General features: G+C 37.9%; 5 protein-coding genes across 20 annotated transcripts; 3 read left to right on the forward strand and 2 right to left on the reverse strand.

Moving 5' to 3' along the window:
• The first annotated feature begins 16,099 nt into the window (after positions 1-16,099).
• LOC129764605 (proton-associated sugar transporter A-like) lies at positions 16,100-52,981 on the forward strand. Its single transcript, XM_055763849.1, has 7 exons — positions 16,100-16,592; positions 50,809-51,260; positions 51,318-51,844; positions 51,904-52,034; positions 52,113-52,287; positions 52,453-52,548; positions 52,621-52,981. Exons 1-7 carry the CDS (start codon positions 16,447-16,449, stop codon positions 52,750-52,752), a joined length of 1,659 nt encoding a protein of 552 aa, XP_055619824.1. The 5' UTR covers positions 16,100-16,446; the 3' UTR covers positions 52,753-52,981.
• Positions 51,254-84,814, reverse strand: LOC129764603 (uncharacterized). 2 transcript variants are annotated; one of them, XM_055763831.1, is made up of 3 exons: positions 82,555-84,814; positions 82,420-82,486; positions 51,254-51,286 (listed from the first exon to the last, which is right to left on the reverse strand). In XM_055763831.1, the coding sequence occupies exon 1, from the start codon at positions 84,729-84,731 to the stop codon at positions 82,737-82,739; it is 1,995 nt and encodes a 664-aa protein (XP_055619806.1). In that variant the 5' UTR covers positions 84,732-84,814; the 3' UTR covers positions 51,254-51,286; positions 82,420-82,486; positions 82,555-82,736. The 2 variants fall into 2 exon arrangements, with proteins under 2 accessions (XP_055619806.1, XP_055619805.1); XM_055763830.1 differs by lacking the exon at positions 51,254-51,286 and having other exon boundaries at positions 81,689-82,486.
• On the forward strand, positions 68,131-95,461 carry LOC129764604 (sodium-dependent nutrient amino acid transporter 1-like). 15 transcript variants are annotated; one of them, XM_055763839.1, is made up of 8 exons: positions 68,131-68,352; positions 68,567-68,775; positions 92,504-92,577; positions 92,849-93,659; positions 93,725-93,840; positions 93,893-94,151; positions 94,213-94,856; positions 94,915-95,461. In XM_055763839.1, exons 4-8 carry the CDS (start codon positions 93,007-93,009, stop codon positions 95,160-95,162), a joined length of 1,920 nt encoding a protein of 639 aa, XP_055619814.1. In that variant the 5' UTR covers positions 68,131-68,352; positions 68,567-68,775; positions 92,504-92,577; positions 92,849-93,006; the 3' UTR covers positions 95,163-95,461. The 15 variants fall into 15 exon arrangements, with proteins under 15 accessions (XP_055619814.1, XP_055619813.1, XP_055619817.1 ...); XM_055763838.1 differs by having other exon boundaries at positions 68,131-68,348; XM_055763842.1 differs by having other exon boundaries at positions 68,131-68,305.
• Positions 85,142-88,120, reverse strand: LOC129766018 (uncharacterized). Its single transcript, XM_055766479.1, has one exon. It carries the CDS (start codon positions 88,118-88,120, stop codon positions 85,142-85,144), a length of 2,979 nt encoding a protein of 992 aa, XP_055622454.1.
• A 14,674-nt stretch (positions 95,462-110,135) lies between the features above and the next one.
• Positions 110,136-131,568, forward strand: LOC129767349 (sodium-dependent nutrient amino acid transporter 1-like). The gene is made up of 6 exons (XM_055768108.1): positions 110,136-110,765; positions 129,317-129,858; positions 129,920-130,035; positions 130,093-130,351; positions 130,465-131,093; positions 131,161-131,568. Exons 1-6 carry the CDS (start codon positions 110,679-110,681, stop codon positions 131,409-131,411), a joined length of 1,884 nt encoding a protein of 627 aa, XP_055624083.1. The 5' UTR covers positions 110,136-110,678; the 3' UTR covers positions 131,412-131,568.
• Positions 131,569-144,179: the final 12,611 nt, after the last annotated feature.

Genomic DNA, 144,179 nt, shown 5'->3' on the forward strand with positions numbered 1-144,179 from the left:
ATATTAGACTCGTTTTTTCTTATTTTTTCATTAGGATGCCCATTCCCATTTTAGGGAGAAAAATAAACTTTTTCCACTTTTTTTTGCCAAAAATGACTTTTATCAAAAATTTTTATCATTCTTCGCCGATTGCCCGAAGTAACCAGACGAAGGAAAGTCGCGTCCAAGTTCCGTTATCGGTTACCGCGTGATTGTTGTTTTTTTTCCGCTGAAGAGTTCATTTCGCTATCTGGATAGTGAGTGAAGTGCCCTGCCTGCAAGTGGATAGAGGCTTTCATCCTCGGAAAGCCAAGCATTGGTTTTTGTTTTGTCGCTGCTTCGCCGACATTGGAGATTTCGCCGAGTCATCGTGCCAACAGTGACAGTGCGGGTAAGCTTTCACCGACGACTGTGTGTAGTGGTGTCGTAGGCACATTCCCACCACCAACGAGCTTTCAGCACGCTCCCGTTCATCTGCACTGGAGTGCGTTCATAGGTGAATAACATTAAATATACTGAGAGAAAATATTTAATAATTATAAGTTTTTTTTTTGTTTTTGTGAATTATTTTATTGTGAAATATTGTTTAAAAAAATACTTAGAATATAAGTGAAAATTTAAAATGGCAGAGAGTGGGGGACCTTCGGATATGGAGGTCTCTGACTCTAGTTCCCTCCTAACGGATAAAAAAAAGTCACTCAAACGTGTTCCAAATACGGAAGATACTTTTTCTGGGGACGAGTCAGCTAACCCTACCAAGCCTCCCTCCAAAAAACTAGCAAATCTCCCATCTGCCGTTAACGATCCCACTCTACCTTCAACCTCGTCTTCTCCCTCTGTTCTTCCCGCTCCTTCTCAACCTTCGCCTTCCCACTCTCAATCCCCGTCCTCGCCTTCCCCCCCTGTTATTCCCACTCCCCGTGTAAAGGTCTATCCAGAAGATGCGCCCGGAACTGGTCCCTGGGTTGTTTTCTTCAGACCTAAGCCAAATGGAAAGGCGTTGAGAGTCATGCAGATCGCGAAAGATCTGGCAAGGTATACCTCCGTTTCGGAAATTTCGAAGGTTAGACGAAGGTTAGAAACAAATTGCGAGTTGTCGTGAATGATCGAAAAGACGCAAACAAGATTGTTGTCGATCAGCATTTTACAATTGAGTATCGGGTCTACATTCCCTCTCACATAGTCGAAATTGAGGGTGTGATAACCGAAACGGGCTTGACGTGCGAATACATTACGAGTGAAGGTACCGGCCGTTTTAAAAAACTGCCCTCGACGACTGTTAAGATCTTGGGTTGCCGCCAGCTCGGAACAGTCTCCCATGAAGGAGAAGAAAAGAAATTTACGCCGTCCAACTCGTTTCGAGTCACCTTCGCTGGTTCAGCTCTCCCTGACTACGTGATGGTAGATAAATTGAGGTTAGCCGTGCGACTTTTTATTCCAAAGCCAATGACTTGTCTAAAGTGCAAGTCAGTTGGTCACACGGCTGCTTATTGTGCCAATAAAGAACGATGTGCCACTTGCGGAGAACAACATGAGGGGAAATCCTGCAGTGCGACTGAGCATAAGTGTCCATATTGCGGGGGATCCCCACACGTGCTCTCAGCTTGTGAAACATACAAGGCTCGCTGGGAGAAACAGAAGCGCTCTTTGAGGGAACGCTCTAAACGCACTTTCGCAGAAATTTTGAAGGGCGCTTCTCCACTGGCTCAAGAACAACAACCAATCAATACACACAATGTCTTCGTTACGTTGCCAGTTGACGAAATGGAAGCGGATACAGCTAACGGGGGCACGCCGTTTATTTCTCAAGGGAATCCCCGGCGCAAAAATGTGACCACTCCCAAAGTTCAAGGACAAGTCGTTCCGGTGATACCCCCTGTTAGCTTGCCCAAAAAATCGAGTGTAGCGGATAAGCAAAATCAGGTCCCTCCTGGCCTCCGTGGTAATAGTTCACCTTCGAACGACCCAGCACTCGAGGGGACATCAAAAACCCCAACTATCCCTGTTTTTCCGTCAAGATCAACTTCCCAATCGGGATTTATAAAGTTGTCTGACCTTGTGGATCAAATCTTCACGTGTTTTAATGTTTCCGACTCCATCAGAGCCATTGTCACCGCAATGCTTCCAGTACTAAAGACAATTTTACAGCAATTGATGCAAACATGGCCCCTCCTTGCAATGATTATCTCTCTTGATGTCTAATTTAAATAGAGAGGTCGGAGATATCACTGTTTTACAGTGGAATTGTCGTAGTCTTATCCCTAAATTGGATACATTCAAATTTCTAATTCATAAACTCAATTGTGATGTTTTTGCTCTATCCGAAACCTGGCTCTCTTCTCAAAATGATCTCTCTTTCCACGATTTTAATGTAATACGCTTGGACCGCGATGACAGATACGGAGGGGTACTATTGGGGATCAATAAGTGTCACTCATTTTTTAGAATTGACCTTCCACCTATTGGAGGGATCGAAGCTGTTGCATGTCATGCAAACATCAGAGGCAAAGACCTCTGTATAGTCAGCTTGTATTGGCCTCCGAGAGCTGCGGTTAGCCGCAAGCAACTTGTTGACATGTGCTCACTCCTTCCTGAGCCACGATTAATCTTGGGAGACTTCAACTCTCACGGAACTGCCTGGGGGGAACAGTACGACGACAATCGTTCATTGTTGATATATGACCTTTGTAACAGCTTCAATATGACCGTTTTGAACACTGGGGAAACAACACGTGTACCTAAACCTCCTGCTAACCCAAGTGCTCTTGACCTCTCGCTTTGCTCGAATTCACTATCGTTAGATTGCAAGTGGAATGTAATCCAGGATCCCAACGGTAGTGACCACTTGCCAATCAAAATTTCTATCACCAATGGGTTGAATTCTTCTGAATCAATAAACATGACATACGACCTCACAAGACACATTGACTGGAAAAAATATGCGGACGCGATTGCTCTAGCCATCAATTCCAGAGATGGTTTGCCTCCATTGGAGGAGTATAACTTCATTTCTCGTTTGATCTATGACAGCGCGGTTCGCGCTCAAACGAAACCCATCCCAGGTTCCACTATTCGTCGAAGGCCTCCCAATCCATGGTGGGATGGCCAGTGTTCCAAGCTTTATGGAGATAAATCGAATGCATTTAAAGCTTTTCGGAAACGTGGAACCATTGAGAATTTTCAAACGTATTTGGACCTTGAAAATCAATTTAAAAACTTGATCAAAGGGAAAAAACGTGCTTATTGGCGAAATTTCGTGGGAGGTTTATCACGAGAAACGTCAATGAAAAAATTATGGAAAGTGGCTCGAAACATGAGAAATCGCTCTTCATCCAATGAAAGCGAGGAATATTCACATCGATGGATTTTTAATTTTGCACGAAAGGTTTGTCCCGATTCCGCTCCCGTGCAAAGAATTATTCGAGATATACCACAAGATAGGTGCCATCTTGATTCCGAGTTTTCGATGGTAGAATTCTCTCTTGCTCTCCTTTCATGTAACAATTCTGCTCCGGGATCGGATAGAATTAAGTTCAACTTGCTGAAAAATCTCCCTGATGTGGCGAAACATCGCTTGTTGAACTTATTCAATCGGTTTCTGGAGCATAATATTGTTCCAGATGATTGGAGACAAGTACAAGTTATAGCTATTCAAAAACCCGGAAAACCCGCGTCCGACTTCAATTCGTACCGCCCAATAGCAATGCTGTCTTGTATACGGAAATTGTTGGAGAAAATGATCTTGTTTCTCCTTGATCGATGGGTTGAAACGAATGGCCTACTTTCAGATACACAATATGGGTTCCGCAGGGGCAAGGGGACGAATGATTGTCTTGCGTTGCTTTCTTCAGAAATTCAAATGGCTTACGCCGAAAAAAAACAAATGGCTTCAGTATTCTTGGACATAAAGGGGGCCTGTTTCAATAGAGGTTTTGTCAGACAAATTACACTCTCGGGGTCTGCCGCCTCTATTGAATAATATGTTATATAACTTGCTTTGTGAGAAACATTTGAACTTTTCTCACGGAGATTCGGCAGTAAGTCGGGTCTCTTACATGGGACTCCCCCAGGGCTCATGTTTTTTAAGCCCCCTTTTGAACAACTTCTACGTAAGCGACATTGACAATTGCCTTACACAAAATTGCATCCTAAGACAACTTGCAGATGATGGAGTGGTGTCTGTCGTAGGATCAAACGAATCCGACCTGCAAGAATCCTTACAAGATACTTTGAACAATTTTTCAACCTGGACCATTGGGCTAGGGATCGAATTCTCCACGGAGAAAACAGAGATGGTGGTTTTTTCTAGGAAGCATAAACCAGCAAAACCAAAGCTTCAACTTTTGGATAAACCGATCACTCATGCTATGTCATTCAAGTATCTTAGGGTCTGGTTCGACTCTAAATGTACTTGGGGGGCCCATATTAGGTATCTGAGTAAAAAATGTCAACAAAGAATAAATTTTCTCCGTACAATTACCGGCACCTGGTGGGGATCCCATCCCGAAGATCTTATAATGTTGTATCGAACAACTATTCTCTCAGTGATGGAGTATGACAGTTTCTGTTTTCAATCAGCTGCCAAAACACACCTCATTAAACTCGAGCGAATTCAGTATCTTTGTCTCCGTATCGCGTTGGGATGTATGCCCTCAACGCATACCATGAGTCTCGAGGTTTTGGCAGGCGTACTCCCACTAAAAGATCGCTTCAATTTATTATCACTTCGGTTCCTCATCCGGTGTAAGGTTATGAACCCATTGGTGATCGGAAATTTTGAGCAGCTGATCGAGCTAAATTTTCATTCTGGATTCATGAGCTCATATCATGAATTCGTCTCCATGCAGGTTAATCCTTCTTCGTATATTCCCAACCGTGTTTGTTTTCCTGACTACATCAATTCCTCTGTGCATTTTGATCTGTCCATGAAGCAAGATATCCATGGATATTCAGATTACCAACGATCGAGGATCGTTCCAACGATCTTCGATGCAAAGTATGGGGATATCAATTGTGATAATATGTACTTTACTGATGGGTCCTCTATGAATGAGTCCACAGGATTTGGAGTGTTCAACGAATTTTTTAGCACCTCACACAGTCTTCAGAATCCTTGCTCAGTGTATATTGCTGAATTGGCAGCGATACACTGGGCGCTGGACAGCGTCGCCTCACGACCTGTTGAACACTATTACATTGTAACGGATAGTCTTAGCTCTGTCGAAGCTATCCGTTCAATGAGGCCGGAAAAGCACTCGCCGTACTTCCTTGAGAGAATACGAGAAATTTTGAGTGCTTTATCCAGACGCTGTTATGTCATTACCTTTTTCTGGGTCCCTTCACATTGCTCACTTCCGGGTAACGAGAGGGCTGACTCATTAGCAAAGGTAGGTGCAATTGAAGGCGATATTTATCAGCGACAAATCGCCTTCAATGAATTTTATTCTTTAGTCCGCAAAAATACCATAGTTAACTGGCAACGCAAATGGAACGAAGATGAGTTGGGCCGGTGGCTCCACTCGATTATCCCTAAGGTTAGCCTCAAACCATGGTTCAAAAGTCTGGACTTGAGTCGGGACTTTATTCGCACCTTCTCCCGACTCATGTCCAATCACTGTTCGTTAGATGCGCTACTCTTTCGTATTAATCTTGCCGACAACAATCTTTGTGTTTGTGGCCAAGGTTACCACGACATCGAGCACGTTGTTTGGTCGTACGAGCTATATCTTGTCGCCAGATCGAATTTAGTAGTCACCCTTCGGGCCCGAGGAAGGCAGCCCATGGTGCCGGTGAGAGACGTGTTGGCTCGGTTAGACCTTGATTACATGTCCCAAATATATGTATTCCTTAAAGCTATCGATCTTCGTGTGTGATTGTCCTTATACCCTTAGTTTTTCCTTTTCCTTTTCCTTTGTGAGAGATCGGATCCCTTCTTAAGAATAAGATGAAATGTAAATACATATTAGATATAAGATAGGTTTAAGAATTGAGTGTGATGAGTGTGATTGAGAGTGTGAGTGTGATCATTGTCAACATATCCTCATATCCCCTCCTTTTCCTGAAGAAAATATGTCACCCTTCTAAACTCGAGTTGACCGCGAGTAATCGGTTTCCTATATTATTAACATTAGAATTAAGGAAAATGTATATATACTAGTAACAATACAGTAAGGAGTTCGGCTCCTTTAAACCTATGTAACTGAGCCTGTAAAAATAAACGATTTAAATAAAAAAAAAATAAATAAAATTTTTTATCAACTTTTCAACTACTTAACCGATTCCGATGATCGATATATCAATGAAGTATTCTTCTATTAAATATTACACTTGCAAAATATTGGGTTCTGTTTTTCCAATGATTGATTGTATTTGTTTTTTTTAAGTTTACATGGTTTAGTGACAAAGGGCGCTATATTCTTTAATATTTTTTAATGAAAGCTGAGGTAAAAAACAAGAAGTGGGTTATATCTGTGATATAACCGCAAGGTAGACGTAGTACTATCGTTGGTTTGGTAACTATTTATTTTAAATTGCATCTGAATCAATTCTTAATGAATGAATGAATATTTTGAAAGATCGTTGAAAGTTTTTCTTGTTAGTGGGTGAGTGGATGAGTATAAGTATGGTCAACTCTTTCGAACTTGTTGGTGGTCCCGAAACGAACCGATGGAATTTGAGTGGCCTTGAAAAATCAACTGAATATGTTTGATACATGATTCATTTTTGTTTTCGTGAGAATAACACGATATTTGTCATGATCACTCCATGCGCAGAACAGAAACTGAGGGCGCCATTTCACGGTGAAAACGAAATAAAGTATATAACCTTGCATAGAATTCATTTCGTTTTTATCGTGATGCGGCAATTTTTCATGACTGTTTCATGCCAAAGCGGAACAGAAACATGTGCTATTGGATTGCATCACGGGAACGGATGCGTAAATGGGTGCGAATATTCCTTCGCTCGGACGCATTCACACGCAAACATTTTTTCATGATTGTTCCATGCGAAAGCAGAAGAGAAACTGTAAATAAAATTACTCATGCCTTGCATGTGTCCGCTATGGTTTCCCAAACACTAATGCAAGCGAGCAAAATAAATCACAGCTTGCATGTATTCGCTATGACCGTTTCTCTAGGTGCCTAGATTTTGCGTCCGTGTTCGGGATCACATTGCGATCACCAATCATCATCAATGAGCTAGTTATGATTTCAATAGTTTGCTTTCAAAGCAATTTTGAAGCTATTGAAACGATTTTTTTGACCAATAAGTGACAATCATATAACTCGTTGACATTTTATCTTTCGGATGAAGTGATTATTATACCACTCCATTCAGCCGGTAAAGAGGTATTAACGTTCAAAACCTTGCAGTCCAGCGTCACTCTCTCGTTTTCAAAACTTTGAACTTACACCCCGGTACAGAATTGAAAGACGTAGTCCTACGTCAAAACATATGTAATATGTAAGAATTAGAGAGGAGTTTTTATTCGTTTTCGAGTTATCATTATTCAAAGTTGGAATATAAGCTACTGCGTTTCTTATTCGTTAAGCTACCTACGCAATCATAATATGTTAATTTTGGATCAATCTAAACTTAAAAAGGAAAATTTGATATGCCGATCATCTAAATCGGTTCAGTGATTCAAAAGTTATGAATTTGCTCATTTTGTGAAAAAATATTTCACGCCCCTTGTGCTCCATAGTAATCCGTAATAGTGAATGAAATTGTGTAATTAATGTAATTTTCCATTATTTTAAAAAAATCATAAACATAAACAAATAAGTTAATATTGATAAATTTTACAAATACCGTAAACCGGAAGCAAATTGATCGCGTTTTTCAGAAAAATGTACCCAATTATTTTGGAAACCAGTACTGGTGCCATGGTCACAAAACAATGTATGAGTTGTTTTGTTGAAAAATTTATTTACACGTTAGTTTGGAAAATTTTTGGCGGAAAATTTCAACACATATTTTTGTGGTGAAAATGATCAATCTATTTTTTCATTACTTTCTAGTGTAATATGCACGGAAATATATAGAAATCCACCGATTTTTCTATGGTAATGTAAATGATAATTGAAGCGTTTGAGAACACAGATCCAATTTAATCCACTTGAAGGTAGGGTCATGCCTTTATCATATATCGATCTAAAGATTGAGCTACAGGTCATTCGGAGATCGTCCGGGTTATACTTATGTAGCTATAAACCCTTGAAGCGATCACCAATGAGCTAGTATTGACAAACCATAAAGTTCGATATATCGCATGGTGGGATTTGGTTCTAGTCATAAAGTGGTCACTTCCCTCGGAAACCTGATCCGGAAGATATGCGAATTACGTCAATGCACAATGGTCCAATAGATGCATTTAATTGTAAATTAGCATTTAGAGCTCCACAGTTATTCTCCAGACAAAAACTGTCTTCGACAAAGTTGTTACATATGATAGAGCACTCATTACTATGTTATCAAAAATAGGGTGACCATAATTCTCGATGAAATAAAAAATATAACTTCCTTATCTTTATAGATAGAGGTAAACATAGCTCGACAATGTTGTAGTCCCTGTTATTTCAGACACCTTTTAGAACAAAGTTTTTTTCTATCTCTTGAAATAACTGATAAAGCGTCTTTTTTCTAGGTTGCGTTAGGGTCACCATGAAAAAAAAACTGTTTTTTTACCTAACTTTTATATTTCAAATTCTACATGCAAACTGTCTTTGAAAGACTTTTATTTATTTTTTTTTTATCAATTCGTTTATTTTTACAGGCTCAGTTACTTAAGTTTAAAGGAGCCGAATTCTTAAATATAATTTTGAAACTATATATATAAACAATTTTCTTACATCTATGGTTAGTAAGGTGGAAAACCGATTACTCGCGGTGTACTCGAGTTTAGGAGGGTGACATATTTTTAGGAGAAGGATGGGATATAAGGAAATTGTAACAATGTTGATGAACACTCATTTCAAAAATCTATTCGTATATCTATAGTGTATTTACATTTCAACTTATTCTACTATTTATAGCAAGGGGACGAATTACCCGCAAAGGAAGGAATGAAAGACTTTTAGATCACACAAATATTTTGCAATGCAGAACTTGTCAATATCTAAACTTCACTCAAAGTTATTGATATTTCTTCCCAAAAAACACACTATCTGCAATTGTTTATCATTCTTTCTGGGGCAAACATAAACAAAGTTTCTTGGCGGCATTTGAAAGAGCATAGTTCACTCTACATGATGTGTGATTTTCAAAACTATGTTATTTTTCGTGTTTGAGTATATTAAAATTGGAATCATGAGTATTTGGGTAAAAAACCATCAATAACTTTGAGTAGGATGAAGATATTGACAAGTTCTGCATCGCAAAATATGTTCTTGATAAGCTCTAAAAGTCATATGAAGACAGTTTTGATGTAAAATTTTAAATATAAAAGTTATAGCAAAAAACACTGCTTTTCCATGGTCACTCTAATGCAACTTAGGAAAAAAGCGCTAAATCGAATATATGAAAAGATAGGAAAAAGCTTTGCTCTACAAAGTTGTTTAAAATAACTGGGGCTACAACATTATCTAATCATGTTTATCTCTATCTTTAAAGATAAGAAAGTTATATTTTTTATTTCATCGACAATTTTAGTCACCCTTTTTTTGATAACATAAAAATGAGCACTCTATCATATGAAACAAAAAAAAATGTTTGTATTAGTATGTTCTAAAAGTCTTTCGAAGACAATTTGTATGTAGAATCTTAAATATAAAAGTTAGAGCAGAAATATTTTTTTTTTTTCATGGAGACTTTAACTCAACCTAGAAAAAAGCGCTATATTGATTATTTCAAGAGATAGAAAAAAAACTTTATTCTACAAAGATGTCTCAAATAACTGGAACTACAACTCATCGAAAATTTTGGTCACCCTATTTTCGACAACATGAAAATGTGTAATAATTTTGTCGAAGACAGTTTTTTTAGGGAATAACTATCGAGTTCTAAATGCTAATTTCCACTTAAATGCATCTCCTGGACCATTGTACAATGAAGTCAAACAGGCTTGAATTCATCTCAAATAAGCTAGTTTGGAAAAATCATTAAGTGTGATCCTCCATATGACAAATTTTATGTTGTTTTGGGTTCAGAAATTTATGTCCATTGAACTTGTTCCCGCCATATCTTCCGAACCCGTGAACCGATTCCGATAAAACTCCAAAGGGTTCTCAAATAAAACAAAACGGGGTTAGAAATGAAGCTTGCCGTGTTCAATTTAGTTCAGTTGTTTCGGAGAAGACTGAGCCCTAAAACCGGTTGTCTAATTGAGAAAAAAGAAGAAAATTGTGCATTTTTAATACAATTGATCGGATTACCATTTCAACTCGTAAAGAATCAGCTGATTGTGAATTAATATGTTTTACTTCCATTGATATCGTTTTGACGTGTTGAAAATATGTTTCTTTACCATGCTAAAAATGCTGTTCAGAAAAAAGTTAATTTTACATGCTAATTTACACTAGGTTCACAGACGTTTCTTATATACCTATCTCTACGAACACGCCTCATGTGGCGCGTGGATGAATACATACAACATTTAGTATACTATAAGCAAAAAATGAAAATATGTATAAATGAGATTCACAATAAAATAATAATTGATTATGATTCAAAAAATATTCTAGTATTTCATTTTCCAATACTCGAACTAAGCAACTGAAATTTTTGAAATCTCTTCGCATTCTGACATCAATTGATATTCTGTGTTTCGTTTTTTCTAGTATTGTTTTTCGACAACAGTTGTTTATCGCTTGGTTCATTTCAGATAACGAACATAACGGTTCGAAATATCGTCGGTACATTACTATTTCTTATTCTTGTGATGTTTGCATGTAGGTATATGCAAAATTTTGTCTACATTACGATTGCGTCAAATTGACACATATCTGTCGAGATAGGTATACAAATGAAACGCAAATTTCTACATTACTCTAGAATTAATCAAGCACTGGAACGGAATTTGGCATGTGGAGGTTTTAGGGTGCAATAAATGATTCTATGGTGGTTAGATACTCCTCCCCCTTCCTTAGAGGGGACTGCCATACAAATGAAGCATACATTTCTGCATAATTCAAGAACTAATCGAACAAACGGAACCAATTTTGGCATGTGGAGGTTTTAGAGTTCAAGAAACATTTCTATGGTGGTTCAACACCACCTTTCTTAGGAGGGGCTGCCATAGAAATGAAACACAAATTCCTGCATAACTTGAGAACTAATCAAACAAAGGGAATCTTAGCATGTAGAGGTTTTAGGGATCGATAAACGTTTGTATGGTAGTTCAACACTCCTCCCCCCTCTCTAAAGGGGGGCTGCCATGAAAATGAAACGTAAATTTCAACATTACTCGAGAATTAATCAAGCACATGGATCGAAATTTGGCGTGTGGAGATTGTAGGGTGCAATTAATGATTCTTAGATACTCCTCCCCCTCTCTTAGGAGGGACTGCCATACAAATGAAGCATACATCTTTGCATAACTCAAAAACTAATCAAGCAAATGGGTTGTGAGGATTTTTGGGTACGAGAAATGTTTCTATGATGGTATGACACCCCTTCCTCCTCTAGAAAGGAGAGTGGGTCCCATACAAATAATGCACATATATCAACCAAATATATTCCAACCAAACATGACAATTGAAAATTTTCGGAAAACTCTGAAGGAAAAAGGGAAAATTTTAAAAAATCAATTCGCATGTGTTCTACAATTACACATAGACAAGCGTTATTAGTCCATTTGATTTTTGCGGTAACGAAATTGATCTTCGTTCGAAAGTGGAAATCGATTTTAATGTGATAAAACGCACTCCTATGTCGTCTTCCATCTATCTATATCTATAAAAATGGATTTCTGTCTGTCTGTCTGTCTGACTATTATGGACTCGGAAATTACTGAACTGACCGACATGAAAATTGGTATGTAAGAGTTTTTGGGGCCGAGAATGGTTCTTATGATAGTTTGAGAGCCCTCTCCCCTCCCTTAGAGGGGGCTGCCATACGGGAAATTCAATTCTCATTTGTTCTACAATGACATAGTGACAAGCGTTGTTAGTTAATTTCATGTTTACGCTAACGAAAAGGATTTTTATTCAAAAGTGGAAATGGATTTTAATGTGATAAAACGAACTCCTATATCTTCTTCTATCTATATAAATAAAAATGGATCCCCGAATGGGTTGAAAAGAGCAAAACTCGAAAAAAGAAATGTCCGATTTAGGGCTGTCTTTAGTCTATCTTATTTTCTGTATCAAACATTTATTCCATGTAACGGAGAAACATGTTATTTGCAATCGGTTGAAACATCTTGAACGAAAATTGTGTCTGTAAATAATCTGATATTCTAATGACGAGTTTTGGGAAAAGTACTAGGAATTTTATAATAAAAGGTAATTTTGACGTAGGACTACGTCTTTCATTTCTATACCGGGGTGTAAAATCAAAGTTTCGAAAACGAAAGCGTTACGCCGGAGACCGAGATTTTAAGCGTTAATAGCTCCTAAACAACCGAACGAAATGATATGATAAACACTTCATTCGAAAGAATGTCTACGCGTTATACGAGGGTCACTATTTATATTTCGGGAATTGGCAACACTGATGTCATGTGAGTCCATCTGACGGTTCCATCGTAAAGTTTGACATTTTTGACGATATACGTACTCAGAACATTTTGTCATACGGACGCTATTTGTTTATTTTATATTTAGTTGAAAGTTTGCTCTCGGCAAAAAAATGGAACTGAATCGTGAACATTTTCGTGCGATGATTTTTTACGACTTTCAACGTGGATTATCACAACAAGAGTGCGTCAATCAACTTAATTTGACTTTTGGCGATGAAGCTCCATCAAAAACCACAAAAACCAGCATCCCTAAGCATTAGTTCCACCAGCATATATGCGATTTTACATGAACACTTAGTTGTGCGAAAATTATGTTCACGTTGGATCCCACATAATTTGACAATCGCTCAAAAAAAGGCTAGTGTCGATTGGAATAAATGCTTTGAAAATTGGTTTAAGCGCATGCAAAAATGTATCGATCATCGTAGCGAGTACTTTGAAAAACAATAAAAATATATTCGCAGCTTAACTATTTGTTTTTGTTCCTATTCCCGAAATATAAATAGTGACCCTCGTATACTTGTTTCTTTTTCATCCAAAAACGTGTTTCAATAGCCTTAAAATTGCTTTCACAACAGACTATTGAAATCACCAATCGGTATATAAGCGAGCGCCGCTCGGAAACCCACTCAGTTATAATTGAACAGCGATTGGAGCATGTTGTCGCTGTTGTGGTGAAACTAACTTCGTTTATCATGACGCTGATTAACAGTGTCACCAAGAGCCTGTTTGTGCACCTTAGGCCAGAAGGGAATCCATCAGGACAAGAGTGATGCCACAAACCGTTCCCCGGGAAGAGATCGGAGCAGCCGCCACTATTTTCGTTTGGTTGCAATCCAGCGTCGAGAAGATTCCGGAAAGATGTTATCGTTGCTGGGAAATAATCTGCCAGTTCCTCTGGGAATTGAAAAAAAACAACATTCAAGCGAAAGAGTTTATTTTAATGTTTTCTATTCATATAACACTGCGACCAAATACATTTGGTTTTGTTCAATCAAGTGCAATTAACAGGTGGTTATCGAGTTAGCATTAACCACTGGTGGGCTTCGAGTATCGAGGAGAATCTGGAAAAATGTTATCGTTGCTGGAAAATAATCTGCCAGTTCCATTGGAATTGAAAATTACATTCAAGCGAAAGAGTTTATTATATTTTCTATCCATATAATACTGTGACCAAAAACAATTGGTTTTGTGATTTTTCAATCAAGTGCGATCAGACCACGTCGTGTTGTGAGAAAGGATGAGCGAACGTAAAAATTATGTAGACTGATTTGATGCAACAGATATTTTGTCTATTGGAAATGGAATACAAATCACATCACAATACAAGCAATGTATTATGTATTATACAACTTTCGTGTGATTGCTTCTTTTGCTGGATATTGTGCCTTCAACGTAACACTCTCGTTTTCGAAGTCCCCCAATTATTCATTCATTCATTCTTTCAGAATTGATTCAGATGCAACTAAAAACAAAGGATCACTAAATCAACGATAGTCCTACGTCACCCTTACGGTTATACCACAGATATAACCCACTTTCTGTTTTAAAAGGTAGATTAGAAGACCAATCACTGAACAGTTCTGCGATTGGACCCATGAACGTGCGCTCAGTAAGAAAACGTGGATGTGATAACTAAAAATAAGTTTTGGCCGGGACGAAGTTTGCCGGGTCAGTTAGTTATAAAACCACTGTAAATCATAAAAAAGACAATGTTATTTATATGTTTGGGAACATTTCAATACCTGATTTGCAACATTAACAGCTAACAGCTGAATTAATGTTAATTGAAATTTTTGGCGAAGAATAGTAACTGACGAAGTTTTTTACGAACGGATAATTTTGTGTGAATAGTTTATTGTAGATTTTATTTGTATATTTTTTTCACTGAATACTTTACCTGACGAAGTTTTTTTAACGGATTATACAGTGTAGAATTTGTCTTCTTTTTATTATTTTTTTTTTAATTTGTATTTATCAGTATTATGTCTGTCATGATCTTGATGATGATGGAATATTTTTATTTTTTTGTTTTGTTGTTTTCTTCTGTATTCGTTAAAATAAAATAAACGTAGTCTACAAAAGTTTGAGCCTCGCGCGCGTCGCACAGAGATAAATGTTATAAAATAAAAGTTTTTGTGTCGAACCGATCTAGGATTTTTTTCGTAAAGGAAATCTTCTCGACTTCTCTGGATGGGGATACTCATTGTCAATCCAAAAGTAGGTTGGCGGTTGGACTTGTGCTCTGGTGGACCAATTGGCTGCAAGGGCCTTGTCGCGACCGTATCGGCTCTTTGGATTACAAGACTGAGTATTGGCTTCTCTTTTGATAATTTAATAAAATAACAATTTTTGAATTTATATCTGTTAGTTCAATTAGTTTGTTTTTTTTTGTTAAACTGATTTCAAAGCTGAGAAAAAAAATAATTTCTTCTAGATAACCCGTCTTGCTCAAACCTCTATAGGGGAAGGTGGCGAGACCATCATCATCATTTTTTAGAGCATCCAAAAAAGTGGATAAACCAAGAACATATTCTCGACTGGAGAAACCAACATCTAACCAACATACTTTACTTGGTTTTCTAAGCCAAATGAGTGTGCAACCTTTCATTCGAAACAAAAATAGTAGATAAAAATGTCATATATTTTAATTTCTTTCTGATTGGGAGTGCCCAATAGAATTAATTCGAAACACGGCTAATTTGTGCTTCCGTTCTGTTTTAGTGGGTGTCTTCTATGATTCCGAATTACGTTTAGGAATTTTCTTAGCTTAGGACCCAAGTAGATTGCCGACGACATCTTTATGCGATTGTTTTAGGAATTCCCCAAACGATTCTTCAGCTGGTTAACGACCAGTGAAACAATATGATAGCAGGTATGTATTTCATTATGTCCCGCGTTGTATAATAAAAACAAACAACGCGTGCACAGAATCTAATCAGGTAAACGCCCTCCTGTGGATCAGCCATGAGGAACCTTGCGATACTATCAGTCACGATCTCTGGACCGAACTTTTGAGTGTCACGGCTACTACAATTGCAACGTGTTTTCAGTACACGCCAATAAGCCCTTCGAAGAGAACACATAAACCGATTGACTGATTTTTTTTCCCAAAGAAAACTTTTCACTGTACAGACCGCACGCATCTATCCACCAAATTAAATCGCTGCCAAACATCAAATAGATGCTTGATAGGGCGGCACATGGTATCTTCCGCGCCTAATCTGCGCTGCGAGACACGATTCGCGCAATTTGTCCTAATCTTTATGAAGCCGACTGAAATACCTAGCCGTTTTTTTTTTATCGTGTCAACCTTAACGGAACGGGTTTTTGAACTGATATTATGACGTGTTATCTCGGCTGGAATGGACGTCGTCGAGCCCTCGCAAAATGGACTATAAAACTGGCGGCGAAACTATTGCAATCTTTCAGTCCATGCGAGACGATCGATCAATACAGTAATATTCCGGGAAATCGGGTGTCAAACCGCGGGGATTTCAAAACATTTCACCAAGTGTTGTAAGCTGGCTCAGCTGAGAATGGCTTACTTTCGCAAACTTTTTGTTGTGCTTTCTTCATTCGGGCTCCCCGTGATACCTTCTGAGTGATCTCGAGCGTGCAAAATAAGTGACAGAGGAAGTCGCCTTACGAGGAGAGGAGTTTCTGATTCCACAGAGGAATACACACACAGTGCGGGATTTGCAAGTGATCACTTACATCGGTGACGCGTAACTAACGGTGCCCAAAAGGCAGTGAGTGCATTACAATTGCTTCCACCTGCATTCTCGATGGAACAAGCTTTCGGTGTGAGAAATAGTGTACCAGCTGTGCCGGGATTTCATCAGTTGAGTGATGCTGCCATAATGGAGGGCATGCTGCAGGCGCGACACGATCACGCCAAACAGCAAGATAAGGATTATTCGCATTTATTTAGGTACCTACTGTTTTGGTTTCGCTTGTTTGTCTGTTTACAAACCCGTTACTACAGGTTTATTCATTTTTTTATCGGTTCGCGGTTTTGTATTCGCACCCTTGGCATTCCTTCCATGCAGTCTGAGGAATGTGTAGGGCTTTGTTTCTCTTTGAGGTCGAGTGAAATGGTGTTTGGTTTCGATTACGTGTCTGCAACTATTCGAACGTTCTAATTTGACCCAATTGTGATGGTTTTTTTTCCTGTCAGACTCGTGCCCATGAGTCGACAAAACATGACTGCGAAAATTGATACCTTATATAGCTGTTGTGTATACATTGTTAGTATTATTATTTTCAAATTTCTGATTGAAAATACATTGATCCTTCAATTTGTTTTAATTTTTTTTATTTCAAATTTTGCAACGTAAGATATTGATTGATATTTTGTAATGTTACAGTGTGGATATGATAAGGATCTGCGAATTCATTTTCAACCAAAGTACATCGTTCTATTCCCTCATGAACCACGAAATAGATGAAACTGTACTGATGAATTCTGAAGCTCGTTGTGGTTATATTAGGTTGGGAAAAAAGTAATCCATTATTTTTGGGTCGAATTCGGATTGTCTGATTTGGATTTGGGTATACACCGTATTGTTGTAAAATTCGTTGCCATTCTAAAGGTAGCTTTTGGTCCTTATTGGCGAAAAACTCTAGTAATACATTTTTACAATCTTCTCTTGATCCCAACTTCTTATCACTCTTGAAATTTTGCAATGCGAGAAAAAGGTGGTAATCGTTTGGTTTTAGGTCCGTACTATATGGTGGATGCATTAAAACATCCCAATGAAGCTTTCGGAATTGTGTGACCTTGCGTAGGCCAATTCTGACCGTTTCTGGTCAATCTTTAGCTTCAAACGGTTCATTTTTTGACAGTAGATTAAGTATTAGTGTATTGCACTAAAAAAAATTAAAAAATTGTAGGAGGTGGTGTTCAAGACACAACCGCATTGTTGACGTAGAACTACGCTGTGGTTTAATTCAAGTCGCTTGCTAATAACTGCGGATATTATTTTATAATGCAACGAAAATTTTGAAATAACCATTCTACCAGTTTGGTCGCCCTGAAATGTTTTTTTTATTGTAGAAACAGTTGGTGATAATTGTTGGATGATTCATTCTTGTGCTCGCAGAACAATACGTGCTCGATACTTGCTAGTTGCTAATGGCAAGCGAAACCAAATCACATACAAAATTCCAGAACGACATTTACTTTCTTGGTGACTAAATAAACGAAATAAACTCTACCTGTTAATCTCGACAACCTCGAAAAGATTAGAACTGCTTCATTATGATCAAGATTAGCGCAAATGCAATCCTAGTTGAAAGCAGTTTTGCGACTGGCACGCGAGCAAGTTCATGAGTCCAACCGCGGAACTGTTCATTGATTGATCTTCTAATCGACCCCGTTGAATTTACCTCATACTGATAAAATCCTAGTACTTCTTCCAAAACTCATCAGTATAATATCAGGTTATTTTCAGACACAATTCTCGTTCGATATTTTTCAACCACTTGCAAATAACATGTTTCATCGTTACATGGAATAAATGTTTGGTACAGAAAATATGATAGAATAAAGACAGACCCCTCTCCTCTTCACCCTTTAGAGAAGGGGGGGGAATGTCTATTCACCATAGAAACGTTCCGTGTCCCCTAAAATCCCCTCCCCCTGAGAGAGGTAGGAGGAGTATCTATCCACCATAGAATCATTTACTGAACCCTAAAACCTCCACATGCCAAATTTGGATTCATTTGCTTGATTAATCCTCGAGTAATGCAGAAATTTGTGTTTCATTTGTATGGCAGACACCCCCCCCCCTTTTGTTTCAACAAAAGTACATACATTGTGATATAGAGCGATAATCATTCGCTTGAGCCTCCTACAGGAAAATAACAACCGGGGAAATTGAGTGTTCGAAAAATCGAACGTTGGCCATAACGAACATTTTTTTCTGCTGAATCAACACCAACACATCTAACCTCCGCTGTGCATTTTGATTTGTTTACTTTAGAAGACGGAAGGTTTTTCATTTATTATTGCTTTTTCAATTGTGAATGTTTGCAAATATCGATAAATTTAGCAAACATTATTGAAAATCTGTATGATTTTTTTGTCCGTAATAACTTTAGGTGATAGCGGCCCGTAGAATTTGTTTCATGGAGGAGCTGAAGGAAATGATCAGTACGTGTAACGAGGATTCTAATGAGATTGTTTGTGTGAATATTATTCTGCCAGACCTCCCTACCATCTATGCCATTGTTTTTTTCGCAGTACTCTGGTAATTTGCAGATTTTGGAAAATGTTCAATTTTTTCGGGAAATGGATAATTGTGGAGACTAATTTTTAAGCATTGACATTTCTCCACAGTTAACAATAAAAATAACAGCATATGCTTTCGTTTGAAAGAAAAAGCATGCCAGTAATTAGTTGAAATTACATGAAATAAGAAATGCCACATCTCACCTTAGGTGGATGAATTTAGGTTTATACTTAGAGACCTCCATTCTCATGTCCTTGTTCTTCCCGGAATCCAAAATTGATGCATTCATGAGTACCGTATATTTGCTAATTGAAGTGACTTTCAGTATGTTTGTACTTGCACAAAAAAGTGCGGGTTTCGGCCAATGCTCGATTTTTCGAACAGTCATTTCCCGGAAAATAGGAGATGGGAAAAAAATTATAGGAGGTTGTGTCTAAGATACGACCGCATTGTTGACGTAGAACTACGCTGTTATTCTATATAAGTCGCTTATTTATACCTTCGGATAGTATTCTATAATGCTGTGAAATTTTAGAAACAACTGCTTAGTAGAATAATCTCTGAAATGGTTTTTTCATTGTAGAATTTGTTGACGATAATTGATTGATGATTCATTCTTGCCCTCGCAAAACAATACACTAGCTGATCGTAAGTCGCAATTATTTCATGTCAATGCAATGTAAATTTACCTCGAACGCTTTTCTTTTTTTTTTTGGCCTTTTTCGCAATTGACATAGACTCGGCTAGAGTCGATTATATACATGTTGCACCATCACCATTATTCCACATCTCATAACTACATCAATATAACCACCGCATGGAAACAACAACAATGACAACACTTGCAAGTATCAAATATCATGCTACATGTTGTTTAGTATTTCCTTAAAGGAATCGCACCTCAAGGCATCGTTCGTACAACGTAAACCAAGCGCCAAACAAGCGTTCGCCATAGCATGCATACAGAGCCATACATTGGTGGCTTGAAACTACTAGGAATATAAAACACTTTTCATCATTTTGCGCTATTCTCAAAAGAAACGCTTCTGTTAATATTACTGGCCTCGAAAAAAAGTTGTATTTCTTTCTCATGCTCGAGAGAAGCGCAGCTATCACTCTTAGTGGAGGAAGTTTTGCTACTGGCAAGCGAAACCACATACAAAATTCCAGAACGACATTTACTTTCTCGGTGACTAAACAAGCGAAATAAACTCTTTTTGTTAATAACAACCTCGAAAACAGTAGCAATGCTTCATAGCGCTAATGCAATCCTAGCTGAAGGCAGTTTTGCAACTGGCACGCGAACCCAAATAACTTATAACATTCCAGTAAGACATTCAAGATGCTTGGTATTCCCCAAATATTTTTTTTGACGCACAACCTTAACGCCTGCTTCGCCATAACGTCAGTTTAATGCATTGATGCATTCTCAAAGGCACCAACGAAGCCCTTATGATGACGGAAAACAAACAATGTTAACTGCTTGGAAAGACTGAATTATGCCACACAACTTGTACTCTGCTGTAACACCCATCGATGCGAATTCGCTGATGAGTTTGTCAAGAGCGACCGCCTTCACCACCAGCGGAGGGAGCATGATTTTGGTTGCTGCCTGGATAACGGCGTTTACATTTTCGACCGACGCGCCGAAATCGCCTACTTCACTGTTGTGTGATGCGGTGTCACACTCGCGAAGGCTCGGTTCAGTGCGAGCGCTTTTCACTGCACCAACATCGCGTGTATCATTAGATGTCGCTTGCCTCGAAATATTATTGCCCCTGGCAATGCGTTCGTTTTTTGCAGGGCTCGAGCCTGCCTTCCTCTTCTTCTTGCTCATCATACAATACGCGAAGCGTCCAATTTATGACGCGGGAAGAAAAACACACGATACGAATAACGCGAAAACGAACAGAAAAACCACACGACGATATTCAAGTTGGATTACCACTGGTGGGGTCCAATCTTAGATCGAAGCGCAGCGAAAGCAAAGTGAACTGAATTGCTCAACAGTCCGATGCCGAATGAAAGTTTGCCTCAGCGAGATCCACTGTTTATACTCTAGGCAAGTATTCTCCTTAATTCTTCTACTTTTCCTTCGTTCACGGAGACTTTACATCTTACGATTACCCCTTCGTTTGCTGTTGCAGTATCAGCACCATAAACACCATTCACAATTTCAGCGGCCTGGCTCGCATTTTCGCATTTATAAAAGAACAGGTGTAAAATGTACCGAATTTTCTCTTTGTTGACCTCCATTGTTAACACCCTGTAACTCAAAACTGAATGTAATAAAAAAACAGCAAAAGATTTTTTTAGTGTGAAACGTCACCCTTATGACGAGCCTGATCTTGAAATTGTATGATCGATATTACGCGAGATATTGATCACTAAAGCCATCTACCGATGAAATAATGGATAACTTTTTTCCCAACCTAATATTTAATAAATCAATTGAACCTCGAATATACAGAACGTTTATTGGGTGATATACTTTTGAGGGATACAAATGCATAACACACTCACAAAATTCAAATATGTGCTGAAAATATTCAATCGTAGCCCCTATTGTCAATCAGAAAATTAATCTTTCAAGCTCGCAAACAACCAAAATGTGCGTGATTAAACAGTCTGAGACGGCACGACTAGAGTGTCAATGTCAATGTCTTATTCATTAACATAATAAGTTAGTGTCGCGTCTTGTAGTTATGTTTCAAGTGGTGTGACGTGAATGTGAATGACCAATTCGGGATGACTAGATGTAGCATTATTATTTTTGGGACGCGCACTTCGTTGCTACGCTCGTTGGATTGATTAGTTAATTGAACTGTCGTCTGAACAATAAGTACCGATCTGAATCATATTTCGGACACTTAAGGCGTTTGATGCAAAAAACAGATCTAAACTTTATGCACAGTTATTATTTGGTTTATATTTTGAATAAATTAATTCAATATGCTTCGATGGTTTCTGCTTTGGTAATTTGGCTGAAAACATAAAAAAAATCAAATGAAAATGTTTTTCAATTGAAGCGAATGAGAATAACTTCGGACTCTTTAAAAAAAAAAAAAAAATTTCAGACAGAGTGAATTCGAATTTCGGACTTGTGTTTTTAAGCTAAATTTACAATTCTGTACAATTGCTAATGCGATAAAATGATCAAACATGAGAAAAGTGAAGTGCTCGGATATTTTGGTTATTGTTTAATGTATATTTGAAGATATATTTTCCATTTTTAGAGTGAACGAATAACACGAACGAATATCACACTGTGAATGCAAAAAAATTCGATGTTTTCAACCTTCCAGAACGGGGTACCCACTTAACCGCTGTAGACCCCGTTTTGATTTTCATTTGTTTCGTTCGTCTCTCAAAAAATGTATTCTATTGCTCTTAATTACATGATGTTTATTGACGTAGAACTACGTCTTTCATTGAGGGTGCCAAATCAGAAAACAGATCACGTTTTTATGAAATAAAGTTAACGTTAATAATTATTATTACTGCGAACGGATTCTGGCGATTTACACACCATACGAATCGGAAATTCCCGAAGATTTGTTTGATGTGCTACACATTACAATCCCCTGGTGTGTAAATGGTTAAAAATCATGAAAACTATAAGCGTTTCTATTTTCCCATACATTTGTTCTGCTAATTCTGAGCAATAAATGTTTCTATGGTGGTTAGACTCTCCACTCCCCTCTCTAAGGGGGGGCTGCCATACAAATGAAACACAAATTTCTGACCTACTCGAGAATTAATCAAGCAAACGAAACGAAATTTGGCATGTGGAGGTTTTAGGGTGCAATACATGTTTTACGGTGATTAGATACTCCCCCCTCTTCTCTAAGAGGTGGCTTCCATACAAATGAAACACAAATTTCTGCATTACTCGAGAATTAATTAAGCAAATGAAACCAAATTGGGCATATTGAGGTGCTAAGGTGCAATAAATGTTTCTATGATGGTTAGACTCTCCACCCCTCTCTCTAAGGGGGGTCTGCCATACAAATGAAACACAAATTTTTGCATTACTCGAGAATTAATCAAGCAAATGAAACCAAACTTGGCATGCGGAGGTTTTAGAATGCAATAAATATTTCTATGGTGGTTAGGCACTCCTCTCGCTCTCTAAGGGTGGGCTGTCATACAAGTAAAACACAAATTTCTGCATAACTCGAAAACTAATCAAATGGAGCCAAACTTGGCATGTGAAGGTTTTTCGGGGCACGAAACATTTCTATGGTGAATACACTCCTCCCCCTTTCTCTAAGCGGGGTTGCCATACAAACGAAACACTAACTACTGCATAACTCGAGAACTAATCATGCACAATTTTGAATGTGAGGGTTTTTGGGTATGAGAAATGCTTCTATAATGATATGACGCCCCTCTCTCCTCTGCAATGGAGAGGGAGTCCCATAAAAATATTACACATATTTCAATCAAAAATATTCCAACCAAACATGACAATTGAAAATTTTCGGAAAACTCTGAAGGAAGAAGGGAAAATTCGGAAAATTAAATTCCCATATGTTCTATAATTGCATAGTGACAAGTGAAATATTATAGTGAAAGGTAAATTCAACGGGGTCGAATAGAAGATCAATCAATGAACAGTTCTGCTATTGGACCCATGAACTTGCTCAAAGTAAGAAAACGTGAATGTTTGAAGGTATTGATAACAAAAAACAAATTTTGGGCGGGACGAAGTTTGCCGGGTCAGCTAGTATAAAATAATTAAACATGCTCGAGAACACTTCGCTCGTAAAAATAATCGAGGACACAGTTGAATCAGGAAAGGTGATGATTAATTTGATGAGAGTAATGAAGAAGAAAAAGATGAGGGAGAAGATGATGTTGATTGTTTTAATTTTTTTTTTTTTGTATCGAGTGTGTTGTTTTAATTTGTAACCTAAGGAAAATCTTTTATATTGATTTTAAATTGAATGATTTTTTTGAATTGAATTGATTTTTCTTATTGAATGATTTTAAAGAGACACTCGCTGGCTCAAGCGAAAGTATCCAATTTGATTCTCTCACCATCTAACGTCATCCCGAGAGGCAAATTCAAAGGAAAGAGAATGCAAAGTTCTCTGAGAATAGACAAGCAGAATCGAGGCAGTATTTTTCCGTTTAAATCAAGAATGAACTTTGCGAAGATGATAGGTGAATGTTTTCTGTCTCAAATAAAGTGAGGCATAAACGGAGAATAGAGGGGTGAGTTTTATCTGTGAATGAGTGTTGTGGAACGAATCTCGATGCGATTTTGCCCATACCAGATTACAAGACAAAATATAAGTAGCGTTCAGCTTTAATGTTTGAGTTATGAATTAGGTTCGATTCTAAAGTCTGCAGGTAATTGTTGTGCACTTCAATTAAACAATGTCAGTCGAAAGGGAATTAGAACGATTCAAAAAGTAGTTTGGGTGGTGGAAATTGGACGATTTGGGGAAGATTCTCTCGAAATTGGATGAGTAATTATACTTCTTCAATGGCACTAACGTTCCTAAAGGAACTTCACCGTCTCAACGTAGTATTACTTGCGTCATTTTTATTAGTACTTAGTTGAGATTTCTATGCCAAATAACACGCCTTGAATGCATTCTGAGTGGCAAGCTCTAGAATACGCGTGATCACAGTGCAAGTCGGAGGAAATTTCTTTGACGAAAGATTCCCCCGACCAGAACGGGAATCGAACCCGAACACCCGGCATGTTAGTTATGACGCTAGCCACTCGGCCAAGGGAGCACACCAAATGAATACATAAATGGACTAATATAAATTGCTTTTCATCAATGAAATTAACAGGCTCACTAGTAGATCTAAACTCAATCGAGAACTTCTGAAGGAAGATACAGATAACAAGCAGTATGAGGGTGTTGGAGAGCCTCAATAAGCAGTTTTATCTGCGTGGAACGAGATGCGTATCTCGTTCACAAATGCCTCGTATGTTTCCATCTGTGAATGCATTGCTATTGAATGAAGATAGTAATAATATCCTTTACTTTATACATTTTTTTATCGGTGCACTTATGTATCTGAGACAACAGAAACAAGTTTAGTGGTTCTATAACTATGACACATAGTGTATAATAATGAACGAATCGGTTTGTTGAACGACAGTTGTAGCATCAGGTGAAGCAAGCATCGCAATAGAAGTCATATATTTTCCTGTTTCAAGCTCAGTAAGAAAGCCAACAAGACACATGCAATAAACTCCATCTGGTCTCGTATAGTGCATATCTACATATTGCAATATGTGGTCAATAATAGAAACGATTTGTGCTAGACCTGTTGCACCTGGTGCAATCATTCAATTCCGATCCTATGAATTCACTACGAACTTTACTACGAAGATTCCCACAATTAATTGAACAAAAGATCTGTGAACTGATTTTCGATGAAACAAAAATGGAATAGTAAATTCCAATTTAAGGCAAGATACCTACTGACAGAGGAGTATTATCCGAAGTTTGTCCTCGGGATATTGTTTCAGATTTCGTCATCTGCTTTAATAGTACTATCAAGTAGCGAGAATGTCCGAATTTTGTCGTCGGCCTTGTAATAGTTGATCCGAATTATCTTCTACTTTTTCTGTCCCTCCTCTAAACGTGAACGAACGCATGTTTATGTTTAATTTTATTCTTGATCGCATGTTATCAAAATCATGATTTATTTGTTACCGACTTCCTGTTTACAACACAACAACAACAACATTTCAAAAACATCCCAGCGAAAACTTGTTTGACAACAATAACGTACTAACGTACTACTAGTTACAATTGAATAAATGAAAAATATGTCAAATGACACTAATCTAGATAGTTATTAGAAATAGAAATTGATTCCATGGTACCAGAAAGTCGATAAAAAAAACCTAATACATTAAAGAGTTACTCCCACGAACATCTTACTTACCCAACGGAAACCGCCTCGTCTAGATTTACATCAATCAAACCGGTCAATAGGAATCCAGAATATAAGTGGCGTTAGCCTCAATTATTGTATTTAAAAAAATAGCTTGATTCAAATTGCTACAGATAATTGTTTCGCACGTCATTTGAACAAAACATTTTCGAAATGTTGAACGTCATCGAGAAAAAAATAACACAGGTTGTACTGCATCAGGTTTAAGAATGACTATCATAAAATGCAAAATTCATAACGGGCTGCACTTTACGGGACCGGAAGGAATTTCTCAAACACATCATCTCAATTTATTATTGCCTTGGACGCAGGAAAATATATTTCTTCCTTTGCAATGGTCGTTGCATGGTATTATTAGAATCTGCCCAGTTTGCGTTAGCTTTGGACAAACTGGGGGAGAGTTTTTCTGGCAGCATTTTCTGTTTCTCATTTCACTTTTTGAGGAACTTTGTTGTACAAATTTGGAATGAAGGGTGTCCAAATTAAGGGCTCGATAAAACATGCAGGAGTAATTAACCACTTATACCCCTTTCATTTGAAGCCCCTCAATTTTGAAAAAAAAGGGAAAAATTGGTTTTTCGTTCCACCCTAAAATGGAAATGTGAAATAATGCAAAAATAAAAGAAAACGGGTTTCAATATTTCGCGATTACAAAACAACAAATTTTAACGAAAATCTGAGAACCATTTTATCGGTTTGGCATGGAATGTCTGCAAAGACGAAGGAGTAATTTTTCATTCAAACAAAAATATCTCTATATATCTATCCTAAGGGAACGATCTGGGAATCAAATGAGTGCTGGTTGATAAGGTTAATAGAATTTGCTGTTGACCTAGTTGGCAGGAAATTAGGTTAGCTATGAAAAATGTTAACTATTAACTGTTAACTATGAAAAATAAATAGATACTGACGAATTTACGCGTGCAAGTTTTATCGAACCCTTAATTTGGACACCCTTCATTCCAAATTTGTACAACAAAGTTCCTCAAAAAGTGAAATGAGAAACAGAAAATGCTGCCAGAAAAACTCTCCCCCAGTTTGTCCAAAGCTAACGCAAACTGGGCAGATTCTAACAATACAATGGTCGTTGCATGACCATCGCAACGGAAGAAATATATTTTCCTGCGTCCAAGGCAATAACAAATTGATAAGATGTGTGCGATAAATTCCTTTCGGTCCCGTAAAGTGCAGCCCGTTATGAATTTTGCATTTTATGATAGTCATTCTTAAACCTGATGCAGTACAACCTGTGTTATTTTTTTCTCGATGACGTTCAACATTTCGAAAATGTTTTGTTCAAATGACGTGCGAAACAATTATCTGTAGCAACTTGAATCAAGCTATTTTTTTAAATACAATAATTGAGGCTAACGCCACTTATATTCTGGATTCCTATTGACCGGTTTGATTGATGTAAATCTAGACGAGGCGGTTTCCGTTGGGTAAGTAAGATGTTCGTGGGAGTAACTCTTTAATGTATTAGGTTTTTTTTATCGACTTTCTGGTACCATGGAATCAATTTCTATTTCTAATAACTATCTAGATTAGTGTCATTTGACATATTTTTCATTTATTCAATTGTAACTAGTAGTACGTTAGTACGTTATTGTTGTCAAACAAGTTTTCGCTGGGATGTTTTTGAAATGTTGTTGTTGTTGTGTTGTAAACAGGAAGTCGGTAACAAATAAATCATGATTTTGATAACATGCGATCAAGAATAAAATTAAACATAAACATGCGTTCGTTCACGTTTAGAGGAGGGACAGAAAAAGTAGAAGATAATTCGGATCAACTATTACAAGGCCGACGACAAAATTCGGACATTCTCGCTACTTGATAGTACTATTAAAGCAGATGACGAAATCTGAAACAATATCCCGAGGACAAACTTCGGATAATACTCCTCTGTCAGTAGGTATCTTGCCTTAAATTGGAATTTACTATTCCATTTTTGTTTCATCGAAAATCAGTTCACAGATCTTTTGTTCAATTAATTGTGGGAATCTTCGTAGTAAAGTTCGTAGTGAATTCATAGGATCGGAATTGAATGATTGCACCAGGTGCAACAGGTCTAGCACAAATCGTTTCTATTATTGACCACATATTGCAATATGTAGATATGCACTATACGAGACCAGATGGAGTTTATTGCATGTGTCTTGTTGGCTTTCTTACTGAGCTTGAAACAGGAAAATATATGACTTCTATTGCGATGCTTGCTTCACCTGATGCTACAACTGTCGTTCAACAAACCGATTCGTTCATTATTATACACTATGTGTCATAGTTATAGAACCACTAAACTTGTTTCTGTTGTCTCAGATACATAAGTGCACCGATAAAAAAATGTATAAAGTAAAGGATATTATTACTATCTTCATTCAATAGCAATGCATTCACAGATGGAAACATACGAGGCATGTGTGAACGAGATACGCATCTCGTTCCACGCAGGTAAAACTGCTTATTGAGGCTCTCCAACACCCTCATACTGCTTGTTATCTGTATCTTCCTTCAGAAGTTCTCGATTGAGTTTAGATCTACTAGTGAGCCTGTTAATTTCATTGATGAAAAGCAATTTATATTAGTCCATTTATGTATTCATTTGGTGTGCTCCCTTGGCCGAGTGGTTAGCGTCATAACTAACATGCCGGGTGTTCGGGTTCGATTCCCGTTCTGGTCGGGGGAATCTTTCGTCAAAGAAATTTCCTCCGACTTGCACTGTGATCACGCGTATTCTAGAGCTTGCCACTCAGAATGCATTCAAGGCGTGTTATTTGGCATAGAAATCTCAACTAAGTACTAATAAAAATGACGCAAGTAATACTACGTTGAGACGGTGAAGTTCCTTTAGGAACGTTAGTGCCATTGAAGAAGTATAATTACTCATCCAATTTCGAGAGAATCTTCCCCAAATCGTCCAATTTCCACCACCCAAATTATTTTTGGAATCTTTCTAATTCACTTTCGACTGACATTGTTTAATTGAAGTTTAATTGAAGTGAATTACCTGTAGACTTTAGAATCGAATTATTCATAACTCAAACATTAAAGCTGAACGCTACTTATATTTTGTCTTGTAATCAGGTATGGGCAAAATCGCATCGAAATTCGTTCAACAACACTCATTCACAGATAAAACTCACCCCTCTATTCTCCGTTTATGCCTCACTTTATTTTAGACAGAAAACATTCACCTATCATCTTCGCAAAGTTCATTTTTGATTTAAACGGAAAAATACTGCCTCGATTCTGCTCGTCTATTCTCAGAGAATTTTGCATTCTCTTTCCTTTGAATTTGCCTCTCGGGATGACGTTAGATGGTGAGAGAATCAAATGGGAAACTTTTGCTTGAGCCAGCGAGTGCCTCTATAAAACCATGCGTTTTTCACTCAAATAGCTCGATCGCGGCAGTAAAATATAGGTAGATAGTTGAAATCGAGTTGTTTCCTGTGCACTATCGCAATGACATTTTTTCTTGTTTCTAGTATGAAACGATCTAAGCCAACGCAAAAGACCATATTAACGCAAGTTATTGGTGAGCGGGAAGGTTGATTCATGTGCACTTGAATGCTGACAAGGGAAAGAGCACAAGGGAAAATGAATTCATACATACACGCAGATTGAGTTTATTTTGATTCACTCGTTATTTTGTTTCGTGCGATCCTTCTAAAGGAGTATTCATTCATTGAATGTTGTTTTCTACTCTTTGTTTTGTTATGTACACTCTCAGTCCCGAATGAAGATGATCGCCATGATTATTCAAACAGATACAAGAGTGATTTATAATATGGTGTGGAGAAATGAGCGAATGAACTTTTCCATACTTGTTTGTAATATGCTGCTCTGCTCATGTTTGTATAGGAGACGTAAACGACAAAATGAACAAAATCGACTTTTTCGCTGTCTCGCATTCTACACAATGTAATACGTTTGCTCAACATTCAAACAAACATTTTTTATTCGAAAACATTCGAGCAACTTTGAAAAAATTGTTCCGAAAAATCACACGATAGTGTCTTATTACTTAGTGTTTCCTAATAGATGAATATAAGAAACCATTGAAACGCTGCTCATATAATTACTATTTTCTGTACACGATGAACAAAGAGAAGCAATTGTGTTTTTTAATGTTATAATTACCTAAATTTCTGCATTTGTATCTTCAAGTAGATAATGAAACAATCAGATCAGTAGTAAAATTAAAATAATATTGGTTCCTAACATTATAACTCCTGGGATTCAACATTGAATTATTCCACTTACTCAGTATTTACTCATACCGTTGGAGTAAGTCACTCCACCTTCTTTATGCAATTGATCGTGATACAGGGTAACTTCGATATAACGTACACTTCGTTTTCAAAATTGTACGTTGTATCGAATTGTACGTTATATCGAAGCATAATAAAGAACCCACAAACGTAGCCTACAATACATTATTGTGTTGCTGTTTTAGTAGAGTTAATGAATGTTGCTAAAATTACCAATATTGCAGATTGCCTTTACAAATTCAATTAATTGAAAAACGAGAACCTGCTGAATCCCAGAGTATTCTTCAGGGAAAAAAGTGCTATCATAGACTCGCAACAAATCAAGAGCACCTTTTACAGACATTTCTCTAAATTTCTTCCAAACCTTATTTTAACTGAAGCTACCGATGGAGACGTTTTGGCTATTATCGGAATTGTAAATACTAACGCCACAAACAGAGCAACCTGGTGATTACGTCTAGCTATGCGGACAAATGTTCATTGAAACGATTGATTGTCCGCATAAATAGACACAAGCGTTTTCCAAATGGAAAAAATATCGCAAAATCACCTAGGCCCTCTTTTTACCGATAATATCCTTCAACTGGACAGATCATTTCATCGGAAATTTGCATGGCTATGCTTGTAGGCCAAAAAACAACAAAAATGCGTTTTCCCAACACTAATGGTGTTGTCGATTACGTCTCCTATGCAATCATGGGCAGTGGTTTGGTTGATGTAAATCTGAACAATGGGGTTGCCAATCAAATATGAGTAGCGGAGTAGGCTCAATAGATGCTGACAGGGAAGGAATTCTTAAAGTTTGTCCTCGGGATGTCATTTCTAATATTGGTATCGAGTATCAAAATTGTGTCGTCGTCCTTGCAACGGTTGATCCGAATCTGCCCATTATAATTATGTCCCTTCTCTTCACGAAAAAAAGCGATATCATGTTTTTTTTGTTCATGGTCGCATGTTATCGAAACCATGATAAAATTGTTCTTTACTTCCTGTTTATAACCGCCCGTTGACACAACACCATTCCACACACATTCCAGAGAAAACTTGTTTGTCAACAAGAGTCCATTGTCCGCAAGTTGAAATTGAATAAATAGAAGATTTCAAATGATTATGATCTGGAGTTTCGAAATTAGACAAAATCCCTTCAGTTGATTGATAAACGAATCGGACAGGGTTTCTTTGGGCTTCCAAAACGAAGTAACTGAATTCGATCCCGACAACAATTAAAAACTTGAACTACCAGAATGTTGATAGAAAACATGTCTGGCTAAGCACCATACTTCCTCATTGGAAACAGTTAATTGACAACCGCGTTGTCTAGATTTACATCAATTAACCCTTTCGTCGCCCCGTCAACCAGATATGGGTGACACTTTTCTCGTTCAAATTTAATAGGATTTTCAAAAGGAATTTGACTGCATATGCACCTAAATGTAACTATAGGATATGTCGAAAAATAATAAAATCATAAACATATTAATATAATGTTTATACTATACTTTTTTTCAATTTATAGTACAGAAGATTTGTACTGGAGTTTTTTGCGAACCCCGTATAATACGCCTTTGGCATGTGCTATTGTTGTCAATTCGTCTTCAAATAGAAAGAAATTTCACTCGATCATGTAAAAGTTGTCTACAAACTATGTTTGGTCTTCATTTAATAAATCATCCGCAATTTGGACCTCGCGAGAAACTCAAAAATGGCGCATTGGGCGACGAACGTGTTAAAGCGGTCTATTACAATCCAGAATATAAGTGGCGTTTAGCACTATTTAATGTAATGAAAATATGGCTTGTTCCCAGTTTCTATAGAAAATTGTTTTGTACGTCATTTGAACAATGATATTCCAAATGAAGATCAACCGGATCGGAATCGAGAAATAAATCTGAATAAATACAAACTGGTTCCACTACTGTGCGAGTTGATTGTCATAAATCGATTCTATTATTGATAATAGGATGCGAAATTCATAACGAGGAGTAATTTACCGGACCGGAAGGAGTTTATTGCACATATCTTATCAACTTGTTATTGAAATGGATGCAGAAACGTATATTGCTTCCGTTGCGATCACTGCAGCTGTGGCTGCTCATTCTGAGCTAGCTTTGGATAGATTGAAAAAAGTTTTCCTGTCAGGCTTTACTTTTTCGTTTCATTTTAGGAGAAACTTTGTCTTGTCCTTATAATTGATATATCCTGAAAATTTTATTGTGAAATGATAGTGTTTAATTCCGTTGCAGTAGTTGGGAGTATTGAGAACAAACTGATCTACACATTAATTCGGTTCGATTCATTTTAATTTTAAACTTTTCCATTTCCTGAGAAGACGAGTCATTTTATTAGATGGAATCCGAAATTTATGTGAAAGATGATCAAAGTAGTAATCAACATTTACTTCGTTCATAATAGTAATGACTCAGTCACACATATTCGGCTTTAAATGGCCGCATTTTGAACAGTACAAATTTCACTACCACGGAGCCGTAATGAAATTGAGCAAACCAACTTTGGATCTGATGGCTCTTGAAGTATTCTGTTTTTTGAGCCTTTGAGTTATTACGATGGAAAATACTCCATCAAATACGCAAAAAGAGTCATGAAAGGACAAAGCACAATGGTCCAGGAGATGCATTTAAGTGGAAATTAGCTCGACAGTTATTCTCTAGACAAAAACCGTCTTGGACAAAGTTGTTACATATAATAGAGCGCTCATTTTTATGTTATCAAAAATAGGGTGACCATAATTGTCGATGAAATAAAAAGTCTAACTTTCTTAGCTTTATAGATAGAGTTAAACATAGTTCGACAATATTGTAGTCCCAGTTATTGAAAACAACTTTGTAGAACAAAGTTTTTTTCTATCTCTTGAAATAACTGATGTAGCGAGTTTCTTCTAAGTTGCGTTAGGGTCACCATAAAAAAACTGTTTTTTGCTCTAACTTTTACATTTCAAATTCTACATACAAACTGTCTTCGAAAGACTTTTAGAACTTACTAACACAAACATTTTGCGATGTAGAGCTTGTCAATATCTCAACTCCACTCAAAGTTATTGATATTTCTTCTAAAAAATAAGCTCTTTTCAATTGCTTGCCATTCCTTCTGGGGCAAACATAAAAATGTTTGTTAACGGAATTTGAAAGAATAAATTTCACTCTATATAATATGTGCTTTTTTGTATTTGATTAAATTAAAATTGAAATCATGAGTTTTTGGGTGAAAACCCATCAACAACTTTGAGTAAAATTAAGATATTGACAAATTTTGCATCGCAAAATGTTGGTATTGATAAGTTCTAAAAGTGGTACGAAGACAATTTTGATTTAGAATTTGAAATATAAAAGTTAGAGTGAAAAACCGGTTTTTTCATGGTAACCCTAATGCAACTTAGTTAAAAAACAACTTTGTGGTAGATATTTATTTTTTAGATAAAAACTGTCTTCAACAAAGTTGTTACACATAAAAGAGAGCTCATTTTTGTGTTATCAAAAATAGGGTGACCAAAATTGTCGATGAAATGAAAAATCAAACTTTCTTATCTTTATAGATAGAGATAAACGTAGTTCAACAATGTTGTAGCCCCAATTATTTTAGACAACTTTGTTGAACAAATCTTTTTTCTATCTTTCAATATAATCGATTTAGCGCTTTTTTCCTAACTTGTATTAGGGTGACCATGAAAAAGCCAGGTTTGTTGCTCTAACTTTTATGTTTCAAATTCTACATCAAAACTGTCTTCGCACTACTTTTAGAACTTATTAAGACCAACATTTTTCGATGCAGAACTTGTCAATATCTTAATCCTACTCAAAGCTATTGATGGTTTTTTACCCAAAAACTCATGATTTCAATTTTAATTTACTCAAACACGAAAAATAACATAGGTTTGAAAACCACACATAATAAAGAGTGAACTATGCTCTTTCAAATGCCGCCAATAAACTTTGTTTATGTTTGCCCCAGAAAGAATGACAAACAATTGCAGAGAGCGTATTTTTTGGGAAGAAATATCAATAACTTTGAGTGAAGTTGAGATATTGACAAGTCCTGCATCGCAAAATGTTTGTATTAGTAAGCTCTAAAAGTTTTTCGAAGACAGTTTTTATGTAGAATTTGAAATATAAAAGTTAGAGCAAAAAACAGATTTTTTCATGGTGACCCTACCGCAACTTAAAAAGAAAGGACATGAAATGTGCGCAGAGATGGATTCTTGGTACATTCCAGGCAAAAATATTATGAGCCAACGACCCAAAGAGATGACCCAAGTAAATTCAGAAAAAAAAATGCTGATAAATTTTCCCACAATCTTTCAGGAGGTGATAGAAGATCATATTTGATGAAAAAAATCCTTCTACGCATATGTTCGAATTATATATCTGCTATGTTCCGTTACAATACAGTATGTTTGCTGAAATTCAAACCTTCTTAGAGTTGAAACCCTTGAGAATGCTACAATCGTCAGCTACGCGGTGAATTTCATTGAAAAGTGTTGTCAAACGTGTATTGGAACGTTATGAACCGCTCCGAATTCATTTTGGTTGTTCAAGTAGATAAGAACTACGTAAGATCTATGACCGTAACGACTATTAATTCGATTTTCCAAGCGACAGTCCGAAACAATTTACTTTGCATTCGGGTATTTCAAAATTATTAAGGACACTTTTGGACAACTTTTTTTAAGGCAGACTATATGAAAAATATAACCAATCTGAACAACTAACAGTTCTAACAGGAAAATTATGTCAGTTTGGATAATGTTCATGTAGGTGTCACGACTGAAATTTTAATCAATGTCCATATGTATAGTTTCAGACAACGCCGTAGCTCAATTGAAAATTGAACTTGATAATTTTTTACACTGCTCTCTGCAAACAAGTTCTGAAACGATTAAATTTCAATAATCCTTTGATCATCAACATGCCCCAAGACACCGAGGTGACGCAATCCGAGATAGCCGCCATCCCGCTGTCGGAAGTGGCGGTCTCTGGCAATCAAACCTATAAATCTAAACTAACAAAGTTCAAAACATAGGAGAAGACACATCAATTATGTTTAATCGAGCGTCGGACGGCATACGATTGCCTGTTGCATTACGTTTGCCCGGGTAATTTTTTAAATTATAAATTATGTGTTTCGAGGCAAAAATTAATCAAAACCGTGCAATCGTTGGAACGTCTTCGTCTTCCCCCTCTGTTGTCTCCGCTCCACGTGTCAGAGTTTATCCAGAAGATGCACCTGGAACTGGCCCGTGGGTTGTTTTCCTCCGGCCAAAACCAAAAGGAAAAAACCTTAACGTGATTCAGATCATGAAAGATCTGGCCAGATACACTTCTGTATCTGAAATTCGCGGAGTTAGACCGAACAAATTGCGAGTTGTCGTGAATGACCGGAAACACGCAAACGAGATTGTTGCTGATCAACATTTCACTCTCGAATATCGAACATTTATACCCTCCCATAACGTAGAAATTGAGGGGGTGATAACTGAAACGGGTCTGACGAGCGAACAAATAAAAGCAGACGAAAAAGGCAAGTACAAGAAGCTCCCCTCAATGGAAGTGAAAATCTTGGACTGTTGCCAACTCGGGAAACTTTCCCATGATGGGGACCAAACTAAATTTACGCCGTCCGACTCGTTTCGAGTCACCTTTGCTGGTGCCGCCCTCCCTGACTACGTTATGGTGGACAAATTGAGACTACCTGTGCGACTCTTCGTGCCAAAGCCCATGACTTGCAACAAATGCAAGTCAGTTGGTCACACTTCAGATTATTGTGCCAACAAGGAGCGCTGTGCCACTTGCGGAGAGCAACATGAGGGGAAATCCTGCAGTGCGACTGAGCATAAATGTTCATATTGCGGGGGATCCCCACACGAGCTCTCAGTTTGTGAAACTTACAATAGTCGCTGGGAGAAACAGAAGCGCTCTTTAAAGGAACGCTCGAAGCGCACATTTGCGGAAATTTTATAGGGCGCTTCGCCACTGACCCAACAACAAGAACAACCAATCTCAACACACAATACCTTTTCCACGTTGCCAGTTGATGAAATGGAAGCGGACACAGCTAGCGGGGGCACACCGTTTATTTTCAAAGGGAATCCCCGGCGCAAAAATGTGACCACTCCCAAAGTTCAAGAACAAGTCCCCACGGTTATATCCTCTGTTAGCTTGCCTAAAAAATCGAGTGCAGCGGACAAGCAAAATCAGGTTCCTCGTGGCTTCCGTGGGAATATTTCATCTTCGAACAATCCAGCACTCGAGGGGACATCAAAAACCCCAACTGTCCCTATTTTTCCGTCCAGTTCAACTTCCCAATCGGGATTTATAAAGTTGTCTGACCTTTTGGATCAAATCTTCAAGTGTTTTAATCTTCCGCCTCCATCAGAACCCTTGTCATCTCAATGCTTCCAGTATTAAAGACAATTTTACAGCAATTGATGCAAACATGGCCCCTCCTTGCAATGATTATCTCTCTTGATGTCTAATTCAAATAGAGAGGTCGGAGATATCACTGTTTTACAGTGGAATTGTCGTAGTCTTATCCCTAAATTGGATACATCCAAATTTTTAGTTCATTACTTCAATTGTGATGTTTTTGCTCTGTCCGAAACTTGGCTTTCTTCGCGAGATGATATCTCTTTCCACGATTTTAATATTATACGCTTGGACCGTGATGATAGATACGGAGGGGTGCTTTTGGGGATCAATAAGTGCCACTCATTTTTTAGAATTGACCTTCCACCCATTGGAGGGATCGAAGCTGTTGCTTGTCATGCAAACATCAGAGGCAAAGACCTCTGTATTGTCAGCTTGTATTGGCCTCCGAGAGCTGCGGTTAGCCGCAAACAACTTGTTGACATGTGCTCACTCCTTCCTGAGCCACGATTGATCTTGGGAGACTTCAACTCTCACGGAACTGCCTGGGGGGAACAGTACGACGACAATCGTTCATCGTTGATATATGACCTTTGTAACAGCTTCAATATGACCGTTTTGAACACTGGGGAAACAACACGTGTACCTAAACCTCCTGCTAACCCAAGTGCTCTTGACCTCTCGCTTTGCTCGAATTCACTATCGTTAGATTGCAAGTGGAATGTAATCCAGAACCCCAACGGTAGTGATCACTTGCCAATCAAAATTTTCATCACCATTGGGTCGAATTCTTCTGAATCTATAAACATGGCATATGACCTCACAAGACACATTGACTGGAAAAAATATGCGGACGCGATTGCTCTAGCCATCAATTCCAGAGATGGTTTACCTCCATTGGAGGAGTATAACTTCATTTCTCGTTTGATCTATGACAGCGCGGTTCGCGCTCAAACGAAACCCATCCCAGGTTCCACCATTTCCCAAAGGCCTCCCAATCTATGGTGGGATAGCCAGTGTTCCAAGCTTTATGTAGAAAAATCGAATGCATTTAAAGCTTTTCGGAAACGTGGAACCCCTGAAAATTTTCAAACGTATTTAGCCCTTGAAGATCAATTTAAAAATTTAATCAAAGGGAAAAAACGTGCTTATTGGCGAAATTTCGTGGGAGGTTTGTCACGAGAAACGTCAATGAAAAAATTATGGAAAATGGCTCGAAACATGAGAAATCGCTCTTCAACGAATGAAAGCGAAGAATATTCACATCGATGGATTTTTAATTTTGCACGGAAGGTTTGTCCTGATTCCGCTCCTGTGCAAAAAATTGTTCGAGATATACCACAAGGTAGGTGCGATCTTGATTCCGAGTTTTCGATAGTAGAATTCTCTCTTGCTCTGCTTTCATGTAACAATTCTGCTCCGGGATCGGATAGAATTAAGTTCAACTTGCTGAAAAACCACCCTGATGTGGCGAAACATCGCTTGTTGAATTTATTCAATCGGTTTCTGGAGAATAATATTGTTCAAGATGATTGGAGACAAGTACGAGTTATAGCTATTCAAAAACCCGGAAAACCCGCGTCCGACTTCAATTCGTACCACCCAATAACAATGCCGTCTTGTATACGGAAATTGTTGGAGAAAATGATCTTGTTTCGCCTTGATCGATGGGTTGAAACGAATTGATCGATGGGTTGAAACGAATGGCCTACTCTCAGATACACAATATGGGTTCCGCAGGGGCAAGGGGACGAATGATTGTCTTGCGTTGCTTTCCTCAGAAATTCAAATGGCTTACGCCGAAAAAAAACAAATGGCTTCAGTATTCTTGGACATAAAGGGGGCCTTCGATTCTGTTTCAATAGAGGTTTTGTCGGACAAATTACACTTTCGGAGTCTGCCGCCTCTATTGAATAATATGTTATATAACTTGCTTTGTGAGAAACATTTGAACTTTTCTCACGGAGATTCGGCAGTAAGTCGGTTCTCTTACATGGGCCTCCCCCAGGGCTCATGTTTAAGCCCTCTTTTGTACAACTTCTATGTAAGCGACATCGACAATTGCCTTACACAAAATTGCAGCCTGAGACAACTTGCAGATGATGGAGTGGTGTCTGTCGTAAGATCAAACGAATCCGACCTGCAAGGACCCTTACAAGATACTTTGAACAATTTTTCAACCTGGGCCATTGGGCTAGGGATCGAATTCTCCACGGAGAAAACAGAGATGGTGGTTTTTTCTAGGAAGCATAGACCAGCAAAACCAAAGCTTCAACTTTTGGGTAAACCGATCACTCATGCTATGTCATTCAAGAATCTTGGGGTCTGGTTCGACTCCAAATGTACTTGGGGGCCCATATTAGGTATCTGAGTAAAAAATGCCAACAAAGAATAAACTTTCTCCGTACAATTACCGGCACCTGGTGGGGAGCCCACCCAGAAGATCTTATAATGTTGTATCGAACAACTATTCTCTCAGTGATGGAGTATGGCAGTTTCTGTTTTCAATCAGCTGCCAAAACACACCTCATTAAACTCGAGCGAATTCAGTATCTTTGTTCCGTATCGCGTTGGGATGTATGCCCTCAACGCATACCATGAGTCTCGAGGTTTTGGCAGGCCTACTCCCACTAAAAGATCGCTTCAATTTTTTATCTCTTCGGTTCTTCATCCGGTGTAAGGTCATGAACCCATTGATGATCGCAAATTTTGAGCAGCTGATCGAGCTAAATTTTCACTTCGGATTCATGAGTTCATATCATGAATTCATCTCCATGCAGGTTGATCCTTCTTCGTATATTCCCAACCGTGTTTGTTTTCCTGACTACATCAATTCCTCTGTGCATTTTGATCTGTCCATGAAACAGGATATCCATGGATATTCAGATTATCAACGATCGAGGATCGCTCCAACGATCTTCGATGAAAAGTATGGGGGTATCAATTGTGATAATATGAACTTTACTGATGGGTCCACTATAAACGAGTCCACAGGATTTGGAGTGTTCAACGAATTTGCTAGCACCTCACACATTCTTCAGAATCCATGCTCAGTGTATATTGCTGGATTGGCAGCAATTCATTGGGCGCTGGACAGCGTCGCCTCACGACCTGTTGAACACTATTACATTGTAACGGATAGTCTTAGCTCTGTCGAAGCTATCCGTTCAGTGAGGCCGGAAAAGCACTCGCCGTACTTCCTTGAGAGAATATGAGAAATTTTGAGTGCTTTATCCAGACGCTGTTATGTCATTACCTTTATCTTGGTCCCTTCACATTGCTCCATTCCGGGTAATGAGAGGGCTGACTCATTAGCAAAGGTAGGTGCAATTGAAGGCGATATTTATCAGCGTCAAATCGCCTTCAATGAGTTTTATTCTTTAGTCCGCAAAAATACCATCGCTAACTGGCAACGCAAGTGGAATGAAGATGAATTGGGCCGGAGGTTTCACTCGATTATCCCTAAGGTTAGCCTCAAACCGTGGGTCAGAAGTCTAGATTTGAGTCGGGACTTTATTCGCACCTTCTCCCGACTCATGTCCAATCACTGTTCGTTAGATGCACTACTCTTTCGTTTCAATCTTGCCAGCAGCAATCTCTGCGTTTGTGGCCAAGGTTATCACTACATCGAGCACATTGTTTGGTCGTGCGAGGTGTATCTGGTCGCCAGATCGAATTTAGAAAACTCCCTTCGGGCCCGAGGAAGACAGCCCAATGTGCCGGTGAGAGATGTGTTGGCTCGGTTAGACCTTGATTACATGTCCCATATATATGTTTTCCTTAAAGCTATAGATCTTCGTGTGTGATTGTCCCTACATCCTTACACCCTCCTTTCCTTCCTTTGCGGGTAATTCGTCGCCTTGCTATAAATAGTAGAATAAGTTGAAATGTAAATACACTATAGATATACGAATAGATTTTTGAAATGAGTGTTCATCAACATTGTTACAATTTCCTTATATCCCATCCTTCTCCTAAAAATATGTCACCCTTCTAAACTCGAGTACACCGCGAGTAATCGGTTTTCCACCTTACTAACCATAGATGTAAGAAAATTGTTTGTATATATAGTTTTAAAATTATATTTAAGAATTCGGCTCCTTTAAACTTAAGTAACTGAGCCTGTAAAAATAAACGAATTATTAAAAAAAAAATTAAATTAAACAACAATTAATTAAGCTGTTATATTCTTCGAAGAACGGAGAATGTAGTAGTATGCGAACGTAGGAAATGTGCTTTATACTTAGTGTGACCACTTTTCCACCATTTCACGTATCTATGGAAACTCAAAAAAAGTTGTTTTATCGTTGTAAAACATAGTATACAGTGATAGACCAAAAAAGCCCTCAGTACACATTTAAAAACTTTTCTCAATTTCTGAGCTATTTCATCAAAAACTACTACCGTAATTTCATAGAACTGTATATTAACTATTACTCTTCAAAGTAATTAACAAGTTTTGCCAGTTTTGCTAGATTTGGTTTACTTCCTTAAATGACTACTTTCAAATGTGCAAATATGCGATGACAAAAATAAAAGCCCACCTCCAAAAAATAAAGGGTGTGTCACATCAAATTGCATCACGGAAAAAACGCTGTAGAAATTCGCCCAGTAGACCGATCCTTTTGAAAATTTTAGACAGTAAAATAAAAACTATTAAACAACTTTTGGCATTTTCTTCTCATTCATACTTCGAGCCCAAGCCCGTATGCTCGCACCTTCTTCTTTACCCCGTCCATAAGGTTCTGTACAACGTCAGGTTGTAGTTTTTTTTTTTGAACAGAAATCCATTTTCTCTTGAAGTCCGCCTCCGATTTGACAACTTTTGGGTTCTTCTGGAGGGCCTGCTTCATAATCGTCCAATATTTATCTATTGGGCGAAGGTCCGGCGCGTTGGGCGGGTTCATTTACTTTGGCACGAAGGTGACCCCGTTGGCTTCGTACCACTCCAACACGTCCTTTGAATAGTGGCACGAAGCGAGATCCGGCCAGAAGATGGTCGGGCCCTCGTGCTGCTTCAATAGTGGTAGTAAGCGCTTCTGTAGGCACTCCTTAAGGTAAACCTGCCCGTTTACCGTGCCGGTCATCACGAAGGGGGCGCTCCGCTTTCCGCAAGAGCAGATCGCTTGCCACACCATGTACTTTTTGGCAAACTTGGATAGTTTCTGCTTGCGAATCTCCTCCGGAACGCTGAATTTGTCCTCTGCGGAGAAGAACAACAGGCCCGGCAGCTGACGAAAGTTCGCTTTGACGTAGGTTTCGTCGCCCATTATCAGGCAATGCGGCTTCGTCAGCATTTCGGTGTACAACTTCCGGGCTCGCGTCTTCCGACCATGTTTTGCCTTTCGTCGCGGTTAGGAGCCTTCTGAACCTTTTATGTACGCAGGCCCTCCCGCTGCTTGGTCCGCTGGACGAATGAACTTGACAAATTCAGCTTATTAGCGACATCCCGTACCGAACTTCTCGGATCACGTCTAAACTGCTTAACTACGCGCTTGTGATCTTTTTCACTGACGGAGCATCCATTTTTGCCGTTCTTCACCTTCCGGTCGATGGTTTGGTTCTCGAAGTATCGTTTTAGTACTCTGCTGACCATGGATTGGACGATTCCCAGCATCTTACCGATGTCCCGATGTGACAACTCCGGATTCTCTAAATGAGTGCACAGGATTAATTCACGACGCTCTTTTTCGTTCGACGACATTTTTCCAAATTTACGAAAAATTGACAGTGAAGCATGGCCAACGTGATCTATACACTCTTATCTGATTATAATCGAAAGCTGAAGATATAATTCCTAAAAATTAAATTTCTACAGCGATTTTTCCGTGATGCAATTTAATGTGACACACCCTTTAATATTGAAATCATTCAAAACCTTCGAATAACCCCTCGTTGTTACAGCAGCTAGGGCTGTGCGATATTATTTACAACCTTTCAGTGACTCAGTTGACGCGATATAAACAAAGTGTTTGTTTACGTTGGCACATAAAAATCGATTGTGGTTGTCTACACAAAGAGTTTTCAACAAAACCAAAATGGGTGGAAAAAAATCAGCTTGCAAATCCGAAATCTTGTTGTTCAGAATCAATCGCATCAGATTTCACAGCGGAAGCTTGCAGAGAAGTTCAGAATAAGCCGTGGAGCAGTCCGTGAAATTCTGCACAAGCACAAAGCTTACGGTTCGCATGCTAAAAGATCCGGAAGAGGCCTTCGGCGGAAACCGATAGCCGGACGGATCAACGAATCATCCGGGAAGTGAAGAAATCTCACGTAATTTTTGAAAGGGTTCTGTGTAACAATTGTAAACAAATCGAGTTAATGGATGCACACTAAAAGTTTTCAATCATTGAATGTACGAGGTCTGTTCGGAAAGTATCGCGATTTTCGAATTCACGTGGGTTACGTATATTCGATTTTAGATTTTTTTTTGTGGCGTTATGTTGGTACTTATGTATCTCACTTATGCTGACAAGTGCGGCAACTGCTTTTCTGACACGTGTTTTAGTTCATCTTCGATGCTTGCTTCCGGCTTTGATTTCCAGTATTTAGCTTCGAGTTGATGTATATGTTACTTAGGCCTTTTCAAAAGTTACGCGAGAAATCTCCAAAAACCATTCAGGAAAACGTCTCATTGGCGGTATCGGCCAGAACCGAAAGCCGCAGACTAGCTGGAGCATGGACTCAAGAGCATATTAACAAAAAAACGTCCGTTCATCAGCAAGAAAATTAATCTGAAACGGTTGGAACTGGCCCGGAAACATGTTAAAAAACCCACAAATTTTTGAAAGAAGGTAGTTTGGACTGACGATTCGATATTTGAGCTTTTTAACAAGAAGCGACTCGAAAGAGTATGGCGGAAGGATGATGAATAGTTCAACACCTCCAGAGCTTCCCCTTTATTCCACGCGGCGAATGAGGTGAGATGGCAAAGTTTCTCGCTTAATTTTGGAAGCCACCTTACTTTGTAGCTCCTATTTGATACTAGAGTCGATAACATATGAGGACACAACTTCAAATCTCACCTAGTGACAAACTATAGTCACCCCGTTCGTCTTCGGGAACACCGTGCCTTGAGTCTTCTCACGTCATTCGCCACGTAGAATAGGGGGGCTTGGCCGATAGTGTTTCCTAATGTCTTCAACAGGTCATTGAAGCTTCAAGAGCTTACACTAGATATTGATGTTTTTATCTTTTATTCTTTTATTGTGTGATTTGTCTTTTCTCGAACTCGGGCTTTTATACACGTTTGTTATCAAAATGTTATTCTTATAATGAATACTCAGGCAATTGTTATTTTTATTTAATACTAGCTGACCGGCAAACTTCGTCCCGCCCAAAATTTGTTTCTTGTTATCAATATCCTCAAACATTCACGTTTTCTTACTATGAGCAAGTTCATGGGTCCAATCGCAGAACTGTTCATTGATTGATCTTCTAATGGACCCCGTTGAATTCCCATCATTATAATATCAGATTATTTTCGGACACAATTCTCGTTCAAAATTTTTCAACCACTTGCAAATAACATGTTTCTCCGTTACATCGAATAAATGTTTTATACAGAAAATACGATAGAATAAAGACAGCCCTAAATCGGACAATTCTTCCTCGAGGTCTGCTCTTATCAACACATCCGGCAACCCTTTTTTTGGTATAGATAGGAGAAGATATAGGAGTGCGTTTCATCACATTAAAGTCCATTTCCAGTTTTGAACAAAGATCAATTTCGCGAGCGCAAACATCAAATGAACTAACAGCACATGTCACTATGTAATTGTAGAACATATTTGAATGTAATTTTCCTTATTTTCCCTTTTTCCTTCAAAGTTTTCCGAAAATTTTCAATTGTCATGTTTTGTTGGAATATTTTTGGTTCAAAAATATGTGTAATATTTTTATAGAACCCCTCTCCATTCCAGAGGAGGGAGGGGTGTCATACTTGTGTGACTTTCACAGTTATAACACAAGAAACGCGAATTAATTGAGAACACCCAATTTCTTGACATGTGCTTCACAAAATTCGTTGTATTTCAAAGGTATAAATGTGTTCAATTTGATGCCAAGACATATTAAACGTGCAACAACACTTACAGAATTTAAGAGGCACTGTATTTCACACGTGAATGCTGTGTTTCATTAACAGCCGACCGATATATTTTTAAATTTTATGACGAAGTTTTATACGAACGGATAATTTAATGTGGGATTTTTTTTTTGCAGTTTGTTTTTAATATTTTCAATTAACCTGACGAAGTTTTTTTTTTGAACGGATTATATTATGCAAACTAATTTTTTAAATTATATTTTTTTTTAAATTTGTATTTATGTCCTCTCTATTATGTCCGTCATGATCCTGGCGATGATGGACTATTTTTATTTTTATTTTGTTGTTTTATATTATATTAGTTAAAAAAACAAAAGTAATCTACATAAGTTTGAGCGTCGCGCGCGTAACACAGATATAAAGGATATTAAATTTCCATAATTTTGGTTTTCCATCACGCATGCACCTTGACGATACCGTGGGGAATGACCCAGAAAAAAATTGACACCTCTTTGCAACATTTTTTCAAGAAGTTTATATTGTAACAGCTGAGGAGGACCGAGATCGTGACTTCTTTGCATTTCTTCCAGAATTTCCATGTGATGTTGGAGTCAGAAAACTAACTTACATTGAAATTTTTGACGCATTAAATAAGCTCGATGTCTCGAAAGGGCCAGGTCCTGACGGAATTCCACCGGTTTTTATAAAAAATTTGGCATCTGAATTAACTCATCCACTTTTATGGCTTTTCAATACGTCATTGGAATCAGAAAGGTTCCCAAAAATATGGAAAAACTCTTTTCTTGTACCAATATCCAAATCCGGTAATCGATCCGATGTAAGAAATTATCGTGGAGTAGCAATTATTTCTTGCATTCCAAAACTCTTTGAAGCCATAATAAACCAAAAACTTTTTCAACAACTAAAGACACGAATTACGAATAAGCAACACGGTTTTTTCAAAGGACGATCAACAACAACAAATTTGCTGGAATTTGTCACATTCACTTTGAATGCAATGGATAATGGTAATCAAGTTGAAGCTCTATACACTGACTTTAGTAAGGCTTTCGATCGTGTTGAAATACCCTTACTCCTTCTTAAACTTAAAAAATAGGGATAGAAGTCAAGCTATTGAAATGGCTAGAATCATATTTGACTGACCGCACCCAAATGGTAAGATTTAATGGGAAAATTTCAAAACCAATATTTGTTACATCCGGAGTTCCTCAAGGCTCTCATTTGGGGCCACTTTTGTTCATTTTATTTGTTAATGACGTTTGCGTTTTTCTTAACAGTGTTAAGGCACTTATCTACGCAGATGATATGAAACTGTATATGGAAATAAAGAATGAAGAAGACTCTCAAACATTCAAAAATGAAGTTAACATAGTTTATAATTGGTGCACTAAGAGTTAGTTTATTACAGCTCAATGTTAGGAAATGCACTTTGATTACTTTTACAAGAAGAAGAACACCATTGAACAATGGTGTTATACTGGGTAATCAACCCATCAGTAGATGTCAACGAGTAAGAGATTTAGGTGTGATTTTAGATTCGAAACTAACTTTCGTGGATCATTATAATACAATCATCCATAGAGCAAATAATATGTTGAGCTTCATTAAACGCTTTAGTTACCATTTCCACGATCCGTACACAATAAAAACATTGTATATTACATACGTCAGATCAATTCTCGAATACTGTAGTATTGTATGGTCCCCCTACATAACTTCACACGAAGACAGAATTGAATCTGTACAATAACAATTTTTGTTATTTGCACTTCGTATGAAGCACGCTGTATGCTAATCAATATTAAAAGCCTAAAAGAACGTCAGAACTCTGCCATGATTCTATTTATTATTAATATCATATCACAACGAGTGGACTCAGAAGAAATATTAGGAAACCTTAATTTTTACGCACCGATTAGGAACCTGAGAAACCCTAACATTTTTTACATATATTATCGAAGAACGAATTATGCCAAATATAGTCCTATTAATCGTATGATGAGCCTCTGTAACGAACACAGTGAAACAATTGATGTAACCATGTCAAGATCAATGCTCAAAGACTATCTGAATAGCATAAGATATCGTTAAATTTCACTGTAATATTTGGGCAGCATATTTAGTCTACGCTGGTTTGACGAAATAAATAAATAAAAAAAAATTGATTCTTTAACTTGTTAAAATCGTCTTTTAAATTAAACGAATAAATTATCCAGCCAGCTCTCTTTAGATTTTTAGTTTTAAGTAAGTAGTTTTAAGTAGTATTAAGAATGTATCGGTCTACAATTTAGATTGACGACAATAAAAAAAAAATAATAAAGGATATTAAATTGAAAGATTTCTAAGTGCCGGTCTACAAATTTTTCGTTAAGGGAATTTTCTCGATTTCTCTGGATGAGGATATTCGTAGTCAATCCAATGCAAGGCTGGCGGTTGGGCTTGTGCTCTGGTGGACCAGTCGACTGCAAGGGCTTCGTCGGGACCGTATCGGCTCTGTTGCGAACATTACTGAGTATTGGCTTGTCATTTGACATTGCAATTTTTTGAACTTATATCTGTAAATAAAATCAGTTCGTTGTTTGCCTAACTGATTTCAATGCTGAAAAAAATAACTAAATTATCTTTTAGATAACTCGTCTTGCTCAAATCTCTGTAGGGGAAGAAGGCGGGACCATCATCATCATCATCATCATCATCATCATCATCATCATCATCATCATCATCATCATCATCATCATCATCATCATCATCATACCATCATAGAAACATTTCTCATACCCTAAAACCCTCACATCCCAATTTTTTCTTGATTAATTCTCGAGTTATGCAGAAGTTTGTGCTTCATTTGTATGGCAGCCCCCCTTAGAGAGGGGGGAGGAGTGTAATCACCATAAACCTTCACATGCTAAATTTGGTTTCATTTGCTCGAATAATTCTCCAGGAATGCAAAAATCTGTGTTTAATTTGTATGGCAGCCCCCCCTTAGAGAGGGGGGTGGAGAGTCTTACCATCATAGAAACATTTATTGCACCCTAAAACCACAATGTGACTAATTTGGTTTCATTTGATTGAATAATTCGCGAGTAATGCAGAAAGTTGTGTTTCATTTATATGCCAGCCCTCCTTTAGAGAGGGTGGAGGGGTCTCAAACTATCACGAAAACCATCCCCGGCCCCAAAAACCCCTACATACTAGTTTTCATGTTGATCGGTTCAGTAGTTTCCGAGTCCATAAGAATCAGACAGACAGACAGACAGAAATACATATATAGAAAATTGTTTTTTATTCAAATAAATTTGAGGATATCGATATCTAGTCTATACAATTTAAACAACACTGTCATAACATGAAGAAACGAGAGATTACTCAGAGGTTTTGAGTGATTTCAATATTATTGTTTTGAGGTAGGTTTATATTTTTGTCATCGCATATTTGTATACAATAAAGTCAAGTCATATAAGGGAGTAAACAAAATCTAACATAAATTGAACGGGCGGTGGGCTTGAGCGAGTAATAGTTAACAAACAATTCTATAAAATTACGGTAGTAGTTTTTGATAAAATAGTCCAGAAATTGAGAAAAGTCTCTAAACATCCAAGGTGGTCTTTTTTATGCCTATCACTGTATGCGTTTTGATCGTTCACATTGTATTTTTGATCGATACATAAGCTCTATAACTAAGTGTTCAACAGTTAAATACTGATTCTATATATCTGCCCCATTATGTCGATTGTATCTCATGAGAACAAGATCGTGTTGGAGAAGTTAGACGGACATGTTGGAAAGAACTTCAATTGTATATTTGGAAGCTCATGTTTCCCGAAACTTGAATACAGTTTCTTACAATTCAATATATCGTTTTTTCGAAATAATCGACCAAATGTTTTACCAAAAAGGATTTTTCCAATGTTTTTACTGAAATTTCAACAGACCAAAAAGTAGAACATTCTTGTCGATGCGGGTAATATGGATATATAGTGAGTGGGATATGGACAGGTTTGAAATATACGAAGCGTAGAAGTTTATCGCTCCTTTAAGGGAGTATTCGGAAATTCCGTAAGATTTGTTTAATATGCTATACATAAGAATCCCCTGGTTTGTAAATGGTTAAAATTTATGAAAAATTTAAGCGTTTCCATTTTCCCATACATTTGTTCGGTCCATTTGTGTGCTTTCCCGAACAGAGCTGTCAATAACGAGCAACTTATCGTCGACCAACGGAGGGGAAATCGTAGGATTTGATGTCTCCGTGAACGAAGGAAAAGTAGAAGAATTAAGGATAATACTTTCCTAGAGTATAAACGTGGATCTCGCTGAGGCAAACTTTCATTCGGCATCGGACTGTTGAGCAATCCAGTTCACTTTGCTTTCGCTGCGCTTCGATCTAAGATTGGACCCCTCCAGTGGTAATCCAACATGGATATCGTCGTGTGGTTTTTTCTTTTCGTTTTTCGCGTTATTCGTATCGTGTGTTTTTCATCTTTCCGCGTCATAAATTTGACGCTTCGCGTAGTGTGTGATGAGCAAGAAGAAGAGGAAGGCAGGCTCAAGCACTGCAAAAAACGAACGCATTGCCAGGGGCAATAAAATTTCGAGGCAAGCGTCATCTAATAATGCACGCGATGTTGGTGCAGTGAAAAGCGCTCGCACTGAACCGAGCCTTCGCGAGTGTGACACCGCATCGAACAATAGCGAAGTATGCGATTTCGGAGCGTCGGACGAAAATGTAAACGCTGTTACCCAGGCAGCAACCAAAATCAAGCTCCCCCGCTGGTGGTGAAGGCGGTCGCTCTTGAAAAACTCATCAGCGAATTCGCATCGAAGGGTGTTACAGCAGTGTACAAGCTGTGTGGCATACTTCAGTTTTTTCCAAGCTGTTAACATTCTTTGTTCTCCGTCATCATAAAGGCTTCGTTGCTGCCTTCGAGAATGCATCAATGCATTAAACTGACATTATGGCGAAGCAGGCGTTAAGTTTGTGCGCCAGAAAATTATTTCGGGAATACCAAGCATGTTGAATGTCTTACTCGAATTATTTGGGTTCGCGTGCCAGTCGCAAAACTGCCTTCAACTAGGATTGCATTTGCGCTAATATTGATCATAATGAAGCATTGCTACTGTTTTCGAGGTTGTTATTAACAAAAAGAGTTTATTTCGCTTGTTTAGTCACCGAGAAAGTAAATGTCGTTCTGGAATTTTGTGTGTTATTAGGTTTCGCTTGCCAGTAGCAAAACTTCCTCCACTAAGGGTGACAGCTGCGCTTCTCTCGAGCATGAGAAAGTAATGCAATTTTTTTCGAGCGCAAAAGATGAGAAGTGTTTATATTCCTAGTAGTTTCACTCACCAATGTATGGCGACTTATATAAAATAACAGTGTAGTTCTACGTTAACAATGCGGTCGTATCTTGGACACAACCTCCTATAATTTTTTTGAACCCTCTCATTTCATCAGCTCTTAACTATACTAATTATGAATAGTTTTTCTCCTTTCAATTTTTGTTTTATTGTTAATAGATAGATGAACAAATAATTATATAATGGATAGTGAAAATGTTCATTGTTTTAGTTTTACGGAGCTCGAAGAAACGTTCAAAATTTGTGTCTTTACACTAGAATACCCCCTTAACCTTTTCACTACGTAAAGCGTATATATACCCTCTCTCCAGTCTTCCACTTCTTCACAAGAGTCATTGGTCTGGCGCAACACAACGACTGACATGCGCATAGCGCGCCGTACCGGCTGATGGATTTCTCCGAGACTGAGCCGCAGTGAAAAGGTTAATTACCAACCAACCTTGGCGGTTTCATTTCCGTTTATAGACGCAGGGAATTCCTTTGGAATAGAATAAACTGACTTTACACAGCCCATCTCACTCTCACTCTCACAATTTTTTCAATGATTTAAATTTCTCACTCACAAATGAATTTACTTTTCATACACATCCAATATTGCTTTTCTGTCTACTCACAAACCGAAATATGCTCATCAGTGAATTGAATTTTGAAATTAAACCACTCCCATTGGTTAATATCGAAGCCGCAAAAACTTGATCCATACGCGGAATCATGTTGGATTTTCGGTCTTTCTTCCCCTTCTTATCTGGGGTTTAAATATTATATAATAGCATGTAGAAGAGGTTCTCATTAACAGAAATTTTAAATTCATAACTTAACTATACAAATACTATCCGTCTTACCCGCATCTCCCCTATCATTGGCAAACAAACTAACGATAATTGCTTTTCATTTCTTCCTATTACGACAGACGCAAGACCCGTTGGGAGATGATCCGACTGTCGCTGTACCAGGTGGGCGTCGAGTTTTGCTACGCCGCCGAAACGGCATTCGTGAGCCCCATCGTCCTGGCCAATGGTCTCAGCCACACCTACATGACGATGGTGTGGGCATTCGCGCCGATGCTTGGCTTCTTTCTCGCCCCGATGGTGGCCTCGCTTAGCGATCAAATCCGGTCCCGCTGGGGAAGACGAAGACCTATCCTTTTGGCGCTGGCAAGTGCCGTCATCACGGGTTTGTTGATTCTTCCTCACGGGAAGACCATTGGGCTGTTGCTGGGCGATGAAGACGTACCCGTGGATCAGATGTCCGGCTTCCGGTGGGGTATTCTCGTGACGGTGATAGCGCTGGTGCTCACCGATTTCGACGTGGAAACAAGCAGCGGGGTCGCCAGGACGTACTTTATGGATGTGTGTGTTTTAGGTATGTCTTCAGCGTTACGCGAATTTCTGGAATAATTGGATGTTCATATATTTTTAGATGATCATACCAGGATCCTGACAATGGCAATGGTCATCGGAGGGATAGGTGGTACGGTGGGCTATCTGCTGGGTGGAGTAAATTGGCTGCAGACTGATATCGGATCGGCTATCGGAAGTAACGAAGCTACTGTATTCGCAGCTGTCGTCATAGTGCTGCTACTAGGAATGTTGTCAACAGTGACCAGTTTTCGCGAGGTCTCACTTCCCCAGCTAGAGAAAGATGAAATGTTGAGGCCTATCACAAAGGCTATGTTTGAAGCGGAGAAGTGTAAGCAACTCTCAGTTTACAACATATCAAACGTTGTGAAGAATGGGGACAAACACGAACCTGCATCGATCGCGATAGAGACATCGTTAACCGATCAAGAGTTGACATTTGTTCACTTTTTTAAAAACTTGCTTCATATGCCACGATCACTTTTGATATTATATCTGACCCAACTGCTTTCCCATTTGGGCTTCCTCAGCTACTGTTTGTATTTCACGGATTTTGTGGGGAATGCCGTTTTCGGTGGTGACGTGACGGTATGTTTTGAATCACCCAAAAATGTTTTGGTTATTACTCATTCCAATCCGTTTCGTAGGCACCTGAGGGATCCTCAGAACTAGCGGTATACGAGGAAGGGGTTCGATTTGGATCACTCGGCATGGCGCTATTCACAATTTCCACAACTATCTATTCGATATTCATAGAAAAAATTACCCTCAAATTCAGGTTGGTGAAATGATGGATTAGAAAAATCTATCTCACGCATCATTTGTTTGTAATCATATTACGTTAACCCATTTTCAGTACGCGAGCCGTTCACATTGGGGGGCTGTTGATATACAGCGCTGGGATGCTGTTGATGGCTTTATTCAACGAAAAATGGATGGTGTTCTTGTGCTGCCCTGCGGTGGGCATCATGTATGCTACTATCTACACCGTTCCATTCCTTGTAATCTCTCGCTATCACGTAAAAAACTCGGTAATTCCATTCGAATAGATGAGAGAATTTTCGCATCGTTTATCCGTTAGAGTGCGAGTTCTTGGAAAAATTGCTTACTCCGATGGATGATGCGAAAGTTTAGCTTGAAAGGATACTACACTTTGCATTTTATGCTAACATGTCTCCTGTTTCCCGTTTCGATAGTTTGCAATGAAGGACGGAGCATGCATCGAGAGCGACCAGAAGCGGGGCTTCGGTGCCGATGTATCCATGTTGAGCAGTATGCTCTTCCTAGCGCAGGTGTGTATCCATTTCAAAATATTTTCACTGAATAATTAATTTAGACTTAATTTTCAATTTCCACTCTTCCAGCTTATAGTCGCTTTTGCCATTGGCAGCGTAATCGACGCGCTCGGCACCACCACTGTTGTGATTTACTCAGCCAGCATATTCTCGTTTTTCGCCGCGATTGCTGCAAGCCAGGTGCTACACATGGAGAATTAACTTTGGCTACACACAAACGGCGGACAGTGTGAATGTGACTGAATATAAGGCGGTTGAATGGAACGAAATAAAACAATTTTTTGAGCGGTATCTCATCGACTGAAATATTTCAGATCGTCTGGTTTTGTTTGCGGGAAAATCATGGAACATCATAATTTTTAATTGTAATGTGATATTTTCTCTGATTGCACCTATCTACCTCTGTATAAGACAAATAAATATTAAACAATTGTGTTGGTTTATAAATCATTTTATATCGATAGAGAAAAGCAATAATTAACTAGGCTGACCAAACGTACCGTTTTTAACGGGACAGTGCCGTTTTTTCGACCATTTTTGATGGTCCCGTCTTTTTTTCAATCTGTACCGTATTTTGAGTATAAACAAACATTATTCCTTTATAATTACTAGAGGAACTGGTACAAATTCTGCACCCCGTGGGTAATTTGGTACCCACCCGGATCTCCGGCGGTAATGAGCGCACTCTGGTGGTGAATAAAAAAAAAGGTTCTAATAATGTAGAAACAAACGTCAGATGCCAAAAATCCAAAATATCTGTGATTTTAAAAAAAAAATCAAGTTTTGTTGTTCTTGAAATCTCGAAAATTTTTCATGAGCGTCTTTTGAATAATCATTAAAAATCGAATTGTGAGCCGATTTTAAAAATTAAAGCTGATTTGGATCAAGAAATTGATGTTCTTCAACGAGTTCGAGTAAGTGTATCGAGATTTTAATCACAAATTTCATAGATTTCACTCCAAAGTGAAAATTCGGTATGCGGGTAATTTAGCACCCCAATGTAAACATAGTGTTGATGATACACTATGCTAAGTATTGCATGCCCATGCAGCAAAATTTCACTTTACTTTACTTTTTTAGTTAGAAATGAATCGAGATGAAATTTGTTCTCTTTTTCTTGCATGCTTTTTCGACAAAGTTGAATTAATTTACGTAAGATAGTGTACTTCACTTCTATTTTGTATGAAAATGTCAAAAAAATACATTTTTCATTAATTTCAGGACGATTCTTTTAACTTGATTTAAAAAAATGGGGTGCTAAATTTATACCCAGGCATCTCGGGTACTCAAATTGAGTTGCTTCACTTCTATGCTCAAAGCTCCGAGCCAAATCAAGATTTTTGAAATCGGTTTGCGGGGAAATGTCCGCAATAGATCCCTTCAGAGGCTCACGTAATATGAAGAAATTCCGAGCATTGTCAAGAGCTAAGTCCAAAAAAACCAAAATAAAATGGGGTACCGAATTTGTACCAGTTCCTCTATCAATATTTTTCTTTCAAATTAACTTATTGGTATTTGGATTGTAACTTCGCTCGGAGTGTTCACAGGGAAAGAGTTTGTCTGCCAATTGTGTGTTAATGTAGAATAATTGAAGTGCTCTTGCGACTACGTCGGTGAATATTATTCAAAATTGCTTCAGCATGGTAACGCACTATTCCTTTCTCTGGGATTTTCTATTGAGAGGATTCTCAGTATTTTTGACCGATTACCTTTCTCTTTTCATTCACAAGAAGAACGTCTTGATGTACTACGCGATTGATTTGAAACATGGATTTCAAACTACTATTACTTTTCATCACCGATCGTTAGTGTCCTTTCAAACATATGTAACATGGCCTTGTTCAGACAATGTTGCTGAAATAGCCATGATTTTTGATTATTTTATTAGAATTCTGCAACATAAAATGGAAAAAATGTTTTGGCTAATGAGGTACAAACTATTCTTAAAAGTCTAGTTGAGCAGGTGGAATACAGGAGGCCAAATTTCTTAAAACTATTTCAAAGTAGCATTAGTAAATACCTTCTTGTTCAGATAGACAAAAACATTTTGTTTGATGAGCGTACAATGATTGAAGGAATTATAATTAATGAGATAAAAAAGTGGAACAAAGATATTTGCCAGTTGTAATTATTGAACTTTGTTCCGAAATTTGACAAATTTTATGATAACATTTACAAAATCATCTACTTTTGTTGTAGAGAACAAAGCAGTTACATCCAAGAATGTTTGACTTTTTTTTCATGGTTTCATTCACTCAATAAAATTGGGTGAGCAACTTAATTCGTTCCGTTCCTACAAGATGATGTGCTATAAATAGCCGTCGGTGAAAAATGATTTTTGCTAAATCATGAAGTGTTGAGATCGGTCAAACTAATATTGTTTACACGTCTTTGAGTTTTTTACAACTAGTTCAATTTTTACTGCGTTGAAAATGTCAAGTTTCGTTGCAAATAAGTAGGGGAAGCGAGGGTAAGTCCGTCACTGAGGATAAGACCGGCACCCCCTGAGTTTTACTAGAAAACTCTGATTAACTACGTTTTTGAATACTATACATGTTAGTATTTATTATTTTAGACGTTTTCAATCACATCGAACCCAACATGATCCGTCAATTGTAAAAATGTAAATCAAAACAAACTCAAATGCCGATGATATGTAGCCGGATGTAATTTTCCGTCAGTGAAGTTTAAGCTTTTATTGCTCTACAGTTTGTCCCCTGGATTGTTAGCAATCACTTGGATTCGAGTTGAGGTAAGTTAAAGCAATAAGTTAATAGAAATAGTCTTCTTGAAAAAATGAGTGCTGTCGGGGTAAGTCCGTCACCCTTTGAGTGGGGGATCCCGGCATGGTTTGCGTTTAGTTGAAGGTTTCTAAGACATATTTTCCATCAATTTCAGATGCCTCGCAGCTACCAAAGGAAAACGAATCGAGGGTGTTGGTCCCAGGAGAACCTCACCCTTGCAAAAGAGGCTATTGCTAGTGGAGTTTCTATCAAACGTGCTTTCACGACTTTTGGAATACACAGATCTACATTACATGATCACGTTTTTCAGAAGGTGGTAAGCGCGAAACTAGGACCAAGAAAGACCCCATTTACGGTGGAGCGGGAAGCGGAGATCATGCAGCACCTACTTGACCTAGAAAACCGATTTCATGACATCACGAAGATTGACGTACGGAAGCTAGCTTTCGAGCTTGCTGAAAGAAATGGAATCGCTTGTTGGTAAGTTGTTTTTTTATGAATTGAACTACTGATGTAAATTTAATGTTGGATTTAAGCTGTTCGATAAAACTATATGAACTTTATCATTGAACGAAAAATAATGGCTATATGGTCATAACGAAAATAATAAACTAATTACAAATAAACATAATTTAATTAGTTTTATTGCCATCATAATCACAAAAACCTGAAATAATTTACCTACAGTCATGAACTCATACTTCTCTGTGATTTCAAGTCGAATCCTAGTGTGATTAAAAGCGTCGTATGACGGATATTGATTCAAGTAAGAAGAAAAACTGACCACCGGTAAGTGTTCAATGTGGTCCTAGATTCCATTAAACTTGTAATTGAATTGTGGTGTGGTTTGGTGATTTCTTCTCCATATTCCATGTTCATCGGAACTCGTTCCGACCATATCTTCGGAATCGGTTGAACGATCCGAATCATACTCGAGAGCGACATTTAGAATTAGAATACCTTCTATTTGCCGACTGTCACATTCAAACTGGTTCATATGTTGCCAAGTATATATATTGAGAAATTGAGATGACGGTCTTACCCCGTAGGGTACCGGTGTTACCCCCATGGGGTGCCGGTTTCACCCGCACTGGTTGATGGGCTGCATTTTGATGGCAGTTCTGACGTAGGACTACGTCTAACCGGAAAATATAGGGGGTGAAATGAAAATCTAGGCACTGAACAAGTAGGAAAAAATGCAAGATTTGGAACACTTATAACTCGAGCATTTTTCAAAAGATCGCAAAAGTTCTTGCATCAATTGATAGGAAATATATCTACGCATCTATCATAACGAATAACATTTCATTTTTCATGAGATAAATAATTGAATAATTGTGAAATATCAAGCATTGTCCAAATGCACTATGTGCCCATTTTTGATTGGTCAATTTTGTGCTCCTCAAATCTTACCGACCAAAACGGGCAACCAGAGCAGAAGCGAAATACAATGAAGCACGATTGGAAAAGAAAAAGAAAAAATATGAACGAAACATTGGTCGCAGTCTCACACATGCGTAATTTTCGAGCCAGCCAGTCAGCTTATAAATCCCCGCTCCGCTGCCGTTACGATCATTCTCATCCAAACCGTACACCACATCGTTTCGCACCACACCACATCAACAAACCAACACAAGCAGCCATGTCTGGACATGGAAAAGGAGGAAAAGTGAAGGGAAAGGCAAAATCCCGCTCGAACCGTGTTGGTCTGCCAATTGCTCCGCAAGGGTAGCTAGGCCGAGCGCGTTAGTACCAGTGCACCAGTCCACCTAGCCGGCGTTATATAGTTTCGGCCGCCGAAGTGATCGAGTTGGCTGGCAAAGCTGCTCGCGACGAACCCGCATTCAGAACAGACCACATTCGGTTCGGTGGACATTAAGACAACAACAGGCAGTTGCAGCGAGTGGCGAGCGGCAAACGCAATCGCAAAACGGCAGCATGTAGAAGATACAGATACAGACTGCTTTGGTGGCAAAACCAGCCACCGTAAAACACGGCGCTTTTCAGGGCCATTAAACCTTTGATAGAAGAGTTATTAAAAGTTATTCACAATACCAATGCATTCTAAAGTGACATAATATGACATATAATATGAACTGAATTATTTTGTTTATGCTTGTTTTTGAACATATTGGTGGCTGGGGTCTTTTGAATTGATCATTCAGTTTTTACAAACCAAAAAAGTGGCTTCAAATTGTATGCAGGATGGCCTTAACGAATTTTCTCGGTAGCAAGAACTGCTTTCTTTGGTTGATAACTGATGTTGAAAATTGACGGACGTTACATCTGCATTGTATAGAAACATAACTAAGGAGCAATATGATGAGCTATGTATTTCCTGCTGCTCTGTTCTTATTTTAAAGGACTTCAATCCGAAGGTCATTCGTCCCTGTATTTACTGTTGATTTTTCAGAACGCTTATAGCTCGTTTATTTCTCGACAGATCGTAGAGTTCGTCTCCAAAACCTCAGTTCTTTTTCATTTTTATTTACTTTGTTTGCGGAGATACAAATCTTACAATTCATTCGTCTCCGAAACCACAGTTTAAGGTACGGTAATGTGCTCGATAGTGAAATATATGATAGTGAGTGAGCTGATGACCACCTATGCATTCCCTATCACAGCCATCATTTTGATTGTACGATATGTGCATACGCCAAAAGATGCCCGGCGTTGAACATTTAATAAGTACAAAGCTTACAGAAAAAATCAAGAATCAACTACAAGACAGTGAGAAAAAAATGAGAAAGTTTGTAAAAAAACGCAAAAACACAACACCAAAGGTTCTTTTCAGAACTCCCAACATGTTCATAAAGAGTAAACAGTAAACTAATCCATATTTCAGGTAGATAAGTAGGTATCCACGTAGGAGAAGAAAAAAAAACAATATATTTAAAATATATTTAGAAAAAGCTGTCCCCTTTGTATAGTCCTACGTCACTCCGGTTATGTCCCCGACATTACCCACCCGTCTTTTTTAAATTGACTATTACTTGAGAAAATTACCGTTTAAATGTACTGATAGTCCTCATATCTCATGGCAAACGAACTAGACAATGATTATGTGGAGGAAACATATCAATATATGCCCGCAGATCTCACAAAACAATACTTTTCCTTAGGGGGTCGGGCATACCCTCCATTCCCCTACTTCTTGCGGAAAGTTTTTATTTTCTGTTTCAATTGGAAAAAAAAAATGCATAGCATGGCTCGGATAAGTTTTGTAGGGAATGGTTTGGGCGATTTGGACGATTTTGGTATTAAAGTAACAAAGATTCGTTGATCCGTTTGAAGCGAGCTATTGCATAAAAACGCCCATGTTGCTGTTCATGTTAAATTTTTTTTGGGAAATAATGGGTGGGAAATTCTAGTTCATCCGCTTTGTAGCCCAGACCTTGCCCTTCCGACCAGTGTTGCCACACGTACAGATTTATCTGGAAAGGTACAGATTTTTTCGTTATTTTTGGTACATATTCTGTACGGTACAGATTACAGATTTTCGTGAAAAGTTTTTCCGCGTATGAAATTTCTCTCGAAAATTTTATTGAATGATAGTACGCAATCTAAATTTTGATAGACTATGTATAAGAATCTTCAAACACACGAGAGATTTGAGGATAGCAAATGTTAATGTACTTTGAACTCGACTCGGATTGCGTCACCTCGGCGGCTTGGAAATAATTACGGAAAAATAAATCTATATATATATATATATATATATATATATATATATATATATATATATATATATATATATATATATATATATATATATATATATATATATATATATATATATATATATATATATATATATATATATATATATATATATATATATATATATATATATATATATCCGCAATATATATAAATGAATTTCTGTCTGTATGTCTGTCTGTCTGATTCTTATGGACTCGGAAACTACTGAACCGATCAACATAAAAATTGGTGTGTAGGTGTTTTTGGGGCCGGGGAAGGTTATCGTGATAGTTTGAGACCCTTCGAAATTGAACATAAATATCTACATTACTCGGAAATTAATCAAGCAAACGAAACTAAATTAGGCATATTGATGTTTTAGGGTCAATAAATGTTTCTATAGTGATTAGACTCTCCACCCCCCTCTCTAAGGGGGGGCTGCCATACAAATGAAACACAAATTTCTGCACTACTCGAGAGTTAATCAAGCAAATTAAACTAAATTAAGCATATGGAGGTTTTAGGGTGCAATAATTTTTTTTCTCTATTATTTTATGTAAATGTATGTATGGCGTTCGGCGTTCAACGATTCGATAACACTAAAGAAATTCGTGACGCAGTTACATCGTACTTCAAAAAGTTGGACGCTACGCACTCCAACGATCGAAATAGAAAAACTCGTGCCACGCTATGAAAAATGTCTCGAACGTTACGGCGATTATGTAGAAAAATAGAAAATAAAACGTAGATTACGAAAATCATCTTGTTTTTTGTTCTAACTTTATTTTTCCGCAATTCCTGAAGCACTGAAACTTACGACCCTCGTTAAAAAAAACAGCATAACAACCATAACAACTACGTACAACCATAATAGGAACATAGCAGATCTGCTTTATAGCTTTGCAGCATCAAAACAGGCACTTCGCAGCATAAAAATCTCATTATTTTGACCGTATATTCCTTAGCAAAATGATAAGAAGCAAACATCAATGGGACACACTATTTTCAAACTAAATTTTTCAACGAAAAAACAATGTTTCGCATGGAATCAAGAACCAAAATCGACGAAGAAAAGATTTCTAATGTTTAAAAATCTATTAGAGCCTTTGAAAATAAGATATGTTTTCTAAACTTTTTTATAATCTCACTCGTATTACCATAATAGGTACTATTGCGATGATAGGCACTCCTACCCAAACGAATTATACACTTTTCCATAACTCAAAAACTTATCCAGCAAACGGAACCAAATTTGGCATATGGAGGTTTCAGGGAGCAATACAGGGGAGCTCCAATATAACGTACCCTCGATATAACGTCGTACCCTCGATATAACGTCACTCGATATAGCTTACATTTTACCTCGATATAACGTACAAATTTTCGAAGTCCAAAGGAATAATTTTTTGAATATTTTTTTTCTGGAAGAACAATAAATTACCTGTATTTTGATACTAAAGCTTGTTTCGTACCTTTAACCAACCCCGAAATACAACTGTTTTGTGATTCTGGATTCTAAATGAATCAAACTTTAATCAACAGTACGAAGGGAAACAACATGAGAAAGGTTGGCTTCGTCTTCTAGGTGAATTTATTCATTAACCATACTCAAACAGCAAAACAATAAAGTAATATAAGCTACGTTTCTGAGCTCTTTATTATGCTTCGATATAACGTACATTTCGGTACAACGTACAGTTTGGAAAGTAAAATGTACGTTATATCGAAGTGACCCTGTAAATGTTTTTATGGTGGTTCGACACTCATCCCTCCTCTCTAAGGGGAGGCTACCATACAAATGAAACACAAATTTCTGCAAAACTCGAAAACTAATCAATCAAATGAAGCCAAATTTGGCATGCGAAGGTTTTTGAATATGATAAATGTTTCTATGATGGTAAAAATAATACACATATTTTTCAACCAAACATGACAATTGAAATTTTGTTTAATGTGATAAAACGCACTCCTATATCGTCTTCTATCTATATAAATAAAAATGGATCACTAAATGTGTTGATAAGAGCAAAACTCGAGAAAGGAATTGTCCGATTTAGGGCTGTCTTCATTCTATCAAGTACTAGGAATTTTATAGTAAAAGGTAATTTCAAAGGGTAGACAAAAAAATCAATCAATGAACAGTTCTGCGATTGGACCTATGAACGTGCGCTTAGTAAAAAAAGTGAATGTGATAACGAAAAAAAAAATTTGGGCGGGCGAAGTTTGCCGGGTCAGCTAGTGTAACTATACAAATCAACCACCAGTCCATGTTATCTCCATTGTTCGTGTTACCCACGGTTCCCCTACTGGAGTTCGTGTCAGTAGAAAAATTGAAACTGGTCAGCGACACTAGCTGACGAATAAAACTGTAATATTAGATAATTCGACAAGGTGGATGTACTCGCGGGCTTGAAATCAGCTCGCGCTTGAGAAAATATAAAAATGTAAGAAATGTATCCTCCAAGCACCTTTACAGAATGTTTCAAGATTAGGGACGCTTCACTGTCCAGTGCCGAGCATCTCCACCAAGTTGCGCCGTACGGCTGAGCACGGTCTCTTTGCCAACATTCACTGACTTTTTTTTGAAGAACAACCGTTATGTTTTTAATAAAAAAAAACTTAATTGTTTAATTTTTTTTGACGTAGAACTACGTCTTTCATTAAGGGTGCCAAATCAGAAAACAGGTCACGTTCTTATGAAATAAAGTTGACGTTAATAATTATTTTTTTCCGCGAACGGATTTTGGCGATTTACATACCAAACGAATCGGAAATTCTCCAAGATTGTGAACTCAAAAAGTTTAATGTCTCTATAATTCATTACCTGACCTGAATCGGCAAACTTTTAGTATCGTTCTAGATACGTAGCAATGAACATCGCATGTTCTTCCTTGTTTTGCATCATCACATGTCATCGTTTCGGATTGAGCTGTGGACGCGTCCAAATTACTCACTCGCTAATGTTTCTGGAATTGCAATGATTGCCTCAAACTGACGCCCATTGCATTAAGGTTCTGAGCTACACAATTGTGTGGGGAATCATCAATCCGTCGGGTCACTAAGAAAATAATTGTTCAGGAATTTTGTCTGTAATTTGGTTTCGCATGATAGTAGCAGAACTCTGTCCACCAGAATGACAGTTGAGCTAATCTAGACCGGCAATATTAACAGAAATCGCTTCTGTTGAGAAGAGCCTAAAACGGAGACAAAGAAGGTGTCAGCAGCATATGAGAAATTTTTGTGCTAGTGCATATATTTAAAGTGTATCCAGAATTTTGGAATGCGGACATACACTGCATTTTTTCCAATGCAACGTATCTTTCATGGAAATATGCTTTCAAATCCCAGCACTAAAACCTTAATATTGCATGTTCTGAGGCTCGATCTCACCTCAAGTGGAATATAGGAGCAATGGTGTTTATATTAGGTGTACACGTAATTTTCTTCGGTTTTACAACAGATGGCGTAACTTGATTATTATTCCGGGGAATCAAATTTCCAGACATTCGTTGGAAAGCTACTGTCATTGTGCGGCCATACGAGAAAAGACACGATAAAGTTATTTTGCAGCACGACAATGCTCGGCCGCATGTCGCGAAACCGGTCAAAACATACTTGGAAACGCTGAAATGGGAGGTCCTATCCCACCCGCCGTATTTTCCAGACATTGCTCTGTCCGATTGCTATCTTTTTCGATCGATGCAACATGACCTGGTTGACCAGCACATTTTTATGAGGTAAAAAATTGGATCGATTCATGGTTAGCCGACAAACCGGCCGATTATTTCCGCAAAGGGATCCGTGAATTGCCAGAAAGATGGTAAAGGGTTGTGACTAGCGATGGGTAATACTTCGAATATTAAATTTGCAACCATTTTTGCAGAATAAAGCATTAATTTTTGAAAAAAAAAAGTCACAGGAGGGTTGTGTCCGAGACACATCCGCATAGTTAACGAAGGATTCCGTTAGGCTATCTGTTGATTTTGGATATGTTTGAAGAATTACACATTTAAACCCTTTGACAATGATTTGGTGGTCCTGAAAAGGGCCGTTTTGTTTGATTGTTGGGTATTGATTGCTCACTCCACCTGTGTTTACCGAGTGATGATGACAGAAGGATGGTAAACAATCGTTGGATGTCGCGTATCAGATAAAAGATACCGAAGTGGAACAAGATATGATGAAAATTACCCTCTGAGATCCTAGACAAGATGCCTCCTGTGTTATGTATGGATGAAATAAAGAAAAAAAACTCACCAATGTAACATAAAATAATTATCAATACCGAACACAATTATCAATTTTTCTCATCAGTAAAAACATGTTACTTTAATATGAAGAAAACATATTTGAAATAGAAAAGGTAATATTCTTTTATAATTTTTACTTTCTGAGTGTTTATTCAACCCAATGCGAATTTTTATTGGACTAACAACACCTAATACTATATGTAGAGCATATGGGAAATCACTTTTGACGTAGGACTACGTCTTTCATTTCTATACCGGGGTGTAAAATCAAAGTTTCGAAAACGAAAGCGTTACGCCGGAGACCGAGATTGTGAGCGTTAATAGCTCCTAAACAACTGAACGAAATGGTATGATAAACACTTCATTCGAAAGATAAAATATCTACGCGTTCTATACTTGTTACTTTTTGATCCAAAAACTTGTTTCAATAGTCTTAAAATTGCTTTCAAAACAGGCTATTGAAATCACCAATCGGTATATAAGCGAGCGCCGCTCGGAAATCCACTCAGTTCTAATTGAACAGCGATTGGAGCATGTTGTCGCTGTTGTGGTGAAGCTCTTCGTTTATCATGAAAGCGCGGATGAACGGTGTCACCAAGAGCCTGTTTGTGCACCCTAGGCCAGAAGGGAATCCATCAGGAGGAGAGTGATGCCACAAACGGTTCCCCGGGAAGCTACACACACATACACGCGCGGAATTCTTTCCGTTTGGATGCCATTCAGCATTGAGAAAGTTCCGGAAAGATCTAATCATTTCTGGAAAATAATCTGCCAGTTCCTCTGGGAATTCAAAAATACATTCATGTGAAAGAGTTTATTTGAATGTTTTCTATCCATGTAACACTGTGACCAAATATGTTTCAATCAAGTGCTATTAACAGGTGGTTATCAAATTAGTATTAACCACTGGTGGGCTTCCAGTAGCGAGGAAAATGTGGAAATATCTAATCGTTACTGAAAATAATCTGCCAGTTCCTTTGGGAATTTTCAAAATATATTCATGTGAACGAGTTTAATTGAATGTTTTCTATCCATGTAACACTGTGACCAAATATGTTTCAATCAAGTGCTATTAACAGGTGGTTATCGAGTTGGCATTAACCACTGGTGGGCTTCCAGTATCGAGGAAAATGTGGAAATATCTAATCGTTACTGAAAATAATCTGCCAGTTCCTTTGGGAATTTTCAAAATATATTCATGTGAAAGAGTTTAATTGAATGTTTTCTATCCATGTAACACTGTGACCAAATATGTTTCAATCAAGTGCTATTAACAGGTGGTTATCGAGTTGGCATTAACCACTGGTGGGCTTCCAGTATCGAGGAAAATGTGGAAATATCTAATCGTTACTGAAAATAATCTGCCAGTTCCTTTGGGAATTTTCAAAATATATTCATGTGAAAGAGTTTAATTGAATGTTTTCTATCCATGTAACACTGTGACCAAATACATTTGGTTTTGTGGTTTTTCAATCAATCGCAATTAACAGGATAGCTTCAGAAGATTATTCTTCCCCATCAGTAGGATATTTCCGTATCCAATATTGTATGCGCCCGCAATCGATTATTGCTCAGTAGCCGAAAGTTCCGAGCTCAGAGAGTTCATTCCCCTCTAGTTTGCCTTCCAAATTGCCATCGTAAACCACACCTTCTCTCGATTCAATCACACACAAAAAGCATACTTAAGCGATATTCTGGTGGTGAGACACATTCATTTTTCGTGAGGACATCGACAAGACAACATCGTTGCCTAACGTGCTGGAGGAGGTGGACGGCGAAGGATCGACACATACACGCGCAGAACTCTTTCCGTTAGGATGCCATTCAGCATCGAGAAAGTTCCGGAAAGATCTAATCATTGCTGGAAAATAATCTGCCAGTTCCTTTGGGAATTTTCAAAATATATTCATTTGAAAGAGTTTAATTGAATGTTTTCTATCCATGTAACACTGTGACCAAATATGTTTCAATCAAGTGCTATTAACAGGTGGTTATCGAGTTGGTATTAACCACTGGTGGGCTTCCAGTATCGAGGAAAATGTGGAAATAACTAATCGTTACTGAAAATAATCTGCCAGTTCCTCTTGGAATTTTCAAAATATATTCATGTGAAAGAGTTTAATTGAATGTTTTCTATCCATGTAACACTGTGACCAAATATGTTTCAATCAAGTGCTATTAACAGGTGGTTATCGAGTTGGCATTAACCACTGGTGGGCTTCCAGTATCGAGGAAAATGTGGAAATATCTAATCGTTACTGAAAATAATCTGCCAGTTCCTTTGGGAATTTTCAAAATATATTCATGTGAACGAGTTTAATTGAATGTTTTCTATCCATGTAACACTGTGACCAAATATGTTTCAATCAAGTGCTATTAACAGGTGGTTATCGAGTTGGCATTAACCACTGGTGGGCTTCCAGTATCGAGGAAAATGTGGAAATATCTAATCGTTACTGAAAATAATCTGCCAGTTCCTTTGGGAATTTTCAAAATATATTCATGTGAATGAATTTAATCGAATGTTTTCTATCCATGTAACACTGTGACCAAATATGTTTTAATCAAGTGCTATTAACAGGTGGTTATCGAGTTGGCATTAACCACTGGTGGGCTTCCAGTATCGAGGAAAATGTGGAAATATCTAATCGTTACTGAAAATAATCTGCCAGTTCCTTTGGGAATTTTCAAAATATATTCAATCAATCGCAATCAACAGGATAGCTTCTGAAGATTATTCTTCCCCATCAGTAGGATATTTCCGTATCCAATATTGGATGCATAAAACCTTGTGTCTCCAACGTAACGCTCTCGTTTTCGAAGTTCTCCAAATATTCATTCATTCAGAATGAATTCAGATTCAACTTCATACAAATGATCTCTAAATCAACGATAGTCCTACGTCACCCTTGCGGTTATACCATAGATATAACCCACTTCCTGTTTTTCTAATATTTCTTCACTTTTCCAATTTTTCTCGTCGTATAACCTTTCCTTGGGTGGAAATGAACACAGCCAGCTTAAACCAAACGACCCGATCTCGAGCGGGAACACACCTTGGTTTTTATTTACGAAAATTAAAATAAATCGTTTCATATATCATGTCATTTTTAACACAACTGCCATCATATACAATTTTACACTTACACTTGTGCTCAATTTTTCACAATACCCGATCGGTCATTGATATGAACCTTCGCGAAGCAACCAACATTAGAGTTTCAAATTTAAATTTTATTTGCTAGAATTAATCGTATCACTCACTTTATTTGAAATATAAATATACCCCCGACTTACATATATTTGCAATGCCGATTTCCCCCAGGCAACTTTTTTTTTTTTTTTTTTTTTTTTTTTCTGTATTATAGTGACTTTCAACGCTTCTGGCTGGTTCGTCACTTTTCCTTCCATTTTGGAAGAGTGTCGGGAGTGAGAATTGAACTCGTGATCTTGAGCGTGAGAAGTATGGATGTTACCTCCACGCCAGATCGGCTCCACCCCCAGGCAACTTGGTTTTGATGTCTCTGTTAGGGCCCCGCCGCTTGTGTCGTCAATTTCGACCAATCAGAAATGGGTATTTCCGTTAGGATAAGGGTTGAGATTTTTCAATTATTCGATAGTTAGTTTCATGATATATATATAATTTTCTTCAATATAAAAAATTGTTAAGGAGTGCCGAAATCGATTGACGCAAAAATTTCATCAATCCACCATGAAATGACTGAGCAATAAGCGTTTGAAATTGGACAACTTTCACGATGTGCTCGATTTTGGATTTTCAATTTGTACCCCAATATGTTCCCGAAAGACGTAATCCTACGTCAAACCGAAGAAACTTATCGGTTCTCCTATTAGTTTGTGATCGATATCTGAGGGGGAAGGATAAAGTCTGGTACGAGTTGGCAGCGAAGTTCAATCGTAAAGTGAGGGGGGAACCGATTAAACGGAAAGCGCTGTAAGCTTTCAAAGATTATCTTCATTGTTCAAATTTCAAATGAAAAGTTTTACTACTGAATTTGTAAAAATAAGAAAATAACTAAGAAATTATTCCAAAAATTTCGATGCATTCTAAAAAAAAAATATCCAAAGTGAAAAACAAGTAGATTGAATAATATAATTTCATGGTTCTACGTCAAAAATGCGGTCGTGTCCTAGATGCGAGGGTCGTTCAAAAAATAAGTTTCAGTGCCTCTGAAATCGCGGAAAAATAAAGTTAGGACAAAAAACAAGCTGATTTTTGTAATCTTCGTTTTATTTTCTATTTTTCTACATAATCGCCGTAACGTTCGAGGCATTTTTCATAGCGTAGCACGAGTTGTTCTATTCCGAGCGCGAAGTACCTCAAGCTCCCGTCCGTGCCCCTAGGCCCAGACCCATCTATTTTTTTTTGTCTAAGTTCAACCAAGTTTGCAAAAAGTCGTCTTCTGTAGTAAATTAAAATCCGAATAGCAATTGTTTGTTTTGAGTTTACAATCGTTAGTAAATGAATTAACATTTCGATGCATGACTAAAAGAATCTGAAACCAATAAATCGAACATTTAAAACGTAGTTCACAGTGATTTACCTCACCTTCACGAACACCGTTTCTGCTGCTCCTCAGAATGAGAATAGTCACACAGAATTTAATTCTTAATTGCAAATCTTCTTATAATCAACGGTACAATTACCACGCCGATCATCAAGTTCCAGTTTATAGCACAAACATCAACACGCGATGACTGCCGCTTCCCCCACGCCCACCACCATCCAGGTGAGTGGCAGTGTTCAAGTAAACCAAAGCTGAGCTTTCCGCGGGTTCGTATGCAGCGTCCGTCCCATAGCTTTAAGCGTATTGTATCGAGTCGCGCAAATCGCGTGCGCCTAGTTTTGTGTGACATCAACCTTCGAATGGAGCCCCGGCTTGCGCTTCGTTGTTGTCTCAGTGTTGTAACATCGGTGAATCGACGCGGAGTTGTTGTTATGTGAATCCCGGAGCCGGAGAAGTTAATCTCTAGTTTGGCAATAGATTGTGACACTAATTGTGATTTGTGGGATTGTTTGGTGAAGACTCGTGCGCGGTTCGCATCACTGTGATTGTAATGTGAAAGGCGCGAACCGAGTGTCAGTGGGTGATTTGTAACGTGGACGGCGAGGACTTTGATCGCCGCGCCGAATCGCGGCGGTTATGCTACGATAAGCAGAATCTAAAATTGATTAACAATTGACTACGAGTGATAATTGCCATTGTAAAGCGTTCAACGACACTCGATTGGGCGCGTGATTCGGTCAGCGGAAAATCTGTTTTTATCAATCATTTTGGTTTTGTTTTATGCTCAAAGCTTGCACCAAGCAATTATATTGTGTAAATGACTGTTTCGAGTGAGGTAGCAAATTGAGAAATCTAATAGACGCAATGCATGTAGTGTTCGTGGCAACAATTTGGAAGTATTGTGCAATTTGGTGATCTGAAGTTATTATCTTCAACTGATTTCAATCGGAAGATTATCGGTTTTGTTAGATTACTGTTCTGCAATGTAATATTTGCTGGGTATGTAAGAATCTTACGGCAGAGAAGCCGTAACAGGTTTCCTCCTTTGTCTGTACAGATTGATTGAAATTCACCAATGCAGATTTAGATTCGTTCAGATTAGTGACGCTTGTGAATTCTAACCCATACTTGACGACTGCATAGGAATAGGAGTAGGAATAGGAATAGTGAGCGAAGACTGAAAACATGTTAGGGTGAATGATCTTGGTTTGTCCAATTTCACGCAACTAGTAAATGCAAAAAGTTTGGGTTTTTTGAAAAGCCCTAATTCTCTAGTTTCTAATTCTACCATAAGGCGGGACAACTCATGATCAGAATTGAGGTCATATGAATGCATTGATTACATGGTTAAGCCAAGAGAATCTGATACAAATGGTGTGCAAGCATGATGTTTACAACATTTGTAACTGTTTATAATCCAGAAAAGGTCTGAATACGTGCCAAATAAACATCTGGTGATTAATTAAAAGTTAGCTCAAATGAGGGGCGCATTGACATCAATAGAATGTGGATTTTATAATCCTTTAAAACATGTGAATCCGTAAAAAATACTACAAAACTACTTTAAATCATTAAGAAGACAAATTATTTATATGTTTTGAAATATTCGGATAAGGTAAATGATTTTGGTTTGTCCAGTCGAGAATATGATCATGGTTTGTCGACGTTTTTCAATGCTATAGTTCAGCGCATTTGTGACAAATTAGGTATTCGAATATTTCAAAATATATAAATAATATTGTCTTCTTCGTGATAGTTTTATTTAGTAGTATTTTTATATTCAGTACTATGTTAGTAGTTTTATAGTATATTTTTACGGATTCACATGTTTTAAAGGATTGTAAAATCCACATTCTATTGGTATCAATGCACCCCTCACTTGAGCTAACTTTTAATCAATCGCCAGATGATTATTTGGTACGTATTCAGACCTTTTCTGGATTATAACACTTACAAATATTGTAAACATAAGGGTGGCACACCATTTGTATTAGATTTACTTGGCTAAACCATGTAATTAACGCATTCGATGAAATCTGATCATGAGTTGTCCGATTCACTAATGACCCATTCCATGAGGTTATGCACCAGAGAACCAAATTTTAAATCTAGTTTTAGGAGAAAATTGAAAACGTTATTCGAATAAGCATTATACATTTATCATACATTATTTGTACCAAAGTTAGTTTTTATGCTACAACCTGAGAGAGGCGAGTTTAAAAGACTACATAATTATATTTAAAATATTTTAGGTTTTCACTATTTTTATGTTTCTTGAGATATCTCTGCACATGCTTAACCAAACTTCAATGTCTATATACCATTGAATGAATGAGTAAATGCTTACTTGAAGAGCCGTGGGTAGACCTACGTTTCATTTTGTAATTTATAAGAAACAAGCATTTCAAAAACAGGTATATGGAAGCGTTGTCACGTCACAAAAATAGAGCATTTTTTTAGTTTATCAGATGAACATAGGTTCAAACATTTTTATATTTGAGATTTTTATTTTGGGTTTCAAATATTTTTGTGACGTGACAACACCTGATTTTTTGCTGTTTCGGACTGTTGAACATTAATGATTAATTTGATCAATTACAGTTCCGTTTCAAAACATACAAATGATCTTTACCCTATGTTTTATCAACAATATATGAACGTAGATTCCATAATATAAAATATAATCTTATTTCAACTTCCGGTTTGCTCATCGTAGTATTGAATGGCATGGAATCCCACAATACGAGCGTGAATTGTAATTTTGGCATATATGCATGGGTGCGCGAAGAGGAATAAAAAGAAAGAATAATGTTTGATAGTGAGAGATAAGATTTAAGTGAAAGGGGGATAATGTTTGAGTGGAAAGAACTTAGCTCTAGAGCGACGTGTGTGGAGTTATACAGAGAAAGTGCATACACAAATGCACACGCAAACATCAACGATCAACGATCAAAGTAAACGTCAAAGTAAACGTCAAAGTCAAAGTCATCTTTAACACGCAAACATAAACGCCCTCGAACATGTATGTGCGCGGATGCATACAAAGAGTTTATCAAAAGTTTCTGATAGCAAAATCAAATGCGTCCCCCCCCTGTAGTGAGCACCACTCGATGAACCAGGATTGTGCTAGCCATTGATGGCAAGCGCCAGAGTGAACGTGTTAAACAATCACGATATAAAAACTGGAGGTCGGTTTAGGACCATCCCGACTTTTCCCAAATAAAGACATACCGTGTATCACAGGAAGATTCAATTTATATAACTTATTTCGATGAACATACCATAAACAATTTAAATTGCCTTGTTTCGCAATGTATCACAATCTAAAAGAACATAGAACATTTTGTGCACAGGTCGAGTATATTTCTTCTCTGTTTTTGAAAGAATGAAAATGTAAAATGGCGCTAAAACGCTAGAATGAAGAGAGCCATAAAAAAGTCATCATATTATCAAATTGTCAGTGTTATGACACCTTTCGTTTGACACTATTGAAAATTCAGTAGGAAGCACCGTTCCTGAGATACAAAGGAGGGTAGGTAGGAGGTTTGGAAGGGAAAGGAGAGATCTCAGAAGAAAGTAAGAAGTATTCAGAGTAATATAAAACATAAAAAATAGTATACCGCTTGCTACAATGCGGTGAAATTCACAACTTATTGATTGTCTGACGTGACAACGCTTCGTGGAGACTGTTTATTCGCACACGTCACAAAATGCATGCCGTCAAAATGCATGTTCTTGCGAGTTTTTTGATAAACTGTGTATACAGGAATCTACGTTCATCTTTCATTAACAAATCGTAGAACAAAGTTTAGCAAAGTATATGTTTTGAAACGGAACTGAAAATACAACATCAATGTTCAAAAGTCGGAACCCGCAAAAAGACAAGTGTTGTCACGTCACAGAAGTATTGGGCTGGCAATAATTTAATTCAACTGAAAAATATTCCCCAACTGAAGATTCTTGTAGGAAATTTTCTCAATTTCACTTTAAAATCATTTACCATTTGGGAATCGTGTGATTTCTACATCAAAGAAAAAACCTGTTTTAGTTAGGCAAACCTTTGTCACGTCACGCTGGAATGGATCTAATGTTGTTTTGTCCACATGATTTCTATGGCAACCGTTTGGCGCTCTCCAGTTTGTTTGTTGTGTCCTTCGTGCATAGCAGAAATAAAGTTTCTATGTGTTGAGTGTGTTGAGGTGAACTCTTTTAAAATGCACAAGAAAATGCAATATTCTGAAAAAAGTCTTAATTGTGGAAGGATATGACGACAGTAAACTCAAATGATAATAAATGCAACAATTTTTTCATTCAAAAATGGAGTTTTTTAAAACCACACAAACCATGATCATTTTTTTGACAAACCTTGATCTATATTTTTTATATAATTCGTTTATTTGTACAGGCTCAGTTACATAGGTTTAAAGAAGCCAAACTCTCAACTATACTTTTACTATTAACATGTTTTCTTAATTCTACGGTTAATGAAATAGGAAACCGATTACTCGCGGTCGACTCGAGTTTAGAAGGGTGACACATTTTCCTTAGGAAAAGGATAGGATGTAAGGAGACTGTAACCATGTTCACACTCACACTCACACTCACTTTCACATTCATACTCACACATCACACTGAATTCTTAAACTATCCTCACATCTAATATGTATTTAACTTATTCTAATGTTAGGGAACCGATAGCTCGCGAAGGACGAAAAGGAGGGGAAAATGGGGGGGAAAGGATGTAAGAACAATCACACTCGAAGATCGATATCTGTAAGGAAAACATATATTTGGGACATGTAATCAAGGTCTAACCGAGCCAACACATCTCTCACCGGCACATTGGACTGCCTTCCTCGGGCCCGAAGCGAGTTTTCTAAATTCGATCTGGCGACAAGATATAGCTCGCACGACCAAACAACATGTTCGATGTCGTGGTAACCATGGCCACAAACGCAGAGATTGCTGTCGGCAAGCTTGAAACGAAAAAGCAGCGCATCTAAAGAACAGTGATTGGACATGAGTCGGGAGAAGGTCCGAATAAAGTCCCGACTCAAGTCCAGACTTTTGAACCATGGTTTGAGGCTAACCTTAGGGATAATCGAGTGAAACCACCGGCCCAATTCATCTTCATTCCACTTGCGTTGCCAGTTAGCGATGGTATTTTTGCGGACTAAAGAATAAAATTCATTGAAGGCGATTTGACGCTGATAAATATCGCCTTCAATTGCACCTACCTTTGCTAATGAGTCAGCCCTCTCATTACCCGGAATGGAGCAATGTGAAGGGACCCAGATAAAGGTAATGACATAACAGCGTCTGGATAAAGCGCTCAAAATTTCTCGTATTCTCTCAAGGAAGTACGGCGAGTGCTTTTCCGGCCTCACTGAACGGATAGCTTCGACAGAGCTAAGACTATCCGTTACAATGTAATAGTGTTCAACAGGTCGTGAGGCGACGCTGTCCAGCACCCAGTGAATTGCTGCCAACTCAGCAATATACACTGAGCAAGGATTATGAAGACTGTGGGAGGTGCTGAAAATTTCGTTGAACACTCCAAATCCTGTGGACTCATTCATTGAGGACCCATCTGTATAGTACATATTATCACAATTGACACGCCCATACTTTGCATTGAAGATCGTAGGAGCGATCCTCGATCGAAGATAATCTGGAATTTCATGGATTTTCTCCTTCATGAACAGATCAAAATGTACAGAGGAATTGATGTAGTCAGAAAAACAAACACGGTTGGGAATATACGAAGAAGGATCAACCTGCATGGTGATGAATTCATGATATGAGCTCATGAATCCAGAATGAAAATTTAGCTCGATAAGCTGCTCAAAATTTCCGATCACCAATGGGTTCATAACCTTACACCGGATGAGGAACCGAAGAGATAATAAATTGAAGCGATCTTTTAGTGGGAGTACGCCTGCCAAAACCTCGAGACTCATGGTATGCGTTGAGGGCATACATCCCAACGCGATACGGAGACAAAGATACTGAATTCGCTCGAGTTTAATGAGGTGTGTTTTGGCAGCTGATTGAAAACAGAAACTGCCATACTCCATCACTGAGAGAATAGTTGTTCGATACAACATTATAAGATCTTCGGGATGGGCTCCCCACCAGGTGCCGGTAATTAAACCTTGATCTGACCATGATCATTTTTTGGACAAACCATGATCAGAGGTGGACAAACCATGATCATAATTTCTCTATGAGGAAAGTCGTTAAAAAACATAAAATTTTAAATAATTTCAACGCCTTATGGTAATATTAGCAACAAACCCAAACTCGTATTGATTATAGGGGTAGTGGGGGTAATGTGGTCACGTGAGGTAAAATGGTCACCTGCTTGTTTGGTAGTATAACTATTGACTATTAACGCAGTATTGATAGTCATCTTATGTTTGAAGAATATCATGACTTTCGAGTCACCCTGTACTACGGAGGAGCTGTCGCATGTCAAGAAATAAATAAAAACAAAAAACGCTCCCTCATTAGCCATTCAGCCGTAGTTTTGTGCGTTTCGAATTTAAGGAATCTCAAGTGAAATTTAGTTTATTTGACCTGAAGGTGAACAGATATTTTGTTCAAGTTCAGCGATTATCTCCATATTTCGCATTTCATTGTTTGGCAAAGTGGTCAGTGGAGATTACTACTGACAATGTTCTGTTTTAAAAAGCTGATATACCTTATCACCTTCTGCTCCTATAGGGGTCCCTTTTGTGATTTTGACCCAGGAAAAATATGCCACCCCAACCAAAACCAAACCTCATTTTGAAAAACGTTATGTGTTTCCCACTACGCTTTTGTACGTATGAGAAAATTTCAATTACGATTTTTGGTGAATAGGCCTAGCTCATTTCATACATGTACCTACTATTTCAATAATGATTTAAACAAATTTGGCCAAGAAAACACGCATAAATCTATCTCTTCTAGCGTGATATGTGCGAGTGACCACTTTGCCCCCCACAGGTGACATCTTTACCTCCTCACTAAAAAAATGGTCGATTTTTCAACGTTTTTTCTAATAATAAAAAATGTACTATTTTCAATTTTTATAATAAAAACCGTTTACTATCTTAAACTACAATAAGTTGAGCTACAATATTCTTCGAAGAACGGGTATTTTAGTGTTATGTGAACACAGGAAATGGGCATGTTTCTTAGGATGGCCACATTTCCCCCAGTTCCCCTTTGTGATTTTCGAGAAGAAAAATTGATTTACATTTGCTAGTTGCGTGAAAACACCCTAAATTGGACAAACCAAGATCATTTACCCTAACTAATTTGACACAGGTGCGCTGAACTAGAGCATTCAAAAAAGTGGACAAACCATGATCAATATGATGGACAAACCAAAATCATTTACCTTAACATTGAAAAATAAGAACTCAAAAACGAAAAAAACACCTCTTTGATTATTGGATATGTTCTGTAAAAAACCGTATTGTTCAAGGCAAGTGCTTCATTCTTGAATGATTATCACAAATCAGCAACAAAAACTAAAATTCTTGTATGAATTCTTTGGACAATTGATAACTATAATGAATGAAAACTATCTTAACAGATATTAATTACTTCTTCCATCTTTCTCATTGAAATTTTCGAATGAAAAATCAGTAATGCCAACCTTCTTGATTTTTCATGATTTCCCAAACTTTTTGGCATGTTACCTGGTATTACTGCTTGTCAGATAATTACTCGTTTTTGCGAGATTTTCCGGAATAATCCTTATTATTCCTGATTTTCAAATTATCAGAATTAAAATCAACCACAGTGAGTTGATATTATAATTTTATATTATTATTTTAGCTTGAGAGATCTGGCGTCAATTTCTGCGAGAATTTATGTAATGTTCTCAATTCTTCCATACTCCACATTGATTCTCTCAATATAATCGGGATAAAATAAAGATTAGAAATATTCTGGAAACAAAAACAATGAAAAGGAAAGTATAGATGCTAGTATCGTTCGGTTTAAGATCACCCTTTATGTGCCAAAAAAGATTTGGCATCTGAAGTGCTCTTCTATTACCTGACTAGCTCAAGAGTCTTGCAATAACATTAAATTAATAAGTCGCCAAAAACCGAATATTCTAGGCACTGAATGGCTATTACAATTTAGTTGATTGCTTTAGAACGATCTACCCTATTCAATGTTTATTTTCGTTCATTCTGATTTTGGAATATTATAGTTGGTAATGCTATGAGAGATGCATGTTTTGAACAAAAAAACTCATTTTCCTACATCTAGTCCAAATATTCTTAACCATGACCTTTTACACTGATTCGCCAATTCGACTGTGATATGCTCCAATTACCTCTCTATAGCATTGATAGCATTGTACTTTTTTACGATTTAGATAGCAGATAGATAGCAATTTCCTTATCATCAAACATTCCGACATATCGGTGTGAAACGTGATAAGTAATCGTCAGTTTATGTTATCAGTTGACACTGTCTTTGCTTCAATCAGGATTGTCTGTATAGCATATATGGCATTTGTCTAATCAAATAACACTGTCTTCCACGCTCAATCAACATCGAGAGCAGGAAATAAAAGTTTTGATACAATTACCGTTTTGAATCATATTCCGAACAACCTCAAATTCCGAACACTTCAATTTGCAATGTAAATTTACTGAACTTTCATGTTACAAATAATTGAATAATCAAAACCCTAAAATTCTTTGAGTTATAACCTTCATTTTAAAATAATTTACAGGTATCGATACAGCCTATTATTTATAATATTGAGCATTTGCAAAAAAGTGACAGTCAAAACCAATGCACAATGGTCCAGGAGATGTATTTAAGTGGAAATTAGCATCTATAGCTTGACGGTTATTTTCTAGACAAAAACTGTCTTCGACAAAGTTGTTGCATATGATAAAGCGCTTATTTTGGTGTTGTCAAAAAGAGGGTGACCAAAATTTACGATGAAATGAAAATTCTAACTTTCTTATCTTTATAGATAGAGGTAACCATAGTTCTACAATGTTATAGACCCAGTAATTTGGCAAAACTTTTTAGAATAAAGTTTTTTTCTATCTATTGAAATAACCGATATAACATTTTTTTCCTAAGTTGCGTGAGGGTCACAATAAAAAAATTGTTTTTTTGCTCTAACTTTTATATTGCAAATTTTACATGCAAACTGTCTTCAGAAGACTTTTAGAGATTACTAATACAAACATTGTGCGATGAAGAACTTGTCAATATCTGAACTCTACTCAATGTTATTGATATTTCTTCCCAAAAAATATGCTCTCTTCATTCGCTTGTCATTCTTTTTGAGACAAATATAAAAAATGTTCGCTGACGGCATTTGAAAGACTCTACATAATGTGGAATTTCCAACATTATGTTGTTTTTTGACGTAGAACTACGTCTTTCAGGAAGGGTGCCAAATCAGAAAACAGGTCACGTTTTTATGAAATAAAGTTAACGTTAATAACTATTTTCATAGTAAACGAATTCTCATGATTTACATACCAATCGAATCGGAAATTGTTTGATTTGTTTGATATGCTATACATTACAATTCACTAATCTCTAAACGATTTAAATTCATGAAAACTGGAAGACTTTCCTTTTTTCCCACACATTTATTCTGCAGATTTATGTGCTAACCCTACCCGTATTTCGAATGCTTATAACTCGAACATTTCTTAACAGATCGGAAAGATGTTTGTATCAATTGATAGGAAATATTTGTACGCGTTTATCACAATTGATAAAATGTTATTTTTCATGAGATGAACAATTGAATAACTGTAAAATGTCAAGCGTTATCTAAACGCCCTAACTGTCTAGTTTTGATTGGCCTAATTTACGGTTTCCCCAACACAGATTTCAAAATCGATGTGCCTGGGGGAACCCCCTTTGTCAAAGCATACAAGTCGAGGGTATTTTTTCCCACTGAGCTGTGTTTCTCTAACACGGACTTCAAAATTTATGTGCCTGGGGGAATCCGCTTCGCAAATACATGCAAGTCGGGAGTATTTTTTGGTGTTGAGTACTTTTGTACTCGCTTGTCGTTGTGCAGACCGGAATATGTTTCCCTTAAACGGACTTTTCAACTGAGAAGCCTGGGAAAATCGTCATTTCAAATACTAAAGGTGAATGAGCTTTCGCGGTTCGAGAAGTACGTACAGTTGAGAGATGCAAACTTCAGAAGGAAATGTAAAATAAAGTAATCGTTTCACAATTCTTCCGTTCACAACGTAAAAGGAAGTTCATCAAATTTATTTGTAACGGAGAACATAATCTATTACAAAAACATCGATACAGTCTAAAATAATATTCGAAGTGGATTGCATTATATATTTGCGTAGTTCTACGTCGAAAATATGCGGTCGTGTCCTAAATACAACCCCTTACATTTTTTTGTATTTGAGTAAACTAAAATTTAAATCATGAGTTTTTGGGTGAAACCCCATCAATAACATTGATGGGGATGAAGATATTGACAAGTTCTGCATTGCAAAATATTTGTCTTAATAAGCTCTAAAAGTTGTCCAACTATCTATAAAGGTTAGATTTATTTCATTGAAAATTTTGGTGACCTATTTTAGACAACATAAAAATGAACGGTTCATCATATGTAACAACTTTGTCGATTTTTTGTCTAGAGAATCGAGTCGAGCTCTAGATGCTAATTTCCACATAAATGCACTCCTGGACCATTGTGCAATTATAAAATGTTTGCGTTAGAAAATTCTGTAAAAAACAAGCATCGTTAATTTTTCAGTTTTTGTAGTTTTTTCAACTATTTCGTTTGTTGTTTTCATGTTCAGTGCTAGAAATTGTAAGAATCTACAATAAATGGATGAAACTATTAAATAATTATTTTATTATTAAATTATATTTTATGCAGAAATCTTCATTAGAAATAGTGTTTGAAATATGAACAAAGTTTCTACGCAAGATTCAAATTGTGAACACTTCATTTTTAAATTTGAATTTATTGAACTTTAATGTTATAAATAATTTAATATTCCAATGCCTGACATCCTTTGGGTTATAGACTTCAACATCATTTACAGGTATCGATACCGATATAGCGCACTTGGCCCCGAAACCATGCGAACTATAAGAAACAAATACAATCAATCATTGCAAAAGCAAAATCCTGTTTTTTGAGAGCATAACATTTTTCCAAAAAATACTAGCTAATTGAATTTAATTTGATATATTGATCATATGAATCGGTCCAGTAGTTTGAAAATAATGATTTAAAAAAAATGCATTTTTGCTGTTCGGAATTTGAGACAAAAGTGATTAAACATATTTTTAGTTTTTCACCATGAATATGTATTTGTAAATCAATTTTACTGTACTCAAATGAAAAAGAAGGCTCTTTTGTATCCAAAAATCAAATTAATTTTGCGAAAGAGTACCATTTTCAGTAATGAGACACCTTTTAATAGCCATCAAAGCTTAAGTGTTCGGAATATGAGACAAAACGGTATATATACCAACAATCCGGAGACCGACACAGACTACATTATCACTAAGTAAATTATCTCTTAAAAAATTAGAGATAATAGAGATAAGTGAGGGGTGATTTCAGGCTTTCCCGGAAGTCACGTGGAAATTGTGCAATTGGAATTCTGAGCAGTCGATAAATTAATCATGTGTCTGCATAATGATAGTGACGCTTTCGTATTCCATTCGCCATTTAACATGCATTCTAGTAGAAATGTTCAACATCCTAAATGTTTAATCTCAGCCTTGAATGACACCCATCATCATATCGGCTGTACTTTATTACACAATAAATCTTATCACAGATTGTTTAACAAGAGTTAGTACAGTCTGCGTTGGTGCGTTCACCTTTGGATACTGGATAAAGTTTAGCAGGTGTATCATGGCACCAAGTATTCTTATGATATCGCATTATTATAAGAAGTTGAGTCCTTAAATAAAAATACACTGCGAATGCGATAGACGAAGTCAACAATTTAGAATCGCGAAACGAGTATTGGTGGGTAATTATAATCAAGGTTCATCCAGCGGGAATCTATTTAAAAATTCAAAAACTTATTAAAAGCTAGCCTAGTTTGACTATTCAAAATCTGAATGCAGGAATTTTATAACTTTCTTCGCTGATATGAACAGACTAAATAATTTTTTTAATAATCGTATTATTGAAAACCACGATGTTCTTTAGGGTATACCTTGCCTTACAACAACATTTATAGGTATGAAAACACCATTGATGTTCAGTAAATTTAGTTTCTAAAATGAATTGTTCGGAATATGAGTCAAAACGGTGAATAAAATAATCATTAGTAATATCGAATATTTTTAATCACCACGACCTCAAGTCCGCAACTAGATCACTTTAGAAGGCCTTAGGAACAATATTCCAGAAACTTATTCTGTGTCTTTCTACGTTATTACGTGTGTTATGTATTGTGTGGATTCATTTGCAGATTCGTGTTGCATTGGTCTCTGACAGAAATTTTCTGATTACAAGAAATGCTATGATTAATACGATCTAATCTGGCACCAGTGATGTGTCTGGTTGTCTAGTTGTCTCAACCACACAAAAAACATACAACGCATCGCTGCAACAAAGATGAAAACGAGGCGACAATGTTAACAAGAACTAGTTCAGCTCAGTTGGACTAATGAAAAACATAACTATTGTGGGGTTTCAACGCTGACTTCCTTTCACTTTGACCAGGAAGGGTTCGTTGTCACCACGAAGAAACCGATACACAAATCGATACGCAGTGCTCGACTTTGCTTTGCTCCCTCCGCCGATTCCACCGGTTAAGTGTACCCATTGGAGCATAATATATTGATTTGGGATACACAACTATTTCGGAGTCCGATTAAAGGAGAACTAAGTTTGAATCTCATGACAAATGTGACAGACCAATGCATACAGCCAGAAACTTTCCCTGGAATTTTGAAACAATTTCCCATCGCGTGAAAGCCGAATTTCTACTTTAGTGTGTAACTAAATCGTTGAAATTTGAGTCCCCAAAAATGGAAACAAAATATCTAGCATTCAACAAAGCGTGACCACCGGTATCAGAACCGGCATCCATGGTGCAGTAACGGTCATTCTCATTCCAATCGTGGAACTGTCGAGTAGGTGGCCGGTGTAGTGATTGAAAAAGGTACATTTTTCATTATTTAACAAAGTCAATTGGTGCACACTAGTGAAGCCATACAATCTGTCTGAAGTAGTGTGGATGTTAAATCTGCACTTAATAGTTTCTAATTGTCGGATGCTTTGTATGAGCTGCAGATTGTTGAAACCAAAGTGCTAACCACGGTTCGATGTTTGATGGTTTCCGCTCGTAACAATCAATTATGCAAGTAGTTTGGTTTTGTTGGAGTGAGTATGCATGCTAGCAGTGTCAGTGGGAAGTGGTGTATTTTATTCTGCACGTGTCATTATTGAGGCAGGCAAAGGGTGGGCCAAAGCAAGATGCAAACATAGTGGAGCACGTTTGAGTGCATTAGTTACTGCATTCATCAAACAAACATATAACCCCAGCAATGATGCTGCTATCGATTGTTGGTTGGATTAACAGAGAGCTTCAATTTGTTTCATGGTTGCATAAATTGTTTTCCTTGGATAAGAGGTCTTGCTTACTGATTGATTTCTTTGGTTTTTTTGTCTGCGCACTCAGCGATGCTTTGATGTACATAGTATTATAGTATTTTTGTTTTTAAAGAAAATACTTTATTTATCATCTAAATTTATATTGTCTATTTCAAAATATGCCCCTTCTGAAATGTTCAAACTTTGACTAGCCAGTTCATGAAGAAAGTGGCCACGGAAGAACTTGGAGAAAACACAAAACACTTAGTGCACAGAGCAAAAAAGTAAAACGACTGTTTCGGTGGGTGGTCCAGAACTAACTCCACTTTATTTCTCCTTTATCTCGTACAATCTTTGTTAGGGAACTCATGAGAGCAATCTGATGATAACGCAGAATCTCGTTTTAAGCTCGTTTCATACTGAACATGAAGCAATATCCTTTTTCTAACGAACAATCCAGCCATCGAAATATTTTTTATAGCTATTTACATTAATTGTCTTCAGTTCACGCAGCGTTTTATTATTTATGTCTTCGATGCTGTGAAAACTGGTCCCACGAAGCGGTTATTTGAGTTTAGGAAATAAGAAAAAGTCACACGGGGTCTGGAGAGTACGGTGCTTGTTCGATCACACTCATGCCATTTTTGGTCAGAAATTCGTTCACAATGATCGATCGTAGAGCTGGCATTATCGTGGTGAAAAATTTAAGTGTTATTATTCCACAAATCTGGTCATTTGCGACGAATGGTCTTGTGAGAGATATTTCATTCAAGGGCTCTCTATAACTGAAATGATGATTTTCTATTTTTATATTTTTATATATAAAAAAAATTATTGCCAAATGTCTATAAATTGCATGAAACGTCGAGTCTACTGTTTACTCGATTTTTTTTTTGTTTCTGGGACTTGAAAATGGTCATCTCGATTTTTCATATGGAGTGTTACGACAGCAAAGAAAGGCAACGCACTGATTCCTGTAGCGAGTTTTATTCAACTGCTTCAAACTGCAAATTAATTTGGCATTAATTTCAGATAGCATTATCATTTCATTTCCTTACATTTCAGTGGCCCGTTCAATAGGTTGGCCTTTCAATTCACCGTCGAATTTTAGGTTAAATCTAGATCCTAAGTAATTCGTAGGTTTAATAGTATAATTAGGCTCTAGCGTAATATATTAATATAAGTAATTTTACCTTATCTAGTTCGAAAGTAGGTTTAGAACTAGATTATAAGTTTTTATCAAATTTCACCTGAATGCTACTATACTTTATTTTTCTGACTATTTCACTACGCGTTAGTTCTCCTGTTGTTTTGGTTTGTTATGTTCATTTTTCCTACAGCTTCTATACGTCACATCATCGCTGCTGACAGCTTATCATTGGAACGGTAGAACCGGTTGAGACAGGGTGGCCAGCTCGACGGTACCGTCAACATCCTCCCCCCAGTGCTTCCCACCGTCTCCTGGGACAGCACGAGCATCCACGTCGAGCACGGCGAGTTTTGATGTCGGCCGCCTGATAGTTCCCTGTTGCGTTCGCACTAAGGCTTGCCGAATCTTGCCGTCACAGCCTTGGAAGACCTGGGTCACTTTGCCTCGGGCCCATTCGTTGCGCTTTCCTCCGTCTGCAACCAGCACTAGATCGCCGACCTGCAAAGGTTTGGTTTCGGTGAACCATTTTGGTTGCCTACGGATGACCGGTAGATATTCGATCAGAAAACGCTGCCAGAACTTGTCCAGTTGCCGTTGAATTCCACCGCAGGTTTCCCGCAAATTATTTTGGGATTCGCTAATCCCCACACCAGTCTGCTTCGCTCCACTAGAATTTCCCAAAAGGAAGTGATTGGGTGTTAAAGCTTCTGACTCCTCGGAGTCAAGGGGTAAGTATGTCAGAGGCCTCGAATTACCCGTTCTCTCCGCTTCTACAACCAGCGTTGAAAGTTCTTCATCGTTTAATTTCTCCTCCATGTATGCATCCTTCATAGCCGACTTGACAGACCGTACCAACCTTTCCCAAGCGCCCCCCATGTGTGGAGCCCCGGGAGGTATGAAACTCCACTTCGTCGTTGTGCTGGTGAATGTCACAGACAACTCTTTGTCGATCTGCTCACGAAGTATACGTTCCGCACCTTGGAAGTTCGTACCGTTGTCGCTAAAAATTTCCATTGGCGACCCTCGACGACCGACGAATCGTCGTACACAGGAGATACAAGAAGCCGTTGACAGACTATAGGCATCTTCAAGATGAACAGCCCGAACGGTGAGACACGTAAAGAGGGCGATCCATCTCTTCACGTTCGACCTTCCAACTTTCGTCAGGAACGGGCCAAAATAATCCAGGCCTACGTAGGTGAACGGACGGTAATGCATCGCTAGGCGGGCTGGAGGAAGTGCCGCCATCGGTGGATTGCTGGGACGTGCCTTGCGGATCTTGCACAGCTGACACTTATAGACCACTGACTTAACAAGCTGACGTAGACTCGAGATGGTAAAGCGCTGGCGCAGTTCGTTAACGACGGTTTCGTTGTTCGCATGTCGATAGCGACGATGATAATCTTCCACCAGAAGTCTCACTGCTCGGTGCTTTGGTGGCAGGATGAATGGAAACCGGGCATCGAATTCCAATTCTTTTGCCGCAGCTACACGACTTTGTTGCCTCAGCAAACCATTTTCATCTACTGCGGGCATTAATTGGTACAGCTTGCTGTTTCGATCAATGGACCCATGACCGTTTTGTTGAGAATCTCTCTGTTCAAGAACCGCCGTTTCGTCTGGATAGCTTTCTCGTTGGACCAGCTTCATTATCGTCCGTTCAGCGTCGAGCAGTTCAGATGGTGTAAGGGATCCGCACCGCTTCTGTTCCGGTTTAGAGATGTTGAAGAAGAAACGTAGAACGTAAGCCGTAGTGCGTAACATCCTCTTCCAGGTCGAAAATCGTTCGAAATCCAGCACTGTTTCCATCGCGAAATGAAACAACACCGAAGGTCTAGCATCTTCGGTTGTCACCTCCACCGTTCCAGTCATTTGCGGCCATTTCTCCTCGGGAAGTCGCAGGAAATCCGGCCCGTTAAACCATTGGCTATCTGAGTGGAAATAAGGTCCTCGGCCCCACTTAGTAGCTTCATCTGCAGGGTTAAGTTTGGACGGTACCCACCGCCATTCACTGACATCCTTGATCTCCAATATCTCGCCTACCCGATGAGCTACGAAGGGTTTGTAGCGTCGCGGGTCCGACCGTATCCAAGATCTTGCTGTCGAAGAGTCTGTCCAAAGGAATCTCTTGGAGAACACGACCGGATGATTGTCTTGCACGAATTTAAGAAGACGCGCCCCAAGGACGCATGCTTGCAGCTCGAGCCTCGGGATGGACATCGGTTTTAGCGGAGCTACCTTCGATTTTCCGGAAACTAACACACAGTCGCCTACGGTCGTTCGGATACAAGCTGCACACGAATAAGCAATCTCACTTGCATCGACAAATACGTGAAGCTGAGCATCCTCATACGCGTCTTTTGTGGCTCGGGGAAAATAACATCTGGGTATTCTCAATGTTGAAATGAACTCTATCATCCTTGTCCAGCGGATCCAGTTTTCAAACACTTCATCGCTTACTGTTTCATCCCACTGCGTTCCAGCTCGCCACAATTCTTGGATAAGCACCTTTCCATGGATTATAAACGGCGCAAGTAATCCCAGGGGATCGAACAACGACATTACGCACCGCAGTACCTGACGTTTCGTCGGTCGGGTGTCATGGTGCAGAAGATTCGTAACTTCATCGCTCATACGGGTGGAGAAGAGCTTGAGGTCCACAGCATTCCAAGCACGCGATCCACCTGTTCGCCGCAATCTAGGTTAAGGTTCTTGCTGTCTATTACCGCTGGTTTTCCGAGTTCCGTTAGGACCCTTTCACTGTTTGATCTCCAGTTTCGTAGATGGAATCCTCCGTTGTGATGAATCAGCCGTACTTCTGCCGAAACCTTCACCGCTTGCGTTTCGGTGCCGAAACTATCGAGGTAATCGTCGACATAGTGGCTCTTTAAAATTCCTTCGACAGCTCTTGGGTATTGCTTGATGTGTTCCTGGGCATTCTCGTTTTTGACGTACTGCGCCGAAGCAGGTGAGCACGTAGCACCGAACGTCGCAACGTCCTTCAGGTAGATTTGGACCGGCCCATCCGCAGTATCGCTCCACAGAAAGCGTAATGAGTTTTTGTCATCCTGTATTATACCCAATTGGTGGAACATTTGTTCTATGTCTGCACTAACAGCAATATAGTACAGACGAAAGCGGAAAAGTACAGTGGGTAAGAGGGTAAGCTGGTCCGGTCCTTTCAGCAGTACACTGTTCAGTGATACACCGGAGGCCTTCGCCGCTGCATCCCAGATGAGTCGCACCTTTCCAGGTTTGTTTGGGTTCGTAACTGCTCCCAATGGTAAAAACCAAGCTTTCCTGGGGTTCGCATTCTCCAATTCGGCCGGCGTCGCTCTATGTGCATAACCCTTTTCTACGTACTCTTTTATTTGACGACTGATATTCTCACGTAGAGCTAGGTTGCGGTCCATCCTTCGTTGTAGACACTGATGCCTTTGCAATGCCATACCGTAGCTGTCAGGTAATTCTATTTCTTCTTCCGTCCACAGTAAACCTGTTTCGTAGTGTCGGCCGATACGCTTCGTCTTTTTTTCCAGCATTTCTTGAGCTCGCTGTTCTTCCGCGCTGAGACAGTCCCCAAGCTGCCTTACTCCACTCTCCTCCACAGCAAAGAACTGTTTAACAGCTTCGTGTAGCTCGTCGTCCCTGTTGCAGCCGCAGATATGGAAGCTGAATCCTTCGTTGACCTGTGAACCTTGACGTCCGTAGACACACCATCCTAATCGCGTTTTGACAGCGATCGGTCTGGATCCATCTCCCTCTCTCGTCTTCAACGGCACTGCCAGCTTCAGGTTGTCTAACCCGATCAGAATTGCTGGTCTAGCGTTATGGTAGCTTTGAATCGGCAACTGCCTCAGGTGAGCAAACCTCTTTGTTGCCCTCTCTACATCGAAGGATTGCATCGGTAAGTCCAAATTCTGTACCGTGCGGGCATTCACTAATTGGTAACGACGCTGTGGTTCCAATCCCGAAACAGTAATCGTCACCGTCTTTGAATTCTTCTCTACTCTTGACGTATTCCCGGTCCACCTCAGACAAAGTGGTTGCGAGTCTCCTGCTATGCCAAGCTGCGCTACCAGACCGCCCTCGACCAGGGTTAATGATGACCCCTCGTCCAAAAAAGCGAAGGTGTTGACCTGGCCCGACTTCCCGTACAACGTCACGGGTAAGATCCGGAACAAAACACCGGAATCCTGGGGCCGATGGGTATTGATATTCGCTAATTGCGTTACTGGTGTCGTTGCTTTCCCGTGCAACAATGGATGGTGTTTGAACTGACAACCGTTTACGTTGCACTTGCTGCTAAAACGGCATGCTCTTCTGCCGTGTCCATACAGACAAATTTGGCACAAGGTTAGTGCCCTAATCCGTCGCCATCGATCATCGATTGAGAGCGCTCTAAACGCTTGGCACTCGCGAAGCTTGTGACCTTCTTTCTCGCAATGTAAACACCTACTGGTCTTAAGCTGGGTTGTCGTTGTAGTGGCTGTCTCGTCGGCCTTATGTGAATTGACGTACACTTTCGATTTATCTCTTGCGGTGTTCTTTCGTGGGTCCGATTCATACAGCACTACGCTTGAAGCGTGTTGCATCACCCCAGTCATATAGTCACTGAAGGTTTTCAAATCAACTACAGCACGTCCTCGCTTGTAGCCGGCCCACATCAATTTCTGATCCGCAGGCAACTTTCCGACGAGTTCCTGTAGTAGGGTAGGATTCGCCAAATGCGCTCTCTCGTTAGCTACTTGAATATGATCGCACAGGTCTTGAACGACCATCCTGTATTCGATAAGAGCCTCCAGCTTATCTCCTCGAGGGGCGGGCATAGCTCTAACTTTCTGCAGCAAAGCGTTGATAAGCAACTCTGGTCGCCCATATCTCATGCGTAGAGTCTCTATCACCTGCGGTACTGCTGCCGGAAATACAAGACGACTTCGAACGCTCTCCAGTGCACGGCCTCTCAGGCATCTTTGGAGCCGAACCATGATCTTCCCGTGAGTGTAACCGCATGTCGTCGTCGTATACTCAAAATTGGAGATAAATATCGACCATTCGGCTGGATCGCCTGAGAACGTCGGAAGATCGCGCGCCAAAGATTGACGTGATGTAAGTTGTCGTGGAGTAGGTATCGACTCTCCCTCGTCCTGGTTCCAATCTGGTGGTGGTTCTTCCCAAGAGCTCGGAGGATTATTAGTCGAAGGCTGCTGCATCAGAAGATGCTGCGTCGGTGGAGTTTGCGCTTGAAGCGGCTGTAAAGGAGACTGATACGTTGACTGCTGCATCGGTGCAAATTGTGCTTGAGGCTGGATCGTCGACTGCTGCGTTTGCGGGTACTGCGCTGGGGGCTGCTGTATAGGAAGATAGTACAGTGGATGCTGCTGCATCGGAGGTTGCTGTATATGGGATTGTCGTATAGGTAAATCCTGAACTGAATACTGCATCATCGGATGACGCTGCACCTGTGGATACTGCGCTGGTGGTTGCTGCACATGTGGATACTGCACTGGAGATCGTTGTACCTTATAAGGTTGCCACGGAGTGGACTGTACCGGAAGCTGCTGCGCTGGAATCTTCTGCACCGAAGCAGGCTGCCTTGGAACCTGCATTACCGGTAGATGCTGAGACACTGATGCTGCGTTGAATTCTGCGGCATCGGCAGAAATTGCACCCGGAGACACTGCATTTGAGGATTCTGCAGAGAAATTTGCTGAAGTGTAGGTACTAACGACTGAGTGGAAGATTGCTGCGCTAACGATGGCAGCGTAGGTTGCTGCACTGATGGCTGCATCACTGAAGACTGAACCGAAGGCGGAGTCATTGATGGTTGCATCGTAGGCTGCTGCATTGCAAGCTGTTTTTCTGACGACTCTGGTATGGGGGGCAATTGAGTTGATACGAAGGAGGAAGGTGTACATTGACTAGTCTGTTTTTGCAAGATAGTATGATTCTTTATTATATTTGAGTGCGCGTGGGCTAAACGCTGCTGCTCGTTTCGGGGAGTTTGCATAGTTGGACATAGTATTGATTGAGAGATATTGCTTTCTTTCGCTTGATCGGTTTGATTTTCAGAGGCATGACACTTACCAGGTGATACGTTAGGATTAGGGTTAGAAGGTAATACGCTAGGAGACGGCACACCAAGTGATTTTGCGCTCTATCGCGGCAGTCCGTCTTCGCCAGTTGTACCTTCGGTAGTCAGTCCTCCTGTTGGAGGCATTATTGACAAACGATGTACGGTTGAATGCATCGCTTCCATTGCCATCCGGCACAATTCCAATTGTCGCTGTAAGTGAGTCATGTGAGGGACGGTTGGTTCCGACTGCGCTAAACACTGCTCCAATCTGGCTCGCAAGTCACGGACCAGATTCATAGTATCTCGCCGATCCACGTTATCTTCTATCGTAGGCACTAGTAGGTGGCTTAGATCTTCTGTAGTGTCGAATGTTGGGATGGTTCGATCTCGAAGAGGGGAACTATGGTGAGGGATGTTAACGTCGGACGGCGCAGCTAAGGGAAATTCCTCGGCAATACCTCCTACTGTCGCATCGGAATTCAAATCAGTTGATTGAAGATTATGCTGCTGGATCTCCGAAGCTGCTGGCATTTGATTTCCGCCTGCCGCGCTAGATTGTGGATTCGCGCTATTTTCAATCCAATCGTTCACTCTTCCGATGCTGTCCGCTCGACTCACTCGACTCACTCGGCTCCTTCTCTCTTCCTCAGCGGCAATCGAAACTTCCAGTAGTTCCTTTTGCTCCTTCAAGAACTTCTTTTCCAGTCCAATCTCCGCTCGTTGTTTCTCCAACTCCTGGCGTTCCCGCAATCTGGCCATGCTATCCGTTAAGTGCGATGATGACCGACTAGCGACACTGGCTCTCGACGATGCACGGGAGTGAGGTTTACATCGAATGCATATCCATGCACGATCGGCGATCGAATCGGCGACTCCAGCACAGCTGAAGTGCCACCAAGTATCGCATACTTACATTTCAGTGGCCCGTTCAATAGGTTGGCCTTTCAATTCACCGTCGAATTTTAGGTTAAATCTAGATCCTAAGTAATTCGTAGGTTTAATAGTATAATTAGGCTCTAGCGTAATATATTAATATAAGTAATTTTACCTTATCTAGTTCGTAAGTAGGTTTAGAACTAGATTATAAGTTTTTATCAAATTTCACCTGAATGCTACTATACTTTATTTTTCTGACTATTTCACTACGCGTTAGTTCTCCTGTTGTTTTGGTTTGTTATGTTCATTTTTCCTACAGCTTCTATACGTCACATCATCGCTGCTGACAGCTTATCATTGGAACGGTAGAACCGGTTGAGACAGGGTGGCCAGCTCGACGGTACCGTCAACATGGAGCTTCGTGCGAAATGCTAATTTACAAGATAAAATACCCAATGCAGAATATTTGCTCCATCGAACTTCTAGTGTCGCAGACGTTAAAATTTGAGTTTTTCTGGAAACCGAAAAATCATCCAAGGGAAATGAAAATGGAACTTGAATAAGGCTACTTCTTGAAAAAGGGCCAAATTATTTTCTTAATTTTTTACAAAAAATTATAAATTGAAAACTGTGATGCCTACAAAAATCTGAATGAAGGATCAAGTGTAGAAAATAATTTAAATTTTCATAAAAAATACCAAAAATAATTGAAAAAAATTTCGCTGAATAAGTCATTCATGCGTCGGAAGATAGGCACTTTTACAGGGAATTTTTTTTTCTAACAACAACTTTGTCATGTTTTTTTGAAAAAAAATACTACTAATCATAATTTTGTTTAAAGTCAAGATAGCGATATGTTGTATTTGATAAAGTTTTAGATCTTATTAAAAAATGAATATTTGTCGAAGACGTCAACGTTATAATTTTTATAGTTTCTGGAATATAAGGAATTGTTGTATGAAGACTCCTGAAAAAATTATGTTCTACTCGTAACATTTTTGTTTGTAAATTCTCGCGTTTGACATGATATTGACATGTTTCTAAATAGAATAAAGTTTTTCAGAACATGTAAATCGCGATAATTTATACATAAAAATGTTACGAGTTAAACATTAATAGTAATAGAAAACGTGAAAAATATCATCAGAATCAGAAAAACTTGTTCCCTGTAAAGGTGTCCATCTTCCTTTGTATGGGTAACATGTTGGTAATTGTAAGGGCTTTTTATATATTTTTTTAAAAAAATTTTAAAACACGATAAAAAGGAGTTTTATTTTTGAAAAAAAAAATTTCAGTGAAATTTTATTTCAAAAATTTGTTTGTGTTTTTTTTAATGAAAACTCAAATAATTTCCTACATTTCATTCTCTAACCAACATTTTGTAGAAAATTTTTAAATTAAGATTTTCGAAAAAAAAAGTTGAAAAAAAACTCCAAATTTCAAAACAAAATCTATCAGACCTACAAAATTTTAGTCAAAGAATTTCAAAGCTTAAGTCAAAGTCAAAGAATTGTTCATGTTTTCTTTAAAAAATATCAATCAAATTTTTGGAATAATAATTCATTGAAAACAAAATATTTTGAAAATAAAAATTCTATTTTCTCCGTTCCCATTAACTTAAGTTTCTCAATCACTGACACACCAAAAAACCTTTTTCAGATGAACATTTCTTACCGTTTTTCGTAAACGGTCTACAACACGAGAAAATGTTGTGGCAGTCAATTGTGGTATACTGTGATATACTATTCACTCTGTTAGGAAGATTGTTTGACTGATGAACGATGTTTGAATATATTTTTACCATAATGATGTATTTGGAAAAGTTGTTGGAAATTATAGGCAAATTTATAAAAGTTCATGAACATGACGGTATAGACAAACATATTAAAAGGGCCTATTTACTATAAAAAAAATAAATTAGAAATATTTTTTTGAATATCTCGAGATTGGTTGCATTTAGAAGGAGATTGATGAAGAGCTTTTTTTGGTTTGAATCACATCAGAATTCATAATTTGTGGCTAAAAATGATTGTTAACACACCAAAATTCGAAGTTTCGAAAATTCATAAAAATTCGATGTTCCACAAAGTTCGTCAAAAATAGATAAACCATCTTCGACTGATTTTTTAAATTTCCACTTCCACTATTTTATATGAAAAAATTTTAAAAAAATTAAAAAATACTTATTTTAGATATTGCAAATCATTTTTTTTAAATTAAAAAAAAATGCTATTTTTTTCTCTGTGTATATTTTTTTCACGTTTCAATATCAAGTCGTAACGAAATAGTGCCTTAAAAATAGTTATAGAGCTTTTTTAAGACACTATTTCGTTACGACTCATAGTTTTTTAGATATAAATTATCAAAGATTTCTCTTACTAAATTCGATACGCCCATTTCATAAGATACGCCTGAGTCAAAAAAAATCCCAAATGCTATGGAAAGCTCATATTTCCTCCAACCCATACGGAATACAAGCTTTCATTCGAATCAAAAATACTCATGTTTTGTCATTTGTCGACTTCATTTTGAATTTTTTTTTTGTCTTTATTTAAGAGACTTTCAGCCGTAGGCTGGTTCGTCTCTGGTCATTTGGAGTTGCTATTTGTTCATTGAGAATTGATTTAAATGCAACTTTCAACAAATGATGTCTAGTTCAGACGTTGTTTTGAACCAGATTTCTGAAGCAGCTTTTTCTGTATTAGCAGCTCTGCAATGAATCTTATTCAATAAAAAATAAACTTTTTATGTAACAAACTATTACTCACATGAGTAGCTCACGCTATGCCACAACTCCCTTTCCCTTCGACCAGCTAATTTCCGCCTAATATCCTCTTGTTTTCTACATTTAATTTACATTTCATTCATACCATTTGAATGCTAGAATTTCAATCATACTTACGCCAAATAAATAATGATTTCAAATTGAATTAATTTCACAATCTTATATTTTTTGTATACTCATCAACCTTTCTTTTTGTTTTTATTTCGTTGTCAATGACGTTTTGGTGCCCCGGTTCTCTCGTTCACTGCAATGGAGCGCTTGTATCATAAGACAATCTTTCCAGCGGTGCCACAACACTAAGCCGACGGTAGTCCTACGTCTATCTTGCGGTAATATCTCAGATATAACCCACCTCTAATTTTTCATGATGATTTGTTGAATCATAGAGGCCTTTTACGTTTCAGTTCATTATCTAGCCTTGAAAACAAAAACAAAAATTTGGATATTTACCTATATTCTAATATAATTTGAAATATCTGAATTCTTTATTACCGGGATTTAAATCATCACAAAGTTATGCCATTTTGTGATGATATGTATGCATGAAACTACTAGAATTAATAACGTAATTTGTAGGTACAATATCGTTTCTTTTCACAGTTTTCAGGTCAATATCGTTTCATTTCACAATCAGTAGTAATCGCAATTAGTTCCGTTGTCTACTTATCAAAAAACTATATGATATCTGATGTAACGTAGAAACCGAAGTGTAGTTAGCAACAGTGTACAGTTTCAATGCGAACACAAATCAATAAACGATGGCACTATCCAACCCAGCGTACACACACGATGAACCCCATCGTCTAGGACAGGATCGCTCGAGCTTCGAAAAGCCATCAGCCCGCCATCCATCGCTGATCAGCACCACCTCGCCGAAGCAATCGAACATCTGTGATCCGTACCCAGCACCTAAGATGAAGCTGGTGAAGAGCATCGACAAAGGCCAGCGCGACAAGTGGGGCAAAGATATCGAATTCCTGCTATCGTGTATCGCCTTGTCGGTGGGTCTCGGCAACGTTTGGAGGTTCCCTTTTACCGCGTTGGAAAACGGAGGAGGTGCATTCGTGATACCGTATCTGATAGTGCTGCTGCTAGTGGGCCGTCCGATTTACTACCTGGAAATGCTGATCGGTCAGTTTTCGAGCCGGGGATGCATCGATGTATACGACGCTTCGCCAGCGATGCGTGGCATTGGGTACGGTCAGACGTACGCGACGTTCATAGTGATGACCTACTACGCTTCGCTGATGGGAGTTACGGTCCGCTACTTGATCGCTTCCTTCGATGATCCACTGCCGTGGAGTGAGTGCCGGGACAGCTGGAATGCAACTTGCATCGACTCCCGGCTGGCGGTGAATTTTGCAGAGAACTCGAACGCGACGAAAGTCTCCTCGGCTGAGTTGTTCTTCGTGTAAGTCAATGCATTGCTCTTGACGTTCATCCTACTGTAATTGATGAAGTGTTCAAATCTTTCAGTAAAGAAGTCTTAAAGGAAGCCGATTCCCTCGATGATGGCATTGGAACACCCGATTGGAGGTTGGTGCTATGCCTCATGGTGCCATGGATCTGCATTTGTCTGACCCTCATCAAAGGTAATCCACTAATTCAAGATTTCATCAATGCTCATTGACTTTTATGTTTCAGGAATTAAAAGTTCCGGGAAGGTAGCTTACTTCCTAGCCGTTTTCCCGTATGTGGTGATGGTCATTCTACTGGTGAGAGCTTGCACATTGGAAGGCGCCGGCAACGGGATGTTGTACTTCATCAAACCACAATGGGACAAAATTTTCGAAGCCAAAGTATGGTACGCGGCCGTAACTCAGGTGTTCTTCTCGCTAACAGTTTGCTTCGGCAATGTGATCATGTATTCATCGTACAATCGATTCTCCAGCAACGTTTACAGGTAGCTCGATATCCACAATTAAAAAAGCTAATAGAAACTGACAGAATTCCATGAATTTCAGAGACGTCACGATCGTATCAATTCTGGACACATGCACTTCAATGTTAGCTGGGATCATCGTTTTCGGGGTCATTGGTCACCTGGCTCACGTGATGGACACGCCAGACGTTAGTAATGTTGTTCGCGGAGGGGCTGGACTTGCCTTCATCACTTACCCGGATGCGATTGCGAAGTTCAAATTCTGGTCCCAATTCTTCGCTGTCGCTTTCTTCCTGATGCTGTTTGTTCTGGGCATAGGGAGCAACGTTGGAATGGCCACCACAATTATGACAGTGGTCCGCGATAGGTTCCCCCATTTGAAGCCATCGCTGGTGGCTTTCGTGATAGCAGTTATTGGATTCAGCATTGGAATTATTTACACAACACCCGGTGGTCAGTATCTGCTAGATTTCCTCGATTTCTACGGCGCATCATTCGTCGCCTTGGTGTTGGCTGTGTTCGAAATTATTACCTTCTCCTGGATCTACGGAGTTGGGAGGCTCTGTCGGGACATCGAGTTTATGTTGGGAATCAAAACCGGACTCTACTGGAGAATCTGCTGGGGATTTGTCACACCCGTTCTGCTGGCTACCATTTTGATTTATCACGTCGCGACATACAAGCCAATCACTTTCAATGGCTACGTCTATAGTGATGGGATGTACGGTATGGTGTTTAGAACATCGACCCTAATAGTAAGACAAATGACGATTTTTATTTCCAGCCTTCGGATGGTGCGTCTTCGCTGCTGGCGTTCTCCAGCTTCCAGCCTGGGCGGTTTATGCATTCCTCAGCCGGAAGGAGGATACCTGGCGCGAACGCATACTGAACTGCTTCAAGCCTACTCACGAATGGGGTCCAGAAGACCCCGAATTGAATGCCAAGTACCATGAAACGGTGTACAAATATGAACAGACACTGCCAACCGATCGAAGCGTAGTTAGGAGAATGATAGATAACGTATTTAATTGATGAATTTTATTTCTTGACTGTATTTTAATTACACTGCAATTAGAACTCGTCCAACGCTTCGTTTTAGAATCTTGTGGTGGAATATTAAAATAGTTTGAAAAAAAGCTGGTAACATAGGGTGCAACATCCCACATGCATTTAGGAATTGGAATTTTGGAGAATATGTATTTAGGGCAAATAATACTTAATTTCAGTTAATAGTATAATTTTTTACTTAGGATTCATTTTTTCATCAACATCAAACAAAACGTTTAGTTAGGAAGGTCATAAATATCCCTATTTTAAGAGGAATCATCGAATCGTCATAAATTGGTTTCATAAAATTTTCCGATTCATAAAATTAATTGTGATTCTTTTCTTCTGTCCGAAACAAGACTTTCTCTTTGAACTATGCCTTTTATTACGATTATAATACGCTTGGGATATATGACTGCGATCGCCATAGCCATCAATTACAGAGATGGTTTGCCCTCTTTTGAACAGTGTAACATGTTCCTAATTCTTGATGGCATAGCCAGTATAACAAGATGTAAGGGAAATGGGGGGACTTTGGACCATATCGCCTAATATTTCCTAACCAATACGGTCTAAATAAAAGAAATCACATTGTACACTTAGCTAAACTTGTTTTTTCTCAATTAATAATGTTTGATCGTTATATCAAGCTTCAAACTACCAAATATATCATAAAATAAGAGAGTTTATTTTTGGACATTGAAATTTGATGCGGGGTGATTTAGACCAGTGTGTGTTATATAAAAAAAAAACATACTTATGTTTATGTAAAGTAATACAAGATAATGTGACAATCAGTAACAATGTTCTGGGATCGATACCAGGTGTCTTGGCCAGATTCCTGACCAGAGAAATTGTACTGAGACCTTTTCGAATTCTGCTCTTTCTGATCTTTTCACTGTTGTTCGAGCATTTTCACTTTCGATGCTTAGTCAAAGAAAATACGTCCTTGATGGCCTGCGTCGCTTTTTCAAGCTCCTCCTTCTTCCAATGTTGTCTGCCCATCTTTTTTTTTGTAATTCAGCGGCACCTGGAATTAATTAGACCCAAGAAAAGCTTCAAACTTGCAGGACCAATTCACCCCACAGACACGTATCCAAGTCACCCCACACAACATGCAAAAATTAAAATACAATTAATTTAATTTATTGTTATCAAACTTGCAGTTTCGCTGCATCAAATTGTTTCTTTTCTGTAGCCGAACAGAGCTTTACTGCACAATACACAAAAAGTTTGTTTAATCAGGCGGCCATTTTGGATTTGCATTTGTCATAAATAACTGTTTTCTAGTAGTCAAGCCCTTTAATTTGATACCCATATTGATGGGGTTTTGATAAAATTAAAGGGTTATTTCACTCCACAAATTGGAGTCGTTTGAGACGGTCTTACATTTTCTTGACATAGTCGTAATTGTAAATTTTAATTACTCTCCGTATCCTCTACAGGATGGCGCATAAGTCACGCAACGTACTCTGAAGGAAAAAAATAACGATCGCGCTGCAACTATGGAGCGTGTTTGTTCCTAAGCGGTTCAGTTGTCGACTTTGTATCGTTTTTTATTCGAGTATGAAGATTTTGTATCGTGAGACATTTTTTTATACGATTTTTTTGTGCAAATCAGTTGCGTGACTTATGCGCCACTCTGTACTTTATAAATTGAATCTGTTACCTAGTAGAAAATTGTACGAGGGCGGTCCGATAAGTACTTAACTCATACTCATCGCTCGATGGTGTCAGTATCGCAAGAGAGATTACTTAACGCGTAGTACATTCTCGAAAACGGCTACTGTCAATATTTCAGCCGAATCGGATTCGTAGTTTTGTTTTGACCGTGTGTGGATGCGGGCGTGTCCGCGGATTTTAGAAAAATGGAAATTCCGCCGTCGCCACGGCCAAATTGGTCGAATTGCTGCTGCCTCATCCACCGTATTCTCAAGATTTGGCCTCGTGCAACTTTTTTTTTGTTTCCAAACTTGAAAAAGTCACTCGCCGGGCAGAAATTTGAGTCGAATAAGGAGGTCATCGCCGCCACGGAGGCCTACTTTGCAAACCTCGAGAAAACGTATTTTTCAGAAGGATTAAAGAAGTTGGAGCACCGCTGGGTCAAGTGTATCGAGTTTTTTTCTGTAGGCTAAGCACTTATCGGACTGCCTTCGTATTTAGACGTCTTCGGCAAACATATGGATGGAACAAAACTCATTTATATGAATAACTAATACCTAATCTACATATATATAAAATTAAGTGATATCTGTCTGTCTTTCTGTCTGATTTCATGGACTTTTATGAATTTTATGGAAAATTTGTATGTATGTTTTAAAAGGGGGCTCCCATACAAATGAAACACAAATTTCTGCATAACTCAAAAACTAATTAAGCAAATGGAACCAAATTTGGCACGTGAAGGTTTAAGGGGGCAATAAATGTTTCTATGGTGGCTCGAGACCCTTCCCCCCTCTTTTTATGGGGGGAGGGGAGCCTTCCATACAAATGAAACATAAATTCCTGCATAGCTCGAGAACTAATCAAAACGTGAATGTGTGAAAGTATTTATAACATAAAAACCATTTTGGCCGAGACGAAGTTTGCAGGGTCAGCTAGTCTATATAAATAAAAATGGAGCGCCAAATATGTTGGTAAGTGCAAAACCCGTGGAAGGCATGACCCGATTTGAGCCGTCTCTATTTTCTTGTGTTAGTCTCTTCTCGTAAATCAATAGAGCGGAGAAAAAAATCGATGTTTGATAGTTTGATAGCTTCCACAGATAGGTAAACATTGCTTTCAGTTGACACATTATTCAATGAAAAATGAATATTATTCGAAAATAAAAGATTAAAATTTGAAAATGCGATCAATTTTGGCACCGTTAAATTTATGAGCAGATCACCAAGAACGAACGGGTAGTATATTTTTGCCTTCTTCAACTTATACTTCAATATCTCAGGAATAATACCTGGAATAGGCAAGACAAGATTGTCTTCAGTGGAAGTTTTTACTTTTAATAGACAAAAAAAAAGAAAAAAGCAGATGAGTCTGGGCCTAGAGGCACGAACGGAGACTTAAGGTAGGACTGTGATTATTTGCAGTAATTGAATTTGATTTGAGTTTTTTCATTATTCATAAATCTGTAATTTTTACTACTTTGATATATGAAATGGTGGTCCTGGAAAAACCGTTTCCCATATTAACTTTATCCTTTAAACAGATAGTATGAGGTAGAATCCGGAACCACATTCTAGCATGGACACGAAGAACTTGACATTATTTGATTTTTTTATATCGATATTCAAAAATGTGCACAAAGTAAAATTAACCACAAATCTTCGGGGAGAATAGGACGAATTTCCTGCCAACTCGTCTTAGGTGTTGGCAGCACCATCTCAGATAGTAGTGAAACATTGTGGGTGTAAAGGCATGGGTCATTTAAGCAAAATATGCTAATATTCGAAAAACAATTAGTCTATTTTTGGAAAAAAAACAATTTTTTTTCTTAATTTATATATAAAAATGAAATATATATATATATATATATATATATATATATATATATATATATATATATATATATATATATATATATATATTTGGGAATTGCAAAAAAAATATGTTTTTGAGAAAAATGAATTTTTATTTTTAAAATAACTTTTTTGTCAACGAAATTTTTTTCCAAAACTTTTTTGGTAATTTTTGTGAAAATTGAAACAATTTCCTACATTTCATCCTTTGACAAGAATTTCGTAGGTATCATAGTTTTTAAGTCATAATTTTTTGTAAAAAATTAAGAAAAAAAATTGTTTTTTTTTCCAAAAATAGACTAATTGTTTTTCGAATATTAGCATATTTTGCTTAAATGACCCATGCCTTTACACCCACAATGTTTCACTACTATCTGAGATGGTGCTGCCAACACCTAAGACGAGTTGGCAGGAAATTCGTCCTATTCTCCCCGAAGATTTGTGGTTAATTTTACTTTGTGCACATTTTTGAATATCGATATAAAAAAATCAAATAATGTCAAGTTCTTCGTGTCCATGCTAGAATGTGGTTCCGGATTCTACCTCATACTATCTGTTTAAAGGATATAAGTTAATATGGGAAACGGTTTTTCCAGGACCACCATTTCATATATCAAAGTAGTAAAAATTACAGATTTATGAATAATGAAAAAACTCAAATCAAATTCAATTACTGCAAATAATCACAGTCCTACCTTAAGTCTCCGTTCGTGCCTCTAGGCCCAGACTCATCTGCTTTTTTCTTTTTTTTTGTCTATTAAAAGTAAAAACTTCCACTGAAGACAATCTTGTCTTGCCTATTCCAGGTATTATTCCTGAGATATTGAAGTATATAGTTGAAGAAGGCAAAAATATACTACCCGTTCGTTCTTGGTGATCTGCTCATAAATTTAACGGTGCCAAAATTGATCGCATTTTCAAATTTTAATCTTTTATTTTCGAATAATATTAATTTTTCATTGAATAATGTGTCAACTGAAAGTAATGTCTATCTGTGGAAGCTATCAAACTATCAAACATATATATATATATATATATATATATATATATATATATATATATATATATATATATATATATATATATATATATATATATATATATATATATATATATATATATATATATATATGAATAGCCTTTACAATTTCCAACAAGTCGTCCATACATCGGAGATGGGCCTTTTCACAGGGAAAAAGTTTTTCGAACAACAACTTTTTCATGTTTTCTTCGAAAAAAATACAACTTATCCAAATTGTGTTCAAAGTCAAGATAGCGATATAGTGTATTCGACAAAGTTTTAAATCCTGTTAAAATATAAACTTTTGTCGAAGACATCAACTTTCTATCTTTTATATTTTCTGGAATATATGTCATTTTTGTATGAAATTCCTGAAAAAAATAATGTTTTGCTCGTAACATTTTTGTGTGTAAATTATCTCTTTTGTGTGTAATAGAAAAGTTAGCAGTTAACAAAAAAAGTTACGAATCGAACATTAATAGCTTTTTTTCAAAGAAAAACATGAACAAGTTGTTGTTCGAAAAACTTTTTCCATGTAAATGTGCCCATTGTCCGATGTATGGAAAACTTGTTGGAAATTTAAAAGGCTATTTATATTTATTGCTTTCAGAATTTTGAAGGCACATGTTTTCAAGAAAAATTAATTTTAATTTTCAATATATTTTTTTTCAATGAAATATTTTTTCAAAATTTTTTTTGATAATTTTTAATGAAAAGCAAAATAATTTTCTGCATTCCATTCTTTGACTAAAAATTATCGAATGTTTTTTGTTTTCCAAAAAATGGAAAAAAAACATTAAACAAAAAATATTTTGAAAATTTTTTTGATTTTTCTCGAATGCATATTCTTTTAAAATTCTGAAAAAAATATATATAAATAGCAATTATATTTTCCAACAAGTTTTCCAAACATCGGACGATGGGCACATTTACATGGAAAAAGTTTTTCGAACAGCAACTTTTTATTTTCTTTCTTTGAAAAAATACTATTAATGTTTAATTCGTAACATTTTTGTGTATAAATTATCGCAATGTACATGCTCTGCTAACGTTTCTCTATTTGGAAAAATGTCAAGAACATGTCAAACGTGAGAATTTACACACAAAAATGTTACGAACAAAACATTATTTTTTTCAGGAGTTTCATACAAAAATGACTTATATTCCAAAAATTATATCAGATAGAAAGTTGACGTCTTAGACAAAAGTTCACATTTCAATAAGATCTAAAACTTTGTCAAATACACTATATCGCTATCTTGACTATAAACAAAATTAGGATAAGTTGTATTTATTAGAAAATATAAAAAAATTGTTGGTAAAGAAACTTTTTCCCTGTAAAAGTTCCTATCTTCTGATGTATGAACGTTTTATTTGAAATTCTAAGGGCTATTCATACATATATTTTTGGGAATTTTAAAAAAATATGTTTTCGAGAAAAATGAATTTTAATTCTTAAAAAAACTTTTTTTCCAGCAAAATTTTTTTCCAAAAAATTTTTGGTATTTTTACGTAAAAATTTAAATAATTTCCTACATTTTATCCTTTGACATGAATTTTGTAGGTATCATAGTTTTTAAGTTTAAATTTTTGTTAAAATAAAAAAAAATTTTGGCTTTTCCAAAAAGTTGTCTGATTATTTTTTGAATATTTCAAGTATGCAAAGTTGCTTAAATGACCCATGTATTTACACGCACAACGTTTCACTGCTATCTGAGATGGTGCTGCCAACGGCCAGTCGAGTTGGCGTGAAATTCGTCATAGAGTAAAACTACCCAAGATCATTCCATCATTGATTCTGCCGATCAATAAATGCCTAGTAACGGCAAAAGGAGAATAATCCATAATACGCATCGACTTACATTGTGAGCAAACGCTCGAAATGTAGGCAAAAATATTGCTCGTTTCGTTGTGGGAGAAAATTAGTGGCTAGTTAAATCGAAATAACATACCCATTTTCATCGTCAAATTTTACTATTTTAACCAAAAAAAATGCTGGATAAATTTCCTATCTAATAGTATACAATATAACATATATTGCAACAATGATTTTGCGTAATATGCGTTTAAAGTGTCTTAATCAATCGTTACATACTTCATTTTAAATTTCGTAGATTGACCCCCTATATAAAAATCTAAGACGTAGTCCTACGTGGGCTGCCATACAAATTAAACACAAATTTCTGCATTATTAAAGAATTAATCAAGCAAATGAAATCAAATTAGGCATATGGAGGTTTTGAGGAGGTGCAATAAATGTTTTTACGGTGGTTCGACACCCCTCCCCACTCTCTAAGGGGGGTGCCGAATGGAACGCCGAATGTGTTGATAAGAGCAAAACTCGAGAGAGGAATTGTCCGATTTAGGGCTGTCTTCATTCTGTCATATCTTCTGTATCAAATATCTATTGCATGTAACGGCGAAACATGTTATTTGTAAGTGGATGAAAAATCTTGCACGAGAATTGTGTCTGAAAATAATCTGATATTATAATGTCGAGTTTTGGTAGAAGTACAGAAATTTTATAGTAAAAAATAATTTTAAAGGGTAGATTAGAAGATCAATCAATGAACAGTTCTGCGCTTGGACCCATGAACCTGTGCTTAGTAAGAAAACGTGGATGTGATAACGCAAAATAAATTTTGGACGGGACGAAGTTTGCCAGGTCAGCTAGTATCATATAACTATGCAAACCAAATCCTATCACCCGTAGTTGGGATACATCTGTATACATTTTAGAATTGCAATACCTGAGAAAATGTTCTTTCCATATGACTCGCGAAGAGTACCAACGAAACAAAACAAAACTATGTAGGCAACATTCGCCAAGTACGTGACTGAAAGCGAATCTTATGAATTCATTACACCATCAAGTGGTTTATTGATGATCTCATCAATCAGGTGGATTGGCTGAACTGAACTGAACTCTAAATAATAGCGTAGGCTGCTGTATTCTTTTGCTTTATTTATTCCAGAGATATATAACACTAATATTTCCGGAAACCCAGAGATGCTTTTATGTGACGCATCGGTAAACTTCAAATGAATCCATTGCTGGAGGAAAACAAGGAATCAATCCACCAATTATACGGCAAACTGAACCGAAAGCACTCAGCTTGTCACGTGTTCCACTAATATATTATTGACGGCACGATAAAGCTTATCAAATTGTCTCCCGATCGCAGACTTTCTCCATTGGCCTTGGTAAAGGTGCCATTCGCTGCTTTCGCACTCAGCCACGTGCCCAGCCCAGAATTTGAAGAGGGAATTGAGTTTATCTTTCTCTCCAAGAAGCGCAGTCAAGCCCCCGAATGTTGGTATTGCCATTTGTATATTGAATCACCAATCTTGTAGACGCAGTCCGTAAGCAATTATTCAAATTTTCATCATCTCAGTTCGTGGCGTGTAATGCATTGAATGTGTCACGCGGATAAGGATTTTCAAATTAAATTCTGGCAAAGTGTGAGTCGGTGTTGGTATTTTATAGTTTTCCGGTGTAGTTGGATATTTTCCTTCAATATTTTTGCTATTTGTATTTTTTCCAAATATTCAGGGTGTCGACTACCTTGAAAATCCTTGAAAATCAGGGAATATCAGGGAATTCAAATAATGTCAGGGAAAGTCAGAGAATATCAGGGAATTTCGGAAATAAAATGAAATTCCATCAATTAAAATTTTGGTTATTGCAGTAATTAGACATTTAATGATACCAAAAAAGTTATATTTGACTAGTTTGACTCTCTGTAGGTTTTCAGTATATGTTGTTTGCTTTTGCTTGTAGGTGAACTTAGTCCTTCCGAAGGGTAAACAGCGTAAAAGTAGATGGCTTTTATATCCGCGATGTTTTCATGGCATTTTTGGCATCAGTATCTGCCGATCAGCTTCAACCAATTCCTTTCCTTTTCTTCTTCGAAAACTATCGATAAATTAATGCTTGAAAATCATACTATGAAAGCTGAGCTCCTGTGGTGTCTGGAAACAGTTATGTAGCACAAATCACTCCACACTGCTGAAAAATACATTGTTGTAGTAAGAAGAATGTTTCATGACAACCAGGAAGCTGAGAAGGTCTAACTTTGGCGTGATAAAATGAGCTTTATGACGATTTTTGGTTCGATGAAACTATGTAAGCTGGTTTCGGCGAGTTTTTGAACAAGACTGCAAAGAGGATATAGATGGATCTGAATGTCAGAATTTGGGATGAAAATGAGAAGGATTTTGTGAATATTTACATGATGTCAATGTTCTTGGGACATTCTCAAGCATCAGGACTTGCAGCTTTTCCAGAAGGTATAGGAATTATATAATTGAACAAACTTCCTTTTGTGTCGATGGACGGTATAAACGTGAATTGGTCATATTACGCGAGCTGCAACTGATTTTCCAAAATGAAGAGAATAAAAAGCTCTTTCGGTAGCTTTGAATTGCATATTTCACATGGTTCATCAAAGGATTAAAAAAAAACTCGCCAAAATTTTACGACTGACAAATTTTGAATTTTCGTCCGAGATGCGAAGCTGAGAAGCTTTTGACTATTGACTTTTTGATATTTGACGGATTTTGGTCGTATCAGTGGAGCTCCAACAGATTTATCATTGAAAAAATATTGCTAGCAATATAAACAAGTTTGCTCACTATGATCCGAAAAATGAACGACTGAACCATTTTTGAAAAGGACAGGTTCACAGAAGTTTTACCCAAAGCGGTCTTCTGTCTCTCATTAGAAACCCCAACGTTGAGAGGGCTTTTCCATTAGCTAATGTTTTTATGAAAATAAGTGGGAGGAAACGGTTGTGCTATGCGACAAGTTTATGATGCTACACTTCACTTTAGAAGGATAGCATCAATAAAGAAGTTGAGCTCTCTTTATCGTCATATGAATCAAAATTAATAAAACGGCTACAGGAAACAGAAGTGAAATCTCTGGAGGTAAAACCGGGAAAATTTTGGAGAACGAACAGAAGGAAGCCAAAAGATTGCGAGATAAAGCATTTCGTTAAAATCGTAACAGTTGAATGAAATTGATACAAAAAATTAAAATGTGTCATTTAGTACTAGTATTTGAGACTCCTTCATGAAAACTATTTATTTATTAACTATTTTAAAAAAAAACATTTTTTTAAATATTTTAGAACCCTTATCAGTTGTCGTCGTTAAACTCAATTAAAAATCACAAACAATTCATTTGTTACAAAATATCGACAGACGTTCTTAAATTCCATTGTTTAGGCTAACTATATGTTCTAGGAGCCAAAGCTAAAGTTTTTTTTAAAGAAACCTGGAATTTATTTGAAAAATTACTGCAAAATCAGGGAATATCAGTGAATTTGTTTTCGGATTTTGAGTCGACACCCTGATATTCGATGCAATCGATGATGAAACAATTTTGTTTGAGCATGAGCTTGGATAGACTGTAAAGGGCCTGGCCGGGTAAGAGGGTAAAGAGTGCCCCCAAACCAAATCACCAGCTGTATGACAAATATTGTATAGGATATTATATAAGAAACTTTGGCGGTTTATTTGAACCCCTATGTGATTTGACATAGGATCTATAGTAAAAAACGTACTTTTTCGTATATTTCACGCCATCCTCAAAAGCTTCGAAATAAAAATTTGAAAAAAATACTGAATGTACATCTCACCACGGGGTATAAAAATTAGCAAAAATTATCAAAAAAAATTTCATCGAAAATTTAAGTACTAAACAAAATATTGAAATTTTGAATTTATTTTTTTTTTATTTAGAGATTTAGTACTACTCTAATTCATATTTAAATGTGTTCCTACGGCTTTTCTAGTTCTAGTTATTTCTAGTTATTTTCTAGTTTTTCAGGTTTTTTTCAGTGTTGCGCGGTACAAAATATATTTTTTTTATATTTCCAAAGGGTCTGGCTGGGTAAGGGAGTAAAAAATCCCCCCCAACCAAATCACCAGCTGTATGGAAAATATTGTATAGGGTACTAAATAAAACATTTTGGCAATAGTACCATATATTTCAGTTCTTATATGTTACACCATAGGATCTATGCACCTTTTCGTTTTTTTCACGCCATTCTCAATAGCTTTGAGACAAAAATAAGAAAAAATACTGAAAGTACATCTTACTAAGGTGTATCGATAAATATCTTCAAACAATTGTTTTATCAAAAAATATAATAATAAAAAAAATTAAATACGCGGTACAAGAAAATTTATATATTTTTTGGCATTTCGAAATTTTGAAAAAAAATATAAATTTGAGACCCACTTCTGCTCTAATTTTTATTTAAATGCGTTCGTATGTGTCTTTTTTTGTACATGCGGCGAAATTTTTTCCTGAATTTTTAAGAGCATTGCGAGACACAAACATAATTTTCTTCATCGTCTGCATTATTGTTTTTATTTTCTTGAAATCGATTATTTTATTGTATTCGCTGTTTTGTAAGATTAGAATAAAGAATAATAAAAATTTGGATTTTTTAAACTCGTAATGGAGGTTGATTATCCTTCAATAAATTTTCCTTTTCGTGGTAGTTATGTATTCAACGACCGACATCTCATTAATCAGAATGATTTCTCCACAAGGACTTTATTTTTTCTCACAGACCTCTTTCGTACTGCTGACTCCTATAAATTTAGTAAACCATCTAAATTCAATGTACAGATAATCTCATATACGGTAGAACGCCGATTATCCGCGAAATAGTCGGGCTAGATCAACGCGTATAACGAAAATCGCGGATAACGCAATAAAGAGCTAAAAATGAGGTACAAACACGAAAAAAAAATATTTTAGCATGAAAACTATGTTTTATCAATACAGAAATTATGGAATTATCCATTTTTGAGGTTGTGTGCATCAGTGATCAGATAATATGAAAGCCATGACCACACAAAGACACTATCACTCACTGACAAGTTTCGGGAAGGTTCATAGAATTACTAGGGAACTCGCTTTCGCGGATAATCCGTATCGCGGATCATCCGCTCGCGGATAATCGAGGTTCTACTGTTTTATAATATACGAGAAAAAAAAATCTTTGTACAGCGCAATGCTCCAAATATACCGATAATATTTAGACATATGGAAAAAATTAAATAAATATAAAAGCAGTACAGTAGTGCGGGGCAAAGGTGCGCACGGGGCAAAAGTGCGCATTGGCCTTTTTCAAGCAAACGAGTATAAAAATTCTTCAACACTGTATTCGTTTGATACTTTATCACACCAGCAGCTCACACATATACACAAGATACATTTCATAAAAGTGGCAAAAAATTATGAGGTAAAAAGAGTTTTGCGATGGTTTGATCTAATTTTTTTTTTCAGTTTTGGAGATAAGGATTCACTTACCTAAAATAACTGGAAAGTTCGAAACTACACTGTCAAGGAAACCTTCATTCTATAGTAGATGATAGTGCGTATTCGTTTTAGTGAAAAAGTTTAAAAATTCGATTAGTTCAAAAATTGATTTTGGGGCAAATGTGCGCAGTGACTGTGGGGTAAAAGTTCGCACTAGCGTTATGCTCTGAAAAAAATTTTTAAAATGTTTCCAACCAAATTTTTCACGGGACCCACAAGAAAAAAATTGATTTGAAGAAATGCACTCCAGAAATGCTCAAATGGCCCGACAGGGGCTTCGGGAGGGAGTTTCGAAGCGTCGGATTGCGGCAGACTTCGGTATTTCTGAATCAGCACTGAAGAAGAGGCTCATATCAGAAAGTGCTTTACGATTTGAATCTTCTTTTATTGACATTTCTACTTCTGCTGGTGTCAGTGTTCTGCTTGTGTCAGCGAGCACCTAGGCCGGTTCAGATAGGTATTTACGAATGAGCAGTCTGAGGATATGGCGGACCACTGCAGGGCACTGGACAAAGCTTTCTATGGTATGACTCTCAAAGATTTACGACGTCTGGCGTTTGATTTTGCGGAAGCCAACAACCTCCAGCATGAATTCAACCAAGTTGCAAAACTGGCAGGAAGAGATTGGGATTATAGCTTCATGAGGAACCATCGTCTGTCTCTTCCAACTCCACAACAGCACAACGAAGCATCAGCGCTCCAAGGCAAAGCGTCGAAATCTTCAGAACCGAAATCCAAGATGAGGAATAAAAATAAACAATCGCTTAGAAATAAGTCAACATAAATTTCAAATGAAAAATGTTTTTATTTTCATTATGCATTCAATTCAATAACGGTTATGTTTCGTCTATGTTTATGTTTTCACAATAAACTTCAAGTGAATATTGTTTTTTTCAACAATAAGTTTCAAATAAATCAAGTGAAGGTAACTATGTATTTATAAACTTGATCTATATAAATAAAAATGATTTGATGTCCGTTCCTCACGATTTAACTTAAGAACGGGGAAACGGATTTAAACAGTCAGTATCAGGACTGATGCGTCTTAGTCTGCATCAGGTTTCTATGTCAAAAAAGCAATTATATAACGCTAGTATAGATTACCAACATATCAATTATGGGTGGAACGAAGTTCGCCGGGTCCGATAGTTTGTTAATAAAAGCGAATTCTGTTTCAAATGTTGGACATTTTCGGATATCTACCGGATATAAACCCTTTATTTTTGGTATAAGTTATCTCAGAAGTTCAATTCAATAAGTGTGAGAATGTGGTGTGGCATGATTCTCAACAAACCCAGTCAATTTATCACATTGTCGGCAGAACATTTGAGACGACTGAGAGAAAATTGTACTGAGAATTAATGCGTCTAATGCCGAATACATGCTGGCTTCCTGATACGAGCACGAGAGAGTCCGAGGAGTTCGAGGTAGTGCACTAATTTGTCTACCTCGGCTCAATTGTAACGACTAACAGTAGTACTCAATTAGTCCGTAGGATATCTAATTGAACATTTATATTCGGGGGAGTAGATTACATTAGTTAATCATATTAGTAATACCTTTTTGTAAACAAGAGACGATTGCAATGGATGCAAATTCCGCAGAATAAAACGTTGATATTCAGACGTGAAAGGCGATTTCCCCGAAGTTTTATTCTAAGATGCCTATAATGGACGTCAGCCGGAAGCAAGAACAGCAACGGACCTCAGAATATTCCTGAACATTTGCAACAAGTTTTCGAAGAATGATTGAAACAGTTATGACGGTCCTGCCCAACGGCTTTGGTCACCTTCTGGATACTGAGTTCAACGATGAGTTGCGTGACCTCGTGGGTCTACCTGTTACTGTATTACTGAACACATAAATTGTAAAGGAGATTTTTCTCATTCTATCCACACTAGCAAACGCCGATCGCAACACTAGCATCTCTTCTCAGTCACCCTGTATTTAACGGTCAATTAATTTAATCGATATTTAATAGTTTTGCATCCAGCGTGATTGTTCCCAAGTCGCTTTTCGTTTTGTGAACCAGCCAGATATAACAACGTCGGAGAGAATGCGTCTTGCTATCAACCGGGAATGACATAATGCGAAACAGGCGCGTATGACGTGCAATATATTTGCTCCACTTTATTGGTAGTGCCATAAACGTCTGTTGTCATATGCTGGTAGGGAAATGACGTTGGGTAATTTCTTTGCATATATGCACTTTGTTATTCACTATTCGTGATATGGTGTTTGGGACTACAAGTCTAAATAAATGGCATGTTTATCATGATGTCTGTGTTGCACTTTTTTCAGGGATCCGAAAACTAACATACCTCAGTTACACTCAAAAAAAAAACAGTGCCATGTTCTTTGGAACACTGGAACACTTTTTTGAACTGCTAATAATTTATCTGTTTCGATTTTCTAGCGATTCAATTCTGCCTTATAAGGACTGTCCACGTCATAGAATGTATCTGTTGATTAGGAGTGGTTATTTATGTCGAATCATCTATTGTAGTTTAACGGCGGTTTTTACACTTCATTTGAATTGCAAGAAAATGAATCATTACTGTAACGAATGGTTTTACATCATGACTGTTATCATTTCAGTCAGCCTTCGCGACGCTTGAATAATCCCTAACTATTGAATCATTTGTAATTTCCACTTCTTTTGGAACATGTTTTTCATTTTCATTAGAGTATTTTCTAATGAAAATGAAAAACATGTTCGTCACTCTTATTATAATTGATAACAACAGTTTTCCGTTTATTGAATATAAGATGATTATTCTTGAAAAAATATTGACGAAAAATTCTCGTCGATAAGAAACAACGACAACTATTACTACTCGAATGCCGTCACATTCTATTCGACCGACTCACAGTTAGTTGGTCTACTGTAGATTCACCCTGCTTCGCACCCGCCCTAGCGCAATTAGACTATTTGCTTTTTGTCCAAAAACATCAGCCGCACCGCGGCTTAGTATTTGTTTCACCTGTGTGCACGCCGGCTAAACCAGTTTATTTTGAAAATGTGCAAACGCTTCGTTTTGCGCTAGTTGACGTTCGTTGGTTCTTCCCCAACCAATTAATCCCCGAGAGGACAACCGCCAGTGCACACTATGCCTCCCCAAGCCGGCGGGCGCATAGTAAGGTAGCGGTTCCGTGGTTCCGAGTGGTCGCGCGGTGTTGAAGAGATGGCGGAGACGGGAGACCAGCCGTTACGGCTAGCAGCAAAGATTTTTAATGGCATAGTAGGTACACTAAACCCAAACGGCAGTTGGCTCTCGCGAGTGAACACAGCAGCAAATTAAAGGTGAATCAGTTCTCCTCCAGCGGTTGGATCGATTGGTAGCGTTTGTTTTTTCTGGTTTCATCGAGTTCAAACTCGAGCCACTCGACGGATCCTATTACCGACTTGGCGCGCGCGCTTAGTATCCGCTTCGGTTACGTCTCTGGGCACGTGTGAAAGTGAATCGCTGTAAAGTGTAGCAACTGTAAAATCATAGACCTCGTATCATCGGAGATTTGTGAAGATAATTTGTTCCGTGCACTGCGACAATTTTTGGATAAAATAGTGTCGATAGTGAAAGTGACTTGCGGTGGGAGATTCCAAGATCCGATGAAGCTGAATTGCCATGGAGAACAACGCCTATCTTAGTGATGATGTCAGTAGCGTCAAAATCGAGGGATTCACCGTGATCAGCGATCGTGCCGACAGACAGGTACGAAATAATACTACGTGTTCTATCCTAAAGAAGAAAAAAAAACCCAATTTCTCATTTACGACTCCTATACCTTCGCCGGGGTCTTCCATACTTGGCGCTTACTTGGCCTTTCGGCGTTTCTTTGGGCGAGATTATGGAGATCATGTATATGAGAGCATATAATGCCCACGGAAAAACCACTCAAATTCATGAACATATATTTTCATTTGTAATGCATTGTTGCTCACGAGGCATCTCGTTGCTCACGAGGCATCTCGTTGCTCACGAGGCATGGCATAACATGGTTCAAGTTCAACGAACTTGGCTAGAGCAAATTTGACTTGGCACAGCATTCAGCATAGCATTTATTCATTCATTTCATTCGTATCAATAACCATTTCTCCATAAACTATTTGATAGCTATGAACTAATCACATCTATTTAGGCTAATTGTTAAAATGTGGGTTAGTAATTGTGTCGATAAAAGATCTTCGACGACAGAACTATCGAAACATGCTAAACATGGGCTTATTTTGGTAATTAGTTGTACAGGAAATCGTGTTATTAGAAAGCAGTCAGAACGTAAAATTGATCGGTAGATGTTGTAATTCCATTGGTCGGGAATACCATGGACAACGAACATGAGCCAATGTTAAGTTTCAGATATAAATATAATACAAAAATACGGTTCTGAGTTTTCATAGTTTTCAAAATTTAAATAAGGTGCAGAAAAACATAATCAGTAAAAAAGAAGAAGGATATCAATATTAAAGATTCTTCTCTAGTTCAACATTAGATTTGTGCAAGAATGATCGTAGAAAAGTTATGAGCTCAGTGGAAATAATCTCGGGCTCAGATTATAGCATCATCATCACAAAAAATCACAAAAAAAATGTAGTATCACAAGAAAGTGATACTACAACATGTCAACGCTCGGCCTCACGTTGACAAATCCGTTAGGAGCTCATATAAATAAATGGTTTTAAATAGTTTTTGTGCATCGTTGTATACTGGAAGGTCTAAAATGCAATGCAATGAATTGACTTCTTTTCCCAATAGCGCATTCATCAGTAAAACAATGATTATCAAGCGAATATTGTTATTCAGTTTTATTTTATTAGTTATTATTATGTAGATATCTATTTTGAGGACGCCAAATCAGAACACATCTTTAGTTTCCATGAAATAGCTTTAACATGATTAACTCTTATCACCATAAACAGATTTTTAAGATTTGCATTTCAATAGAATCGGGATTTCTCTAAGACTTATCTCAGATTAGATGTGCTATACCACCCATTCCATGTCAAACCGACTTCCAGAACGCAGGTTGGTTCCAACCTTTTATCAACCCGGCTTATTTTAGGGTGGTCCGAGAAATGAAGATTTCCCCTTTTTTTAAATGACTTTTTTTAAATTCAAAACTTTTGAATCACTAGACCGATTCAGATAATCGACATATCAAATTGTGCCCTTGATTCCGATAGCATATAAAATAGCCGATAGCATATAAAATAATCTATCGATAAAGAAATACAATCAATAATTGCGAAATTTTCGGAACAGTAATATAGAAGACTAGCTCATAGGCATCAATTCGATATCTCGATCATCTAAATCAGCCAAATGGTTCAAAAGTTATAATTTTTTTTTATAAAAGTCATTTTCCCATACGTCTTGCAACGAAGAACGTGATCTATCACAATGCATGAATTTTTATTCAATCACTGGTTTAATCAATAATTTTATCAATACACTCGAATGATTACTTAGCCAACGGTAGTCCTACGTCAACTTTGCGGTTATATCTTGGGTATAACTCACCCATAGTTAAAAAAAAGAAAAAATAATCTTTCGAGCCACGAGATTAAAACGGGCACCCTTATGAAAGAATAAAATAAATACGGGCCCAATATTTTACGATAAGGAACAAACCAGCTACTTCGGAATTTCTATCGGTTAGAAACCCCAGTTCGCATGCGTTGCCAGAATATGGTACCGCCATACCTAATCTTAAGTTTCAGTAATGTGCAAGAAAGCACAAGTGCTAACATTTGAGGGCTTGAATTGCTTATGGAGGCATACTTCAAGTTCTTCTAGGTAACCTTCGACTCCACTACTAGAGCGGAATCCAAACTATCGTTCGTTCAAGAGCTTCTAACTTTTGCATTAAAAAATGGACTTTTTTCTGATGGTGATAAAAAAAAAAACTACGACAGATAATTGAGTTTGATAAATTTCCAATGGAGGGTAATTATATGAGCTTAAAGCCTGTCCACGTTAAATTTCGGACCCTTTCCTTTCAGTGTAGTTTATGAAATATTTCACTAATCAATGAAATATTTCACTTACATGACAGCTGAAACCCTCCTCTTTATTTCGATAGCCAACATGTTTACATTCTTCTTCAGTTTGGTAAAATGGCGTCGAATCAAGTCGAAGTACGCAAACGCATTTTGAGCGATCGGCAGCAAAATCCAACACTGTCGGTATGCGATCTCGCTAAATAGCTAAAACTGCCGAAGAGTATCGTATTTAGTGTGTGTAAATCGTTTGACCAGCGCTTAACTGTGGATCAGAAGGTTGGAAGCGGAACAAATCGAAAAGTATGCTCTTGACAGATGGACCGAAAGTTGGTTGCCAGAAACATCCCAACCTTTCAATTAGAAATGTGGCTCGAATGGTTGGAAAATCAAAATCATATGTACAAAAAGTGTAGCAGATGGACTGTAGGCGTACAAAGTGAAATAGGTGCCCAATCGTAATGATAAGCAAAATTTTACTGCAAATAGCCGTGCTAAGGTTCTCTACACACAGTTTTTGCAAAAATGTTCATGCACCATAATGGACAACAAAACTTATGTTCTCGAAGACTTCCAACAGCTTACGGGTCTCGCTTTTTATACTGCAATTCCAAGGAATGCCGTAGTCGAGTGTTTCCGGACCAAGAAGCAGTCTCAATTCCCCAAAAAGTACTTGGTTTGGCAGGCCATATGCAGTTGTGGCCGAAAATCCAAATCTTTCGTCTCTACCGTGCCGGTCAACAAAGATGTCTACGAGAAGGAATGTCTCCAGAAGCGATTGCTACCATTCATAAGAAGCCACGACTCTCCAGCATTGATTTGACCAGATTTGGCCTCTTGTCACTATGCAAAATCCATCCTGGTATATGGTATAATGCACACGAGGTCAAATATGTGCAAAAACAGCAAATCCACTGAACTGTCCAGAACTTCGCCCAGTGGAAAAGTACTGGGCTCTGATTAAGCGAAAACTATTCGAACTAAGAAGAAAGCGAGTGGCATTAATGATTTCAAGAGAAGATGGAAAAGCGCCGCCGCCAGCATATCTGAGGATACTGTATGGAACCTAATGGCAGATGTTCACAAGAAAGTTCGTGAATTTTATAGACAACGTAATTAACATCGAAGTAAGCTTTCCTTGTTTTAGATATAAGTCTATTTTACTGAAATAAACAATCGGTTTTGTTGTATTACGTGAATTTTTGTATCATCTTGGTGTTCGAAATTTAACGTGGACAGGCTTTACTTGCAAAAAAATTCTACGCCCTTGCGAGCGGCCTCTTCAAACGATCACCTTCACCTTCTTGGGGAACTTGGTGTGTGAAATAAACTTCACTTCGGAGCTCACTTCCTTCGTGGGGGAAGTAAAATACGAAGTGCCCTGCCAGTCGTTTGTCAGACTTGACCATCTTATCCAGCCGCTGCCGCTGCCGCTGCGTCATTGCCTGCAACTCCGAGACCAGAGGACGGGACTTCCGCTTCCTGACATGTGTGTCCATGTTCGCCAGGTACATTTTCGCTGTTTGGCAGGTTGCACCGACCTCCCGGCCAAGCGCACGCAGCGATGCAGCCACTTTTCCCTGGATCTTCCTCTTCAGCATTCTTTGGAGCTTTTTGTCGCTCAGGGTCGTCGGCCGTCCGGAACCGGGCTTCCTTTTGTTGCTCTGATTGTTTTCCAATAGCGCCAAGATGTGGTAGATGTCGGAACGGACGTATCCGACGTCCACAAAGTGCCACGGTTGAGGTTCGAATGATAGAGCTGTCAATTTTTTTCTGCTGACTCATGGGTTACTAGGATTGATGCTGCATGGGTAGTTTCTTCAATGCGTATGAAGGTAAACCCACGGAAAATCGGCAATTTTTGTCCATTTTTTAATGCAAACGTTATAAGAATCATCAAACACACGAATGACTTACAAATGTAAATGTAGTATTTGTAATAAATAAATGAGGTTTTTTTCGACGTAGAACTACGTATTTCGTTAAGGGTGCACGTATTTTGACGATTTACATGCCAAACGGATCGGAAATTCCCTTAGATTTGTTTTTATGCTATATATGTGTGTAAACGGTTTAAATTGATGAAAAATATAAGTATTTCCATTTGCCCATACATTTGTCATTTATGAGCTTCCCTACCCATGCCGTCAATAACGAACAACTTATCGGCGAGCAACGAAGATGAATGATTTAAAGTCTCCGTGAACAAAGAAGAGAAGAAGAAGAAGAACGAAAGGGAATATTTGCCTAGAGCATAAATATTGGATCTTGCTGAGGCAAACTTTCAGAATCGTTCTAGATACGAAGCAATAAACAATGCTTGTTCTTCCTTGTTTTGCGTCATCACATGTCTTCGTTCCGGATTGAGCTATGGATGCGACCAAATTACTCACTCGCTTGTGTGGGGAATCATCAAACTAGGCTATCATCGACTCACAAAGAAAATAATTGTTCAGAAATGTTGTGTGTGATTTGGTTCCACATGACTATCTCCAGCAAGAATAACAGCTAAGCTAATCGAGACCGGAAATATTAATAGAAAGGGCTTCTGTTGAGAAAAGCGCAAAGTGGAGGACTTGAACAAAATAACAGCGTAGTTCTACGTCGAAAATGTGGTCGTGTCTTGGACACAACCTCCTATAATTTTATTCATTATAATAAAATAGATTTTTTCTACAACAAATATTTTCAATGGTACATATTTTAGGTACAGATCTTTGGAACAAAAAGTACAGATGAGAAAGATTTTAAACCTTTCTGGTACAGATGAAAATGTGGCAACACTGCTCGTGTTCTTTAGCGTTGGAAAACATTTGCATGATATCGGTCTGAATTTGCGTGGAACCTTGGTAGATGATAAACACGGAACAAAGGACCTTTCACTGTTTAAAAAACAAAATCGAGTATTAACCCGATTGAGTGAATATGATACAGATCGGACTCGATTATATAAAGTCGATCATTTTTTTTTCAACAATTATTTTCAAATCCTATACATAATCGAATCTCAAGAAAACAAATTTTTCATTAATGTATGAATGTCAAACAATAATAGAAAAATAGCTTTTTTGTGATTCGATTGTGTATTGGATTCGAAAATTAACGTTGAAAGTGAGATTGCGATTGTATATAATCGAGTCCGACCTGTACTAGTGTTCAATAATATTATCATATATTTAATGTGATGTTTGAAAAAAAAATCAAAAATGTGGACCCGGATGTCGAATGTTTAAAGGGCAAATAAACATATTCAGAAAAATAACTTATTAAATCGTGTTATATAAAATATGAGCAAAAAAATGGGTGGGTTATATCTATAATATAACCGCAAGGTTGACGTGGGACTACCTAAGCTCAGCAATCATTTCAGTGAGCAGAACATATGAAGGTATATTCTTCAATGCAATCTTGAATAACCGAACCAAAGCGTTATGTTCGTACCCGTTCTTGTAATCCGTGTTAGGAAAACACTTTTCGGAGTGCAAAAAAAACATTCGGGTGCAGAAGTACCTCCGGCTTGCATGAATCAACAGCTTCTACTTTTTATACTATAGAGGATTTAAACCTGAAAGTTCGTTCGCCTCTAGTGTCTGTACGATTTTCCCAGGTCCCTAAGTTCAGGATACCGTGTTAAGGAAACATATTCTAGTTTGCACAAAGGCAAGCGAGTACAAAAGTACTCGCAGTTTGCATTTATTTGCAAAGCCGATTTCCCCAGACATTTTGAAGTCTGTGTTAGGCAAACACATTTCAGTCGGAACAAAAATGCCCCCGACTTGTATGAATTTGCAATGTCAATTTCCTCAGCCACCTTAGTTCTGATGTCTGTGTTAGGGAAACACATTTCAGTCGGAACAAAAATACCCCGACCTGCATATATTTGCAATGCCAATTTCCCTACGCTCCATAGATTTGAAGTCTGTGTTAGGGAAAAACATATCAGACGGATCAAAAATACCCCCTACTTTCATGTATTTGCAATGCCAATTTCTCCAAGGCTGTTGGTTTTGATGGCTGTGTTAGGGAAACCGTAAATCGGGCCAATCTAAACGAGGCAATTAGGGCGTTTAGATAACGCTTAACATTTAACAGCTTTTCAATTGTTTATCTAATGGAAAATAACATTTTATTAATTGCGATAGAAGCGTAGAAATATTCCCTATCAATTGATGCAAACATATTTCCGATCCAGTAAGAAATGTTCGAGTTATAAGCATTCGGAATATTTCATTTTTCCTGCATGTTCTGTGTTTAGGTTTTCATTTTACCCCCCATATACTCCGGTTGGACGTAGTCCCACGTCAAAAATGCTGCAAAATTTGATAGATTTCCTCGTCAACCTCGAGCAACCAATTGTGTCTAGATAAATGTGATTATCAAAGAGGTATGACTATTTAAATATCGGTAAAATTTAGCTAAGTTTCTTTCTGTATATATGTCCTAACCTATTATGTACAGAAAGAACAAAGTAATTTGAATAAACTGCATAAACATGTGAAAAAAAGCTGAACACAAAGTAAAAGCTGACCGGCTCTTTTTTTGGTACATCATACATACTTTTTGAGAACTCTCTAGCAACAAAGAAAAAAGAGCATATTTCTCTCTTTACTGGAACTTATTACAGCCGAAACGATGAGTGGCCAGCCGCTACAATTAGTTCCTCCGTGACGGAATGACTGAAATACTCGGACGTGACCAACCGTTTGTCACTATTTCTCTTTCTCTCTATAGCCCCAGCCGAGCATATGAAATTATTCCGTTACGTGACCGCCAAACGATTTATCTATAGTGGCTTATCCGTTCAAAGTGAGGGTGTCATACCTTGACCTTCCGGCCAAATGAATTGTGGTCTGAAATACAGCATCAGAATCTTTATAAGCAATTTCAACGCGCATGTAGACCACAGGAACAGTTCATTATAGTTGATTTCTTTATTAGAACATCCAGTAGGCTTCTCGGACATTATTATGGTTCCGCTTCTGAAGAATAGAACTGTCAAATATTGGTCAACAAAATTTTGCGTGTTTGCAAGAACATTAGATCTCACTTCCTGTCACTACGAGAAAATGGTTCAGGAATGGTATATCACCAACAATTGACAAGTCATACCCGAGGGTAGAAACCTTCCAAATCACCCCAATTGAAAGAAATTGCAATCAAATGGAACCACGAGAAAACTCAGAAACCAATCAGAAAATAATAAATGATAATTCTTTCGCCGTTTGCTTGAGCAAATAAAAACAATTCTGATCGAATGATTCTTTTTTTTATTTATTTATTTTAAAGTTCAATTTGAGAATCAATGAATGCAAAATCATGGTATTTAACCCACGATCATTGGCTCAGTAGGCGGACGCCCGATCTTCGAGCACATGGACCCTGCATAAATTCTGATAGATGCTTTTGCCGCATATTTATTAAAATATATAATTATTCAGAAGTACCAGGAAATTACCTCAACGTTTTGATTGCAATCACACACTAACTGCCAATGAATATGATTTCGCAGGATAAAAAAAAACTTTTGTTACTAGGCGTATTACAATGTTGATCCTTTTGTTTCTCAGGACAATGGTTTCTGGGGCACCTTCATAAATAAGCTGCTTTAGTATTTATAACAACCACTATACTGAAATTCATTCTTTTCCATGAAATTTCCTTCGTTATTTTCAACAGTGAAAAATAACACCTGACGCAGTAAATACCCCACCCTTATGGTATTGAACTTTATTTCAGCTGCACTCAACATAGTTAGAAATGGGCTCAAATATTATAGAAGGATTTACTCTGCTACGTAAGCAGCAAATTGCAAACATCCCATCGCTCCTGCCGAACTTATCTCCTTTAACAGCTTAAATACTTTGCAAAGTTCTTCAAACATTTTCAATCTCATTTTTCGTATTTAGGCTGTGATTTTCCGAAACCCAAATACATAGCATCCAACACATATCCCCGCCTAAGCAAATCTCGTATCCCATTTTGCCCGAATCGTTCATCCCACGAGATGCCACCAACAACACAACTGCCAACATTTTCCTGGCCAGAGAAAACAGTTCATCGGAGGCATGTGATTTGGAGGCAAAATTTTCCCGCCGGGACCACACGAGTTGTTTTCCTCCTTTCTTCCTCCCCGACTCAGACGAAAAACGAGATAACTTCGAGCATAACTTTTCTTCATTCCCTCCCACACGAGGGTGGATAACTCTGAGAGAATGGTATAATATCGTATATTGTTTTTTGGTCAGAAACTAATCACTGCGTTCCGGGCCATATCAACCGATATTCTCAGAAGGGTTTGGCTGCTAAACGAAAGTAATTGAGCGATTCATAAGGTACATGGTAGTTATAATGGAAATGAATTGATCTGAAACAACCAAAGCACATCCAATTTACCAATCGGTTTCAGTGCAAACTTTGTTTACAAATTTAACCTTTACAATTGAATGGTGCGCTTGAGTACTTTCCCAGAAAACCAGTTCACTCACGGCTGCATATATGGAAAGTTGCAGTCACGGCGGATAAGCATAAAACGCAGGCTGCAATTTTCAGAATTTCCAAGTGGACGGGGGTTTCCCAGGCCAGCAATACCGGTTTAGGTTGCAATGCGCGTTTTATCGACTTACACGCGCCACTAGCAGAGAGGTGTCACTTCTTCTTCTTCTTTTTGGCTTTAAGAGGGTTTAAACTTTTCAGTTCATTCGCCTCTAGCACAAGAGGTGTCACTTTGTCTAGTGCAAAACGCGGGGCGCCTTATGCAACCGGTGATAATCTGTACAGAGACCAACAACACTCGCGACACAGCTTGAACTTTTGCAAGATTTTGCCCTGTTTGTCACACACAAGATGCACTTGCCAAATTGTTAGACTTGCGTATCCAAGCAATTCCTTGAACCCGACTAAGCACCGTCTGATTAACAGGGATTGAGAAAAGTTTGTTGTCTGATTAGGGAATAAAGCATTTGCGTCTGATTTCATCGTTCCAGTCAATTCTCTCCTGATGGATAACCTTAGATTATCTTTTGGTCACAACTCTTCGGTCGGTTCAACGCTCGCTCACGGTCAACTCTCTAGCCACGCAGGATTTCCTCGAACACACGTGTGAGTGTGGTTTTATCACATATTAACCTCCAGTCGCAGCGGTTAGGTCGCTATTTTTCGCCAGGCGAATTTCAGGACAGCACCCAGGTTCACCCTGAGAAATATCTAAATTCATGGCGAATTCCCAGAATGGAACGTTGTTACCCATCAGGAGTCATTCATTGAAACGATTATTTTCGGAACAGTGCCGAACGCTGCTGCTTAACGTAATTGTAGCACTTTATCGTGCGATTGAAGTGGCGAAAAAAAACTTATTTTTCTTGGATATTGGTGATGTGTTGATAAAATGCCAGTGACATAAGAAGGATGACAACGACTCACTTGGGCGCCACTTCTCCCACTTCACATTACTGTACATCATAAAATAAGAATAAGGTGTATAAACAATGTTGATTTTTTTTCGGAACTCACTTTAGGGGAGGTAGGGGTAAAATGTACATGTTAAATAGAACTTCAATTATATCTTTGGAAACTCATTTTTCCCAAAACTTTGATGCAGTTTCTTGCAATTCAATATACTGTCTCTCTACCTGATTGGTCAAATATTTTACGAAAAAGTGTTTTTCAATGTTTTTTACTAAAATTGAAACAGACCGAAAAATACAACTTTTTTTTTCGATGCGGGTAAAATGGACATATAGTAGGGGTAATACGGACAGGTTTTTAATATATGAAGCGTAGTGGTTCATTGATCGTGAGAGGAATAATTTTATTCAACCAAGGTCTGAACTCATCAGTGGAAAGTGGAAAATTTAAATTTTCAATAATTAAAATTTTCCAGTCAAAAATTAATTTACTTTTCCATACATACCTAATATCGCTTCTCTGTTAGCTCACAAACCGAAATGTAACTATCAGTGAATTGAATTTTGATCTTAAACCACTCAAAATGCTAACTATCGAAGCAGCTAAAATTACATCCACACGCGGAATCATGTATGATTTTCTGCTTTTGCTTCCCTTCTCCCTTTTTTGATCAGCATTCATTGCCTTACGGTGGCTTAAATATTATAGAATAACATGTAGAAGGTATTCTCATTAACAGAAATTTGAAATTCAAAATATAACTATTCCAATCAACCACATGTCCATATTACCCCCACTGGCCGTATCACCCGCGGTTCCCCTACTTATTTACGACTGTAATTTTTGCATACTGGTTCTCAGATTTTCGTGAAAAGTGGTAGATTTGTTCTTCATCGTATTTATTTATTCGTTACCGGGACCACTGAACCGATTCTAATGGTAAAATGGTGAAAAAACCGCTACTAAGCGAACAATCATGAGCTTATAATTCATGGCCCTCAACTGACCGTCTTAGTGTGTTATTCTAGCTACTACGTCTATGCATCAATCATCATGTGATAGCGATCCTTGCCTCTTACTCCACATACGATCTGCTGCATCAGTAATTGGTGCTATTCATAACACAACAATGGATGCCTCATCAACAGTTCCGCTGTGTCCAGCTGTGAACATTCGAACAATAGGAATATTCTTACGCCGAAAAAGGCGACATGTGTTGTGTATCGATAAGATAGAAATACTCTTACGCATAAATGGCTACTGTGTTATATACAACATGAGGAAAAATGTACACGATAAATTCGGCTCTGTTACAGCTGAATTGCTAAATGAGCCTAATAAAAATAAACAGATGGAAAAAATAAATAAATATGCCATAAAGTAAAAATTCTCATTCAAATTATGACAATTTAAAACTGTCCTCGGGCCTACTAATCTGATAGAGATTAATTTGTCTCGCAATATATTGCCACCAAACGTCACATCTTTCATCGCGGTGTGTAACTCGACTTCTAATCATAGTTCTAAATTTTGATTAATGGCACAATGAAAGGACAAAAATAAACTACTTTTTAACGAAATGTAACATGCTAAAAATGTAACTTGTAACAATATTGTGGGACAGTACAAATGAGTACATACGGAAATCCTATGTCTTTCCTGTACTCCGAATTCAGCTTGTCAGCCTCGTCTCGAAGCAGGTTTTCCATAAAATCGCTGACCCTTTACTTCTTTCGACAGTTGATAATGCCGGAACAAACCCAAAATCACCGAGTGCGTCGACATCGACGATAAAAAATTGCGAATCCAGTCACAATTACAGCAGAAGCTGCTAAAGCAACGTCGCTAATGTCTCCACATCAAAAACAGGAGATTCACGACTCAATCTTCAAGCAATATTTAAAAAAAATATACAAGGTCAATCCTGGTTCTTATTGTGAATTGTATTAGACTTTTCATTGTTTTTTTTTAATACCACTTCGTTTGCGTGGTTATTTCTTTAGGAAAGCTTTTCTGGGTGTTTTTCATGTACATTTCTCATATCGAGGTAAGAAAACTGGAGAATACCAAGTCTCGTATTTATGGTGGAATATCTACGGTTTGCTTTGCCTTCTGATTCATCCCAAGCGACAAAACAAACTTTCTACTAAAGTGTTTATTCTTAAATTTCGTTTCACTCCGAGAGAGTTTCCGAGGTTTTATTAAGCGAAACCATTCCGTGGTCCTACGTTGTCAATGTGGTCATGTGTTAGGCGCAACCTCGATTCGTTGATCATCGAGAAGTGCTTTCCGAGAATTACACTGACAAGGGTGCCATGATAAATATTTACAAAACCACAATATAATTTCTAATATTGGACCATAAATACCTCAAACCAATTCGCGTTGACGGCGGAATGGTGTCGTCATCTGGATACGACATTAGTTTGTATGAGGCCAACTCTTCTCTATCAGATTGGTCGGCCCTAAGGCAGTTTTAAATTAATAAAATTTGTATGAAAATTTTTTTTGGCATTATTTACCTACTAGATGTACGTTGTTCTGACCCTAATTTAAACTATATGTGTGCAAATACCTCTTGCATGTTTTCTTAAACTTTTTTTACTATACTTTACATAAACTTTTATCTCGAGTACATCATCAAGTAAGGTAAATGATTTTGGTGTTTCCAGTCGAAAATATGATCATGGTTTGCCCACTTTTTTGAATGCTCTAATTCAGCGCTCCTTTGTCAAATAAGGTATTCGTATGTTTCAAAACATGTAAATAAAACTGTCTTTTTCATGATTTACAGTAGTTTTATAGTTTACTAGCTGACCCGGCAAACTTTGTCCTGCCCAAAATTTGTTTTTTGTTATCAATATTGTCACATTAATCACATTTTCTTACTAAGCGCACGTTCATTGTTCAAAATTGATCTTCTAATCGACCCCATTGAATTTACGTTTTACTATAAAATTGCTAGTATTTCTAACAAAACTCAACATTATAATATCAGATTATTTTCAGACACAATTCTCGTTGAAGATTTCAACCACTTGCAAATAACATGTTTCTCCGTTACATGGAATAAATGTTTTATACAGAAAAAAAAAAAAAAAGATATATATATATATAATTATACTACTTATATAATTATATTATTGTAAATTTATAATTATATAATTATAAAAAAAAAAAATATAATTATTATATATTATATATAATATTATATATTTCATATATAAATTATATTTTATATATATATATATATATATATATATATATATATAAATATATATATATAAATATATATATATATATATATATATATATATATATATATATATATATATATATATATATATATATATATATATATATATATATATATATATATATATATAAATGGATTTCTGTCTGTCTGTCTGTTTGATTCTTATGGACTCGAAAACTACTGAACCGATCAACATGAAAATTGGTGTGTAGGGGTTTTTAGGCCCGGGGAAGGTTTCGGTGATAGTTTGAGACCCCTCCCCCCTGTCTAAGGGGGGGCTGCCATACAAATGAAACACGAATTTCTGCATAACACGAGAACTAATCAAGCAAATGGAACCAAATTTAAAAAAAATGAGGTTTTAGGATGCAATGAATGTTTCTATGATGGTTAGACTCTCCACCCCCCCCCTCTCTAAGAGGGGCTGCCATACAAATGAAACACAAATTTCTGCATTACTCGAGAATTATTCAAGCAATTGAAATCAAATTAGGTATATTAAGGTTTGAGGGTGCAGAAAACTGTTTCTATGGTAGTTAGATTCTCCACCCCCCCTCTAAGGGGGAGCTGCCATACAAATGAAACACAAATTTCTGCATAACTCGAAAACTAATCAAGCAAATGGAACCAAATTAAGCTTATGGAGGTTTTAGGGCGCAATAAATGTTTCTAATATGGTTAGACTCGAGAATTATTCAAGCCAATGAAATCAAATTAGGCATATCGAAATTTTGGGGTGCAATAAATGTTTCTATGATAGTTAGACTCTCCACCCCCCTCTCTAAGAGGGGGATGTCATACAAACGAAACACAAATTTCTGCATAACTCGAGAATTATTCAAGTAAATGGAATCAAATTAGGCATATTGAGGTTTTAGGGCGCAATAAATGTTTCTATGGTAGTTAGACTCTCCACTCCCCTATCTAAGGGGGGGCTGCCATAAATGTGGAACACAAATTTCTGCATTACTCGAGAATTAATCAAGCAATTGAAACCAAGTTAGGCATATTGGATTTCAGGATGCAATAAGTGTTTTTATGATGGCTAGACTCTCGCCAGATGTGTTGATAAGAGCAGAACTCGAGGAAGGAATTGACCGATTTAGGGTTGCCTTTATTCTATCATATTTTCTGTATAAAACATTTATTCCATGTAACGGAGAAACATGTTATTTACAAGTGGTTGAAAAATCTTGAACGAGAATTGTGTTTTATAATGATGAGTTTTGTTAGATATACAAGGAATTTTATAGTAAAAAGTAAATTCAACGGAGACGAATAGAAGATCAATCAATGAACAGTTCAGCTATTGGATCCATTTTTTTTTTTTTTTTATCCAAAATATATATTTTTATTAAGGCTCATATGGCGTCAGCCTAACGGGGCCGGGAGTTCAATATTTCGACAATGTTTGCTTACAACTATGTTAGTAATATGTAACCGATTACTCGCGGTTGGCTCGAGGTTAGTATTACAAGTGTTCTCATAATTGGTATGTTGCAGTCTTCGATGCTCTGTACGTGTGCCCGACACGGGATACCTCCTATTGGGATGCAGCTGACCATTAATCAGCAACGCCCCCCTAGTCTGTACCCCATATCTAGCGTGGTGCGTCTTTCTCGACTCGAGGAATCCAGGATAAAATGGTCACTAGCCGGCGCAATCATCAGCTCGTGTAGAGTTGTCATAAGCGGTACAACCTTTGGCTCTTGTTGAATGATCAGTGGACTGCACAACCTTTGACCCGTGTATCTGTAAAGAGTGTGTGTATGTATTGCCGCGACTAAGTAAAAGTTTATCGTTTGGATAGGAGGGATATGAAACGGGGACACAACGAAGGAAACATCATTAAACGTTGACATCGGCGTTTCTGAGGAACAGGTATAGATGAAGCAGAAGATCAGGATCACGGCTACCTAAGATATCCCGGACGGGGATATCCGATTATCTGCCTTGTGCTCTCAGTGCTCTAGAGAGCTGAGAGCGAGCAGCATGGAACCGGATACACGACCAGACAATATGCTCGATGTCGTGGTAGCCATCGCCACAATCACAAAGATTGTTTGCTGCGAGCCCAATGCGATAGAGATGCGCGTTTAGGTTGTAGTGATTGGACATAAGCCGAGATATCACGCGAATGAAATCGCGACCTACATTCAATCCCTTGAACCATGCACTCGTCGAGACCTTAGGTATAATCGTGTGTAACCATCGACCGAACTCATCTTCACTCCACATGCACTGCCAACTTACGAGCGTATACTGACGAGGAATGTGGAAAAATTCATTATAAGCAATTTGCCTTTCAAAAAGTGTGCCTTCTAAAGCGCCCACCTTAGCTAGCGAGTCCGCTTTCTCATTCCCCGGAATCGAGCAATGAGAGGGAACCCATGCTAAGGTAATCTTGAATAATTTTTCGACCAAAACACTCAATAGTTGTCTTATTCTTGTTAGGAAATAAGATGAGCATTTATCAACTTTCATTGAGCGGATTGAGCTGAAACTGTCTGAAAAAATAAAATAGTGGTCGATAGGCAATGTTTCAATGATCTCTAATGCGTAATATATCGCACCCAGTTCAGCGACATACACGGAACAAGGATCTTTGAGTTTGAAAGAGGCACTGGAATTTTCATTGAAGATGCCGAAGCCAGTGGACCCGTTTATGAATGAACCGTCAGTAAAGAACATTTTATCAGATCTAACTTTCCCATATTCTGCCGAAAATATCGGCGGAATAGAATCGGAGCGTAGGTGATCTGGGATTCCATGGATTTTTTGTCGCATGGACAGATCAAAAATGACAGAGGAATTGCAGAAGTATGGGAAGCAAACTTGGTTGGAGATGCCTGGTGAAGGGTGCACGTCGTGGGTAAGGTACTCATGGTATAAAGACATAAAACTTGACTGAGGAGTCAGTTGGAGTAGATTTTCGAAGTTATCAATCACCAATGGATTCATGATCTTGCAACGGATGAGAAATCTGGAGGATAATTCTGTGAACCGAAGAGTAAGCGGGGGTACTCCTGCCAAATTGGACCCATGAACTGAACTTGGACAAAAAAAATTGGACCCATGAACTTGCTGATAGTAAGAAAACGTGAATGTTTGAAGGTATTGATAACAAAAAACAAATTTTTGGCGGGACGAAGTTTGCCCCTCTCCATTCCAGAGGAGGGAGGGGTGTCATACTATCTTAGAAACATTTCTCATACCTCACATCCCAAAATTGTGCTTGATTAGTTATCGAGTTATGCAGAAGCTTGTGTTTGTGTGCTCCTGTAATTTGTGTTTCATTTGTATGGCATGGGGGGGGGAGTGTTTAACCACCATAGAAACATTTATTGTTTCCTAACCTAGAACTAAATTGGTTCCATTTGCTTGACAGACCCCCCCCCCTCTGAAAGTTGGGGGGAGTGTTGAACCACTTTAGAAATGTTTTTTGATAGTCTCCCCCTCAGAGAGAGGGGAGGAGTGTCTATTCACCATGGAAACGTTTCGTGTCCCCTAAAACATTCGCATGACAAATTTGGCTCCATTTGCTTGATTAGTTTTAGAACTATGCAGAAATTTGTCTTTCATTTGTATGGCACCTCCCCCTTATAGAGGGGTGGAGTGTCTAACCACCGTAAAAACATTTATTGCGCCTTAAAACCTCCACATGCTCAATTTGGTTTCATTTGCTTCATTAATTCTCGATTTATGCAGAAATTTGTGTTTCATTTGTATGGCAGCCCCCCCTTAGAGAGGGGGGTGGAGAGTCCAACCATCATAGAAACATTTATTGTACCTTAAAACCTCAATGTGCTTAATTTAGTTTCATTTTCCTGATTAATTCTCGAGTAATGCAGAAATTTGTGTTTCATTTATATGGCAGCACCCCCTCCCTCCCCCTAAGAGAGAGGGGAGGAGAGTCTAACAATCATAGAAACATTTATTGCACCCTGAAACCTCAATGTGCTTTATTTAGTTTCATTTGCCTGATTGATTCTCGAGTAATGCAGAAATTTGTGTTTCATTTGTATAGCAGCCCCCCCTAAGAGAGTAGGGAGGAGTATCTAACCACCTTAGAAACATTTATTGCACCCTAAAACCTCCACATGCCAAATTTATATTCATTTGCTTGATTAATTCTCGAGTAATGCAAAAATTTGTGTTTCATTTGTATGGCAGCCCCCCTCAGAGGGTGGGGGTGTAGAGTCTAACCACCATAGAATCATTTGAAACATCCATATGCCAAATTTTGTTTCTTTTGCTTGATTAATTCCCGAGCAATGTAGAAATTTGTGTTTAATTTGTATGGCAGCCCCCCCCTTAGAGAGGGGGGAGGGATCTCAAACTATCACGAAAACCTTCCCCGACCCCAAAAACCCCTACATACCAATTTTCATGTTGATCGGTTCAGTAATTTCTGAGTCCATAAGAATCAGACAGACAAACAGACACACAGACAGACAGACAGACAGACAGACAGACAGAAATCCATTTATATATATATAGATTTTTACGGAATCACATGTTTTAAAAGATTATAAAATACACCATCTATTGGTGTCAATGCGCCCCTCATTTGAGCTAACTTACAATCGATCACCAGTAGATTATTTCGCACGTATTTAGACCTTTTTTGGATTATAACACTTACAAATATTGTAAACATCATTCTTGCACACCATTTGTATCAGATTTACATAGCAAAACCATTAAATTAACGTATTTTGATGAACTCAATTCTGATCACGAGTTGTCCAATTCAATGATGTTATTTTGTCCACATGATTTCTATGGTAAACGCTTGGCGCGCCACAGTTTGTTTATTGTGTCCTTCGCGGATAACAGAAATAAAGTTTCTCTGGGTTGAGTGTGTTGAGGGTTACACTTTTAAAATGCCCAAGAAAAGGAAATATTCTGAAGAAAGCCTAAATTATGAATGGATCAATATGATGACAGTAAACTCAAGCAATGATAAATGCTACATCTGCATGTGAATTCGAATGTTTTCATTCAATCATTGCTGATTTCTAAAACCGGCAAACCATGATCATTTTTTGGGCAAACCATGATCAGAGGTGGTCAAACCATGATCATGATTCCTCTTTAAGGAAAATCGTTAAAAACATAAAAACATGAATAATTTCAACACCTTATGGTAGTATTAACAACTAGAGACTTGGGGCTTTTCAACAAACCCAAACTCGTATCGGGTATGTGTAATTTTCATGAACAAAAATCGTTTTGCATTTACTAGTAGCGTAAAAACATCCCAAATCGGACAAACCAAGATCATTTACCCTACTCAATGTCTTTGTAGACTAGACCCGGGGCAGAACTAATAACGATAACATTACATTTTAATTTGATTTCGAATTCAACTGGAAACGAGTACAATAATCACAACGGTTCAATCTCGATGTCGCTCGCTGTTCATCACCATCACGCTTAGTGAGCAATTAATGTTGCAACACAGCATACAATGCCCCAGCAGAGAAGTGCATCTCGCTCACCCTGAACGATCGACAATTCATGACTTTGACGGCCTTGCCTATGTGCCTGGATGACTATCGACTCATTCTAAGACCATCTTTCGAATTATCTCATCCCAACAGAACACAACGCTCGTTAATGGAACTGCCAGCCAAGGCTACCACAATAACAACGGCACAACGGAACCCCCTCCGACCACGGTACGAGAAAAATGGGGTAAAAACATCGAGTTTCTGCTATCCTGCGTGGCCCTCTCGGTCGGGTTTGGCAACGTGTGGCGCTTCCCGTACACAGCATTCAACAACGGCGGGGGAGCCTTCGTGATACCCTACCTGATAGTGCTGTTCATCGTTGGTCGTCCCGTGTACTATCTGGAGATGGTTTTGGGCCAATTCTCGAACCGGGGCTGCGTGAAGGTGTACGATTTGGCGCCGGTGATGCGTGGAATTGGCGTGGGCCAAACGATTGCCATTTTCACGGTCATCACCTACTATGCGGCGGTGTTGGCAATTACTTTCCGCTATCTGGTGGCATCTTTCAGTCTAGAACTACCGTGGGGTAAGTGTGACCCGGAGTGGGTGGACTGTGTGGATTCCAGCTTCATCGGGATGGCATCGGCGGGGAACAGGACACAGATTCAAACGTCGGCTGAGTTGTATTTTCGGTAGGTTATTTGTGGGCGCTTCGCTCGTGCAATTAACTTTGACAGTTTGGTTCTATTTTAGAAATACTGTGCTGCACAAAGCCGCCTCATTGGACGATGGAATTGGGACTCCAGATTGGAGGCTCGTACTTTGCCTGGTTGTGTCATGGACATGTATAGTCGCTATTTTGATTAGAGGTAACATTTGAATATGAAGCAAAAACGGAAGCATATAACAAATTCATTTCATTGCAGGCATCAAAAGCTCCGGAAAGTTTTCGTATTTTCTGGCAATTTTCCCCTACATTATAATATTTGTGCTACTGATTAGATCCGTCACATTGCCAGGAGCATGGAATGGTATCAAGTACTTCTTCACACCCCAGTGGGACAAGCTTCTGACAATCGAAGTGTGGTACGAAGCGGTGACTCAGTGCTTCTTCTCGCTGACCATCTGCTTCGGAGGGCTGATTGTGTACGCATCGTTCAACGATTTCCACAACAATATCTATCGGTGAGTATTGATGAATTTTGTCTTATCATAAAAAAGGCATATTTAGTAAGAGATTAGCATCTCGTACGAATTCTTCACGAATGACTCTAGATATTGATTATTTTTAATTCCAGCCACGCCGTCATCATCACCTGGCTGGACACCTTCACCTCCCTGATCGCTGGCTGCATTGTGTTCGGCATCATCGGTCACCTGGCACACGTTACCGAGCAGCCGGACATCCAGAAGGTGGTCAAAAGTGGACCTGGGTTGACCTTCGAAACATACCCAGACGCCATCGCTAAGTTCGATTTCCTGCCGCAACTGTTCTCGATACTGTTCTTCTTCATGCTGTTTCTGCTCGGCATCGGTACACTGATCGGCATCGTCACCTCTGTCATCACTGCCATTCACGACCAGAACCCTCACTGGAAGCGCTGGAAGGTGGTTCTGGTGGTTTCGTTTGTGGGATTTTGCATTGGGCTGGTGTACATCACTCCGGGCGGTTTGTTTATTCTGGATCTGTTGGATTACTACGGGGCAACTTTTGTAACGCTAACGCTTGCCGTATTTGAACTGCTGACATTCGCGTGGATCTATGGAGTTGATAGGGTCTGTAAAGACATCGAATTCATGCTGGGAGTGAAGACTGGGTTGTTCTGGAGGATTTGCTGGGGTATTGTAACACCGATTGTGGTGCTGGTTATCCTGTTAGTCAGTATTGTTAACTACGTTCCGAAGGAACTCCCGTCGGGATATAATGGTGAATTGAAACTGCTATTTCTATCCTCAAAATTAGGTACCTCAACTAAAATTCTCTCTTTCCTCAGCACTTGGTTGGTGTCTCTACACGGTGGCCGTGCTGCAACTTCCCGCCTGGGGCATCTACGCATGGTTCAAAGACCCGAGCAGTGATCCATCGAAGAAGGTGAAAAACATCTTCAACTGCATGAGTGATTGGGGACCAGAGGATCCAATTGTTAGGTCAAAGTACAACACCTTCATCAGTGAGCACGAAGCTGATTCACCTGCCGAAGATTTCCGGGTGGACAAATTCATCCGAAGAAAACTGTTCAAATAATCGATTTAAAGTCGACGCCAGTGCAAATACGATGTTTTCATTTTTATGAGATTGTGATATTTGATATTTAAATTAGAGTTGACGTGCGAATGCAAATGAGAAAGAAAAATAAGTAGAGTAAACTAATTAAAAACTTCGAATCGAGCGATGAAATGTGTATCAGCTGTTTCCATTTAGTCTATAAATAAATCCATTCATCCACAAGCGTGAAACTGTCGATGACTTACAGAGAGAGGGGCGAGCGGAATTAAAACGTGACGAATTCGTGCGCCAAAGCAAACCATACCAAAAATAAAAGTGGTGGATGTAACCTGTTGGAGGTGCGAACCGAGCTTTATGTGTTGATGTGGTCTCGAAGCAAAAATGGCGTATATACCCCCCTTGTTTGGTACATTGGCTGAAATATAAGTAACCGTACGGAAAGGATTTATCTTGAAATGTTTCAATGACAATAACAATTACTTAACCGCTTTCCTTTAAAAATAATGAATTCGTTTCTCACATGAGCCTCTTTTGCCAATATAGTGCATACCAAAAACACACGCCGCCTCCGAAGACGGCTCGAAAATATGAAATTGTGTTATTACACCCGCGACAAGGTGCCAAATATCGTATGCAGGATGTGACTCTCCGGTCGCACTGCACAAACACTCACATCTCGGCTGTTTATTTTAGAATTTGGCCAGCCGACGGGAGATGAATGCATATCCGCAAACACGATCAGTGGGATGTCCGCCGCGGCACGGAGATGAAGACGAAAGACGATCGGGGTTTGTTTGTGTGCGAGGCGCTGGCTGCTGGCGGGAGCAAGACGTCGATATTCTTGAACTTGACCGCCGCCAATGAAATAATTTTCGTGGAAGAAATTCGAGTAGTTGAGAACGTTGCAAAGAGAGAATGACGGTAGACGCGTGTGAATTCATTTAACAATTTCGAGCTGTTTAGGGGAATCGGAAAGAATCTCGTCTCTCGTCGAGATGAGACTAGAAGAACTTCCGCTAAAATATATAGAATACTTTCATCCTACAAACTGCTACTTAACGTTACCTTGTTAAAATAACTTCATATGCCTTTTGTTCACATCTGACAATACTGTAATTGTGTTGACCAACTACTCGACACCTCTTCGAACATATGTTTTAAGTTTTTAAATTTTAACCCATTCTCTACGGCAGTGTGCTCCATCGGAATTCTACCGCTGTACGAAGCATTGCGCCGAAAAGTATGCATATCTCGCTGGAGTGATCAATGTGCAGCAGTCTTCCGCGAGTAAAACCGCAGCGGAGGATCTACAGTGTATTGTGAATGAGCCATGTCACACAGAGCGGGGCGGTTTTGGAAGCGAATTCATATCTAGAAAAAAAAACCGTCGCGATATCCGCGGCGGCGAATCCGCCTAATGTGACATCAGCCTCACACTTGTCCACGCGATGTGAAAATTCCATGTTTCTGTTTAACTTGAACATGATTTTCGCTAGTGTTGATTGTCCATCCCAAACACGAACAATGATACACAAACATAAACATGTGTAAACAAATACGATGTTTATAATTCAAGAACATCATGTACATACTACCCGTTATCGCAGCATTCATTGCTTTCGTTTCGTTTCTTATCATGCACGAGAAAACATACTGTCCTGAATCATATTTCGGACACTTTGTTCTAATATCTTGAAATGCTCAATGCACTGATGATATAACTATCAATTTAATATCACAATGTCTTCTTTAGAGTAACCACTTGGTTTCACTATCATTTCACATGAGAACTACATTTGAACTATAACATAATCGGCAGAAATGTTACAATACTAGTCATTATTATTTGTGTTTGACGTTTCCTTAGCGTGAGCACGTAGAATTTACCCGTTCATAAAAATTTAAATTTCTCCCGTGTTTCATCAGTACTCATCATCGTTAACAGTTTACTGTGATTGCTTGGTAAGTGTTTCGCAGTTGACTATAAAATATAATCAAGTGTAATGTAATTTTTGTTCAAAAAATTACATAATAAAGTGTCCGAAATTTGAATTCAATCTGCCCGAAATTTGATTTAGTGTCCGAAGTTTGATTCTTATTCGCTTCATTTGAAAAGCATTTTATTCGATGATTTTTTTAGGTTTTAAATCAAATAGGTACCAAAGTAGAAAGCTTAAAAGCATATTGAACTAATTTATTAAAAACATCAACCAAATAATACCTGTGCATAAAGTTTAGATCTTTTTTTGTGAATCATATGCCTTAAGCGTCCGAAATATGATTCAGAACGGTAATTCCACCTAAAACATTTCTTTGTAGAGTATTTTTTCACAGAAACTAACTAGAAATTTAGTTTGTATTGCAAAAATTAAATGTACTCAGAGGCTATGCATTCATGCACATTTTGCAAGTCTGATTGAATAATCCATAGCTTTTTCCCGAGAAAAGAAAACATTCTCTGAATAGAAGAAAGCTTTTTATGATTTTTTTTCTCCGTGCATGTTGCCAATTGAAGTCTGGGGAACCGAGTGCACAGCTGGGCGACGTCATACAAATACTGACCTAATAAAAAGCTGATAATAGCCGATGTTACATAAATTCAATTTGTAAATTGATGCGTGGACTAAATAATGTTATCAATTGTGCAGAACTCTGATATCAATTGATGCTTATTTTGTTCAGAACAGATTAAGAGGTGTATTTTTTTTGCCCAAAATTTTAGATGTAGCACCCATTGTCATGATAAATAATTCCCTCCCCTTTTCTTATCAAAACACCGTGTGTTTAGTGGTAGTGGTGTAGTGTCCAAATCGCTTCTTTTACAATTTCTTTTGAAACTCATGTGAAACAAAAATGTCAACAACAAACAACGGGTACGAAAAAAAAAGTTTGTCTGCGAACAAAAACTGCGAGAGTATTGAGAACATTGTTCGTCTCGCACCCAGTGTGTAATGTGAAACACGGAAGACTGATGTGCAGCACCACCCTGATGTCATCTATAGACGACGCTCGTACACACAGGTCATACCATCATAGAAACATTTCTCGTACCCAAAAACCCTTACATCCCAAATTTGGCTCCATATGCTTGATTAGTTCTCGAGTTATGCAGAAACATGTGTTTCATTTCTATGGGAGCACCACTTTAGACAGGAGGGAAGAGTGTCGAACTACCATAGAAACGTTTATCGATCCCTAAAACCTGTATATGCTAAGTTTGATTCCATTTTTTTGATTAGTTCTCGAGTTGTTCAGCAATAGCAATAGGGCAATAGAAGAGGAGAAAGTTTCATAAAGGCTTCGCATTAAGGCATTGCTCGAGTAATACGATTTTACTAAAAAAAAACACGTTCTTGTAAACTGAACGAGTAGCCGAATATTATCGTCCCGAAGTGAGGAATACAGTGTTACCATCGACGGAGCGAAAAAAAAATTATTAGGAGCTCTTCGATTTTTTAGCGTGAACGTTCAATCTGAAAGACCCTGTATAAACTGGACAACTGAAATTATCATATTTGAGCCCAATAAATTAACATACGACCCTTTTGAACGAAATTGACGTTAAATACACTTTATTCTAAGTATTGAACAATGTATGAAAATATCTTGTTGAAATTATAACCGTTTGTGTTAAAACGAAATATATTCAAGGTGGTCTTATAGAAGTTGGACAGAATGTATCATTAGTATATTTCTCTGCAATATTTTTCTTATGTATTATAGTGACTATCAACACGTTTGCTGGTTCGTCACTTTACTTCCATTTTGGAAGAATGTCGGGAGTGAGAATTCAATACGTGACCTTTAGTGTGAGAGATACGAATGTTATCACTACGCCAGATCGCCTTCCCTTCTCTGTATTCTATTAGTCAATTCATTTGATTCCGATATTGAGGGGATTTGCAAAAAATACAGGGTCGACCATTTTGTGGCGGCGACCTTTTTGAATTTATGTTGTAATGTAGTGCGTTTTCCAAGTCTGAATCGCTTGACTTTTAAACAGCGGCCAAAATGGATTTTTCATGATCATGGGATACACAGTATTATAATGACAGCAGAGATAAAGGCGTGTTCTAGATTTCAGATGAATCAGTCAATAGAAACGGGGTAAAATTTCTACTAATATAGGATATTCCTGCAGACTTTCAACCATACATATAAACAGGTCAAGCTGAATGAAAGCATCTAAAAAAGTAGTTGGTTGATTGGGAACTGCGGCCGTCAAACAAACCCTTCTAATTTTTAGATATGTTATGTAAAAATTCTCAGCTTTCAAGGAAAAATATAAAAAAAAGGCGCACTTGGTCCCGAAACCGTGTGAACTCTAAAAAAAGAACAAATTATGAAAACATAATCCAAATTTTCTACAAGTGTAATATTTTTTCAAAGAAAACTAATATTTTTGTGTATTTTTCAATGTGTGTAATGTGTACTTTTTGTGTGTGTAAAAACACAATGAAAATGTGTAATGCTCAACGCTGGTTGTTTTGAAAGATGAATACACGATTTTGAGGATTAAGATTGGCACTTCAATTTGTTTTGTTACCATTTCTTTTTGATCGTTTTCTACGAGTGTATGTTATCAGCCTACCCTCGTAATATGGTAATTCTAAATCTGAAATTTGAATCTAATCGAACTCTAATTTTGAATTATTGCATATGGACGCCATTCCGTAGCCTTCTTTCCATTGGCATCAGATTGGCAGGCCATCTGAATCTACGGTAGGAAGAGCGATATTTTCATCGCCACCGGAACCGTTAACCAGGAAATATCCGCCAAGGAATACGTCTGCTGCTTTTTCTCAACAAAAACGATAAACCTGGTTTGGGCGGATATGGCATCCTGCCACTATGGAAAGAAGGCTATGGAATGGCGTGCCGAGAATATCGTGATGGAAATGTCCAAAGATTATAACACTCCCATTTGTAGTAGTTTTGGAGAAAATTTATACAATCATGATCTTGAAAATGTCTCCTTCTCGTAACTGTGTGAAACTCATGTCCCGGAAGTTGCGTGAAGTCCGATCTCGCCAACTCCGCATTGCGCCAGCAAAATTTTCAAGCGATGCTCCTTTTGCTTGGGCGCCATTTTCAGAACTGAAGAGCAAACGCCAAATTCAAAATAGAGGAATAATTTTACACGCACACACATACAAAATGAGAAGTGTTCAGGTTTTATAAAAAGCAAAAAACGTTATCTTTAAGTGGACCAAATTATGATCGTTCCGCTCTTTAATCGGAAATAGGAATCTGAAACCGCAATCATGAATTGAAGTCTTCAATGTGAATCATAAACCAATTATGATCCTGAATCGGAAGTAAGCTTCTCAATCTCCAATCTATTGGTATTTTTTAATCTTAAATCAAGAATCTGAATTCAATCTGATGTGTAAGTCTGAATCTGGAATCTAAATTTGAATCTGGAATCTGAATTTGAAATTGAATTGGAATCAATTCAATTTCAAATTCGAAATCATACATCAAGATTTGCAAAACCTAATCATCTTGCATTAGGAATTTAGTCTTTATGGAAAAAATATTTGAGTTTGGAATTCTTAATCTGGAAACACTATTCCAGTTCTAGATTTTTATCGGAGCTTTGGAATTTGGTTTTTAAATCTTGGTATAGATTTTCGAATCCAAAATCTTGTTCATATGGCATTTGGCATTCTAAATCTGAACATGTATTCAAAACCTGGCATTTTATTGCAGAAATCGAGAATTGTTAACTTTATGCAAGGATTCTAGGTGTTTTCTTCAAACGACTTCAAAGAAAAAAAAACGGAATCGATATTTTGAATATGAATTGAGTGAGCCGGTTTTAAATCTATGACCTGAGTAGAATTTCAATTGGGAATTCGAATCTAGAATCCGTATATAGAATCTCGTATATTGTGTTTAGAGTACAGATTTGATAACTAGAAAACTTGAATTATAATTCAGAATCTAAGGATTCGGAAATTACTGAACCGATCGACGTGAAAATTTGTATGTAGGGATTTTTGGGGCCCAGGGAAGGTTCTCTAAGGGCTGCCATACAAATGAAACACAAATTTCTGCATAACTCGAGAAATAGTCAAGCAAATCGATCCAAATTTAGCATGTGAATGTTATAATATGCAATAAATGTTTCTATGGTAAATAGACACTCCACCCCTCTCTCTAAAGAGGTCTGACATATAAATGAAACAAAAATGTCTGCATAACTCGAAAACTAATCAAGCAAATGGAACCAAATTTGGCATTTGGAGGTTTTAGGGGGCACGAAACGTTTCTATGGTGGTTCTACACTCCTGCCCCTTTCTAAAGGAGGGCTGCCGTAAATGATACACAAACTTCTGCATAACTCGAGAACTAATCAAGCAAATGTAACCAAATTTGGCATGTGGAGGGTTTAGGGTGAAAATGTTTCTATCGGGGTTCGACACCCCTTCCCGTCTCTCCAAGATGGTGGGGGCGAGATTTTAAGTCTGCCATACAAATGAAAAAAAAACTCTATATAACTCAAGTACTAATCAAGCAAACAGAACCAAATTTGGAATGTAGATGTAGATTAGCTGACTATATAATCTATCAGCTAATCTATCTATATATATATATATATATATATATATATATATATATATATATATATATATATATATATATATATATATATATATATATATATATATATATATATATATATATATATATATATATAACTTAAGTTTTACATAAGTTTGGAAGGGTTTTTAAAAAAAACTAACTAAATACTAAGGATGGAGAACGGATCAATTCAAACCGCACTGATTGAAGGTCTAAACTGTAATGATAATATTTATTATTTTCGAAACCTAACTGCCCTGCCAAAACTGATTACTTAGCACCAGACAACGATGGCACGTTGGCGGTGTCAAATACCGCGGCTGCATTCTTGCTGGTTCCAGTAAATCGCGCTGGCAGTACACGCGTGTCCGATATCGCTGACCACGTTGTTCCGCTGTTAGATGTTGGAGTGGTTCCGATAGTGGTTGGGTACGCTAGGGTGGTTCCGTGTTTAACTTCTCCCCCCTTAAGTGTTGTTCGTCCCGAACAATTTCCTCTTTGTAGTTCCTTCCAATATTTGATGATACTGATGGTTAGCATTACAAACATGAGAATTATAATTGTGCTGAGCGATCCAAATCCAAGCTGGTACTTAAAGTCCACTGTTTCCAAGTGTTGTCTGTTTTTCAAATTGAGGTCGTGTAACTCTGAAAGGTTCACGTGTCGTTCCACATGCAATGTTTTTATGTTTGTGAGTTGCATTGGTATTATTGATGGGTGTTCAAATTTGAACTCATAATTCTCGTAAAGTTCGTTTTTAATGTACAACGAACAATTTTGAAAAGTTACGAGATGAATTCCGGCCAAAGTTCCGGGTTCTGAGCTACAGGTGCCATTGATAGTTACGTTTTGATGAACGGTTAACACCAATAAGGTTCCTGGAGCGATTGTTCTTATTTCTGCTGATGGTGGAGTTTCTGATGAAGGACATTGTCCTTGTCGTCCTTTTAGGAGTGGAGCTTCGCAGGGGTTATCGCTGATTTCGACTAATTGTTTCCTCTCGCATATTGTAATTTGGTTGTTCTCTTTGCATTCGGAAGCGATGGCAAAGATCTGTTCTTTGTTGATGAAAACTCGGTTGTATGTTAGCTTTACTGTATGGTTGAATAATGGTAATGGTTCGATGATGACTTTCTCGTAAGTTGTGGGTTGGAACCGTGGGATGTTTACGCAAATGATGATTGATGGGCCTTTGTAGATTGTGGATGTCGTCAAGAATGCGCTGGTGTCGTCCAGGTGCTGAATTTTGAGTCCCTGATCTTTCATCTCTTGTATTATAATTTCCATTTCTTTGGGTGTGAGTATGAATTTACTGATGATTTATTTTTGACAACATTATAGCGTATTCGATTGATTTCATACTTTCTAAAAATGTATCTAACTGGAATGCTATGGATATTTTTTGGTTTTCAGATAACAAATAGTTGTCGTTTTTTAATATTGTGTTCATAATATTCTGGTGGTTTCTGATCTCCTTGTTTATTAGATTCAACCTGTTTTCGAATTTTGAATTGATTTTGATTTGCCGGTTGTTTTGTTTTACAAAGGTATTTCCTGTTTCTCTAATTTCGTTTAGATTGTTATTGATTACTCTTAAGTCTTCTGCATCTAGGTTTCCTGTAATATACTTAATCGTAGTTCTTAATATATCGATAGATCTTCTATTTCTGATGTAGTGTAGTGGATGTAGTGTGTTAAAAATAACTTTTATTTCTCTAAATTTCATCTTAATTATTTGTGCTAATTCGTTTGTTGAGTTTGGCATTTGACTGATTAAATTTTCTATGATGGAGATCGAAATTTCAAATTGAGAAAAATCTATGACATGTAATAATCTATCATATCCGGCAACTATCTTTCCCTCCCCCCTTTTAAGGATCAACGCTCCTGCGTTGTTTGTGATATCGTGGATCTGAATGGATTGTGGTTGGGATAAGGATGTAAACGTGAGGATGAGGAATAATAGAGATGTCCTTGTTGGCTGATTCATCATCTTTCTGAAAATAAAGAGCTCATTAGATTCTTTTCAGATTTTGTTTGTGTATTTCCCGGCCAGAGTCGTCAACAAGTGTCCTTCCTTTGTTTTCTACGACTATGACTGGTGAATACTTTGGGTTGGTTTTCTTTTTTATTCCTTGCACTTTATTGTACGCGGTTTGGTTTGGTTTGAAATTAGGTTCGGCTTCTCTATTTTTATTGTGGTACGTGAGATTTTGTTGTTTTGATTTATCATGTGCCAAAATTATCTCATCGTATACTTTGTTCCTATTTGCAACCATTGTTTCTATATCTAGAGGTCTTTCCTGATCGTCTTTCAATCCGAAAAAGGCTGCTCTAGGTTTCATTTTTATGGCTGAATGTATAGTATTGTTGTATTGTGTGCAAGAAATATAAAAGATTTCCTTCAAACTTAAGTCTTCGTAATTGGATTTTATGCAGCGAAAGATCTCTGCTATAGTTGAGTGAAATCTTTCAACTGTACCATTACTTTCGCTATGGTTTGGTGGTGTGAAATGTATTTCAATGTTTAAATCGTGTAGGAGTCCTCGAACTTCTACCGATCGCAGGGACGGTTCGTTGTCGCATATTATTTTCTTCGGGGTTCCATAGGTTTTGAAGAATTTTGTTAAACCTTTTCTAATGTCTACTATACTCCTAGATTTAATATGCGTCAATGATCCAAAGCGGGAAAATTTATCAATAGCGGAGAGAAAATATATTTTGTTAGCGGTGAAGATGTCTATGTGTACTATATCCAAGGGTCTTTCGGGATTAGGGGTGGAGCCTATTGATATTTTGTAAGGATGACGGTCATATTTGTTCTTATGGCAGATTTCGCAGAGTTTAATGTGATCTCTGATTTTAGATTTCATTTTCGGAAAGTAAAATCTGTTTGAAATTTGGTTGTGGTTCTCCCAGATGCCTCTGTGTGAGCAGTTGTGTGTTTGTTCTATTATGAGATTCTGCTCTTCTCGAGTTTTAAGGTCTATTAATAATTTTTGTGAAAAGTATACTTTAAATGCCTTGGCTCTATTAAAATAATTTTTGTAAACTGTTTGGATTAAATTCATCAGATTTTCAGGGCAGTGGATGCAATTCACTCTTTTCAAGTCCATATAATTTTTAAACATATTGTAGATTACGGGGACTCCGAAGGCAACTTTAGTAATTGTTCTTCGAAATACCCGGGGGAATATTTGTTCGTAGTTATCTGCTTCGTCTGAACCAATTTTTAAAATAATTTGATTTGCGAATGTATTCAACGGTAGCTCAGTGCTATTTATAAATTCAGAATCATCTGTGTCTGCCGAATGGACAGTCATATCATCAGACGATTCGCTTTCCTGAAGATTGAGTTCATTTCGAACTCTTGATAAGCTATCGGCGACTACGTTTTGTTTACCGGGGCGGTAACGTATTTCGTAATCGAATTCGCTCAAAGAAAGACGCCAATGAACAAGACGATTATTGGTATCTTTCAGATTTAATCCATAAGTCAGTGGCTTGTGATCAGTGTATAGAATGAACTTTCTCCCATATAAATAGGGGCGGAAGTATTTGCAAGCCCATACTACAGCTAATAATTCCTTTTCGATAGCTGAGTATTGCTCTTCTGACTTGTTGAGAGTACGGGAAGCGAATGCTATTGGCTTATCGCTTCCGATAGTGCCTTGTGAAAGCACAGCGCCAATTGCAAAATTTGAGGCGTCTGTGGTCAAAATAAATTGTTTGGAAAAATCGGGATATTGAAGAATGTTGCTCCCTGTTAGAATAATTTTGCATTTCTCGAATGCTTCTACAAAATCTTCGGAATGGGTGATTCCTTCACCTTTCCTTAGAGCATTAGTCAGGGGTTTAGCGATTTTCGCAAAGTCCCTTATAAATTTGCGATAGTATCCTAGAATTCCTAGAAAACCACGCAGCTCCTTTTCGTTAGACGGTAAAGGCCACTCTTGAATAATTTTTATTTTATCAGGATTCGGTTTCACACCATCTGGAGTGACAATATGGCCTAAGAAGGCAACTTCCTTTTGTAGGAACTCGCTCTTATCCAATTGTACCTTAAGATTGTGTTTTTTCAAGGTCCTGAAAATTTTAGAAAGATTATCGATATGTTCTGTTAGGCTCGTGGAAAATACAATAATATCGTCCATATACACTAAACAGATGTTACCGATATGCTCACGAAGAACATTGTCCATCACACGTTGAAAGGTTGATGGGGCGTTCTTTAGGCCGAAAGGCATTCGTAAAAATTCGTAGTGTCCATTCTCAACACTAAACGCTGTTTTAGGAATGTCTTTCTCATCTACCTCGACCTGGTGAAATCCAGATGCGAGATCTAAAGTGGTGAAATACATACATCTTCCTAGTTTATCTAGGATATCCGAAATGTTTGGAATTGGATAACGATCATCTATCGTTACCTCGTTTAATTTGCGATAGTCAATGACTAGTCGCCATTTCTTTTTGCCGGACGCATCCAATTTCTTGGGTACGATCCAAACAGGAGATACCCAGGGACTATTCGAATGGCGAATAATTCCTTGGTCTAAAAGTTTAGAAATTTGACGTTTTACCTCCTCCCTATGGCAATAAGGATATCGGTAAGACTTTGTATGGATTGGCATTTCGTCCTTTGTTTTAATTGTATGCTTGATTGCATTTGTAAACGAAAGCTTATTACCCTCTATGAAGAATATGTCGCTGTTTTGGGAGATTATGTTTAGAAGTTTTGACCTTTCGTCAGCATTGAGATGATCAATTCTGTGCTGGTCAAATAGCTTATTTTGCAAGCATAAATCACTATCTGGAGTCTCGAATGTTCCAGTTTCGAAATTGTTAATTTCAGGTTCCAGAATATCAGAAGTCAGATTAACTTTTTGGGGTTCATTGGAAAAATTTGAAACCATTACTTGTGTGTATCCGTCCTGTGCTGAGTATAACCCAGAGAGGATGAAAATATTTGAGCCAATAGTTATGTCGTTTTCTATGAAAAATTCACCTTGCGCTCTTGTGGGGAAATTTAATTGTTGCGTCTCGTTTGTGTTTAAACACAGTGACTTGACTTCGGGATATTTTCGTTTCATTAGAATAGTTCCATTTGGGAAGGCTAGTTCATTTTTGACGTGATTATGTTGGCTTGGAGATTTTTCAATGTCTCGTAGCCTATAAGGCCGTCAAAAAAGGGATGAAAATCGAAGATTAAGAAAATTTGATTAGAGGTTTTAGGAATTTGTGGGAAAGGATTGAACTCTACGAATCTATTGATGGAGTGTAAACCATTCACGTTTCGTACAGTTGTGGGGGTTGTGAATCTACAATTTGGTAAATTTACATGTTTGTCAGAGAGATAATTGCGGTTGCTGCCGGAGTCAATCAAAAATTTCAATTTTCCTTTATTCGTATTTAATGTAATGTACGGGATAAAATTATTTATGTTTTGTCCGCTGGGACGCTCGCTATCTGAAAATTTAAATCATCAGTAGCTTGTGGATCTGTACGATTTGTTTCGGGCTCGCATTGAGCTGTTGGTTCGTGTGTTTCCGTGTCGTTTTCTGCTGAGGTAGCATTCCATTGCTCTTCATAATTTTGATAGCAGTTCTCTGGATAATAGTAGTTGCTATCGTCATATGAGGAAAAACGATCGTACTCGAATTGATCATTTCCCATGTGGAAATTTGGCCTATTCATGTAGTTAATTCTTCTTGACCTTATGGATGGGTCAACCTCCATAGGCTCAGGTTTAGGTTGGGGAGTGTACCTTGGTGCAAATGCATTTAGGTTTTGGGATGATTGATTTTTGTGGGGATTGAATTGATTTGGATGTGGTGATGGTTTGATTGGGTTCGGTTGCGCTCTGAAAGGTTGAGGTTTGAATGTATGTTGGTATCGATTAGGGAATGGTGGTGATTTTGCTGTGGGGTAATAATTTTGTGTTGGTCTTGGAGGTGGATATCTGAATGTAGGTGGGAATTGTGGTTTATGTTGTTGAGGGAAATTATGTTGTGGTTTGGGTGGAATGGTAGGAGCATGTGACTTGAAGGGATTTCTAACATAGCTATAGTTACTTTCTTCTGTGCAAAGTCTTAAAGCCTCCTTCATCGTTTCTGGAGCTTGAGCCCGAATAATTGGGCCTAGGGGCTCTTTTAACCCTGCCAGGAAGACTTTCAAACCTATCTCCTGATAGAATTTTTT

Source organism: Toxorhynchites rutilus, chromosome 2, assembly GCF_029784135.1.
Source record: "Toxorhynchites rutilus septentrionalis strain SRP chromosome 2, ASM2978413v1, whole genome shotgun sequence".
Classification (NCBI taxonomy): domain Eukaryota; kingdom Metazoa; phylum Arthropoda; class Insecta; order Diptera; family Culicidae; genus Toxorhynchites; species Toxorhynchites rutilus.

Excerpts from the sequence above, each read along its gene's own strand:
- LOC129764605 (XM_055763849.1), top strand. The coding sequence starts at position 16,447 with ATGGAACAAGCTTTCGGTGTGAGAAATAGTGTACCAGCTGTGCCGGGA. Across the intron at positions 51,845-51,903 it reads TTTTCGGTGGTGACGTGACG|GCACCTGAGGGATCCTCAGA; the intron begins GTATGTTTTGAA and ends TCCGTTTCGTAG. Across the intron at positions 52,549-52,620 it reads GTATGCTCTTCCTAGCGCAG|CTTATAGTCGCTTTTGCCAT; the intron begins GTGTGTATCCAT and ends CCACTCTTCCAG.
- LOC129764603 (XM_055763831.1), bottom strand. The coding sequence starts at position 84,731 with ATGTCCATCCCGAGGCTCGAGCTGCAAGCATGCGTCCTTGGGGCGCGT.
- LOC129766018 (XM_055766479.1), bottom strand. The coding sequence starts at position 88,120 with ATGCAGGTTCCAAGGCAGCCTGCTTCGGTGCAGAAGATTCCAGCGCAG.
- LOC129764604 (XM_055763837.1), top strand. The coding sequence starts at position 93,007 with ATGGCACTATCCAACCCAGCGTACACACACGATGAACCCCATCGTCTA. Across the intron at positions 93,841-93,892 it reads TTGTCTGACCCTCATCAAAG|GAATTAAAAGTTCCGGGAAG; the intron begins GTAATCCACTAA and ends TTTATGTTTCAG. Across the intron at positions 94,152-94,212 it reads TTCTCCAGCAACGTTTACAG|AGACGTCACGATCGTATCAA; the intron begins GTAGCTCGATAT and ends CATGAATTTCAG.
- LOC129767349 (XM_055768108.1), top strand. The coding sequence starts at position 110,679 with ATGGAGAACAACGCCTATCTTAGTGATGATGTCAGTAGCGTCAAAATC. Across the intron at positions 129,859-129,919 it reads TCGGCTGAGTTGTATTTTCG|AAATACTGTGCTGCACAAAG; the intron begins GTAGGTTATTTG and ends GTTCTATTTTAG. Across the intron at positions 130,036-130,092 it reads AGTCGCTATTTTGATTAGAG|GCATCAAAAGCTCCGGAAAG; the intron begins GTAACATTTGAA and ends ATTTCATTGCAG.